The 108,011-nt window shown below is 30.6% G+C and overlaps 11 protein-coding genes and 4 long non-coding RNA genes across 72 annotated transcripts in view; 5 read left to right on the forward strand and 10 right to left on the reverse strand.

The window, feature by feature from the left end:
- Positions 1 to 1,400, reverse strand: part of LOC109352761 (protein SULFUR DEFICIENCY-INDUCED 1-like) — a 4,012-nt gene extending 2,612 nt beyond the window's left edge. Inside the window, exon 1 of the mRNA XM_019594955.1 lies at positions 1,254 to 1,400. Within this exon, the coding sequence (XP_019450500.1) occupies positions 1,254 to 1,367 (114 nt within the window). The 5' untranslated portion in view covers positions 1,368 to 1,400. The remainder of the gene's footprint in view (positions 1 to 1,253) is intronic.
- LOC109352552 (glycine-rich cell wall structural protein 1.0-like) lies at positions 8,469 to 13,673 on the reverse strand. Of its 50 annotated transcripts, none has more exons than XM_019594639.1 (11): positions 13,440 to 13,673; positions 10,965 to 11,045; positions 10,622 to 10,710; positions 10,456 to 10,530; positions 10,257 to 10,357; positions 10,069 to 10,188; positions 9,908 to 9,970; positions 9,532 to 9,540; positions 9,427 to 9,486; positions 9,265 to 9,300; positions 8,469 to 9,171 (listed from the first exon to the last, which is right to left on the reverse strand). In XM_019594639.1, exons 1-11 carry the CDS (start codon positions 13,560 to 13,562, stop codon positions 8,765 to 8,767), a joined length of 1,164 nt encoding a protein of 387 aa, XP_019450184.1. In that variant the 5' UTR covers positions 13,563 to 13,673; the 3' UTR covers positions 8,469 to 8,764. The 50 variants fall into 50 exon arrangements, with proteins under 50 accessions (XP_019450184.1, XP_019450186.1, XP_019450165.1 ...); XM_019594641.1 differs by having other exon boundaries at positions 9,400 to 9,435; positions 9,520 to 9,549; XM_019594620.1 differs by having other exon boundaries at positions 8,469 to 9,354.
- On the reverse strand, positions 23,645 to 27,717 carry LOC109352555 (F-box/kelch-repeat protein At3g24760). Of its 2 annotated transcripts, XM_019594644.1 has the most exons (2): positions 26,802 to 27,717; positions 23,703 to 24,004 (listed from the first exon to the last, which is right to left on the reverse strand). In XM_019594644.1, the coding sequence occupies exons 1-2, from the start codon at positions 27,661 to 27,663 to the stop codon at positions 23,724 to 23,726; spliced, it is 1,143 nt and encodes a 380-aa protein (XP_019450189.1). In that variant the 5' UTR covers positions 27,664 to 27,717; the 3' UTR covers positions 23,703 to 23,723. The 2 variants fall into 2 exon arrangements, with proteins under 2 accessions (XP_019450188.1, XP_019450189.1); XM_019594643.1 differs by lacking the exon at positions 26,802 to 27,717 and having other exon boundaries at positions 23,645 to 24,919.
- LOC109352556 lies at positions 37,486 to 40,377 on the reverse strand. Its single transcript, XM_019594646.1, has 5 exons — positions 40,160 to 40,377; positions 39,945 to 40,032; positions 39,005 to 39,450; positions 38,176 to 38,437; positions 37,486 to 37,738 (listed from the first exon to the last, which is right to left on the reverse strand). Exons 1-5 carry the CDS (start codon positions 40,163 to 40,165, stop codon positions 37,719 to 37,721), a joined length of 822 nt encoding a protein of 273 aa, XP_019450191.1. The 5' UTR covers positions 40,166 to 40,377; the 3' UTR covers positions 37,486 to 37,718.
- LOC109352557 lies at positions 44,750 to 46,425 on the reverse strand. 7 transcript variants are annotated; one of them, XR_002108369.1, is made up of 3 exons: positions 45,157 to 46,425; positions 45,007 to 45,041; positions 44,750 to 44,975 (listed from the first exon to the last, which is right to left on the reverse strand). XR_002108369.1 is itself a non-coding variant. In XM_019594651.1 (3 exons), the coding sequence occupies exons 1-2, from the start codon at positions 46,291 to 46,293 to the stop codon at positions 45,178 to 45,180; spliced, it is 1,002 nt and encodes a 333-aa protein (XP_019450196.1). In that variant the 5' UTR covers positions 46,294 to 46,425; the 3' UTR covers positions 44,750 to 45,041; positions 45,157 to 45,177. The 7 variants fall into 7 exon arrangements, 5 of the variants coding, with proteins under 5 accessions (XP_019450196.1, XP_019450195.1, XP_019450194.1 ...); XR_002108370.1 differs by having other exon boundaries at positions 44,750 to 44,968; positions 45,005 to 45,041; XM_019594651.1 differs by having other exon boundaries at positions 44,750 to 45,041; positions 45,157 to 45,923; positions 46,038 to 46,425.
- Positions 46,554 to 47,076, forward strand: LOC109352559. The gene is made up of 2 exons (XR_002108371.1): positions 46,554 to 46,639; positions 46,930 to 47,076. It is a non-coding gene; the product is annotated as an uncharacterized LOC109352559 (long non-coding RNA).
- On the reverse strand, positions 49,179 to 52,144 carry LOC109352558 (the record flags this gene model as incomplete). The annotated part of the gene is made up of 2 exons (XM_019594652.1): positions 50,482 to 52,144; positions 49,179 to 50,201 (listed from the first exon to the last, which is right to left on the reverse strand). A coding segment is annotated over exon 2 (684 nt), but the record flags the coding sequence as incomplete, so codon positions are not given.
- Positions 54,882 to 57,407, reverse strand: LOC109352561. Its single transcript, XR_002108372.1, has 2 exons — positions 57,221 to 57,407; positions 54,882 to 55,674 (listed from the first exon to the last, which is right to left on the reverse strand). It is a non-coding gene; the product is annotated as an uncharacterized LOC109352561 (long non-coding RNA).
- On the forward strand, positions 56,122 to 56,706 carry LOC109352562. Its single transcript, XR_002108373.1, has 2 exons — positions 56,122 to 56,243; positions 56,377 to 56,706. It is a non-coding gene; the product is annotated as an uncharacterized LOC109352562 (long non-coding RNA).
- LOC109352668 (succinate dehydrogenase assembly factor 1, mitochondrial-like) lies at positions 59,023 to 61,009 on the reverse strand. Its single transcript, XM_019594820.1, has 2 exons — positions 60,906 to 61,009; positions 59,023 to 59,521 (listed from the first exon to the last, which is right to left on the reverse strand). Exon 2 carries the CDS (start codon positions 59,486 to 59,488, stop codon positions 59,201 to 59,203), a length of 288 nt encoding a protein of 95 aa, XP_019450365.1. The 5' UTR covers positions 59,489 to 59,521; positions 60,906 to 61,009; the 3' UTR covers positions 59,023 to 59,200.
- Positions 77,496 to 77,840, reverse strand: LOC109352564. Its single transcript, XR_002108374.1, has 2 exons — positions 77,738 to 77,840; positions 77,496 to 77,604 (listed from the first exon to the last, which is right to left on the reverse strand). It is a non-coding gene; the product is annotated as an uncharacterized LOC109352564 (long non-coding RNA).
- LOC109352563 (succinate dehydrogenase assembly factor 1, mitochondrial-like) lies at positions 79,927 to 80,514 on the forward strand. The gene has a single exon (XM_019594653.1). It carries the CDS (start codon positions 79,960 to 79,962, stop codon positions 80,245 to 80,247), a length of 288 nt encoding a protein of 95 aa, XP_019450198.1. The 5' UTR covers positions 79,927 to 79,959; the 3' UTR covers positions 80,248 to 80,514.
- Positions 84,061 to 85,140, forward strand: LOC109353056 (protein LATE FLOWERING-like). Its single transcript, XM_019595242.1, has one exon. The coding sequence runs from the start codon at positions 84,383 to 84,385 to the stop codon at positions 84,950 to 84,952; it is 570 nt and encodes a 189-aa protein (XP_019450787.1). The 5' UTR covers positions 84,061 to 84,382; the 3' UTR covers positions 84,953 to 85,140.
- LOC109352565 (tetratricopeptide repeat protein 1-like) lies at positions 85,416 to 90,411 on the reverse strand. 2 transcript variants are annotated; one of them, XM_019594655.1, is made up of 6 exons: positions 90,100 to 90,411; positions 88,662 to 88,841; positions 87,563 to 87,689; positions 87,257 to 87,370; positions 86,635 to 86,811; positions 85,416 to 85,787 (listed from the first exon to the last, which is right to left on the reverse strand). In XM_019594655.1, exons 1-5 carry the CDS (start codon positions 90,304 to 90,306, stop codon positions 86,696 to 86,698), a joined length of 744 nt encoding a protein of 247 aa, XP_019450200.1. In that variant the 5' UTR covers positions 90,307 to 90,411; the 3' UTR covers positions 85,416 to 85,787; positions 86,635 to 86,695. The 2 variants fall into 2 exon arrangements, with proteins under 2 accessions (XP_019450200.1, XP_019450201.1); XM_019594656.1 differs by having other exon boundaries at positions 85,416 to 85,773; positions 86,630 to 86,811.
- Positions 97,734 to 106,088, forward strand: LOC109352566 (probable pectate lyase 8). The gene is made up of 8 exons (XM_019594657.1): positions 97,734 to 97,940; positions 98,027 to 98,086; positions 98,487 to 98,555; positions 103,618 to 103,841; positions 104,050 to 104,468; positions 104,917 to 105,020; positions 105,259 to 105,397; positions 105,572 to 106,088. Exons 1-8 carry the CDS (start codon positions 97,828 to 97,830, stop codon positions 105,803 to 105,805), a joined length of 1,362 nt encoding a protein of 453 aa, XP_019450202.1. The 5' UTR covers positions 97,734 to 97,827; the 3' UTR covers positions 105,806 to 106,088.

The following is a 108,011-nucleotide window of genomic DNA, read 5'->3' on the forward strand; positions in this document are numbered from 1 at the left end:
AGATTAATTGATACATGCACATGACTATCATGTAACCAATAACAAACTTTTAATCATAATTATTCATGATTAGTTATAAAGTTCAAGTTTATTGTTCTCATGGTTTTAAAAGAAGAATTGTTTTCACTTGAGTCTATATATATATATATATATATATATATAAAAGGTAAAGGCCAATACAAAAAAAGGGTAGTGTTATATCATAATGATAAATATAAAATATAGAGAATCCTTGAATTGGCTATATATATATATGCATTCTGAAATTTACATACAAATATTTGTTTTATATCCTCTTTATTTGTTCAGTGTAGGTAAATGCATGGAAAAGAGAAATAGGAGAGATAAAGTATAGAAGATAATACAAGATGGGAGAGAGAAAAATATGATAACAATGTTATATGTACATTCAAATCCTATATCAACACCCTATAAAAAAAATTATGGGAAGATAAAAAAAAACCTTGAAACTGGAATAATTAATTTTGCCATGGTAAATGAAGTAAATCTGAAAGAGCATGTTTAGTTTAATAATGTGGTAAAGTTTGTTACATTATTACATGTCCATTTTTGTGATATATTTTGAGGAACAAACGAGTTAAACTTGTTCTAGAAAGTTGTTAGACATATATAAAGAGTCAATTTCTAATAATATACTTTTTCAGTAAAGCACTAAAAGCTTCACTATTTGACACTTAATACCCCAAATGTGTTTAAGAAAATAACCTAAAATGTATTAGAAGAGGCACCATACACATAAATAATTTCATATTATGAATCTAACAGCATCTTTCCCATTATCCATAATTATTGAAAAAAATCATTAAAAACTAACATGAAATTAATTAAGAGAGAAAAAGGAATAAAGATAGTGCAATCATCATAGTATATATCAAGATAATATGTGAGAGTCATCTAAAGTGTAACTTTATTAATTTGGACTAAATTCTGACAAGATTATTAATTGATTTGTGATGATGATAATAACCATTAATTAGTTCACTTTAACCTATAAAATATAACTCCACTACCAAAAAAAAGGCATAATATGTGAATTCATATATAGTTTATTAACTAAAGTGTATTAGTGATTTTAATCATTGATCTAGATTGATTAATGTATTATAACCTCTAAAATACAACTGCACTTTATAAAATCAATAATATATATATATGAACTCATTCATATATAGTTCCAACTTAATCAAAGAAAAGTGAAAAATAGTAATAATCATATATATATATATATATACCTGAGCATGTTTGGCTTTGACATAAGGACTATTTCCATAAGGTACCTTATGAATAACATGATATAGATCATCTTTCTTTCCTTGTGAACTCTTTTTGCAAACACTTCCTTCCATCTCTATCTATATATGAATTTGTTGCACACAACAAATTCTATATGTTTTTTTAGGTGCACAAGAAGTTATGAGAGATTCAATGCAAAAGGGTATCTAGACTTAGAAAGAGAAACCATATATAGAGGAAAATAATATATATATATATATTATATATAAGGAATCTTTGTAAAAAAAATTATATGAATGTGGATGGGACTGCGTCTATATTCTCTTTGGACATAGTTTCATATAAAACAGCTAATCATCTTCCTCTAGGCTAATGGGTTTGTGACACGTGTCATCGTTTTATTCAACCTAGTATGACTCATTATCTTGTTTTAGTCATGAGATTAAGAAAAACATTTTTTTACATTGACATGGTGATCATTTCTTATGTAGTAGGTGTGAGCATTCTATCAAATTGAGTACTCATCAAGTAGTGGCAATAAAATGGTTATAAGTGATCTTCTTTATTACATATTTCATAATTGAGATATGATATCGTATGAGAGTGATATAATTATATTGAGAAGTAATGTAACTCTATAGATTGTATTAAATGTATTTGGTCCATTAAATTTAAAAATGTTTTTTTAATCACAAATAATTTATATTATCATGATTGTAATCGGCATCATAACATTCATAATCATAATAATTACATATAAAGGAAAGATAATGCAATTGCATATTATATATGAACATAATATATGTGTAATGTGTATAATTTTTTTTACATGATTACATCATTAATCATTCATATATATTAAGTCAATAATAATATAATAATTTAAAGTGTAATATTCATGTTTTTACAGTGTAAAGATTTATATAGTTAATACATTATTCATTTGTATTACTTTTATTTAAAAGTCAATAAAAATTAAAAACAAAAAGTCCATAATGTACTAATAGTATAAAAATCTCATACAATGTGGGTATATCTTTTCTCACTAACTAATAGATAAGTGATCAATAGTATATTGTATACAACTTTTACATATTGATCATATACTATTTTCTAATTCAACATATGTACAAGATTGAAATAAGAGGTTTCTTATATCGTCTCTATACATTTTGTTTTATAATCTTCGCTTGTTCAATTTTTCTTAGTACCTTCTTAACCAACAAAAATATTCAAATTTTATTACTATATTAGTATTTTTATAAGTAGTATTCTACTATTATTTTTTTCCTCATAGCTTGAGGAATTTAAGACTAATGTGAAAGCAATGTACAACAAATGCTTCCAAATGTAATTTATGAAATATTATACTCATTAACATTTTACGGAATAGTACCACTATATACTCTCTTTTAATTTAGTGATAGCGACTCAATAAAATTTATAACTTTTAAGTTTGATGGTGCAAGAGTTCGAGTTGTGGTACACTTTATTTAGAGAAATAAAATATTACTACTTAGATTGAAAAAAATGGCATGCTCCATAAGTTTATGGGAGCAAAGAAATAACATATGAAAGTTGGGATTTTACTTATGCAAGGATAAAGAACTTTTAATGCATCCATTCATGGCATAAATAACTCTAGAAAGGAAAAGATCAACAAAAATTCAAGAGAGAATAATGACAAAGTCTTACGTTCACGTCTTAAATTGTTTTATACAAATTAGATATTATTGAATTTTTATATTATTATAGAAAAAGTGTAATAGGAAATAATTATCATTGTCTTGAATTTTAAAAAGAATAGTCTAATATGACACAAAAAAATCCTAAAAACTACCATCACGCTAAGAGAATAAGAGTTTATGTTGCCAATTATTTTTGCTACTATGAAGAGTATTTCTTCACGATAAGAAACTAAATATGTGATTTCTCTTTCGAATAAGTGTTGTTTTCGTCACAAAAAACATGTTTTGGTTTCGATCCCAAGTTTAACTACAATACCTTATCAATTTTATGTTATCCGAATATATTCAAATTTAATTTATTAATCTTTTTTGGATGTGTGAGGCTTAAAATATAAATATTAGTTTTGAATTCAGTATCTATATTTATTTGGCCATAATCTAGGACATTAGTTATTCGCATATCACACACAAAAATAGTCAATAAATCATTAGATTTTTCTTAAATGAAAAGATATGTATTGTTGCATCAAATTAGAGGATTCGATTCTTGTGTGAAATGATAACTATATATCCTGAAATTATTTCCTTAATCATAGGTTGGAAAGTCTTTAAATATTTTGTGTGTCTAAACATAATAGTAATATGGGAATAAAATATATATTCATATCATGATATTAATTATCTCCTCTTACTATAAAAATTATAACATAGATCTTAATTTTTAATTTTTGTAGAAATATGTTTTAGGAAAGGTTGAAATATTTAAAGATTATGTTCAAACCTTGAAAACAATTCATGAGAGCAATACTTGTTAGAAAAAATAATCACCAATTTCGAATGTAATTAACTTCTTATCAAAAAATGTGATAAAATGTACTAAAAAAATCTTCAAAACAAAATAGGTTCTTCATTTGCCAATACATCTATTATATTATATTATATTATATTATATTATATTATATTATATCAAACCCTACTATTAAATTTGATCTATAAGAAAGAATAGATAAAGACAACATGAATTGCACTGGGCCTTATCTTGATGTCACAGTGTTTGTAGTTTGTAGGGTATGAACAAGTGAACCTAGACTAGAATCAAGCCAGATTCAGTTTAGTGCCTTTATGAATTGTGAAGTACAACAATTATATTTCTCAACCTTTTTTATAAGGTGATGATGATTCTCAACTGGATTCAATTATTGTCATATTCACCAATTGATGTCATTAACAATAAAATGACCCATGATAAGAGTGTAATATATATAGTCAGTGTAAAATGTATATATACTTACTATATTATTCAGACAATTACATCTCGTTTAAATTATCTTTTGTTGAAGAGACAATTATAATTAAATATGAATGATGGATAGTGCGACAATAATGCATACATTTTTTCTATAATAGTAACAATCACAAAAAAAAACAAATTGTAATGTGGTATGTGATAAAATTGTTGTTTGTCATCCCAAATTAACTTGAGATGTCAAATCAAAGAGTTTCATATATATACATTGCTTATGTCAAATAATTTTAGGAAACTATAGCTTGCAAGTGACTTATTGAATCTGTCAAAGTTATTAATTACAAGGTTATATACATCCACATACATTCAAAAGGACTGAATTTTTATAATTTATTTTTAGACATTTTTAATTAGGCTCAATTTTATGCTCCAATAGAATTTAAGTTTATTTTTAAATTATGTTATACCAATCCCAAAAATGTATAGTTGATTCAGTACTATAGTTACAATACATATACATCTCTAAATAAATAAATAATTTGTCTCTCATCAAAGTTGAGTTTAAGAAATTAAAGGGTAGACGATATTGGAAAATTAAGAAGATATATGAACTTTTACTTAGTTAAATATATATTTTCCTACATGACATATACTATACAATAGATTAAGAAATCTTTAAAGCATAATGTATTATATTTTAACTTAAACCTTCATATTTATCTCAAACGATGGAAGAAAATATGGAATTAATTAAAAAATGCATAATTATTAAATGATGAAATAATTGTAGAAAAAGTTGAACACATCATAAAAAATAAAAGTTTAAAATAATAAAAGATGGATAAAATATATATGCACGGTCAGTGTAAAAGTTTTATACACTATTCATCAATCATTCATTTTCAATTATTATTAACTCTTAAAAAAAATAGTAAATGATACTATAAATGTATATACATTTTTGCATTGAACTGAATACATATAACACTAATAAAGGATAAGAAATGAAGTAACTAATATTCTAGATTCGATAGTTGTGAAACCACCACATATTCTGTAATTAGGAATTATGGCACATAATTTTCATGTTGATAGAATTTGAGTATTTGAGTGTAATATTTATAAATTATTAATATAAATATTTTTATATATTCAGTATAGTATTTACCAATCATTTATATTAATTTACTTGAAAATTAAATGATGAGTTAAACATAAATGATGGTTAAGACAATAACATTGCATAAAATTCATATAGCATACATTTTTCAAATAGTAACATCAATAAATAATATGATTATAGCATGAATATCATTATGCATAGAGGACCATAAATTCACTGTCCAAGTTCAAATGTTACTACTTACTAGAAGGTGAAATGATTAAAATTTGATGTTAGAATTTATCTCTATATCAAGATGTCTTAGTTGATAAACTTGAACATCGTAATTTTTGCATTTATTCAATGACAAATTCAGAAAGTATATAACAGTAGGAGTTGAAGATAACTACAGTTTAATCTGTAGCAAATATTGTAGAAAACATAAAATGGTACTTTTGCCACAATAGAAACTGTGGTTAAATATCAAAAACTACGGAAAAACTTAAAACCGTGGCAAACATTTCAAAATGTTGTAGCAAATTTTTTGACTTTGTGCAATGAAATTTACAATGCACCCAAATAAACATGTCTAAGCCCAATAGAAATTTCAGTACAGAATAACACATCAGATACATAAGTGTTGATGTTTTATGAGATTAACATTACCAAAATAAAAAAAAATACAAAGCCATGTAAATGGCGGAATATAAGGATGTTGACAAAGATTACTTTTTTTTATGTATAAAATATGTTTTATTAAGATTAACAAAACCCACTTGGATAACATAACATCGTTAATCATCAACCCAATATTGTTTGTCAAAGAGAGACGTTTTTACATTCCATTGTCGACCAAAATACTTTGTCTTGTAATTAGGTTGTCCCAAAGTAAATAATTTTCACTCATGTGATTCTTATTCTTTTATCAAGAAAAATCTCACCCACTCTTGTTTTTAATTCTTTACAAATAAAAATTAATTAAGGTTCATATTGAATTAGTAAAGTGTAGAATCATTCAAGACCTATTAAGAATGTTACCTAAGAAAATGAAAATTATGTACACCTTATTAAGTAATAATAGTTTAGCAATAAGAACAATAACCTTAAAGTCATCTAGATAGGATTTACTACTTAAATTGAAAGACATCAAAAACTTCTATTATAAATTTTGTTTGTTGACAAAACGTCTTTCTTAATTGTTTCACCTGTGATTTTTCTTGGTTTCCCTATTCTTGTAGAAATTGAACTAACTTTTATTTGATTCACTCTTCGTAAGGTTTCCAGTTATCTCCTCCACACTTGTACAAATCACTCATGGTAGATTTCTACCATGTATTGTCTAATAGAACACATGTTACTAATAGAACACATGTTACTCATGCATTCGCATAGTGTTACTTGTATATTCATATTGTTAAGAACATACGTGTTACCTGTGTATTTGCCTTTTCAAACACATAAGGAAAATAAATGACAATTTCGAATTTGAATTTTCTAATGAAAATAGGAAATTGATACATAACACACTGTGATTTTTTTAAATAATTATTTTAAAAGTTGTAGAAAATGAAATGATTTTTTTCAATTTCGAATATGATTTTTTAATGAAAATAAAGAAATCAAATTGTGATACTATATAATTTATTTAATTTAAATTAAATTAAACAACTACATAAGGGAATGTAAAATGATTATACTAAGGTTTTGTTACCAAAACTGAGATCACAAGATTTGCTCACCCACCAATATTTATATGAAGTTACACACTTACACCCCTTTGTCACAGATGAGACGTAGGGGAGAAATGAAGATGTAGTACTATAAATGAAATCAAACATGAAAGAGAAATAGTTCGAACATGAAAAATGATTTTAATCACATAATGTTCAATGATTATTACTTTTTAACATAATAAAACGTAATGGTCAATCACTAAGTAACATTAAATTATTAAAATATAAAATGTATAAAAAATAAGACTATGGTATGGGAAGGTATATAGTAATAGCATAGAACCTTTGAGGAGGGGAAAACGTAAGGTGGAGGTTACATGTGGCTTTAAGGAATTTTTTTTATCATATAAATATAATAATTAATAAATAGATGGCACACTAAGAATGGCAACGGGGCGGGTCGGGGTCGGGTTTGCACATACCCAAACCCGAACCCGAAATTCAAAACCTGAACCTGAACCCGAACCCAAACTCAACGGGGTTGAAAATAAAAATACCACCCCCGAACCCATCGGGTTTCGGGTAACCCGAACCCGAAAAAAAACCCAAAAATGATAAAGTGTTAAGGAAAATATGATATTATTTTCGTGTAATTTTACTCTAACATTTCTATTTTCTCTTGTATTATTTCATTTCTTTTATGTTTGAAGATAAAATAGTATATAAAGTAACATTAGAGATTAAAAACAATTGGCAAATGATAGAAATTTCAATTTTAAATTGAATTACCTTACTTCGGGGCGGGTTAGGGTCTTTGTTATACCAAACCCGAACCCGAAATTTAAACCCGGGTAAAACCCGAACCCAATCACATCGGGTTTTCCCCGTTAAATTCGGGTTCGGTTCAGGCGGGTACTCACGGGTTCGGTTTTTATTGCCATCCCTATGGCACACTACATCCCCAAGTATTATGATAGAGAGTGACATTTGGTTATACAAGAAAATGTTTAACGCCTTCAAAACCTAATGTATTATATAACTAAGGTTTTCAGTCAATTAATACGATATGACATTTATCCTAGAGGCAAATTCTGATGTAGCAGATAATGACTTAAAATATTCACATACACCAATCATCCTTTAAAAATTCTAAATTTGAATGTCAAATAGCATCATAGAATTGATACAATATATGTGTTAATCGAACTATGGTTTGATCAAACTCAATGAATGTAGACTCTATCCTTAAGCAAACTTCACCTATAAAACCAAGAGTTAGAAGTGTGAATAAAACACTTTGAATACGACTTTTCATAACACCACCCTAACTCACGTTAATTTCACAAGTATGCTTAAAATGATACCCAATCAAATACACAAAAAAACAAGAGCATGTTCAGTTTATAATTTTTACAAGTCATCTTAATTTTAAAATAATACATTGCATAAATACCAAACACACTGGCGTGGTATGCAACAACTCAAATTTATTTGAACATGCAAGATTAAAATAAGAACTACTTTGATTAAAATAAAAATCATATAAAACTAGATACAGATAAAAATATGGTTTTTGGCAACCATGAAAGTTTAAATGAGAAATACAGCAATCATTAAACCAAGATGCTTTCAAGCTAAATGTAAAGATGAACAAAACCTTGCCCATATCAATTTCATGAAGAAAAAACAAAACACTGCTTAATAATGAGTCAAATCACACTATCACCACAGCATTCTTATAACATTTACCAGACTGGTCAAGGCAAGCATTTAGCGAGAATGACAATGGCATCCATTGCTATCATGCCTGGTTGCCACCACCACCCCTTGTTGTACGTCCACCCATTCGTCCCCGACCACGGCCATACCCCCTGCCCCCACCTCTGCCGCCTCTTTCATAACCATTACCTCCTCCACCTCTGCTGCCTCTTTCATAACCATTACTGCCTCCACCTCTTCCTCCATCATAACCTGTATCTACACCTCTGTTTCTTTCGTAATCAGCACCTCCTCCTCTGCCGCCATCATACCCTGTACCTCCACCTCTGCCGCCATCATACCCTGCACCTCCGCTTCTGCCTCCATCATACCCTGCACCTCCGCCTCTGCCTCCATCATACCCTGCACCTCCGCCTCTGCCTCCATCATACCCTGCACCTCTGCCTCTGCCTCCATCATACCCTGCACCTCCACCTCTGCCTCCATAACCTGTACCGCCACCTCGCCCTCTTTCATAACCAGCACCTCCTCCACCCCTTCCTCCTTCATAACCAGTGTCTCCGCCTCTGACTCGTTCATAACCCCTTCCTCCTTCATAACGTGAACCTCCTCTGCCGCCTTCATAACTTGTTCCTCCTCTTCCCCCTTCATAACCCGAACCTCCTCTGCCACCTTGATAGCTTCTGCCACCTTCATAACCTAAACCCCCTCTGCCGCCTTCATAACCTGAACCCCCTCTGCCGCCTTCATAACCTGAACCCCCTCTGCCACCATAACCTCTTCCTCCTTCGTAACCTGAACCCCCTCTGCCGCCATAACCTCTTCCTCCTTCATAACCTGTACCTCCACCTCTACCACCTTCATAACAGTACATGTTAGAAAACCCAAAAGTTATAAGATAAGCTTATAATCAGAATGAAGAAGCATATTCAACATATGCATAATACACCATAAGATAAAGTACCGGTTTACAATTTTCAGTGGGATGCATATGTAAACAAGGTAAAAGTAAGAAACAAAGCAGCATTTAAAAGTTGCATACTTCTCTGACAAAAAATATAAAGATTTTTATCACTCAAGGAATCCCCAGAGCAAAGAAGCTCTTTCTTCCCACAGATTAATATAGGGGAATATAAGCAACAGAAGAGTATAAACTAAAAGAGCATGCAAGTCCTTTAGACAATATATAAATAAAATTAAATCCATTACAATAGAGTTAGCTTACCACGATATCCCCAACCTCTGCCTCGCCCACTACCTCGTCCCCGATTTGAATACCCACCATTGTCTGTCCGGAAAAGAGAAGTGTTAAAAAGAGAATTAAATAAGGATCCTAGAAACAACATGACCAACCAAAGTACTATAAAAAGTATTCAGAGTCCATACCTTGGTAATTTGCATATCCACCCTGGTAATACCCATATCCACCTTGATAATTTCCATAACCACCTTGATAGCCATAACCTCCCCTTCCCCTCCCTCTCCCCCGACCTTGGCCATATGAGTCTAAGAGAAGATATTAGATGTGCTAATATTAAGAAATAGTTGTATAAAATTTAAATGTTTAGGGTTACCTTCATTTGCAGCATTATAAGGACCACGTGCTGGTTTTATCGGTTGCTGTTGATAATTGAAGTTGAGCTTTGGTTGTTCCACATCACTTGGAGCTTGATACCTGTAGACAGAATCATATGGACAAGATCCTAAAATGTCAAATCAAACAGCCACAGAAAGGATTCATGAACAGGAAACAAGATCCTAAAAAGAACTTACCCAGGAGCATCTTTGTTTAACTCTCCAGTTGACAAGGTGATTGAGATCATAGATACATGTCGAGTCATTTCCACACTGCATTTGATGTTAGATGTTCAGCAACATTGACTTTGAAATACACAAAGATACAAGCATGAAGAAGGTTAAAACTTCATACAACACTTACGGTACAAGACCCTCTTCAATGGGTTCCCAAACATCTGTTATGCTAACTGAGCTGATGGCAGTGTCCTGGTACAGCTGGGGAATCCTTTTCTGTTCAAGTAGAATGACAATAAGGCATGGAATGAAAATGAATTCTAAAGTATATTGTAACATTTTTTCCTCCCTTTGTGGCAACCATTTCTTTTATAGTTATTGGCCTGGGAACTTCCCAATTGTTCTGCCATTTGCATTCATTTTAGAGTTGTTTCCCATTTTTTCATATGTATGATTCCTTTTATAGGAAACCTATGCTTCAGAGAAAAAAAGAATGAATAAGAGATGGACATCTCGTAAAGAAATTCGACCTTCAAAATCTCTGTGATGGCAACTGTCTTGCTAATTGCCTGTCCCATTGCCTTCAAGACAATCTCTCTTGCATTTTTTTCCTGGATGAGTTAACAAAAAACAATATGACAAAGTAAAGTAGCAATGTAGCATATCATAACTAGTTTCTTGCAGACTAGCAGATGAGCCAATCATGAATAATATGATGAAACATACATGGACATATGAACACAAACACAGCACAATACAAAATGACCTGTCCCTCTTGAAAAGAACTAGTTAATAAAAATGTTCCTAAAAATCTCTGTTGACAACAGGACAGTTATTTTAATGATTTTTACAAAAGAGATAGAAGATAAGGGCAGGTTCCAGAGAAAGTTATAGTCAGCCTGCAAAAGGAGCAATACATTGCACAATAATTTCGATAGATGAGAATTGGGAAGGAAGGGACAAAAGAATAAACATTGAAGGCCAAAAGGTCAAGCAATCCAAATCATTGCTGTCAAATCATGATACACATTGTGAACCAGAATGCTGTTCTGTGAATTGTGAATCATGAATAGAATCACAAGGTAATGGATAACTTAGAAAACATAATGTAAAAGATGTAAGTGCACATAAAGTGAAAATTTTGCTTAACAGATTAGTTCACTAAATTTAATCACAAGTCCATCAAGAGTAAACATTATAAATCATAGATTTATATCTAATTATGTTAAAAAATGAGGCTCAGACAAATATTGAAATCATAAAAGCTCAGAGAGCACAGTTTCAAAGTCACAAAGAAAGACAAGGTCCATATTTTAAGCAGAATGAGACCAAACAGATTCTTTTCTAAGGTAATTAAAATCGAGATTCTACTTAGGATCAGGACAGGAGTCAAATATTGTAAACTTAGGATCATAACAAGACTCGTAAGATTGTACCTGTTAATATATTTTATTCTGCTATTTATCTACTAGTTAGAGGTTAAATTAAAACACAAGTCCATTAAAATTAAGCTATCTAAATATGTTACCAACCGCATATTTTATTTACAATCAGTTTAAATAAGCCCAAATTTCTGCCTATATGTTTCATTTCTCATTTAGGGTTCTGGTTTCATCTTCTTCCTGGTTGCAGCCTGCACCTGCTGCAATTCCGATTTCTTCTTTCTCCTCTATAACTCTCTGCACTAGGCGATTTGATTCGCGAACCACCACATGCCAAAATGCAACCATTGCAAATCGGTTCACGCAAATTGGTTCCCGCAAATTGGTTTGTGGTACACGGGGTGGGAGCAAATTTGGTAACTATGGTTTTAATTAACCCAGGCCGCAAACTGGGTCACGGAGCAAAATGGGTCGAATACAGAATCGATAGTCAAGTAGAATAAGACGATCTTACACACCCACATGGCAATCCCATTGCGACGCACCACTGAGATCGAGCACAGGCAGGATCACAATTTAACTACCTTTTGTCTAGACTGGGTGAATTTTCATGTGACTATGGAAGTCTGTTGGCAAAATAAAAACAAGAAAAAGCTAAAATCATGTGTTTCTTCATCAGTCTAGTGACACAGTCTAGGGTGGAGTTATTATGAAAGCGACAAAACAGTTTTTGATACTGTATAGCAGATGCCTGTTCATTTTCTACTACAAAATTCAAAAGTTCAACTATTTGATAATTTAGCAATTCCAATAATTGAATGTCGTATTAGTAGGGATTTCTTCTTGTAGTTTCGAATGCACAAGCAAAATTAAGACAATACATCTCATCCCTCTTTCATAATTACAGCATGAAACATTTAAAGCATGGAATTAAACAAAATAGATAGCCCAAAATAATCAAATGAAAACTAAAAATCCCTGAGTATTCCAAAAATATCACATCAGATCAAACATATTCATCAAATAAAGGTGCACATTATGAAGCACTTAACAGGACCCAATGTACTTGTCCCTGAAATTTATAGCCCAATATGTTAAGAGCAAAAACTTTACCCAATTTTTACCATAGAAAGTGGCAAGAAAATACAGTTTCATATGACAAAAAACTCATTAAACGACAATCGAATTCAAATCTATTTATTCCAAAACTGTTTTATTAACCGCACAATTCACGTGTCGTTATGTGACATTGGATTTTATTGTTCTCTCAACCATGAATGGACCACACAATTCATAGAACTTATTCATAACATTTTGCATCATATATCAGTTCTCTAAACAGAAACACATAATGACATCAATCACAGACCACTCCAATACATAAACACATCAATTTAAGTGAAAACCAACAAAACCAACAAAAAACTGAAGAACCCAAAATAGCAACTCAGAATATACACATATCAATTTCAATAATCAGTAAAATTCAAAAACAACACCACAATCCGCACAAAACAAAATCATAAAAATTACACCAAAAAAACGATTTTGATTAATTTATACATCGATTCATCAAATGCAACGCAACCACACGGAAATGGAGGAGAATGCAGATTCATATACCTGAAGAAGCGAAGTAGCGTAGGTGATGTAGTTACGAATAGCGCCTTGGGTTGTGATTCGGATTTCGTTCTCATTGATTGGAGAATGAGGTTTGGGTTTTTCGACTTTTTGGTACCTATCCATGGCTACAGAGAAAAGAGTTGAATGAATGAAACCCTAACCCTAAAACCCTATAATATAAGAACAAGAGAGAAAGTGACACATGTGTTGTTTCTATAACATTTCTATGCCTTTTGGGTTTCAATCATTTTGGTGTTTCACAATAATCAATAATTATCTACCAATTTTTTCATTTCTTTTTTAGAAAATAAATTATTTCCATTAATGGTATAAGACTATGAGTTTAAAATCTGTGCACTGACAGTGTAAAGTTTTTTACACTTTCAGCACATCATCCATCATTGATTTGTATTACTTTAGTTTGAGAGTTTTGAGAGTCAACGATGATTAATAAATCAATAGTGGATAATTGACTGATAGTGTAAAAAGCATTTACACTTACACTGTCGGTATATACATATTAAATCCTAAGATTATTTTCAATTTTTATTACATTATTCACTATTTTTCATTCATTACTTATGTGATGTATAATTTCTTGAATATGTATAAGTATTTACATTTACAATACAATAAATATTACCTATTTTATTTTAGGTAGAATAATGAAGTAATATTTTTTTTTATTTGATAAAAGGCGATTTTAAGAAATTCTGAAGTTGTTTCCAATTTTCCGAGTACCACCTACTACCATGTGTTTTACTGTCTTTATTTTTCTTAATTTATTCGTGTTTACATTAATTAAAGATAAAAGGTTTTTTATTGCATTTTTTAATAGACATCAACAAATTGTTGAGCTAGTTGTACACTTTTCATTGGATACTTAAGTGACTAAAAGACCAAATATTCAATTTCAAGGAGATACATACTTACTTTGGAGTAACAGTCATACACATCGAAAGATATTAGTTAAAATAAGTTTGCCTAACATGATTCTCTTACAAAAAGAAAATTGAGTGATTAAACACATGTAAAACCTACCTTTATGTAAAGATTATACACAATCAGTGTATCATTCATCATACATTTGTATTACTTATATATAGATAGATCCATTTATATTTAATAGTCAATAATAATTAAAAATGAATGATACAATAAAAATGTAAAAAACTCTTACACTATAAGTGTATATATCTTTTTCCCATAATAAATAACATCACTAACATTTCTTATATTAATAAACATCACAATACTCAAATTCATATTGTTTTTACATTTATATTATAAACATTGCAAGAGAAAATGCTCATTAAGTGTCTGACTCCTTTCTAACGTCGAGAATTTGGTACTAGTTAGATATGTTGATATGTTTTTCCTCATTTTTATGTTTAAGAAATTTAAGTTGTTTCCAATTTTCCAAGTAATATTTTTTTAATTTATTTGATAAAAGGCGATTTTAAGAAATTGAAGTTGTTTCCAATTTTCAGAGTACCACCTACTACCATGTGTTTTACTTTCTTTATTTTTCTTAATTTATTCGTGTTTACATTAATTCAAAATAAAAGGTTTTTTATTGCATTTTTTTTAATAGACATCAACAAATTGTTGAGCTAGTTGTACATTTTCATTGGATACTTAAGTGACCAAAAAACCAAATATTCAATTCCAAGGAGATACATATTTACTTTGGAGTAACAGTTATACACATCGAAAGATATTAGTTAAAATAAGTTTGTCTAACATGATTCGCTTACAAAAAGAAAATTGAGTGATTAAACATATGTAAAACTTATCTGACCGTAAAGATTATACACAATCAGTGTATCATCTATCATACATTTGTATTACTTATATGGGAAGAGATTCACTTATATTTAATAGTCAATGATGATAAAAAATGAATGATACAATAAAAGTATAAAAAAAGCTATTACACTATAAGTGTATATATCTTTTTCTCATAATAAATAACATCACTAGCATTTCCTATATTAATAAAAATTACAACACTCAAATCTCATATTGTTTTTTACATTTATATTATAAACATTGCAATAAAATAATATGGGAAGAGAAAATGCTCCTTACAAGTCTGACTCCTTTCTAGCGTCGAGAATTCAGTATTAGTTAGAGATGTTGATATGTTTTTCCTCATTTTTATGTTTAAGAAAATTAAGTTGTTACCAATTTTCCAAATAATATTTTTTTAATTTATTTGATAAAAGGCGATTTTAAGAAATTGAAGTTGTTTCCAATTTCCAGAGTACCACCTACTACCATGTGTTTTACTTTCTTTATTTATCTTAATTTATTCGTGTTTACATTAATTAAAGATAAAAGGTTTTTTATTGCATTTTTTTAATAGACATCAACAAATTGTTGAGCTAGTTGTACACTTTTCATTGGATACTTAAGTGACCAAAAAACCAAATATTCAATTCCAAGGAGATACATACTTACTTTGGAGTAACGGTCATACACATCGAAAGATATTAGTTAAAATAAGTTTGTCTAACATGATTCGCTTACAAAAAGAAAATTGAGTGATTAAACATATGTAAAACTTATCTGACTGTAAAGATTATACACAATCAGTTTATCATCTATCATACATTTGTATTGCTTATATGGGAAGAGATTCACTTATATTTAATAGTCAATGATGATAAAAATGAGTGATACAATAAAAGTGTAAAAAAAGCTATTACACTATAAGTGTATATATCTTTTTCTCATAATAAATAACATCACTAGCATTTCCTATATTAATAAAAATTACAACACTCAAATCTCATATTGTTTTTTACATTTATATTATAAACATTGCAATAAAATAATATGGGAAGAGAAAATGCTCCTTACAAGTCTGACTCCTTTCTAGCGTCGAGAATTCAGTACTAGTTAGAGATGTTGATATGTTTTTCCTCATTTTTATGTTTAAGAAATTTAAGTTGTTTCCAATTTTCCAAGTAATACCTACTACCACGTGCTTTACTTTCTTTATTTTTCTTAATTTATTTGTATTCACATTAATTAAAGATAAAAGGTTTTTTATGACATTTTTTTTCAATTCACATCAACAAGTTATTGGACTAGTTGTACAATTTTTTATTGGATATCCAGAATGACCAAAAGATCAAATGATCAGATCTAAGGAGATACAAATTTATTTTTAGAGATACATTACATACTTCAAAAGAAATTAGTTTCTTACCATTTGATGAAAAATACTTTTGGTTATATAAAAATAAGTTTGTCTAACATGATTGGCTCACAAAACAAGTATGATTGATTAATCACATGTAAAACTCACCAAATTGACATAATATTTATACAATATTGTTGGAAAAATTTATATACGATCAATGCATATCTATCATTCATTTGTATTACTTATATTTAAGAGTCAATGATAAACAAATATTAATGGTAAGTAATATAATAATAGTGTAAAAAGCTCTTACATCATAAGTGCATCTATCTTTTTCTCATAATAAATAACTAGCATTTCTTATATTAATAAACATTACAACACTCAAATCTCATACTCCTGCCCCAAGGTGTGTAAAGTACTTTATTATGTACTATATTATGTTTTTACATTTATATTATAAACATTGCAATATAAATAATTTGGGAGGAAGAGACTAGGAATGGCAACGGGGCGGGTCGGGGTCGGGTTTGTACATACCTAAACCGAACCCAAAATTCAAAACCCGAACCAGAACCCAAACTCAACGGGGTTGAAAATAAAAATATCATCCCCAAACTCATCGGGTTTCGTGTAACCCGAACTCGAAAAAAAACCGAAAATGATAAAGTATTAAGGAAAATATGATATTATTTTCGTGTAATTTTTCTCAAACATTTCTATTTTCTCTTGCATTATTTTATTTCTTTTATGTTTGAAGATCCAATAGTATATAAAGTAAAATTAAAAATTAAAAACAATTGGCAAATGATAGAAATTTCAATTTTAAATTGAATTACCTTACTTCGGGGCGGGTTCAGGTTAGGGTCTTTGTTATACCAAACCCGAACCCGAACCCGAAATTTAAACCCGGGTAAAACCCGAACTTAAACCCGAACTTAAACCCGAACTCAATCACATCGGGTTTCCCCGTTAAATTTGGGTTCGGTTCGGGCGAGTACCCACGGGTTCAGTTTTTATTGCCATCCCTAGAAGAGATGTTCATTATGAATCTGACTCCTATTCAACTAAGGGTGGAAATAGGTCAGGCCAGATTTTACCTTAAACAAGTTTAGCCTATATAACATATAGGAGCCTCGACCTGACATGTTAGCTTGTTTAAAAAAAAATTCAAAGCCTATGTCTGGCCTATTTAAAAGCATGGTCTGACCTATTAGCATGTTTAAAAGCCTATTATATTACATGCTCATGAAATAGACTACCATATCTACATTTTAATGGGCTTATATGCTTATTTTAGTTAGGTCCATCTAATTCTAATAATTAAATTATATTTTTATATACATTTTTATATTAATATTACATATATATATATATATATATATATATATAATATTGTTCATATTAAAATAATATAATTTCAACATTCTTATATAATATAACTAAATAGGTCGGCATGTTATGCTTAATAGGCCTTTTAGGTGGCCTAAAGTATGACCTGTTAAGCTAAATAGGCTTTTTAGAAAGCCTGAGCCTGGTCTGTTCGTGAAAAAAGTCTAACATAGCCTAGCCTGTTATAGGCCAGATAATAAACCCCTAATAGGCAGTCTAGTCTGTTTTCATCCTTATTTCCAGCTTGAAAAGTTCAGTCCTAATTAGAGGTGTTGATATGTTCCTTACATCCTCATCCCCTGCGTTTCCTTGGTTTTCTACATTCCCAACATCATTGGTGAGCTTAACCAATATAGCCATTTTTTATGTCAACCTATGGTGAGTAAGTCAAGTTTCTTTAACTTGCGAGACTTATTTTTAAGAGTGTAATATTGATGCACTGACAGTGTAAAGAATTATGCATAATCAGTGCATCATCCATCCTTCATTTGGATTACTTTTTGTGAAAAGTCAAACATAATTGAAAATGAATGGTAGATAATAGAATGACAGTATAAAAACTCTTACACTATTGGTGTATACATATTTTTCTCTGTTTTCAATATGTTTAGTTTAAGGGGATTGGAGAGAAAAGAAAAAAAGGATAGAAGCTCTATTTGGTTCATATATTTGAGAGGAAATAGAATGAAAATTAATTTGGGGTTGAGAGAAAAGAAAAAATTATTAAGACATTTTTGGATATTTTTCTTTCTTTCTTCTCAACCAATAAGGGAAAATTATTTTCTATTGTTTCTAGTACAATTATAACTATTATATTGGTTGGTTCTATCAGAAATTGGTGAACTAATTCTCATTTTGATACGGTATGCTAATCATAGTGGATATGTAATTAAATCAGTCAAAACCAAAAAACACTAGTTAAAATCTATCATATTGTATCGATAAATATTGTTCTGTACATATTTTTCTTTGTATATTTTTCAAAAAGGCACAGTAAAGATTTAAACTTGATAGTTGTTTGTAACATAGTCAATCATTGAACCATTATTTTAATGATTGAGTTATATGTTGTAAATAATAATATTTATATAAATAGATGTATTATATTATTGTATATATATAACTTAATTGATACATACTTTAACTAGTGACTCATATGTTGACTCATTATATCCAACTATTTTGACTAGTATAATGATACAATATTAATAACACTACTTTTGATTGAAAAAGCATGATACCATAATTTTATACCATTTTTTGTTGAGATGACGAGACAACTCAAATTTGAGTTGTATTTACTCAACCCAAAACCCGAAATCTCATACCTGAACACAACGAGACTAAAAATAGACTATCATCTCTACTTTGGGTTTCAGATAACCCAAATTTATATCAAACTCTCCAAACTCTCCCAAAATGTTCTTCTTATCATTTAAATGGACATTTTTGTCCTTTAATATTATACATAATTTATATATATAGGGAAAGGATAATCCTATAATTTTTTATTTATTATATAAATTGGCTTTTGGTATGGGTTAGGTATCACATATTACAAATCCAACCATAATATTTTAAATTGGAAAAAACTCGGACTTAAACCAAGTTAAAGCGGATTTTCCCATTAAACTTGGGTAGAGTTAGTATGAGCAAATTTTGCAAGCGAAAGGATTGTGATCAATTAAAAGAAACACGTTTAAATTATAATAGGTTAAATATTAAAAACATATTGCAATCATAATCTTTTAACACGGAAAATAACACAGTATCTGACAAATATTCCCATCTTGCATTTTTTTACTTCCTTCCATTATAATCTCTCCCATTCACGCATAACCAAAGATATTCTAGAGAGTAATTGATGAAATACGCATGCCATTTTAGCATTAGATTATGGTCGAGTCGCCACTTATAAAACTTAGATAACTTTACTACATGACTCAACTTTTAGTACTAAGTTATGACTAGTTATTCTTATATGATATTAGAGTCTGACTCTTCTGAATGGTCGCCTATAAATATATAACCCTCTGAGTGCGTTAAGATGAATATAACGTATGATGACAATATGGCCTAATCATTATTCATTATGAAATAGTTTTTATGTTGAATTAGATCCATTCATTCTAATAAGAAATATTGATAGTTTCTAGAATTTGCCTACTTATAAATGATACTATTTTTTGAGTAAGGAACTAGTCCATTTCAAGGTTCGTGGTTGTCCTTCTCAACAAATGTCGTTCATAAAAATTGAATACTTTACATTTTGATCTTTCTGGGAATCTAGCACGGTCTTGCACCACTAGATCAATACTTTGTTGGTGTCTAAAATGATGAGTATGCCATTTCCTTCAACATTACGTGCTCTTCCCGTTTAACACTAAAAGCATATTTGATAACAATTAAGAATTTAGTATCTTAATCTTCTAAATTTTAAGTTTCCTTATTATGGTGAATTTCTTATTAGGTAGTGAACTTGACACTGTTTAGGAATTGAATACTCTAAAAGGTATAAAAATCCATGTTTTTTTGTTATTTTAGAATTATTTTATTGTCAACTTATATTCTTCTCTTGATATATCATCCAGATTCTACATTGATTTTAGAAATCCATTTTGAAACTCTTCATTGCTTTTCTTAACTGAAACAACTATCATCCATATTAGCCTCACATGCCCAAAGTGTGTGGGTGTAAAATGAAAATCCTCTATGATGTTTGCGTCTCTAATGATATCTCCAACCAATTATAATGTGTTATTTAATTAAATAAAAAATCATAAAAACATAATTATATTAGTTGGTGTAATTTGATTGAATAAAGACAAGAAGAGACAAAGTTTGTTGGGACATGTGATCTCTCTTCGTCAGTCTACATGTCAAAGTCAGAGTAAGAAAAACAACTTCCAATGTCTACATTTCCATATAAGGACGAAGATCATTCTATGTCCCAAGTCAATCAGAGTGCCACTTTTTCAAGTCAATCAGAGTGCCACTTTTTATTACTTTTTGTTTTTAAAAATATTTTTATTCACATGTCAATAATTGATTAACTTAGGATAAGGAATGAGACAAGATCCTCATTATCTATATACAACAACACTCAAATAGAAAAGAACACTATCATAAATCATATTCATTAAATAAACAATTTTTCTCTAAGGGTCTTGTCTTTGATTTTTATTGAATTTCCTCTTCCTCTAGAAATTCCACTAATATCTATTTGATCTACTTGACTTCTAACTGTTAAAATAATGGTAATGGAAAAAATCATGGTTAGGACCACTTAACAATTTTAATAAGTATTGTGATAATTGGATTGGACTGAACAGTTCGACCACTGACCGGACTTGAAAATAGCTCTAGTTTGTAGTCTTAATTGAGTGAGGGTTTGGACCGCTTTGAACCAGAGAAATTCCGGTCCAACCATGTTAAATACGGTTGAACCACAATAACTTTGGAAGTGAACCGGATGGTTCACTTAAAATTTTAGAAAAATAGAATATTACTCTAATGTTTTATTTTCCTCCAGTCCCAAAAAATGGAAATATGATATTTCAATATAATTATATAAAGTTTTGAATTTATATATAATTATATACTTATAGATAAAAATGATAAATTATATATGAAATCATTCGCTCCGACCAGACGGTTTGATGTTCAGCTCTTCCGATTTGATGTTCAGCTCGTGTTTCGCAACATTGATTTTAATAGCCCTGAGATCCACACCTTTACCTCTTCCTCTATTGATAGTAATACAGTTGCCAATATCAATACTTAGATATGCAAACATAAAAGTACATTCAAGGCATAAGCACAATACAATTATCTACTGGGTCAACATCTGATGTACCATATAAGATTGTGCCACTCCATGTGACACTTTCTCTGTTTGGTGGAAAACATATATTGAAGTTTAAAATTTAATAATAAAGTATTTTTTCTAACCGTTTAGTGAAAGCAACACATACAGTGACACACTTTTTGGGATAGAAGATATGCTCCATTCTCTACTACACATACTTTAACAGTTTCTGCTCTTGTCTGATGTGAATTATGCACAAGCCTGTAGCTGCAGCAACATCAATATACCAATCATCTTGAAAAAGTGATTCTGTATTTCCTTCAGTTTTCTGTTGAAAAAAATCAGAATTACTTGCATAGTGAGACAAATAACAACACCATATTGTTAAAATTTTGAAATTTCCAAGGTAGTGTAAACAATAATGTTATTTTTTAACAACCAAATTGTGATAAGTTCAAGAGTACATTTATTTACCTTAAAAAGAAAGAGTAAATTTCAAAAAGCTATTAATATGAAGAAACTAACTGATTCTTCTCTCCACTCACTAACAAACAAGGCTCAGTTTCAAACAAAGCAATTCTTTTAACTTTCAGCTTGAATAAAATTATCAAATATGAATTCATGCATCAAGATTTTGACATATATAGCACACTTATTTCCTTATACATATACTAAATTCATAGTTATTAAAACCGGAGCTGATCGATCGGTTCAACTGAAAAACTGGATTCATGACCGGTTCAGTCAAATAGTTAGACCAAATATGCAGTTAAACAAGTGCGAACTATTCTTGAACCAGCCAAATCGGTCATATCGTCTTAACCAGACTATTTTTTGGTTGTAAATCGGCTCTCCATAAAATCTACATGTTTAAATAAAGAGAATAATATATTTCCTCATATCACGAGGTAGTTTATCTACTACGACCAGTAAAAGTATTATTTTAGAAATATTTTTACAAAAAATGATGAAACATGACACATGTCATAATTTTACTAGCCGGAGGAGATAATTTATCTTCTTATACCAATATACACTTGTTGGGAGGAATAGTCATGCACCTGAAAAAGATTAGTTCATTAACTAGAAAAGTGAGAGGATACGCTTGGTAATACCAAAAAAAATACCCTTACTAATTAGGGAATGGTGTATCTTCTTTAGGGAATGGTGTATCTTCTGGTATAAGGAGACAAATTATCTCCTCTTGCTAGTGAAATTATGATATGTGTCATGTTTCATCATTTTCTATAAAAATATTTTTAAAAATAAACAAAATAGCACACATGTCACATTTTTATTGGCTAGAGGGGATAAGTTATCTCATGATACAAGAAGATACATTATTTTCTACTAATTAATAATAGATACACACGTAACTAATTGGGATTGTAAATCAAATTTATCAAAAGGCACTTACTAATTATTTCAATACCAAAAGCAGAACACAAAACCAGCGAACCTGGACACAATCAAAATACACATACATTTAATTATTTGTAAAACAATACAGAACACAAAACATCATCATAAAAAAGAGCTTATAAATTATCTTAACAAAAACAACATGATCAAGATGAACAAAAATATGCTGTCACATATCATGTCCCTAATCCAGTCTCGCACAAATGAAAACATATTATATTAATTAAAAAATTTAAATATTATGACATGATTTGAGACAAGATTTAAAACAACATTCTTCTGTTAGATCAATAGTCACATAAATTGTTTGTAAAACAGAACAGAACACAAAGCCAAGCATAGACCTTAAAAGTACATACAATTATTATTGGTAAAACAGAAGACTAAAACCAAATTTAGAGAAGTTAAATGCTGACAAATAAAATTTCCCATAATCATGATGGCAAAATTGGTAATTCAGAAGAAAATGTTAGGAAACACAAGATACCTATGATGAGTGAAGAAGAGACTATTGAATCCCAAGATGTTGGTGCTGACCAAGAACACTATGCAGAGAAATAGTTGAACAAAAACTAATGACTTTATGAAACTTGTTCACAGGTGATGGCAATTGAGGCACTTTCCTCCAACTACACTTCCCAGATTCATCATCAATCTCACACACACAAGCTGGATAAACCCTATGATAATCCTCATTGAAAACATATATAAGATCACCCAACCCAACACACTTCAAGCTTGCAAATTTATCATCTTCATCACCATCAAACAAGTCATAAAGTAGATCATGTGGCATAGTTCCAATTTCATTGAATTCCATGGTTCTATCATCAATCTTCCACAAATTGAAGCAAGACCCATTTCTCAAATTGCAGATCCCAGCCAAAACAAGTTGTTTCCTACAAGAAACTAAGAATGAAAACACAACCCCATGTGGCCTAAGTGTATGAACATCACTCCAAACATGTTTCTCCAAATCAAAAGATGAAACAAAACAAGAGTATATCCCAAAAACATAAAACTTTTTCTTAAACAAAGCAGAAGACAATGAAGAAGAAGAGTTTCCTGATCTGAAATCACCCGGTAGTGGAGGACAAAGCTTCCAAGAACCCAAACTAGGGTCATATATCTCAACATCCAAAGGTTCCTCTATATCAACCAAGTTTCCAATGAACTTAACACCACCAACAACAACAACAAACCCATCATTGAAAACACCAATGAGAGGGTTGATCCTTGGAAAGTGAAGAGGTTTTGTTGCATGCCAAGAAGGGTGCATGATAGTGGTGTAACAAAACATAGGTGCAGTGATGAAGAAGAAACCATTAGTTCCTATGAAAGAAGTGTTGGGTTGGTTTTGGTTTTGGTTTGGAGTAGTGGTGAGGAAAGGAGTGAGTTGGAACCAAGAATTGGAAGTTGGGTCAAAAGCAAAGGATTGGTTGTTTTTGGAGGATATGTTGTGGATGCCATGGAGGAAGAACCATGGCTTATGGTGGTGGTTGGTGGTAGTGGTGGTGGAGAAGGAGAAGGAGGAGATTATAGAGTGCCATAGTTTGCAAACAATGGAGGATTTGATGAGTGTAGAGATTGGGAGAAAGGAGAGGATTAATTCTATGAGGTCTGAACTTAGATGGGTGATATGCGTTGTCATGAATGGAAGATGGGAGAGACAAAGAGAGAAGAAGTCTTGTTGTAAAATAGGGATATGGATGGAAGAGAGAAGAAGTATGAAGATCAACGGTCCCAAGTCGTCATCTATTTCATGTATCAAGTCGATGAGAGTGTTTTATTTTATTACTTTTTGCTTTTAAATTTTTTTATTTTATACACGAGTTAATATATGATTAGTTTGAGACATGAAATTAGATACCATTAGTGATAAGTAATCCCCATAAAAGAATTTTTTTTAGAAGCAATTACATTTTTGTTGGCTTAGGACAAATAATAAGATATCATTTAAGACAATCGATCTCTATCCCTAGATGAGTTGGTCAAATTCATCTATCATTAATGTATAAGTAATACTAATGTTAGAGAAAAAAAGTTTTTTCTATTTTACTATTCATTTCATTTCTAATTATTATTGATTCTTAAATAAAAGTAATACAAATAAATATTATATAACATAATATAATATTATATATATAAATATTTACATTAATCGTCCATAAATATTATCCTGTGATAGCACAATGATGTTTTCTCATGGGTGGGTTAAATACCTCTCATGGTACATTATTCTTTGTTATTAGGGATTTGTTAACTAACTTTTATGAACATGTTTACCGATTATTATTATTATTAATTGGTATCTAAAACAACCCAAAATTAAAGTCGATCTTAAAATACATAAAACATTGAATCTTACTGTAAAATATATGAATTCTTAAAGTAGACTTTGAATTTTATGGTTGCTTAAATATTGTCCTAAGGAGAATGATTAGTAAAGTTGTTTATATTATTATTATTATTATTATTATTTATCTATGCAATAGGTATATCTTTATAAAATACAATCTTTACCGAGTGGGGAACATCTACAATATGGTGAGGATAGCTCTCCTAACAAAATATTTAGAGATATAATAATTTAGAGTGTATTTAGCCAGGCATGGAAGAGGGTTATAAGTCAATTCACCAATTTATCTAACTAAAAGTTAAGTCTAGAGTCCTACTAAGTTAAATGATATCCTAGGACAAATTTTTAATAGATAGACTTTATTAATATAGTGGGAGACTTTATATTTAAGAGTTTAAAATATGTGCATTGATAGTGTAAAGTTTTTTACACTATCAGTATATCACCAACCGTTGATTTGTTTTACTTTTGTTGTTTTAGAGTCAATGGTAGGTGATCTACTGACAGTGGTGTATACATATTAAATCATATATTTAAATATGAATATTATTAAAGATGATGAACATATTATCATCATATACCCAATATCTTTCATGTCAAACTATCAAGAAAAATATAGATAAAACTAAAACGGAAGTGTATCTTAACATATTCATAGAGAATATGGTGAATGAATATTATAGCATCATTTGTCATGTATCCATCAACTTCATGTTCATTGTCCTTATATGTAAATGCATGTTCATATAGAACATGTAGGTTCTTTGGTCTTCTAATTGTAGACCACCCTTAGCCTTAGTTTCTCCTTTAATGGGATGAAGAAAATGTCATGTTTGCACGTATGTTGTGGTTCTTGTTGTGTTGTCTAAAAGTGAGGACCATAACCCCTATTTATAAGACAATCATTCCCTTTCATTAAGGGTGGTGTCTTTCAATTTTCTTATTTCTTAATTTTGCTCATCATAAAAATAGAAATAAGACATTACGTATTTATACAATAATTTTCATGACAATTATGTTATAACCCTATACCTTACTTAAAATAGACAACTTTAATATGATTACTTAAAATAATAATCTTAAACACTACATGTGTAACCCAAAATTCCTTACGGATATTTCAATAAAACTCCACGATTATAAATCTTGGTTTAAGAAGCATGTTAAAGTGACATTTGTCTTACAATTCCTCAACTTATAAACTATTCCATGTAATCTTTAGATCATGTGGCATAGTTCCAATTTCATTGAATTCCATGGTTCTATCATCAATCTTCCACAAATTGAAGCAAGACCCATTTCTCAAATTGCAGATCCCAGCCAAAACAAGTTGTTTCCTACAAGAAACTAAGAATGAAAACACAACCCCATGTGGCCTAAGTGTATGAACATCACTCCAAACATGTTTCTCCAAATCAAAAGATGAAACAAAACAAGAGTATATCCCAAAAACATAAAACTTTTTCTTAAACAAAGCAGAAGACAATGAAGAAGAAGAGTTTCCTGATCTGAAATCACCCGGTAGTGGAGGACAAAGCTTCCAAGAACCCAAACTAGGGTCATATATCTCAACATCCAAAGGTTCCTCTATATCAACCAAGTTTCCAATGAACTTAACACCACCAACAACAACAACAAACCCATCATTGAAAACACCAATGAGAGGGTTGATCCTTGGAAAGTGAAGAGGTTTTGTTGCATGCCAAGAAGGGTGCATGATAGTGGTGTAACAAAACATAGGTGCAGTGATGAAGAAGAAACCATTAGTTCCTATGAAAGAAGTGTTGGGTTGGTTTTGGTTTTGGTTTGGAGTAGTGGTGAGGAAAGGAGTGAGTTGGAACCAAGAATTGGAAGTTGGGTCAAAAGCAAAGGATTGGTTGTTTTTGGAGGATATGTTGTGGATGCCATGGAGGAAGAACCATGGCTTATGGTGGTGGTTGGTGGTAGTGGTGGTGGAGAAGGAGAAGGAGGAGATTATAGAGTGCCATAGTTTGCAAACAATGGAGGATTTGATGAGTGTAGAGATTGGGAGAAAGGAGAGGATTAATTCTATGAGGTCTGAACTTAGATGGGTGATATGCGTTGTCATGAATGGAAGATGGGAGAGACAAAGAGAGAAGAAGTCTTGTTGTAAAATAGGGATATGGATGGAAGAGAGAAGAAGTATGAAGATCAACGGTCCCAAGTCGTCATCTATTTCATGTATCAAGTCGATGAGAGTGTTTTATTTTATTACTTTTTGCTTTTAAATTTTTTTATTTTATACACGAGTTAATATATGATTAGTTTGAGACATGAAATTAGATACCATTAGTGATAAGTAATCCCCATAAAAGAATTTTTTTTAGAAGCAATTACATTTTTGTTGGCTTAGGACAAATAATAAGATATCATTTAAGACAATCGATCTCTATCCCTAGATGAGTTGGTCAAATTCATCTATCATTAATGTATAAGTAATACTAATGTTAGAGAAAAAAAGTTTTTTCTATTTTACTATTCATTTCATTTCTAATTATTATTGATTCTTAAATAAAAGTAATACAAATAAATATTATATAACATAATATAATATTATATATATAAATATTTACATTAATCGTCCATAAATATTATCCTGTGATAGCACAATGATGTTTTCTCATGGGTGGGTTAAATACCTCTCATGGTACATTATTCTTTGTTATTAGGGATTTGTTAACTAACTTTTATGAACATGTTTACCGATTATTATTATTATTAATTGGTATCTAAAACAACCCAAAATTAAAGTCGATCTTAAAATACATAAAACATTGAATCTTACTGTAAAATATATGAATTCTTAAAGTAGACTTTGAATTTTATGGTTGCTTAAATATTGTCCTAAGGAGAATGATTAGTAAAGTTGTTTATATTATTATTATTATTATTATTATTTATCTATGCAATAGGTATATCTTTATAAAATACAATCTTTACCGAGTGGGGAACATCTACAATATGGTGAGGATAGCTCTCCTAACAAAATATTTAGAGATATAATAATTTAGAGTGTATTTAGCCAGGCATGGAAGAGGGTTATAAGTCAATTCACCAATTTATCTAACTAAAAGTTAAGTCTAGAGTCCTACTAAGTTAAATGATATCCTAGGACAAATTTTTAATAGATAGACTTTATTAATATAGTGGGAGACTTTATATTTAAGAGTTTAAAATATGTGCATTGATAGTGTAAAGTTTTTTACACTATCAGTATATCACCAACCGTTGATTTGTTTTACTTTTGTTGTTTTAGAGTCAATGGTAGGTGATCTACTGACAGTGGTGTATACATATTAAATCATATATTTAAATATGAATATTATTAAAGATGATGAACATATTATCATCATATACCCAATATCTTTCATGTCAAACTATCAAGAAAAATATAGATAAAACTAAAACGGAAGTGTATCTTAACATATTCATAGAGAATATGGTGAATGAATATTATAGCATCATTTGTCATGTATCCATCAACTTCATGTTCATTGTCCTTATATGTAAATGCATGTTCATATAGAACATGTAGGTTCTTTGGTCTTCTAATTGTAGACCACCCTTAGCCTTAGTTTCTCCTTTAATGGGATGAAGAAAATGTCATGTTTGCACGTATGTTGTGGTTCTTGTTGTGTTGTCTAAAAGTGAGGACCATAACCCCTATTTATAAGACAATCATTCCCTTTCATTAAGGGTGGTGTCTTTCAATTTTCTTATTTCTTAATTTTGCTCATCATAAAAATAGAAATAAGACATTACGTATTTATACAATAATTTTCATGACAATTATGTTATAACCCTATACCTTACTTAAAATAGACAACTTTAATATGATTACTTAAAATAATAATCTTAAACACTACATGTGTAACCCAAAATTCCTTACGGATATTTCAATAAAACTCCACGATTATAAATCTTGGTTTAAGAAGCATGTTAAAGTGACATTTGTCTTACAATTCCTCAACTTATAAACTATTCCATGTAATCTTTCTATTACTTTATCAGCCGATCTTACCAAATACCTCAACTTATCAGCTAGAAAGAAGAGAAACATCACTTATCTCACATATAAAAAAACTTGACCAAAACCATCCCTAGAGTTGTTCCTCTATACATAAAATTGTTGAAGATGTTTGAAATATATTATTATATGAAGTTTCACATTATCTAATATTAAAATAAAGTAAAATATCAATGATATATCGGACTCAAGTCCCTTGTTATTATGTGCATCAAATATAAGCACCAAATAGAAACACTCAATGGGCACTTAGGCTCATGGATGTGCTAGGAGTTATAATCTTTATTCTCTAATAATATATTTGTAACCACTCAATGCTCCCAAAACGTATGCACAATTGGTCCAATTGTGTTACCAAATTCTCTTGTTTCTTCTATTCTATTTATTTTATGCACTTTATTTGATTGTTTGTGGCCAACACTACACAACGATCGTTTCCACTCTACCATCAATTGGTATTAGAGCCAATTGATAGATGGCTCTTAACCTAGACGCCGAATTATGGCTAAAGAGGGTGAAGACGTGTTGGATGGACAATGTCTATCAAATGTAAGGTGCAAGGATAAAGTAGATGAGTTGAAGGAGAAGAAAACATGACGAAACTGTGCAGGGGCGATACATGTTGATCTAAAACCTCATAAGCTCATACACTGGATGAAGATATAGACTCAGGTGTTGAGTTTGGCCTTGAGATAAGTGCTGACAATATTTCTCAAGATGTTGAGAAAATGATCTCGTTTGAGATGATAAGTGAAATATCTTAATGGCGTGTCTACGACGTCACAGTGAAGGATATTATTGTTAGTAGATCCACAAAAGCACAGAGATGTTGACTGACTTTGATGCAAGGTGTAACACAATCATTGATTTTAATGCAAGATGTAGCACATGCATTGGTGGAGATGCATGGTGTAACATAAGCATTATCTTGGATGTAAGGATGTGGCACGAGCATTCGTTAGCATTGATGCAAGGTGTATGCTATGGGTATACTCCTTATAGTGGAGTATGATAATTCTTTTGAATTATGGTTCTCAGACTAGACAATGATAGCAGCGGTTGAGACTTTTCAAGGAAGCTCCAAGATTCAGCTAGGTGAGTATTGAAGAAGGCGGTTGTTGGTGAACTTTGCTGTAGAGGTTGCATAATATCGAAAGACTTCCTAACATTGATTGGCTAGGTGGCGTGTTCCATTAGATGGCGATATAGGAATGTGCACTAAAAGTTTGGAGAGCTATACTCTTGATAACATCGTCAGGGATACTCGGAAAGACTAATGCTAACGGGGAGCAAACTCTTACATGGAAGAGTTGTTAAAGATAATTAGGCATTGAGCATGATAGAATCATATATTCGCTAAGGTGGAGATTCTTGTGTAGATTTCCTAAGGAGTGAGATATTCGTCTATTTCAATCAAGATAGAGATTGTTAGGGATGTTTGAAATATTTTATTATATGAAGTCTCACATTGTCTAGCATTAGAATAAAGTAGAATATCAATATTATATATCAGACTCAGGTATCTTATTATTATGTGCATCAAATATAAGCACTAAATAGAAACACCTCATGAACACTTTGGCTCATGGGTGCAATAGAGCTTATAATCTTTATTCTCTAATAATATCGTGATAGCTGCTCAACACTCCCAAAGACATATACACAATTGGTCAAACACCATTACCAAATTTTCTTCATTCTTTCTCTTCTATTTATTCTATATACTGTATTTGATTGCTTGTGGTCAAGTTGTACAATGACCACTTCGGCTATCCCAACAGAAACTCATAAACATACCATGGTTGATTAATTAAGGGCAATTCCAGTCATATGCTAAGATCATGTATATTAAGCCAAATGTTATTGGTGAATAATATAATCCAATAATTTTCTTACCATGTTAAAATGATAGAACATAGAAAGTAATCTTCTTTACATATTGAGTTAATTAAAAGACTATAATGTGAAAAAGATTTAAAATTTATAAAATCTGAAACAAAATATTATCTTATCATATATTTCTTAGAAATACAATCTATATATTAACAATATCGAGTACATCATTAATTATTTATATGTCATTATTGACTCTTAAATATATATTAATGATGTTTAGATCGTGTAAAAAATCACATTAACATACCATAAATATTAATTTGTGTAAGACTGACTATCACTTTAGCTATTCTTTTTATTATTTTTTATATATTTGTTACTTTAGAAAATCATAAGGTATATGAGTATATATATAAATATTAATATCTTCTCATTTAATGATAATATGAGTATATATTATTTCAAATCAGTAATTAACACTTATAATCCATATATTAATATCTTTGTATTACCTTAAAGTAATAATTAAATGAATGGAGAAAATATAATATATGCTAACCATTAAAATTGTTAGAAATTTTCATCAAGAAGAACATGGATTATCATTAGAAAGAAGGATTTCCATTTCACAAATGGGATCCTGTAAATAGTATAAGCACATGGATATTATGTCTCATATATTTTTCCTGTAAATAAAAACATGTTATTAAAAAATTTAAATCTTTATTATTACTTATTATTATTATTATTTCATTACTATTAATAGGTGATAATATATGGGAGAATATACATCTATTGAAGCAAATAGATACATTTAGGACAAAACCCCTAAACGGTTCTAGAAGTATACACTTCATACTCATCTGACAGAAAATATTATAAAATAGCTTATAGAAGCATACATTTCATAGAGGAAGACACGTCAATAAATAAAATATTATAATATGGTTTCTGGGAGGAAGGAGAGATTAGCTCTATGAGGTAGGGGTAAGCAAAATTGGACCCTATCCACTCACCCAACTTGGCCCGATCTTTAGTAGGCTTGATTAGGTTAGGTCTCAACGAGTCTAGGGTTGAGTTCTTATTTAAAAATTAGACTTAGACAATATTTAGAATTGGTAAGAACAAACATAACGATTCATCCAAAGACTAGTCATTTATCATGTTTATATGTGTCTTATTAAATTACATACAAAATAATGATATTTCTTCGGTAAAAAATATCATTGATTTTCTAGTTTTTCATCATATGTATTATATAATGATTAATAATATCTATACATATATTATTTTATAAGTCAAATTACATATCTATAATAATAAATAATTTTAGGTTATTTTAGAGATTTACTAACCAATTTTTATAAACATGTATACCGATTATTATTAATTGGTATATGAAACAACCCAAAATTTAAAGTAAAATACATTGAATCTTATTGTAAAATATATGAATTCCCAAATTAGAATTTGGATTTTATGGTTTATTGTCCTAGTAAAACCCTTCTTATTATTATTATTATTATTATTATTATTATTATTATTAATATTATTATTATTATTTATCTATGCAATAGGTATATTCCCTATGGAAAACAATCCTTACCAAGTCGAAAATATCTATAATATCATGAGGATAGCCCTTGTAACAAAAAAAATTCCTAACATATTAGAGAGGGTATTTGGGAAAGCATGCAATGAGATTATAAATCACTTCATCAGTTTATCATTTTATGAAGCACATTTTTGTCTGCTTCTTTTGATTAATTAGAAAAAATACTTTATTATTAAATTTTTAATTTTAATATTTCTTTTAACCAATGAGAAGTAATACATGAAATGTCACAGTTTTATGGATATTAGATTAAGTCCTAAGTTCTATTTAGTTAAAGGATATTTTCAGGAATAAAATATCTTCTGCTATAAGGAGATAAATTATCTTCTCTGACTATTAAAATTATGACATGTGTTATATTTAAACATTTTATACAAAAATATTTCTAAAATTAAATAAGATAATATGTATGTTATACTTTTACATATAGGAGAATATAAATTATTTTTTAGTATGAGGAAATATTTTATTCTCTTCCATAAAAATATTGCTTCTAAAAGCATTGTTAAAGTGTCCATAACTCCATATATGAGCCTTGTCCACATGACTTTTCAATTTTCAAATGACTTTTAAGGAGTGAGTCTCACTCACTTTTAAGTGTTCATCCAGTTTTCAACCTTCAACCACTTTTTCAACAAAGTTGTTGCCTCCAACTAACTTTTTCAATTCCTGAGAGTGATATTTGTTAAAAGGGGTAGCCATGAATCCCTAAAAGATTAATTCCTCACCCAAAAAGTAAGGAAAACCTTTAATAATACTAAAAGTAATTACTTTAAGGTGCAAAGTAAATTAAAAAATTACGATATTGTAGATGAAAGCTCATAACTAGGTTGCTAGTTGAGTAATGACTATTTGTCAAATTTAATCGCACAATAAGCTAAAATTGTTAGATAAGTTAAGATAGACTTGAAATAAATAATATGATTGGTTGAAGATGAAATTATTATTTATTTAAAAAATAAAATGCAAAATAAAAATGAAAATATTGGAAATCCAACGTCATTTGATCACTTTTGGAAGTGACTTTCCAAAAATTATATTTTAAATATTTTTTTTTACCAAATGAGTTGAGTGAATAAATTATAATTTATCAAATCAATTGTAACTCACTGTTGTGAAACAACACCTAAAACACAACTAGGAAGAATAAAACACCACCAAATATTACATATATAGAAGAGAAGCTAAACATAACCGAAATCTTTAACCACCATGAAGTTTCATTGTTACTAAGGTATAAAAAGTGTAAAGAGTTATAAGTGAAACACTACGTTTTGAACAAAAACCTTGATATATAAGTTTCATTAGCCTTTTCCATTTATATTTTCTTTTATTTTTCTCCACATATTCAACATGAGACTTTGCTAAGTAAAGGTTATTCATCCAACACATGAAACTCTGTCACACATCATGGTTGATCTTTTTTTGGTTTCTCAGAGGTATCTTCGCACTGGAGGCAATCCTATCCGAGCTGAGAACATCCACAGTTATGTGGGGCTAACTCTCTCAACGGATATTCTTGTTTAATGGTTGATTAATTATGGGTAACTCTAGTTATATGCTAACATCGTGAATATTAAACCAAATGTTAATGGAGTGTAATATAATATATGGTAAAATGATTGGGCAATAGAAAGTAATCATCTTAGCATATTGAGTTATGGTAAAATAATGCTAAAGAGATTTAAGATTTACAGGATATGCAACAAAAATTATAAAAGTAATGTATGTAGTTCAATATATCCTCAACCATTCATGTTTTAATATAATGAATGATGGAGAACATACTAATTGTATACATTTTTATATTAAAATTATATGAATATAAATAGTTTGAAACTAAATATCACTTTAGTAATTTTTTTAATTCATAATATATGTTATTAATTGCAGTTTTCTTTATTTGTCCTTATTACATTAAATAAGGGTCAATAATTGTAGATATGAGTTAGTATGCATATATATTTTGTCCAAAATAGGTTATTTTAAATTAATAATTAACACTATATACATATATATAATGCGTCTGTATTAGCTTAAAGTAATAATTAAATGAGTGGAGGATATATAATATATGCTAACATGATATGATCAGCTTTGACCAATTTTGGCCGATTTTGATTGATATGATTACATGACAAGTATAATTATTATACCGTATTAGTATTGTGATCGGTTCACCAATTTACTAGTTGAACCGGTCAACACGAATCAGTTTTTATACAACTGGTGTATAGATTTCACTCACTTTACAGTACACTAAAAAAACCCCTTTATCTTACTAATCGAAATCCTTAAAAAATTATTTTGGACATACAACATTTTAACAAGGCCCAATAGCCTATGCCTGCTCAATAGCCTTAATCCGACCCAATTGAACTTAGTGGAAGCCTTTTCATTTTAAACTAGGTATATCACAACTCTTAACAAAATCGGAACACATCTTCTACCTAAAAAGTATGTCACTCTATATATCATTTTATCTTATTGGTCAAAAAAATACTTTATCATTAAATTTTAAACTTATATATATTTTCCAACCAAGAATTTTTTTAATAGACTTTAAATATGAATGGAAGACTTTATACTTAGATATACATAATATATATTAAAGATGATGAACATTATTATTATATATATAGTCAAGATCTTTCATGTCAAAATATCAAGAAAGAATGTAGAACTAAAGTGAAAGCGCACCTTAATATATTCAATGAGAATATGGTGAATAAACTTTATACCATCACTTCATCGCGTATCCATAAACTCTATGTCCTTGTCCTTGTATGGAAATACATGTTTATAGTAAAACATATAGGTTATTTGACCTTCCAATTGTGATCATCCTTGTCCTTCGTTTCTTTTCTAATGATGAAGAGAATCTTGTTTTGCATGTATGTTGTGGTTAAGTGAGGTAAGGACCCGCTAGATTTTTAGGATAATCAAAAGATCAATGATTCAATTATCGGAAATAATATTTATTGAGAGGAACAATATTTCGAAAGAATTAGTTCCTTGCCCGGTTACTAATACAAAACTATGGGGATAGTGATGATGTTGCTATGCAGTGCAAGCTTTTTTTTAATTATATTTTGAATGTAAGATTTCACCGTTAAATAATCAAACAAATATTTAACAGAAGAATCTATTTTATAAATAAGATAAGTTTAATTGAGATAAAATTAAAGTTGATGGTGGTTCCTATTTGTAAAAGGTGTAAAGTTTAAGGGAGTTATATACACTTTTCCTGAGTAATAATATCAATTTTTATTTATGCTATGGCAAAGGCCCATTTAAAGATTATTGCTTTATGAATGTTTATGTTATTTCTAGCATATTTTCATGAAAGTGTAAATCCAATAAGAGATTAATCAAAATGAAATTTTGTCAACGAATCACTGAAATTAAGTGAGTAAATCCAAAATATCTTTACCACTTGGTCATATATGTGATATACAAGATCAAATCCCTCCTAAGTTATAACTTAATCAATCAACAAATGTTACTACCTTTCTACATCTTGCCTAAACCCAATAATAACTACAAAAAATTGTTTGGTTACTCAAAGAAACTTAATTAAATTGTAAGGTTATGCAACCATAGGAACCCTTTTAAAATTCAAAAGAGAAGTTAAATTGTCAAATTTTGGTTGTAAAAATAATGTGATTGTGGTGGAAATTAGATTTGTCATCTTCTAAAGATCACACTAGAATTTTTTTGGAAAAGTCCATCATGGGTTGTTATAAGTTGTGTTCAAATTGTACACTATCATATTGTCTTTAGTTGGTCAAATAGTCAAAAAAAGAAGAAGATAAAGAAGCATTAGTTTCTAGGATAACTTGAATGGTAGTGATGCCATGGTAAAGGCATACCAACTAGTATAAATAAAGAATAAGGATCATGTGCCTTAAAATGATTAGAACATGATAGGTGATCTCTGTCCTTAAATAAGAATCTTTATATTATTGTTATGTACTTGAAAAACAAAAATATAGCGAAAAATATAGAAATATGAATCTTTGCTTAGCAAAAGATAGTCTCGCCGAGTAAGAGCTAATCTTACTTATGGGAATCCTATTTCTACATAATCTGATTTTATGCTTCATTAACCTCTAGTAGAAAAAGATTGAAGTTGATCTTGTCAACTAAACTAACTTTAGAAGGTTAATACTCATTTACTTGATAACTACAAAAAGTGACATAATTTATGGAGTTAGGCTCATTAACAAAACCCAATAATACTACCTTTTTGCATCTTGTCTAAACCCAATAATAACTATCCAAAATTGTTTGGATACTCAAACAAACATATATATTCAAATTGCAAGGTTATGCAACCATATCTACCCTTTTATAAAAATCAAAAGACAAGTTAAATTGTCATAACTTGATTGTAAAAATAACATCATTGAAAGCATGTTAAGATAAGCTTAATTCACCATCTAGTACATTCAGATCATTATGTACTCATATTACATCTCTCTATTTTTAGTTAAGTTACATAAAATCTCTACGAAATATGTTATAGAAATTAGCCATAAATTACAATAGTACAAGACCCATATTAATTGAAAGCATTAATTGTGACATAGAACACCTTGCTAAAAGTTCACCACACATTGAAAATCTTCATTACACATAGCTTTCATAGTTCCAGCACCACAACTGTTCTTCAAACAAAAAGATAGTAGAAAAAATGTTAAAATGGTAGTAGACATGGATAAGAGAGATTCTTGATGAACAAGAAAGAATGAGAAAATGTCATTGAATTCCTAAGTTACATTGAATCATCTATATAAAGGGAAGAAAACATTAATTACACTAACCAAATTAACTAACCGACTAACAAAAACTCAACTATTTTAACAAAAAGGATTAGTCAAAGTAATTAGATGGTAAATGCCTAGTTACCATATAAAGATGCATGCCAAGATTTTGAACTATAGTGCACAACCACAATCGCAACCATAATATATAGTTGTTATACGAGTTTTCGTAATCACATCGTGATCATAATTGTGAACATAATGGTTGCATTTTTTCTTCACGATTGTTATAAATGCAATATGACTGTAACTACAATTTAAAACATGATGACTTACATTCGGAGTCGGTTGTAATCCAGTTTCCTTTTCTACGACTAAAAGTGATATGATCTGTGTCTGAAGGAGGAATAGACATGGTGGAAGGTGCAATTTGGATTGGTAGATTTTGTGATGAGGAAGCTACTGAGATAGCTGAGTATGAAGAAAATGTTGAGCAACTTTCCACATCCCATCTGAAACTTATCTTAGGAGATTCACTGCAAACTTGATCATCATCTTGAACTGCTTTTAGGGTTCCACGTTTCCGGAACATTAAAATCTGTTAAGATATATATATAGAAGATAAGTTGAAGGGAGAAATTACCAAGGTTAAGGCTTCAGTATATGAAATTATTCTCATTATACCATTATTTTATTTGAATATCAAAACTTGACAAATTATTGTTATAGTATATGAAATTATTCCTTTCACTCATTTACACTTTATATTCCATATACTACTTCATTTTTAAAGGAATCCACCAAGATCTAATGTGTAAGGCCTACTAGATCCACTGATAAACGAAAATGTTAAAAGTTCAATTCCTACAAATGACACGCATTAAGAGGGACAATCACGCAAAGAGATTAATTATGTTTCTTACCCATTCCAAAAAAAGGAATCCAAAAAGTATTGGACTATAATAATTTCCAAAAAGAAAGAAATATCTCCTCACACATGGCCATGTTCTTCTGGTCCATGCATCTTATTGCCCTAAGTAAACTTATTTAATTCTAAATTATTAATATATTACGAATGATAAAATTTCGTCACGACTATTAATTTTGGACCATGTAATAATTTCTTTGAGACTATTAGTTCCTAACCATGTAAAAATTTATTTACCTTTCTTCCATTGAATTTGCCTCCTTTTTCTGCTTTTGCAGAAGCAGCCCATCTAAGTAGCTCTTTCATTCTTGAAATAGGTTTCTTTTTCTCTCCCTTTATTTGATCCTTAACTTCTTTGGTATCACATTGTTCATTTCTTTCAACTAAGGATGATAATGGTGCCTCAGTTATAGGCAAAACCTTGTTTCCACCATGACCATTTGATGAATCAGCTTTGTTAACAGCTACTTCTTCTCTCTTCATCTTCATAGAGTACACAAAATGTCTCTTATTAAGACTTCTTGATCTCAAGTTTAGGGTATTGTAAAAACAAGCTTTTGGAATGTCTTTTCTATATACAAAAGCTAATATCTTTAAATTCTTGCTGCTAAGCTTGCTCAATTCAGTTCTCTTTGATCTTTGATATGCTCTATGATTCTTTAGTACACTATTATCATTTTGATCTGAAACATAGCAACAACATTAAAGTTTTACATGCACTAAAATTCTTCATATATGTAATGTTGTTTGCATACAATATGCTAAACAAAATTTTAAAATTGTGTTATATATAATCACAGTTATGTCGTTTTTACCATAATTTTTTTTTGATCGGCAAAGGAAATTTATATTAATAAAAAATAATTACAAAGGAAAAGAATAAAAAATTAAAACAAAACAAGAAGACAAGAACCTATTACAAAGAAGAATTAAGACAAGATATTGGGTTAGAAACCCAATCTGAATAAGAAAATGAATCATTGCCCATTCTTCGTTTTTACCATAATTATGAATAATTATAAAAAAAATATGTTTAATATAGTCATAATTACTATTACGGAAACTACTAATCAAAATGTTATATCAACAATTAGTCATGAACCCAGATTTAAAACATGGAGAGACAAAATTAGAAACAAATTATAAGAGTTGTGTTACTTTCAAAAATCAATATTACCTTTGATAACTCCACTTTTGTGAGAAAGATTGAAGTTACTACTCTCTCTTTCTTGAGCATGTGACCCTCTAAAGAACCATTGAAGAATCTGCTATTACAAAAAAGAGCTATGAACTTAGATGTGAATAATGCATGCTACCTATAGCTGCAGATTCCACTATATATCATATCATATCATGATATATATATATCTTATATAAACAAAGTATATATACCTGCATGGCTACTATGAAAACTTTGATTAATCCAAAGTTTAAATAGTATTATTTTGTTTGTGTGATGACTGTGTTAGTCAAATGAACAGCATTGCAGATCTATCTGTTGTGTCTGGATGCAAAAGATTCCTGTCTAGTGTTTTAGGTCTTTGTTGAGATGACAAGATAATTTATTTGAATCATTAAATCTAATGAAGGTGTTGAGACAACTATGCGCTGAATGTGGAATACTTGCCTTATCATTCATAGTAACATGGTATCAATTATATATATATATAAATGAGGAATGATTTGTTTATCGGCTATTATAAATTACACTCAATTTTAGTAATTTATTTTCTTAGATCAAACAGAGTAAATAGGTAAAACTTAAAAATTATTTAAGATTTTTTTTTTTCTTTTTCATCACTTATTGCACCCACTTATTTAGTCAATTAGATATAAGAAAATGAATGACTGAAATTGAGTGTAACTTAAAATGGGTGTAAATAGATCTCTACTATATATATATATATATATAATATAATGAATAGAAATATGTTGTGGATCATGTTCTAACGTCAATAAAAATATAATATTAATTAAACTTCATTATTATTGATTTTTACTTTATTATTATTATTAACGTGAGGTAATGTATGAGATAGAATTGAAGACGAATGATGTTTATTTATTGAAAGAAGATGTTTCAGACTATGCGGCACAGTTCTAAACCATACACTTGTGGGTGTATGCAGTGTATTTGGACCCCATCTTAAATATAAATTGTAGATTTACTTAAAAAGAGAGTTTCAAAATAAATGAAGATGTTGGATTTGTAAGATATTTCACCTTATACAATTTGTATGGCAATTTTATGAGATGAGGACTCATTCAATTTTATGACCCATTAAAACCATTCAGATTCAATATCCTACCCTCATTCACCACAAAAAATATTAATTTTTTCCTTTAGTTGTTACTAGACCATCTAATATATGAGTTTACATTTGAATATATTCCAAAACTACTATAGGGTAAAAATAAATGGACTAAACAATGTTTATAAATTTTAATGTAGGTTGACTCAAGCACATTACTTAAATTGTTATTACTCAATCCCAAGTAATGATCTGAATAATAATTTCATCATGTTCTTATCATTTCAACTATTCCCAAGTCTAATAATGTCTTTGAACTTACATGGCATGGGAATCTATTTCATGAATTCCATTCTTCAATGTAGCATAAAAGAAAACATAGGATGCTCAATCATAGAAAACAATTATAGGCTGTCGTGGAAATTGAACTAAACAACCAACATAGCAACAAAATATAAGAAACAAATGGATAAAGATATTATTAAAACTAAATATTCACTCCTATAGAATAATTATGTTAACACATGCAACAACTTATTTAATATTGTATAATGAAAGTGCTAAATTTTTTGGGTGTCACATGGAACTTGAACATTAAAATTTGATTAGGAAATGAAAATTTGTCTTCATATGAGGATGCTTAGGGGAGGGGTTCCTTTCATAAGTGGGTACATATCTGCTATCTGACAAGTTATGTCACTATATGTGCCATCAATTATGATTGGTCAGGAAAATGATTAACTATTAATTTTTTAATTTAAATAAATTTTTTCAACCAATGATGGACTAATAATACATATAATGATATAACTTGTAGGATATCACATGTGCTTCACTATAAGTATATGGGTCTTGGAGAAGATATTTTATTAAGTGGTGAATTCATGTGGGTGCAAATTAGGGAACCATCAATGTCACATGGGTCTGAGTTAGATATCAGAATTTAAAACTCAAGTTTGTGCCTTGGATCCAGAAATGATTTTTATTCCAAGCCTAATAAGGCATTGGAAATAGTTTAAGAAAAAGATAACTTTAATTAGGTTTCCACCGAGATGAGGTCAGAAGATGTAAGTATTCAATGATACACTCACTTAATTAGAGTCAGAATTAGATCTCAGCTCGGTTTAGTTTAATAAAAATTTATCTAACTTGAAATTTGACTAAAGTTCGATATGAGTTAATTTTTTAGCTCAAGTTTAGCTCAGATGAAATTTAAGAAATGTTCGACTCAACTCGAATGGTTTATTTAGAGAACTCAAATAATTAATTCATTTTTTTTTAAAACTCACAATGTTATATATAAACATAACTTTGTTTATATATAATATCAATAAACATAAAAATATGTATGGGTCATAGTATAATAACAATAAACATAAAAAAAATGACTTATATATATTTAGTCATCTCATGAACCTAATGAGTCAAACTGTTTCATGTTCAAGTTTGACTCGTTTATTTAACTAGCTCAATTTCTAATTTAAGTTTTCCTCATAAACTAAGTTTATCAAACTAAATAACAACACAAGTTTTGAATGAATATTAGTTCGATTCATTATCCTCCCTCCTCCCTTGGTACTATTTCTTCAGTTTAAAGCTACAACTTTACAGTTATATGAAAGATTTAATCTCATAGTACTTAATGTATCCTAAATTTGAAGATCTCTTTAAACAATAAAAAAGGTTGTTAATAAAAAGATCATATTTTTTTCTTTAAATTTGTCACTATTACTTCAAATAAAACTCTTAAATTTATCTTTGCATCATCACATCACATTATTATGACACCCCTCACATCATGGGCAGATATTCTAATTCCAACACTTAAATTCATTCACAATTTGTTCCTTGAATGTAATAGATTGATATGACATATTGAGATTTTTTAAAGAATCATCTTGGAAATTGGTTAGACAAGAATTTCAATTTGATAGCATATCCTTCTTAAATGTGGAACATGTTGTTGGGTGCAAATTGTGGTTACAAAGCTGAATGAATGTTCTTAGAATACTACCATGGTCCACTTGCTATTCATATTGATTGCTTCAATAAACATTGTAGTGGCTACACACAAAGCACACGTCATGGCTCAAAATGGTGTTCTTAATTTCATTTGCTAAGTTAATATGACTTTGTCAAAGAAAAATTAAGTATCTTTTTTATAAGCAAATGTATTAAAAAATTACAAAGAGTGTCAACCCAATTACAGGTTACAAGAAAGATTAATACAAGAAGTCGGATCAATGCACCACTATCCGAAAAAGTAAGAATTAGAAACAACATTATTAGAAAACCATAACCAAAATTTAATATGAATCAAGTCCATGATTTAAGTAAAACTAAGATTTCCCCCTAAATATTACCTCATTTTTTCTCCTCCAAATAGACCAAATCACGAAAATTACATCATTTTTCAGATAAATTTCCCTTTACCAGACTTATACAATGAATCGCATAACAAGATCTAATTAAGTTTTATTACAAGTTAAGATTAGATTAATTTTTACAGTAAATCTTTTAATACAACCTACTCAACACTCACTTAAATAATAGACTTGATGCTAATTAGCTGATTGTTTTTGAGATATTTACAAGTAAAACCCTAATTTTAATCATATTTTAGATATCCACAACCAATCATTTTAATTTTCAAGAGTAGGAAATAAATAATATAGTGTTTGAGGAATATTTCATTGATCATTCTACCTCTTATTTTTAGTGGTCGTTAATCAACCCTAATAGAGTATGCAATGTTGCACCAACTTGGCACCAACATTGCAAATTTTCATGTTTAATGATTCAATGATTGGATTACTTTTCAAGGGATAAATGGTTACTTTGATAAAATTTAAAGTGCTAAATTGGCCAATTTTGATCAATTTTCATGAAGCAAATTAATCGAAATCAATCTGAATTCCAAGGCAAAATGAACATTCCAATCAAACTTCAAGGATTAAATTAACATTATAGTTAGAAAAAACAAAGTTTCTAAATATGTATTGGTGAAAGGATCCCTCCAAACATTTAATAAAAATCTCATTGGAATTCTTATGTATTTTGAAGAAGTTGCCAAAGTAGAAAAGAAATACAATAGCATTCTAATGAAATAATAATATTTTTCACTAATTTACTAACATGTTATTCTTATTTCTTAAGAATACTTATTATACAAGAACATTCTTATCCTTATTATTATATAGAAGGTCTCAAAGATAGAAAAGATGAAATAAAAACAATTTTTATTATAAAATATAAAACTATGAATAGATTGTATGATCCAAATAAAAATAAAAATAAAAATGATATTTGTCATTGTGAAAAAATAAATATTATTCTTAATTACGAGAATATATATAATAAATTATAAAATAATGTATGTCACTAAAAAACAAAAATTCATTTCCTCTCCTCCAATACTAAAAAATTTAGTACTAGATGAGATGATTACATGTGTCATTCAAACAAATAAGGGTTTAGATTTAAACTATTTTTAATTAAATTTTTAAAAAATCAGCGAGCCTATACTCTTCAAAGATGATAAATGCTCACAATGGAATTGATATTCTTATGCTCTAGAGCCTATACTATTGTGATAGCATCTACTATACCAAAATAAACACTTAAGCATACCCTAAATTCAATTTATTATTTGTTGTTAATATCTAAAAAAAATAATAGTTATCTACACATACAAAGATACTATATGCCTCATAATGATCACACAATAATATAGGAAAGAGAAGATATAGTTTCACAGTATATAATATACATAATGCAAATATAACTATGTCACTTGCCTAAGCACCCTAAAAGATTAGTGTTCCCAAGGCTAAATGTCATTTACAATTTTACATTTAAGCTAGATTAAATAAATAAAATAAAACCCTTTTAAGATATTCTCCATGATTCAATGAAACTTGTGTCTTTGAACATGATTTATTCCAAACATGCTTCATCTGCACACTATACAAGGTCCAAAATATAGGCCTGAAACCTTGTTTTCCTAGATCAAGTTCTGCATGCTGTTCATAAAATGATAGTGAAGAAACTAAGTGGGTGAAATGATCACAAATCTAAAACAAAATTCAGGTATTGTAAGTGTTTCACCAATTTGAATTATGGACTTTATTTATTTACCAGATGAATGATGGTTAACCCTTATGATTGATCTTCATTGGACCTTGTCCGGGACAAGCGCCGGCGCCTCCTTGGAACAGGAGAATCATCCTCACCGGCAGCAGCATTGTTATTATCACGAATACCGAACAAATTACCAGCCAAACGTCGGCGAGGGTCAAATGCAGGTCGACGCTGCTGCCTTCTCCATACAGTTGAATGAGCTCTTGGTCTTGACCCCCGGACAATTTCAATGGTCCTATTACCATCAATCATCTGAAACAAGATGGTGGTGGTTAACCAAGCTGCATTAACATTCTCCATGTTGCCTTCCAGTTCATCTCCGTTTTCGAGAACATAGTCCCCAACTACCACAGCATCAGGTATGGCAGACTGAATAGCACTAACAATATCAGCATATTCTCTCTGGTGTTCAAAATGTTGCCAGTCTCTTTCTCTTACCGGATCAACATCAGACGGACGAGAAGTCGGGTGAACTCTCCTAGCATGCCTACGCAATTCCAAATAGTTACCTACAAATGAGCACGAATCCACAGAACAACTTCTCTTCTTCATATTCAGATGATTCCTAGCCTCTTCATTCACCTCCCAGCCTTGAACTGTGCCTCTACATAGAGGACATTTCAAGCTCAGTTTCGACTCAGAAGAACTATTTGCATCTAAAACCTCGAGCACAGCCCTGTCCTGCAAGGTCTCAGAATCAGCGGTTTCTAAAATCCCTTCATCATGTGGATCTAAATGTCTACTCGGAACTTGGGCATCACCCTCTGTTGATCCTTGTGGAATTCCAACAGATAATACAGTATCAATTTCATTTTCGTAGAGTTCATTAACATCATTCATGTCAGATTCTATATTAACGCTAATATCAAAAGTATTACCGGAGTTGTTTGTGTTAACTAAATTTGGACTGTCCTTAGAATTGTCCCTTAATTTTTTAAACCGGTCCAAGCAATTTGAATGCCTATAACTTGTATCGCAAATGTAAGATCTGCAGCCCTTCTCATGAGAGCTGCAATGGAGTAGAACAGCATTATGCGGATGGTCCATGCAGATAGGACATGAAACTTCATCCAATTCTTTGTGAAAAGCATGGATATCTGAATCACTACATAATCTTCGCTTAACACCAGCCATCTTCCACGCACAGTGTTAACTACTCAAATATCGAACTCGTTAGAAAATTATGCAAGTAATCATACCGAAAAATCTGCCATTTTTCATAACAACAAGCATAAAAGTTCTGACTAAAATAAAATTACTTGGTCAACTATATAAAAATAATTCCCCTGCTCCAACATTAGAAGGTAATAAAAGATATGAATGAGAAATTGAGTTCGACTCGATATTGTATGATATGCCCTTTTCCCACAGAAAAGTGAAGCCTTACAAAAAAAATGACAAACAAGAATTAAAAGCTTTGATCCTATGTGTGATTTTGAGATTGAACTGAAATACACCATAGCGCAACACGTACTAGAATGTCACAAATAAAGACCATAGTACTTTGGACCAACAAATCTAGAACGTCGCACTTACTCTTTAACTCCTTAAATGTCAAAACTTACCTGACAAATCTTTATTTCATGAAAATAAAGATATCAATATAGAAACTCGGCTGAACAGACTGTCAACAACAAAATGAGCCACAAACTAAATCTTAGATTGCCACAATAGCATCATTCAAAATTATAATCATTTAAACAAAAAGAGCTCTCGTTTCTTGATAATTCCAAATGTTCATTAATATAACAACCTAGGATTCAAAATCAGCAAAACATTAGGATATCGAATCTAATTATCATTCAACTCCAATGACATCTACAACATCAACGTAGATGGTTACGGTTTAAAAATAATTTCGTCAGATTCTTCAAAGTACAAGAACTACGCTAGAATGGTGTCACTGTGTAACACTGACTGAACCAAAAGTAATTGTATTAGATCAATTTAGATGTAACTATGAACAATCAATCTTTATCTCTGCTGAATGGACACCATATATCTTTACTAAACCTGAACAAATACCAAAATGTTTTAACTCTTAATGTAATGCTATTTTGTGTTAGCTACATCATTCTATTTCATCAGGCAAATCCTAACCGTAAAAAATATGAAAGCATGGAAGCATTAAGCACTACTAGAGTTATATATCCAATCAAAGGGAGATGGATCATAATTTAGAGTATCAAATTTATTTTCTATGGTCACATAACAAATTATCAAGTAGAACCAAACCACATACTATTGTTATGCAAGTATTAGAAAGAAAGGTAAGCGGATAACAAAATCGGGCGTAGCAGTATCAACATCAACCCAAGAACTGCTTGTTCTGCAAGTCCTCAAGGTTCAAGGTTGAAGTCAAACATGGATCATCAATATTCCCAAACAACAAGTACTACCAAATTTATATACATAACATGCAGAGTAAATATCAGTTTTCCTAGCAGAAACTTCAGATTCAATAACAATCATGACAAGGGAATAACATCAAAATTATTCAATTTCAACCTTCAATTCAATCATCAAACAAACACCAAAATTAGAATCCAATCACCATGGCATGCAAATTCATATATAGCACCCAACCCAAGATCAACATCAAATCAATTCAAAACAAACCCTAAACCTAACCCCAACAAACCCAAACCCTTAACAAAAATTCCACCACCAAAAAGTTCATGAATTTTATGAGGAACAAAAAAACCATAAGAAAATTAAGATCGAAACAAAGCACCCCAATTGAAGGCAAGATCAAACCCAAATAGAAACAAAAAAGATAAACAGAAATAATCAATAAAAATCAAATCTTTAACATAACTAGAGGTGGGAATTTACAAAAAAAAAGATCCAATTTTTTTCTTCTTCTGGGGTTGGTCTATGCAAGAGATTGCTTGTGAAATATTATGAGATGCACAAAAGAATCAAGAGATGGAAGAAAAATATATATAAGTTGTAAAAAAGATAACTTTATAGTTAAATAGTAGTTTTTAGGATATGTGAGAAGAAGCATGAAAATTCAGCGTTGCACCTATCTACATGGATCATAATTCATGGGTCCAAAATCCAAATACATTTCTATACGAGTATGATACGTGCAACTACGTATTAGGTAATTCTTGTTTTTTTTTTCCTTTTATTTTTTATTAGGATTTTGATAAATATGTTGTCAATTGGGTAATTCTTAATTTTTTTGTTACATATAATGCAACTTATTAAAAAAAATATTTGTTTGTTTTTTTTTGGAATTTTAGTATCAACATTTATAAGTATGACTAACACGAAATATGAATATTGTTAAGAGTGTAATATTTATGTATTGTCATTGTAAAATTTATACGTAGAACTTTATATCATCCACTATTCAATTGTATTACTATTTTAGAAGATTCAATAATAATTAAATATGAAGGATGAATGATATATAGCTGGTGCACAATTTTTTTTCTTTTATAAAGGTATAGGCCTATAGGGAGTTAGTAATGACAAAACTCATCATCAACTTTACACTTGAGTTTTCCTCACAATATTAGAGAAAAAATATAAAAGTATGAGTCTTACGACTTCTTTCTTTCTTTAAATTGAATGTAAATTCAATAACTGAAAATATTATTTTTCTTCCTTTTTCTTTCCCCTTGTTATCATCCTTTACTTTTCAACCCAATCTAACATAACCTAAAAACTTTGGTGTTTGATTTAAATATTTTATGATGGTTATATCTATTAGTACTACTATAGTATCCGATTATTTAGATGTCTTGTGATTATAATTCTCATAATTTTGAAGTATTTATGATCATTTTATATTACTTCTAATTTTTAATTAACAGTACAAGAATTATTTATATTATTATCTTATCAATTATTATTATCTTTTAAAAAATGTAATTTAAATGAATTATGAATAACTAGCGTGTTGATCGACATTCTGTGTCGATTGACTTACATCCTTATTTTCTTGATATAAGTCTATAATATAAAAAAATGTAAATTTAAGAATATAAGATGTAATAATTGATATGATACGGACGAGAAGTCGGGTGAACTCTCCTAGCATGCCTACGCAATTCCAAATAGTTACCTACAAATGAGCACGAATCCACAGAACAACTTCTCTTCTTCATATTCAGATGATTCCTAGCCTCTTCATTCACCTCCCAGCCTTGAACTGTGCCTCTACATAGAGGACATTTCAAGCTCAGTTTCGACTCAGAAGAACTATTTGCATCTAAAACCTCGAGCACAGCCCTGTCCTGCAAGGTCTCAGAATCAGCGGTTTCTAAAATCCCTTCATCATGTGGATCTAAATGTCTACTCGGAACTTGGGCATCACCCTCTGTTGATCCTTGTGGAATTCCAACAGATAATACAGTATCAATTTCATTTTCGTAGAGTTCATTAACATCATTCATGTCAGATTCTATATTAACGCTAATATCAAAAGTATTACCGGAGTTGTTTGTGTTAACTAAATTTGGACTGTCCTTAGAATTGTCCCTTAATTTTTTAAACCGGTCCAAGCAATTTGAATGCCTATAACTTGTATCGCAAATGTAAGATCTGCAGCCCTTCTCATGAGAGCTGCAATGGAGTAGAACAGCATTATGCGGATGGTCCATGCAGATAGGACATGAAACTTCATCCAATTCTTTGTGAAAAGCATGGATATCTGAATCACTACATAATCTTCGCTTAACACCAGCCATCTTCCACGCACAGTGTTAACTACTCAAATATCGAACTCGTTAGAAAATTATGCAAGTAATCATACCGAAAAATCTGCCATTTTTCATAACAACAAGCATAAAAGTTCTGACTAAAATAAAATTACTTGGTCAACTATATAAAAATAATTCCCCTGCTCCAACATTAGAAGGTAATAAAAGATATGAATGAGAAATTGAGTTCGACTCGATATTGTATGATATGCCCTTTTCCCACAGAAAAGTGAAGCCTTACAAAAAAAATGACAAACAAGAATTAAAAGCTTTGATCCTATGTGTGATTTTGAGATTGAACTGAAATACACCATAGCGCAACACGTACTAGAATGTCACAAATAAAGACCATAGTACTTTGGACCAACAAATCTAGAACGTCGCACTTACTCTTTAACTCCTTAAATGTCAAAACTTACCTGACAAATCTTTATTTCATGAAAATAAAGATATCAATATAGAAACTCGGCTGAACAGACTGTCAACAACAAAATGAGCCACAAACTAAATCTTAGATTGCCACAATAGCATCATTCAAAATTATAATCATTTAAACAAAAAGAGCTCTCGTTTCTTGATAATTCCAAATGTTCATTAATATAACAACCTAGGATTCAAAATCAGCAAAACATTAGGATATCGAATCTAATTATCATTCAACTCCAATGACATCTACAACATCAACGTAGATGGTTACGGTTTAAAAATAATTTCGTCAGATTCTTCAAAGTACAAGAACTACGCTAGAATGGTGTCACTGTGTAACACTGACTGAACCAAAAGTAATTGTATTAGATCAATTTAGATGTAACTATGAACAATCAATCTTTATCTCTGCTGAATGGACACCATATATCTTTACTAAACCTGAACAAATACCAAAATGTTTTAACTCTTAATGTAATGCTATTTTGTGTTAGCTACATCATTCTATTTCATCAGGCAAATCCCAAAAGAAGATTGGTCATTCGGAAAACATATTTAGAAGAAGACATTGTGACACTTGAGATTGTAAAATTATGCTTCCTTATATAGAAAACTTAACATCATTTAAGATGCAGTCTTAACGAATAAACATGACTAAAAATGATCAAAGGAAAATATGAAAATGGAGATCAATATGAAAGGGAAGAAATTAAATTGTTCAAACAAAAATTCAGTGCTGGCAATGCATAAGGCAATTAATAGAAAGGACATAAAAGTCGTGAGAATAATAGTATGTATATTGTTAGCATATAAACTTACCAAGACAATATGCTCTAGCTATTTTCCCTACCAGAGGTTTCCGGTCTGTGTCAGATTGTAATTACCGAACCTTTACACAATGCTCCAAAGTACGTTATAAAAAGGAATCAATGTAAGCTAAAATCTTGATCAAATATAATTAACGAACACTTCTTTACAAAAGAATCACCAACAAGCCCCAAAATCTGCAGGTATAATGGTACGCAACCAAAAAAGAGAAGAAAAAAACACATTAAGCAACACAATAGCTAAATCCAATAAATTTCGATATCAATTAAATTTGAAATCTAGGACCAGCAGCTAAAAATACTGAAATAGAACCATAGAAAACATAAAATCATAAATAAGGACATTACAATCAAGCTGATTCATTATCTCAACACTACTAGTTGACTATGATGATATTAACAGTTTGCTATTCTAGGATTTTCATTACTGAAACACCTACTATCCCAGATTACAACACAGATAGGTTCTATGATCTTGGGTTGTCATTGAATCGCATCCATTTTGCTTTGCGCCTTGGAATATCATACAAAGCAGTGACTGTCTGTAATAGTTTAATTCAAACTTGGAGAGGGAAGGAATGAAATTGACACACACATAACAAACAACTCTTGAATCCTCATAGTTCAATGAACATATTGAAAAAGGATAGATTGCAAAATGAGATTTTGTGTAGTTATCGGGGTAAAATTTTCTAAGCAAGAGAGTCAATAAGACAGAAAGGGTTCAATGGATTACTGTTCTAAGAGTGGTTCTCCAGAGATATCATAGGGCTAGACTCTATCTTCCTGTTCATTTTTGTCGGTGTTGTCACACGGGGACATAAAGTTTCAGGATCGCAGGGTAACAACTTATGGCAACGATGATAACCACAAAGATAGGGTTAGTACTTAGTAGGGTGGACAGGATTTCTTCCTATCTCATACAACCACGGTGTTGGTTCATGTAAATGTCCACATTACCATATTGAGGATACACGTCCTAAACAACCGTAAAAAATATGAAAGCATGGAAGCATTAAGCACAACTAGAGTTATATATCCAATCAAAGGGAGATGGATCATAACTTAGAGTATCAAATTTATTTTCTATGGTCACATAACAAATTATCAAGTAGAACCAAACCACATACTATTGTTATGCAAGTATTAGAAAGAAAGGTAAGCGGATAACAAAATCGGGCGTAGCAGTATCAACATCAACCCAAGAACTGCTTGTTCTGCAAGTCCTCAAGGTTCAAGATTGAAGTCAAACATGGATCATCAATTTTCCTAAACAACAAGTACTACTAAATTTATATACATAACATGCAGAGTAAATATCAGTTTTCCTAGCAGAAACTTCAGATTCAATAACAATCATGACAAGGGAATAACATCAAAATTATTCAATTTCAACCTTCAATTCAATCATCAAACAAACACCAAAATTAGAATCCAATCACCATGGCATGCAAATTCATATATAGCACCCAACCCAAGATCAACATCAAATCAATTCAAAACAAACCCTAAACCTAACCCCAACAAACCCAATCCCTTAACAAAAATTCATGAATTTTGTGATCAACAAAAAAACCATAAGACAATTAAGATCGAAACAAAGCACCCCAATTGAAGGCAAGATCAAACCCAAATAGAAACAAAAAAGATAAACAGAAATAATCAATAAAAATCAAATCTTTAACATAACTAGAGGTGGGAATTTACAAAAAAAAAGATCCAATTTTTTTCTTCTTCTGGGGTTGGTCTATGCAAGAGATTGCTTGTGAAATATTATGAGATGCACAAAAGAATCAAGAGATGGAAGAAAAATATATATAAGTTGTAAAAAAGATAACTTTATAGTTAAATAGTAGTTTTTAGGATATGTGAGAAGAAGCATGAAAATTCAGCGTTGCACCTATCTACATGGATCATAATTCATGGGTCCAAAATCCAAATACATTTCTATACGAGTATGATACGTGCAACTACGTATTAGGTAATTCTTGTTTTTTTCCTTTTATTTTTATTAGGATTTTGATAAATATGTTGTCAATTGGGTAATTCTTAATTTTTTTGTTACATATAATGCAACTTATTAAAAAAAATATTTGTTTGTTTTTTTTTGGAATTTTAGTATCAACATTTATAAGTATGACTAACACGAAATATGAATATTGTTAAGAGTGTAATATTTATGTATTGTCATTGTAAAATTTATACGTAGAACTTTATATCATCCACTATTCAATTGTATTACTATTTTAGAAGATTCAATAATAATTAAATATGAAGGATGAATGATATATAGCTGGTGCACAATTTTTTTTCTTTTATAAAGGTATAGGCCTATAGGGAGTTAGTAATGACAAAACTCATCATCAACTTTACACTTGAGTTTTCCTCACAATATTAGAGAAAAAATATAAAAGTATGAGTCTTACGACTTCTTTCTTTCTTTAAATTGAATGTAAATTCAATAACTGAAAATATTATTTTTCTTCCTTTTTCTTTCCCCTTGTTATCATCCTTTACTTTTCAACCCAATCTAACATAACCTAAAAACTTTGGTGTTTGATTTAAATATTTTATGATGGTTATATCTATTAGTACTACTATAGTATCCGATTATTTAGATGTCTTGTGATTATAATTCTCATAATTTTGAAGTATTTATGATCATTTTATATTACTTCTAATTTTTAATTAACAGTACAAGAATTATTTATATTATTATCTTATCAATTATTATTATCTTTTAAAAAATGTAATTTAAATGAATTATGAATAACTAGCGTGTTGATCGACATTCTGTGTCGATTGACTTACATCCTTATTTTCTTGATATAAGTCTATAATATAAAAAAATGTAAATTTAAGAATATAAGATGTAATAATTGATATGATATACACAAAACTTCTATAAATTTCTCATTTTATGCATCTAATAATAATTATTGAGTTGTTGGATATATTTTTTCATGTACTATTGTTTTATTTTTGGATTGAGAAAGAGAGAAGATAAAAAAGAATGAATGTATTAATGAAAAAATGAAGTAAAATGTGGAAGTTTTCATTTATTAAAGAGAGAGGTTAAAAATGATAAAAATAGAATTTAAAAATTATGTCATACATGGTGGTTACTACTTGTTTTAGTTTTATTAATAGTATAGATTAATAGTATATAAATATATATATTGAATATGTATACGGCATACATTTAACAGTGAATTCATTTATGCATGGATCATCATTGTGCTGATCATATGTATAAAATGTTGTTTCTACAGGTTTATTATATATCTTAGGAAGAGTTACCTAGTGACCAAATTTGTGCATTGTTTACATACACATTCCTCAATTTCACAGTTTAGAATATACATTTCCTACCTTCAACTTTCATGCTCTATAAATGAATTCACTGACCTTGAAGTCAAGGAAAAACAATATTTTATTAGTCTACTAGAGCAACAAATTATGGACAAATTTGTCTCTGAAAGCTGAAAATGATTGCATAATCAAGCATGAGCCTAGAGTATGCATTTCATTTCCTTTTCTACATATAAAAAGGTATGCATCTCAATATTCGAATACCCTTTAATTAATAAATTGAGAATAACTGTATGGAAAATGTAATGACAAACATTTGGTTTAGATAATAATGACCACCAGCACTTAAAAGACTTACTTTAAGGGTTAATCTTGTTTCTTGATAATTCCAAATGTTCATTAATATAACAACCTAGGATTCAAAATCAGCAAAACATTAGGATATCGAATCTAATTATCATTCAACTCCAATGACATCTACAACATCAACGTAGATGGTTACGGTTTAAAAATAATTTCGTCAGATTCTTCAAAGTACAAGAACTACGCTAGAATGGTGTCACTGTGTAACACTGACTGAACCAAAAGTAATTGTATTAGATCAATTTAGATGTAACTATGAACAATCAATCTTTATCTCTGCTGAATGGACACCATATATCTTTACTAAACCTGAACAAATACCAAAATGTTTTAACTCTTAATGTAATGCTATTTTGTGTTAGCTACATCATTCTATTTCATCAGGCAAATCCCAAAAGAAGATTGGTCATTCGGAAAACATATTTAGAAGAAGACATTGTGACACTTGAGATTGTAAAATTATGCTTCCTTATATAGAAAACTTAACATCATTTAAGATGCAGTCTTAACGAATAAACATGACTAAAAATGATCAAAGGAAAATATGAAAATGGAGATCAATATGAAAGGGAAGAAATTAAATTGTTCAAACAAAAATTCAGTGCTGGCAATGCATAAGGCAATTAATAGAAAGGACATAAAAGTCGTGAGAATAATAGTATGTATATTGTTAGCATATAAACTTACCAAGACAATATGCTCTAGCTATTTTCCCTACCAGAGGTTTCCGGTCTGTGTCAGATTGTAATTACCGAACCTTTACACAATGCTCCAAAGTACGTTATAAAAAGGAATCAATGTAAGCTAAAATCTTGATCAAATATAATTAACGAACACTTCTTTACAAAAGAATCACCAACAAGCCCCAAAATCTGCAGGTATAATGGTACGCAACCAAAAAAGAGAAGAAAAAAACACATTAAGCAACACAATAGCTAAATCCAATAAATTTCGATATCAATTAAATTTGAAATCTAGGACCAGCAGCTAAAAATACTGAAATAGAACCATAGAAAACATAAACTCATAAATAAGGACATTACAATCAAGCTGATTCATTATCTCAACACTACTAGTTGACTATGATGATATTAACAGTTTGCTATTCTAGGATTTTCATTACTGAAACACCTACTATCCCAGATTACAACACAGATAGGTTCTATGATCTTGGGTTGTCATTGAATCGCATCCATTTTGCTTTGCGCCTTGGAATATCATACAAAGCAGTGACTGTCTGTAATAGTTTAATTCAAACTTGGAGAGGGAAGGAATGAAATTGACACACACATAACAAACAACTCTTGAATCCTCATAGTTCAATGAACATATTGAAAAAGGATAGATTGCAAAATGAGATTTTGTGTAGTTATCGGGGTAAAATTTTCTAAGCAAGAGAGTCAATAAGACAGAAAGGGTTCAATGGATTACTGTTCTAAGAGTGGTTCTCCAGAGATATCATAGGGCTAGACTCTATCTTCCTGTTCATTTTTGTCGGTGTTGTCACTCGTGGACATAAAGTTTCAGGATCGCAGGGTAACAACTTATGGCAACGATGATAACCACAAAGATAGGGTTAGTACTTAGTAGGGTGGACAGGATTTCTTCCTATCTCATACAACCACGGTGTTGGTTCATGTAAATGTCCACATTACCATATTGAGGATACACGTCCTAAATAACCGTAAAAAATATGAAAGCATGGAAGCATTAAGCACTACTAGAGTTATATATCCAATCAAAGGGAGATGGATCATAATTTAGAGTATCAAATTTATTTTCTATGGTCACATAACAAATTATCAAGTAGAACCAAACCACATACTATTGTTATGCAAGTATTAGAAAGAAAGGTAAGCGAATAACAAAATCGGGCGTAGCAGTATCAACATCAACCCAAGAACTGCTTGTTCTGCAAGTCCTCAAGGTTCAAGGTTGAAGTCAAACATGGATCATCAATATTCCCAAACAACAAGTACTACCAAATTTATATACATAACATGCAGAGTAAATATCAGTTTTCCTAGCAGAAACTTCAGATTCAATAACAATCATGACAAGGGAATAACATCAAAATTATTCAATTTCAACCTTCAATTCAATCATCAAACAAACACCAAAATTAGAATCCAATCACCATGGCATGCAAATTCATATATAGCACCCAACCCAAGATCAACATCAAATCAATTCAAAACAAACCCTAAACCTAACCCCAACAAACCCAAACCCTTAACAAAAATTCCACCACCAAAAAGTTCATGAATTTTATGAGGAACAAAAAAACCATAAGAAAATTAAGATCGAAACAAAGCACCCCAATTGAAGGCAAGATCAAACCCAAATAGAAACAAAAAAGATAAACAGAAATAATCAATAAAAATCAAATCTTTAACATAACTAGAGGTGGGAATTTACAAAAAAAAAGATCCAATTTTTTTCTTCTTCTGGGGTTGGTCTATGCAAGAGATTGCTTGTGAAATATTATGAGATGCACAAAAGAATCAAGAGATGGAAGAAAAATATATATAAGTTGTAAAAAAGATAACTTTATAGTTAAATAGTAGTTTTTAGGATATGTGAGAAGAAGCATGAAAATTCAGCGTTGCACCTATCTACATGGATCATAATTCATGGGTCCAAAATCCAAATACATTTCTATACGAGTATGATACGTGCAACTACGTATTAGGTAATTCTTGTTTTTTTCCTTTTATTTTTATTAGGATTTTGATAAATATGTTGTCAATTGGGTAATTCTTAATTTTTTTGTTACATATAATGCAACTTATTAAAAAAAATATTTGTTTGTTTTTTTTTGGAATTTTAGTATCAACATTTATAAGTATGACTAACACGAAATATGAATATTGTTAAGAGTGTAATATTTATGTATTGTCATTGTAAAATTTATACGTAGAACTTTATATCATCCACTATTCAATTGTATTACTATTTTAGAAGATTCAATAATAATTAAATATGAAGGATGAATGATATATAGCTGGTGCACAATTTTTTTTCTTTTATAAAGGTATAGGCCTATAGGGAGTTAGTAATGACAAAACTCATCATCAACTTTACACTTGAGTTTTCCTCACAATATTAGAGAAAAAATATAAAAGTATGAGTCTTACGACTTCTTTCTTTCTTTAAATTGAATGTAAATTCAATAACTGAAAATATTATTTTTCTTCCTTTTTCTTTCCCCTTGTTATCATCCTTTACTTTTCAACCCAATCTAACATAACCTAAAAACTTTGGTGTTTGATTTAAATATTTTATGATGGTTATATCTATTAGTACTACTATAGTATCCGATTATTTAGATGTCTTGTGATTATAATTCTCATAATTTTGAAGTATTTATGATCATTTTATATTACTTCTAATTTTTAATTAACAGTACAAGAATTATTTATATTATTATCTTATCAATTATTATTATCTTTTAAAAAATGTAATTTAAATGAATTATGAATAACTAGCGTGTTGATCGACATTCTGTGTCGATTGACTTACATCCTTATTTTCTTGATATAAGTCTATAATATAAAAAAATGTAAATTTAAGAATATAAGATGTAATAATTGATATGATATACACAAAACTTCTATAAATTTCTCATTTTATGCATCTAATAATAATTATTGAGTTGTTGGATATATTTTTTCATGTACTATTGTTTTATTTTTGGATTGAGAAAGAGAGAAGATAAAAAAGAATGAATGTATTAATGAAAAAATGAAGTAAAATGTGGAAGTTTTCATTTATTAAAGAGAGAGGTTAAAAATGATAAAAATAGAATTTAAAAATTATGTCATACATGGTGGTTACTACTTGTTTTAGTTTTATTAATAGTATAGATTAATAGTATATAAATATATATATTGAATATGTATACGGCATACATTTAACAGTGAATTCATTTATGCATGGATCATCATTGTGCTGATCATATGTATAAAATGTTGTTTCTACAGGTTTATTATATATCTTAGGAAGAGTTACCTAGTGACCAAATTTGTGCATTGTTTACATACACATTCCTCAATTTCACAGTTTAGAATATACATTTCCTACCTTCAACTTTCATGCTCTATAAATGAATTCACTGACCTTGAAGTCAAGGAAAAACAATATTTTATTAGTCTACTAGAGCAACAAATTATGGACAAATTTGTCTCTGAAAGCTGAAAATGATTGCATAATCAAGCATGAGCCTAGAGTATGCATTTCATTTCCTTTTCTACATATAAAAAGGTATGCATCTCAATATTCGAATACCCTTTAATTAATAAATTGAGAATAACTGTATGGAAAATGTAATGACAAACATTTGGTTTAGATAATAATGACCACCAGCACTTAAAAGACTTACTTTAAGGGTTAATCTTATTAGTTATCAGCTTTAGACAAATCAACTTGCAATGAAGACAACCCAGTGGTACCAGGGTTCTTAAGCTGATCAAGCTGTTTCTTGCCACGGCGAAGTAAGTACTCGATGTAGAGGAAATTTTTGCGATCGACTTCTTTGGAATTACATCGGAACTCTTCAGAGACTATTGACTCTACTTTGTGCCGGTCTTCGTCAGATTTGGAACGTGCTGCACGCAGAAATCCTCGGTATAAGCTAAGTACTTGCTTCTGCATCCCTGAAAGCCTTTGACCTCTGGGGGCTGCCATTGCATCTTGTTGTGCCCAGCTTACAAGTTAATTCTGTCGACAAAGGAATAACAATAATCATTAGTTTACATTATATAGCCAACAAGAGCATTATGAGGTGCCATTATGGTCGGGGACGGGTCTGCTTCATCAGATTAGCATGCTTTATGCAATTTCTCAATCAACTTAATGAAAAACTCAACAAAACTAAAGCTCGTCCGAAGACATCGATAAAGGGTTAGTTTCAAAATTGCAGTTATCGTAACATCCGTAGGACTGAATATAAAGTAGACTGAACTAGCATTCATTAACAACTCACTGAACGTTTAAAAACTCAAAATACCAACCAAGTTTGTTCCTTCTAGTTTATACTGCTGACTGAGTCTAGAACCTGGAAACACTAAATCTTCAACTGCTCAAACTTGTGATAAGTAGTTATGCTTTTGGTGTAAATGATTATGCGAATCACGGGGTTGGTTTTCACTTCAAAGTCTAGGACTTTCAATCTTGCTTTCACCTTCTCTACCAATAGTTCCATTTTGATCAACGTCCCCACTCCCGCGTCTACTCTGCTGGGAAGTAAGTCCCACACCACCTACCTCATTATCTCGGGAATGGTTTAAATACCTGTTGGGCTACTTCTCTCATTGCCAATTGGTTTTGAGATGGAACTTTAACATGGTATCAGAGCCAGAGCCCAACTTCTTTCTGGTTGTTATGGGCCAAAAGATGCCTTTTAGTTATGGGTCAAAGGTAACCCTTCGCCTGGTCCGGCATCCTTATGTGGAGGGGGCATGTTGGGCTACTCCTCTCATTTGTAAATCGGCTACCTTCCAACGACACATTGGAATGGTTTAGGTTTTTAACAGTCCTAATGTTTGACTCAATGTCTCCCCTTCCGAATTGTCCACTCTTTCTTCCACAGTAACAATAGGATTCACAACAAACAGGGTTTGAACCAAAGCCCAACCAAGATTAACAAGGACAACCAGATATTATAAAAATTAGGTAATGGAGGGAAGAGAAATGTCCCAGAACCATAAAATACACTTTTGAGGCATTTATCTCAGACAAAAAACTCGGCCAGTTTGTGAGTTGAGTTTTGGAACAGAATAAAACTAAAATGTTTCAGAGTCATTTCGCAAGTATATATTTCAATGGTCTGAAGCCTTCCATTTCCCTTCTCTCTAGTATTCAACTCGCAAACAGACCCTAAAGTTCCGACTACCGTGTGGAAGGGTAGTAAGCAACCTCACCTTACATATGCAACATTGAATTACAACCTAATACAGGGTAGGGAAAGGTTGATAGAAATGTAAATGTAGAAAAATGTTTTAAACAAAAACGAAGGATCTATCTAATACATGAAATCTGAAAGCATAAAATTATTATTTGTAAATTGTGAAGAATGTAATTGAGAATGGAGAATATGACATACCTTTGATTATTGAAGTGAATGAATTGTTAAGAAAAAAAGTAGATTTTGTATTAATTTATTGTAATAATAATAATAAAGCTATAGTGCTATGCTATGCGATTTTTCTCCTTCTTCCCTCACCAAACTATATTCCTTGATGACGCGGTGCTTCGTTTGTCGCTATTTTTTTCTTTCTCCCTGATAATAACTTCATTTTAATCCTTCAATATATTTTTTCTACCGTTAAATTTATGCAGTATACATATTTGGTACATCTTTCATAATTCACTTAGATGGATATAATAATAGGATTTATGTATACACTGACAGTGCAAATGTTTTTTACATTGACAATGTAAGTGTTTTTTATATTGTCAGTCAATCATCCATCATTGATTTATTAATCATTATTGACTTTCAAATAAAAGTAATACAAATCAATGGTGAATAATCTGCTAATAGTGTAAAAAACTTTACACAGTCAGTGCACAGATTTTAAACTCATAATAATATATATATATTTAATCTATTAGATTTAAAAAGTGAACGAATGTGATTGAATGTAACTAACGTAACTTAATATTAACTTAGTGTAAACAAATTTATCTTCATATAGGCACAAGTATATAATCACATACATACATATAAAACAAACATTTATATATATTTATATAATCGAACTAACTCATGAAGTAGAATACGAGCATAGAAATTAATTCTCCATATCATCTCTCTGTCACTAACCCCTAAGCCAAAAATTTACACCATAGATACACACTGAATATTAGAGTCTTAATGCATCCATTAAATTATTTATCAATTTGATGCACTTTTTAGAGACTAGTTGATAATGATAATGACTTTCATGTGAACTAGTCATCAACAAGGTGGGCGAGTTTCAAATTTTTTCCAATCCTGACTAGTTGATCATAATGGCAAGTCGATTCAATTACATATTTTATATTAACTACATGATTCAATTACATATTTTTCATATATAAATTATGTTTTAATTTTGTGCACCCAATTGAACTCGTCAATGTAATGGACGAGTTTATGTTACTCATAATATTTAACCAGAACACTTATAAATGTTTACTTTCAACTATTTAACATAGTTTACTTGAATGAACATTTTGAAAGTAGACAAATGATTTGGTCCATTTAAGGACAAATGGTGAGTTACACCATTGGAACAAAAAGAAGAAAAATTGCTTAATTTACTAATAATATGAATAATTATAAAAGAAGTCGTGAGACTAATTTAAAGACAATAATAGAGTTAATGAGCATGAATACTCTAATATTTTTAAGTAATATTAGTTAGTGATAGTAACGTTGTTAATTAGTATTATTTTATTATTAGTTAGTGACAATAGTATTAGAATATTTCCTCGTACCATAGGATAATTTATCTCCTTAAATACAACTACTATACCACCGCCATCAACTCATCCACCGCCCTCTCCTCCGGTTACGACATCTCATCCACAACCACTACGACAAAGATGCTTCTTGGGTATAATACAATTGAATTGTAGAGAAAAGGACAAAAAATACAAAGGAAAAGGTTTAATTTTTTTTCTTCAACACTACAACAATTTCAATCATTCACAAAAAAGAAAAGAACTTACATCGGATGTATAATAATCACCCACCACTTCATTTGCAATATGAAAGATTTGCTTATAACAATCTTTATAATCATATTGTAATTAAAATTGTAGTTGTATTCTCCTCACAACAATATGAAAGTATCATAAATACAGCAAATTCCAACTGAAAAACTTGAGGGGCACGAGAGAAAGTGAGGGGCAGTGGAGGCAGAAGTAGGCACAATGTTGTTTAAATACACAAAACAATGGCGATGGCACAATGTTGAAGATGAAGAGTCAATTCCTATGTATTTTTTTTATGCAATTCATATTTATCTTCTTATTTTTTATATAAATTAAATTGCAACTTAAAATATAGATCATTAATCTCTTGTCTAGACACATATTACAATATAATTCCAATATTGGTCTCTCTAGTACTGGAGATAGATGAGTCATATTCCTTTTGAAGGATATTTAAATGAACTCGACATTGTGATCAACGAGTTCATATAAAAAATTTATGGAAAAAAATGAAACTCGTCAACCTTATTAACGAGTTTTATAGGTATACCTAATATTTATTGCACCTATGAAATAAATTTGCACTTCTAAGTCTATTAAAGTTTAGCATGTTTTTTGGTATTGAGGACTACGGGGAGCATGGGTCTGGTAAGGTTTGTCACTTACATGATCCTAAATGTTGATCGAGTCATTTTTAATCTAGATTCGACAGTAAACTTGAAGCTAACCTGATATTAAATGTTGATTGAGTCATCCTCTGAACCCGAACTCGACCATGTACCCGATTAAATATAAGGCATACTCCTTTTAGATAAGGTCTTCTCAATATTATTTATTACCGTGGATATGTAATTTGACATAAGAAATGATATATATATATATATATATATATATATTGTTAATTATGTATATATGATGAAAATTTAGAGAATCGCTAATATTTTTGATCAAAGATATGTCATTGTTCGTATTGAATAGAGATACATAAAACATGATGAGTGAGTAATCATGTGACGAGTTCGTACTGAGTTATGTTTGTCCTATAACCGATCCTAAATATTGATTGAGTCTAATTTTTAAACATGAACTCAATACTAGACTGGATGAGATTTGACACTATCCAGGCCTAGGATCAGGTCCAACTCATCATTATTGAGGGCTAATACAAAATTTTGATAATTTAAAAGACAAATAAAATATAACTGGCCCAATTCATTCAACACATACAAAACAAAAACTTATAATAACTCTAATTACAAAGGAAAACAAATTAAATCCACAAATTATGAGAATATCTCAAACCTTCAAAACTGCCAATAATACTTCTGCTCTTGGTTAATAATTGTTAAATACATTAACAGTTACATGTACTGTAGAAAATGCAAAACAAATTAAGAACATTTTAATGTCATCCCATTAAACATACAAATAGAAATATACTAAATAAGATGATACCCAAGTCCCAATGCTTAACTCATCATTGGTTGTTTGAAAACCCAACTATATCTTCCTGTCATCAAAGGCTTCAATATCACCCAACACTGCATCTTCTTGCAATGATCCATTACCCTTTCCTTTTTCTCCTCTTTCTTCTTCTTCTTCTTCAACTTCATGAGTGATCACGTTACTCATCTTCATCTTCTTGCTACAAGAATTGTTAACACCTTTCCTCTCACACTTCTCTTCATACACGGATCTTGAATCTTTTGTGATATCCCTCTTGTCTAGTGGCTTTTTCTTCTTTGAAACTCTCCATTTTTCTTTGACTAAGCCACCACACTTATCAGCATTTCCTCCACTCTTCCACATCTTAGGAACATCTTTTCTTGAATCTTTTTCAGCAATAACTCGTGTGGTTTCAGTCTTAGTCACTGAAGAATATTCAGTATCAGAAATATCAGAAAGATGAGATGGTTCACGCTTTTGGTTATGAGAACGAGGGACATAAAGAACAAACTCTTTTCGTGGCATAGAAGAAGAACGTGAGTGTAATATTATTCTAAGCTTTATTTGAGACTGAGTCTCTTTCTCTGTAGTAGTGTTTGCCATTGGAATCACATATAAACTATGAAGAATGAGGAAATGAAAAACCCTATGAGGTATTATATAGTGATCTAAAGTCCAATTATATCTTCTTTTTTTGACTCAAATTATATCTTCTTTTTTTGACTCAAATTATATTTTCTTGTTAAGATACATTATTTCATAATAATCTATCTTTTTCAATCTTTTAAATTATATCTTTTAGATTGAGTCCAAGAATAAGTTAACAACCTTAAATCAAACCATTACCCTCTATTTAATAATGCTTCATATTAACTCACTTAAAGCATTCACATTCCATTGGTTTGAATAAGGCACCTCTCTCAAAAATCAAATTTTCAATTATTATTATTATCATTGGTTAGTTTGTTATAATCTCCTCATTGTGATTACTAGACTCATCCAACTAAAATCTGGGATAAAACAAATATATATAGGATTATGTTTATCGATGCAACACAAGCTATATATTTATCTTATACATTTTTAACTCTGAATATTAGGGATAATGTATAATTATTTTATTTTTGCATTATTACTTAAGGTACAGGAGAGATACAAAATAAATCAATTATTTATGCACGTGGTCTTTACTTATTTGGGAAAAACACTAAAGAATTAAACTTTTCCAATATATTGCATTTGAACAATCAATAATATATATAATGAATTCAAGATTAAAATTAGAATATAAAACGCGGTATCAAATTAACTTTTCATTGCAAGAAATACATGTATTTTGTGGATGATACCCTAACGACAAACTTAATAGATGAATTAAATGTGAACCTAGATATAATTCAATGTAATTTACTCTTAATTATTTACACGTTAGCAATTATAAATTTATCATTTATAAATTTGCATATAGAATTTGATTATGAAACCACTCTTCTCTTTTATGTGTTTAAGTAATATCTCCTTATAATTATTGATGCGTTTTATTATGAACCAAAATAAGTTTTTTACAATTTACCATGTTTTTATTTGCCTTTGTACTATGTTTCACTCATCATATATGAAATATTGACGAGATAAGTTTTAACACATATTACGTTTTTAAGTATAACAATGAACTGTTTTTTACAACTTAATGGGGAAATGATATCTAACTTTCATTGACCAATCAACAAATTCTCTCTCACTTAATTTATTATTCCCTTAAACATTTTCAAAACTTATTAATCTTATCAAATATCAAATATTTGAATAATAAAATAAGCTCAAATGTTTTACTTTTTAGTAATGAAATTTTATTACAAAAATACATAATTCTTCCAACATATTTACAATAAGTTTTAAAATAATTATAATAAAATTATGATGTTTACACTATTGTTTCATTTAAATCATCTCACTTATATCATCAACAACAAAATTTAAGTATTGAAGCTAAAATAATATATATATATATATATATTGAATCATCATTTATTTTACAATAAATATATATTAAATGACAATGGTCATAAGAAGAAATTATACAATTTTGTTTAATGGCATACAATATTTTATTAAACAGTATAAGAGTTAATGATTTTTCATTGTTTATGGTTGATTACAAAATTTGTCAAAAAATTATAAGCAGACGTTGTTTAAATACACAAAACAAAAGAGAAAGGTGATTTTTAATCAAATTCAATATGCAAATTTGCAAATGAACAATTTCTCATAACTAATGTAAAATTAATTAAGATTAAATTACATCAAGATGCCTTCAAATTTAACTTAATTATATCAATCACATTTTTATTGAAAAAATTACATTAACCCTTCTAGGAGTATACAATATAACATATATATAAAAATTAATGGTGATTTGTGTAGTTGCAAAAAAATGGTGATTTATGTAGTTTCATTAAAACTCAGGGGTGCCATCTAATCCACTTTATCTATTTTTACTATAACTTTTTTATCTTTTAGCACCTTCTTGTGATGAAGGCTAAAAATTATTCGGGAGTTCGATTCCTGAGAGCAATACTTATTGAGAAGGATAGTTACACACCACAAATGTGATTAGTTCTTTATCTAAAAGATTTAAATGATATATTTAGTAGTACCAAAAGAAGTTAAAATAAAATACAATATAATAACTAATATAAATATTTAAAATTAACGGAAATTTAAAGGGAAAAATGAGAAGTGAAATTGATTTGAAAAAATAAGCACTCCAAAAAATCAACTCACCATAAAAGAGTAAGTCACTTTTTGTTTTTTCCATAAATAAAAACCAAGTTTATATTATAAGCGAGTTACCAAACATATTTGTATTGCAACTTATTTTGAAAAAGTGTAATATATGTATATTGTAAGAATAAGATTGCAATTAAGAGGAGGTAAATTAGTTGACTTAAAATTATGATCACTTTCTATGCAAAATCAAGAATTAAAGTGCAGCGGAAAATATATGTAGAAAATTAACAAGTAAACATCAAAGAGATAAGGAGAAGAGAATACACAAGGACTTTTGTACTGGTTCACCTTCTTGTCCACCGAAGGCTACGTCCAGTACTCTTGCATCACAAGAGATTTATCCACTAAAGATTATGAGTTGCAATTACAATATTTCACTCCGAGATCTCTATGTATCTTACACATTCCCTAATCCTTATTCACCTTTGAAAAAACACACTTACAAGTTATCTTGACAAAAGCTTAACCAACCAAACCAACCATAATTGATGAAAGAGAGAAAAATGGATCTGAATCTTGATCCTAATATAATGCTTCAATGAAGAAAAATACACACTTTAATGTTGTGTGTTTAATGAGAGATGGTAAGGAAAATAGAGTATTAAAGAGAGAAAAATAATTGGGGGTAGTTGATGAAGAATAAGAAGAAAGGAAAATGTGAAGTGAACCAAGAATTTCAAGAACTTTCAAAAATCTCAAATTAGAGAGAATTAATGTGTGTAGTAATTCTGTTTTGAAGAGTTTGAGGTTTGGTATGAGATTTGACATGGAAATTTGATGCCAAAATCTTAAGCAACAATGTCTTGTATGAAATAACCATACAAGAAAGAAAATGGAACTTGAATTGCAAATATGGAAGTCATTTGTTGAGCTCTTGAAAAATGATCTTGAAGAAAGATACATGATGGGTAAAGAAAACATTCTCTGAACTTAGGATGAAGAACTTCCTAATGAGAATAAAAAACCAAAGCAACGAACATGAAGGTGTGAAATTTCCCTATCAATCAAGCATTGAACGTTTCTGAATTCCTCAACAAGGCAAGAGACAGTGATGACTCCTTTCTTATCAAACCCATATTCTTCTTCAGTCATCTTCAAAAGCTTAATTGCCATACACCCTTTTGGAACCTGCTTCTTCCCTTCATTGTGATGGAAAAGAAGATGCCACGAGTTGAGAAGCAGGAGCAAATCTTTAGTATTGAAGATGTTGCAAGAATGGTTCTTCATGACATAGAATCTTGAAATGCAATGCTTGAAAATGAGAATGATAATGATCATTCCTTATTAAATCTTGAAATGATGGATAAACATCGGAAACTAATAAATGAATAATTATGCTCTGATACCATGTTACGAAAGGTAGCAGCCATGGCAATGCTTTAGAACCCAAGAAAGATAATAAAGAAATGCTTGAAGAAGAAAGAAAGAAAAAGAATGAACAATGAGAATAAATCTTTTTTATACTCAATAATGTTTCTTATTGATTCTTTTGAAAGATGAATACAGTGATTTATATATACATCAAAAGAAGAAAGGGTTTAACATGAAAAACCAAAAAAAAAACTAACATAACTAACCATCTCAACAAAAACTTTCAATACAAGTGATTCTAATCACCTTTCTTATCACACCCTTGTGAAAGAAAGTATTCTGCAATAACAAATAAGAATGTTCAACAACGACAGAATTGCCTTTACAAGTTTGAAATCAATGTAACTTGCAATCCAATCAACTCTATTGTATACTTAATAATATTGTTATTTATAAGTTGGTAAACTTGAAACACTTTCACTTTAAGCAACTTCAGAAAACCTTTCATATTGAAATCTGAAATCTGTTGCAACAACACTCAGTAATCAAATACATTAAGTGAGTAAACGATTACCTAAACATTATGTCCAGTGATTATTTAATTTTGAATTAGAGTAATCGATTACAACAAGTTGAGTAAATGATTACTCAACTTCATTAACACTCGTAATCTGTTACTCAAAGACAATGATTGATTACTCTGATCAGTTTTAAGTTGTATAACTCTTTTCTCACACACGTAAACTTTTACTAAGGTGGAGTAACTGGTTACACATTATTTTGAATATTTTGAAGTGTTTCAATTTTCTTTTAAAATAGTTTAAGCATTACTGCTAATGTTATATTTTGAAGTGTTTCAATTTTCATTGTTTACATTCAAATTAAGTTACACTAATTACACTCAATCTCATCCATTCATTTTCTAAATATATAGATCATTATCAATATAAACATCATTTTCTAAATAAAACTAGAAAACAATAACACACATATATCCATATATATATATATATATATATATATATATATATATATATATATATATATATATATATATATATATATATATATATATATATATATATATAGGAGGTAGGAGTGGTCAAGGTCCATTTGGATAGGTTTTTAGACAAAAAATAATATGTGGCAAACATGTAATTAACATGTCATCTGGTCCAATCTGGTCTGTTTATATTAATATGTTCGATCCAATACGATCCGAATATTATATGCAATTTTAGTTTGTTTGGATAAATTATTTTTATAAAATATTGAAATTGCAGGTACGTTCAAAACTCATATAAATGACTAATTATTAAGCATAAAAAAACAATAAAAATAATGTTCAACAACATTATAACGTGCACAACAATAATATAAATATAAAATATTATAAAATAGTAATAAACAGTAAAACAATAATAATAAATGCAAAAATGACAACAACAACAACAACAAAACATCAATAATAATAAGACAACAAAACAACAAGATATCACCAATATAAGCATCTGCAATGTAATTTTAACCGTTAGAGTGTTCCACCAATGATTAATAACAATAATACTTTCACAATAATAAAATTGAAAATAAAGCCGCTAATGATAATTAACACTTGAATCCTCTTCATTTGATTGCGGGGTTAGTTTAAGTTCTAAAAAATGTATCAAATATAGTCAATATGATTTAAAACATAGCAATATATATATATATATATATATATATATATATATATATATATATATATATATATATATATATATATATATATATATATATATATATATATATATATATATATGAGTTACAGGATATAACAAATAAAATATAGGTACATTTTTGAGTTGAGACTTAAGATTAAGTTTAGAAGACACTTAAAAGTATTACATATTTAAACTTTATATACTATTTCAGTCCGGTCTGGATCAGTCTGGATCCAAGAGGTGAAACCAAAATCCGGACCAGACTGATTGGTCTTCAAAAATAAGTTTAACACGATTCAAACACATTCGATTTTTGCGGTTTCAATCTATTTTGAATGGATTTTTGGTTTTATTTTTGGACCGGTCTGAATTTGAACACCCCTAATAGGAAAGATCCATTTACACCTAAGTTAATCACTCAATCTCATTCATTCATTTTTTAAATCCAACGGACTAAATGAGTGAAATAAATGATGAGAGAAAGAAAGAAATCTTAGATAACTTTTAAGTTTCACTCAGTTGATCTATTAGATTTAAAAAATGAGTGGATGAGATTGACTGTAACTAATGTATATATATATATACATATATATATATATACGTCAATAAAATACATAATTTTAGAATATATTAGATAATCATCATTGTTCGAGCTAATAAAGAGAATCAATGAAGCTAAAGGATTGAACTAAACAGTTTGTAAATTTTTGATGCACCAATCCAATTCGAGCTGACGAGTTGAATGGAATAATTGAAGTACTCCAATCGAGGCAAATTTAAGCTAGAAACGTGGCTTGTTTTGAGCTTTAGTCGAGTTTCGAGCCGAGTAAACCCTTATCGATCTAAACTAAACTGAACCCTGATTTGACTCGGTTCGCCTCTTTTCCAACCTTAATATGACACTTTGCATTTTTTATTGTTTCCCACAGGTATCCTCGCACTGGAGGCAATTCTGTCTGAGCCCGGAATATCTACAGGTATGTGGGGCTAACTCTCCCAACGGAGATTTTTTCCATCCACAAGACTCGAACCTGGGTTCTTACTTAAGGGGAATCAAACATGTACCACTTGAACCAACACCCGTTGGTATATGACACTTTGCATTTGCCTTAACTAAACACATTTTTTATGCAATATATTTTTGGTCAAATTTTAATGTAATACTTATGTGACTCTTAGAGTAACTAAATTTTTTCATTACAAAGTAAATTTGGATGTAGATTAACCTTTTTAGAAAGACGTAACTAATATTTTGTTTGACTTATTATAGTTAAGTTTTTTTTTGTTAATCAAAAATATATATTTCTCTAGAGATAATGAACTATTTATTTCAAAATGTATCATTATTCTTTTTAATAAGCATTGTTATCTCTTTGAAACTTTGATATTTGCATTACTTTAAAAATCCTTTACCGTAGATGTAAAGGAAAAAAATAATGTTTGTTAATAAATCCCCAATTTAATGATGAAAATATTTATCAAATTTTAATTGTCTAAATATTAGTGACATTATACCAGTCCTCAATGTTTTCGACAATAGAATTTAGATTACTCTGATGCTAAGAAATTACTAGTAATATTACAAAAACCAAATTAGTAAAATACACTCATTTGACAACCAAATTGATTTCTAAAAAAAATTCAAGTTTAAAATAAAATTAACAAGTTATTACTTTGAAATAGCATGCATGAATGGCCATAACTTTTTTTCCCAGGATAACAAATATTTTCAAAGATAGGTAATCTCGTTAATCTCGTTCAAATAAAGTAATATTATCACAAGGGACAAAATCTCACTCTCTGAATAGTTAGGAAAAGGGATTTTGTGAACAATTCTCATCACTACATTCGCTAGATAATATATACAAATAAAGGAAATTATTTTTAGAAAATCATATTTAGCGAGTGTTCACTTTCTCACTAGGATAATATTATATCCACAAAGGTATGCATTGCAATAATAGAAATTTATTTTGAAAGCCTCATCTTGTGCTCTCACACTAATCCTAAGCTTATCATATATATTATTGATCGGTCAAATATACAACCAATTCGAATATCTTTATTTCCTACTATTTTTCTCGAATCAATGAAGACTACGTGTTAGTCGATTTGGTTCATTTGGCATCTCTCTATTAGAGAGAGGTGTGTGGCTTAACTAATAACCAAAAAAACAAAATAACTATACATTATATACTAATATTAATTCATAGTTAAAAGCATATAAGATAACTATAGCTTAACTTGCTTAGATAAACATACTACTATTATATATAGTATGCTAATTTATCTTATCCAAATTTTTAGTTGGATGAGTCCAACAATAATAATGATGAGGAGATTTTAACAAAAGAACCAAGAAATTTAAAAATTTGAAAAATGGATTTTTGGGAGAGGTGGCTTCTTCAGCAGTTATTCAACATTGCTAAAAGACATTATTAAATAGAGGGTAATGATTTGATTTAAGGTTGTTAACTTATTCTTGGACTCAATCTAAAAGATATATTTTAAAAGATTGAAAAAGATAGATTATTATGAATTAATGAATCTTAACTAGAAGATATAATTAGACTTTAGATCATTATATAATGCCTCATAGGGTTTTTCATTTTTTTCATTCTTTATAGTTTATGTGATTCCAATGGCACACAGTACTACAGAGAAAGAGACTCAATCTCAAACAAAGCTTAGAATAATATTACATTCACGTTCTTCTTCTATGCCACGAAAAGAGCTTGTTCTTTATGTCCCTCGTTCTCATAATCAAAAGCGTGAACCATCTCAGTTTTCTTCTTCTGATACTCGTTGCAATAAGAGGTGCAAGGTAATGGCTTCTTCTGATACTGAATATTCTTCAGTGCCTAAGACTGAAACCACAAGAGTTATTGCTGCTAAAGATTCAAGAAACGTAGATGAAGATGTTGCTAAGATGAGGAAGGTGGCTCATGATCAAGGAATTTCTGCATACCCAACAAAGAGTGGAGGAAAAGCTGATAAGTGTGGTGGCTTAGTCAAAGAAAAATGGAGAGTTTCAAAGTCTGGTTGTGAAGAAAAAGAGAAGAAAAAGCCACTAGACAAGAGGGTTATTACAAAAGATTCAAGATCCGTGTATGAAGAGAAGTGCGAAAAGATGAGGAACGTGGCTAGTCATTATGTTTCTGCAATAAACACTGATCAGTACCCAACAAAATCTTCTGCACAATGCTGTGGCGCGGTGAAAGAAAAAGGGAATGTTGGTTTAAGAATTTCAAGAAGTGGGTTTGAGGAGGGGTGTAAGTTGAAGAAGAAGAAGAAAGAGGAGAAAAAGGAAAGGGTAATGGATCATTGCAAGAAGATGCAGTGTTGGGTGATATTGAAGCGTTTGATGACAGGAAGAGATAGTTGGGTTTTCAAACAACCAATGATGGGTTTGAAGATTCTTGATAACAACAACAACAACTCTATTGTTGATCATTATCATGAGTCCAAGTCTGTGTCAAAACCTTCTATTAAATCTGAAGTAGTATGCAATAAGACTTCAATGAAGCCAAATAGTTTGAAGGATATTGAATCTAAATTGAGAAAGTTGGTGTACACTGATGCTGATGAATTTGCAGAAGATATAAGGGTTATATTCTCTTATGGCTTTCTGCATCCTCCAAGGAATGATATTTACAAGATTACAAGTAGGCTAAGTGAGGCTTTTGAACTCACATGGAAATCTTTGAAGGAGAAGTGGTTAATTAAGTGATTGTTGAAGAGAAAAAAGATTTGTTAGTTTAAATATTATGTGCTTAAGCATTGAGACTTAGGTATCATCTTATTTAGTCTCTGTGCAGTTTAGCTATATTTGTACTCATATGTTTGATTCTATGACATTAAAATGTGCTTAATTTGTTTTGCACATGTTTTCTACAATATGTGTAACTGTTAATGTACTTCAAGAAGGTTTGAGATATTCTAATAATTTGTGATTTTAATTTGTTTTCCTTTGTAATTTTTAATCAGTGTTACTCTCTCTAATTACAAGTTCTTGTTTAGTATGAGTTTTATTAATGTACTCATTGTATCATAGTTAACAAATGTAACCCTTTTGAGACAAGTATCAAAGAAATAAACATAGAAGCACTATACTAAGCTTCTTCAACATGTTGTCAATATATTGAGATATAACTAATTTATTCATGTGTTATGAGCACCTTGAAATGGAAAACTTCAAAAAAAAAGTAAAAGGAGGGGTAAAGAGATAGGTACATCTTTCAATTTGTTTATGACAAAAATCAATTCCAACTTTGAAAATTAGATACTTCCATGTAGTATCCTTGAAAATTTCTCTCTTGGAATTGCTCATTTTCACTCACAGGAATCAAATATTTGACTTTGATCGTTCTAGGATTTAGTTAGATCTTACATCATTAGACTAAAATTGTAACTCTAACAATTGAGGGGCGGATCATGTTCAACATTGTAGCTCATTGAGCCTTGTGAAACAAGTAAGACATGACTAAAACATGAACTTTAAAATTATGAAGAGATGTGATTTTTAAATTATGAAGAAATACATATATAAATTAAAACAAATTTTGTAATGCAAAATTTACTTTGTATTTAGTTAGTTAATTCTATCATTATTTTGATAGGATCGGATTCAAAAAATTATAATAATTTCTGATCTTCTACACCATCGTCGGATTTTATTTAATACGATTTTCATTTACAAATAAAAAATATGTAATTATTTAATTAGTTAATAGATTTTTTGAGGAGATTCAGAAATAATATCAATATCAATCGAATACCACTCCTTCAATAAATATATCAACCCTACATGCTAGTATTAATATAAACATGAATACCAATTTTTATTTGGACACTCACATTATTGAAAAATATCATTTTTATTTCTATTTAAGTCTGAGGACATGCACCATATTTTCCTATTTGTAATAATAAACAATTTCTTTTTCATCCCTTTGTCTTTGGCTCCACTTTTTTTTTATAACATGTTCTTATAATTTAAGTATTCTTAAGAAATGAGAATTTGATATCAAAAAGTGGGGAAAGAATATTTGGATTTCAATAAGAATATAACAAAAATAGATGGTTGGAGACGCCCTTATAAAATACAAGATCCATTACCTTGTTATGACATTTTTTAGAAGATCAACAAATTTCAGTTTTAATATTATTATCATATAATAATACAACTTATAATCAACGAATTTAAAACTTATTGGATTTATATGATTTATTAAATATAAACAATAATAGTAGTTCAACTAATTTGATTTGTGAGTCAAAAATTAAAAAGTGAAGGACAATTCCTACGTTCCATTAACTTATTAACTTATTAAAGGTTTTTGGGTAACTTTGGAATTGGATCTATGATTTTAAGAACTATTGACAATGTAATATGACCTAATATTGGCTTGGAACTTCAATTATTGCAACTTAACCTTGGAGTGATTGTCTTAAAGCAATATACATTATTTCTTATGGAGTACAGATTCGAATCTAGCGAATTTTTCAAGTTATAAACATTATTCATCATTTATGTGTAAAACATTGGTTGTTCAAATATAGATGTGTTGAGGGAGTTAAATATAATGTTAGATTATATGTCCAAGTAGGCTCTCAATAAAATTAATGATTTAGTACTAAGTTTCTATGTGGACTATCCATATCATGAAGAAAGTTCTTTCTCCATTTTTGGAGTTTCTATTTTTTCCCTATAAAAAAATTTCATAATTAAAAAATACCACATCCATGATAATTAGAAGTAATATAAAATGCTTATAAATACTTCAATATTATGAGAATTCTAATCACATGACAACTAAATAATCTAATATTGGTAGTAATAGCAGATATAATCAATATAAAATATTTAAATCAAACATCAAAGTTTTTAGGTTATGCTTGGTAGGGTTGAAAAGTAAAGGATGAATAGGAGGGAAAGGAAGAGGAAAGGAAAATAATATTTTCTATTGTTCGATTTGCATTCAATTGAAAGAAAGGGGGAAATGGTACGACTCGTGCTTTTATATTTTTTCTCAATATGAAAAACTCAAGTGGAAAGATTGACGATGATTTTTCTCGCTGCTAATTCCCTATAGGCACCTTTAAAAGAGAAAAAATATATGAATTAATAATGTACGAGTTCTATATATTGTCATTGTATTATTCATCATTTATATATGATCATATGACTCTTAAAAAATAATAATATAATTGAAAAGTGAATGATATAGTGTCTATGTATAAATTTTACATTGACAATACATATACATTACACTCTTAAAAATATTTATATTTCGTGTTAACCACACTTATAAATGTTGATAATTTACTAAAAATAAAAAAAAAACGAACAAATAAAAAATTATCATATTTTGTATTCATTTTCTCTTCTCAATTTTTATTGGTAGACTTTTTTATTGCAAACCAAAATTAAAGTGAGAAACTTTTCTCTAACATGTGAGAATAAAAATTAGTTTAGGGAAATCTTCCAATTTAAAATAATGTAAGAGTTTGCATTAAATAACATTGGAGTCAAAACATATTAATATTCAAAGCAAAGCAAAATAAAATAAATTTATCCCAATTTTTTTGTATGAAAACTCAATTTCTAATTAAAAAAGATATTTAGAGAGTTGATCAAGGTAAATAATAAGTTGCATTATATGTAACAAAAAAAATTAAGAATTACCCAATTGACAACATATTTATCAAAATCCTAATAAAAATAAAAGGAAAAAAACAAGAATTACCTAATACGTAGTTGCACGTATCATACTCGTATAGAAATGTATTTGGATTTTGGACCCATGAATTATGATCCATGTAGATAGGTGCAACGCTGAATTTTCATGCTTCTTCTCACATATCCTAAAAACTACTATTTAACTATAAAGTTATCTTTTTTACAACTTATATATATTTTTCTTCCATCTCTTGATTCTTTTGTGCATCTCATAATATTTCACAAGCAATCTCTTGCATAGACCAACCCCAGAAGAAGAAAAAAATTGGATCTTTTTTTTTGTAAATTCCCACCTCTAGTTATGTTAAAGATTTGATTTTTATTGATTATTTCTGTTTATCTTTTTTGTTTCTATTTGGGTTTGATCTTGCCTTCAATTGGGGTGCTTTGTTTCGATCTTAATTGTCTTATGGTTTTTTTGTTGATCACAAAATTCATGAATTTTTGTTAAGGGATTGGGTTTGTTGGGGTTAGGTTTAGGGTTTGTTTTGAATTGATTTGATGTTGATCTTGGGTTGGGTGCTATATATGAATTTGCATGACATGGTGATTGGATTTTAATTTTGGTGTTTGTTTGATGATTGGATTGAAGGTTGAAATTGATTAATTTTGATGTTCTTCCCTTGCCATGATTGTTATTGAATCTGAAGTTTCTGCTAGGAAAACTGATATTTACTCTGCATGTTATGTATATAAATTTAGTAGTACTTGTTGTTTAGGAAAATTGATGATCCATGTTTGACTTCAATCTTGAACCTTGAGGACTTGCAGAACAAGCAGTTCTTGGGTTGATGTTGATACTGCTACGCCCGATTTTGTTATCCGCTTACCTTTCTTTCTAATACTTGCATAACAATAGTATGTGGTTTGGTTCTACTTGATAATTTGTTATGTGACCATAGAAAATAAATTTGATACTCTAAGTTATGATCCATCTCCCTTTGATTGGATATATAACTCTAGTTGTGCTTAATGCTTCCATGCTTTCATATTTTTTACGGTTGTTTAGGACGTGTATCCTCAATATGGTAATGTGGACATTTACATGAACCAACACCGTGGTTGTATGAGATAGGAAGAAATCCTGTCCACCCTACTAAGTACTAACCCTATCTTTGTGGTTATCATCGTTGCCATAAGTTGTTACCCTGCGATCCTGAAACTTTATGTCCCCGTGTGACAACACCGACAAAAATGAACAGGAAGATAGAGTCTAGCCCTATGATATCTCTGGAGAACCACTCTTAGAACAGTAATCCATTGAACCCTTTCTGTCTTATTGACTCTCTTGCTTAGAAAATTTTACCCCGATAACTACACAAAATCTCATTTTGCAATCTATCCTTTTTCAATATGTTCATTGAACTATGAGGATTCAAGAGTTGTTTGTTATGTGTGTGTCAATTTCATTCCTTCCCTCTCCAAGTTTGAATTAAACTATTACAGACAGTCACTGCTTTGTATGATATTCCAAGGCGCAAAGCAAAATGGATGCGATTCAATGACAACCCAAGATCATAGAACCTATCTGTGTTGTAATCTGGGATAGTAGGTGTTTCAGTAATGAAAATCCTAGAATAGCAAACTGTTAATATCATCATAGTCAACTAGTAGTGTTGAGATAATGAATCAGCTTGATTGTAATGTCCTTATTTATGATTTTATGTTTTCTATGGTTCTATTTCAGTATTTTTAGCTGCTGGTCCTAGATTTCAAATTTAATTGATATCGAAATTTATTGGATTTAGCTATTGTGTTGCTTAATGTGTTTTTTTCTTCTCTTTTTTGGTTGCGTACCACTATACCTGCAGACTTTGGGGCTTGTTGGTGATTCTTTTGTAAAAAAGTGTTCATTTTTATAACGTACTTTGGAGCATCGCATAAAGGTTCTGTTATTATAAACTGACACAGACCAGAAAGTCAGAAATCTCTGGTAGGGAATATAGCTAGAGCATATTGTCTTGGTAAGTTTATATGCTAACAATATATATACGTTTATACTCATGACTTTTATGTCCTTTCTATTAATGGCCTTCTGCATTTCCGGCACTGAATTTTTGTTCGAACGATTTAATTTCTCTCCTTTCATATTGATCTCCATTTTCATATTTTCCTCTGATAATTTTTTATAGTCATATTTATTTGTTAAGACTGCATTTTAAAGGATGTTAAGTTTTCTATATAAGGAACCATAATTTTACAATCTCAAGTGTCACATTGTCTTCTTCTAAATATGTTTTCCGAATGACTAATCTTCTTTTGGGATTTGCCTGATGAAATAGAATGACGTAGCTAACACAAAATAGCGTTACATTAAAAGTTAAAACATTTTGGTATTGTCATGTTCAGTTTTAGTAAAGATACATAGTGTGCATTCAGCAGAGGTGAAGATTTATTGTCGTAGTTACAGCTAATAAAATTACTTTTGGTTCAGTCTTACACAGTGACACCATTCTAGAATAGTTCTTGTACTTCGAAGAATCTGACGAAATTATTTTTAAATTGTAACCATCTACGTTGATGTTGTAGACTCCATTGTAGTTGAATGATAATAAGATTCGATATCCTAATGTTTTGCTGATTTTGAATCCTAGATTGTTATGTTAATGAATATTTGGAATTATCAAGAAATGAGAGCTCTTTTTGTTTAAATGATTATAATTTTGAATGATGCTATTGTGGCAATCTAAGATTTAGTTTGTGGCTCATTTTGTTGTTGACAGTCTGTTCAGCCGAGTTTCTATATTGATATCTTTATTTTCATGAAATAAAGATTTGTCAGGTAAGTTTTGACATTTAAGGAGTTAAAGAGTAAGTGCGACGTTCTAGATTTGTTGGTCCCAAGTACTATGGTCTTTATTTGTGACATTCTAGTACGTGTTGCGCTATGGTGTATTTCAGTTCAATCTCAAAATCACATATAGGATCAAAGCTTTCCATTCTTGTTTGTCATTTTTTTTTGTAAGGCTTCACTTTTCTTTGGGAAAGTCCTAGACTTTGAAGTGAAAACCAACCCCGTGATTCGCATAATCATGTACACCAAAAGCATAACTACTTATCACAAGTTTGAGCAGTTGAAGATTTAGTGTTTCCAGGTTCTAGACTCAGTCAGCAGTATAAACTAGAAGGAACAAACTTGGTTGGTATTTTGAGTTTTTAAACGTTCAGTGAGTTGTTAATGAATGCTAGTTCAGTCTACTTTATATTCAGTCCTGCGGATGTTACGGTAACAGCAATTTTGAAACTAACCCTTTATCGATGTCTTCGGACGAGCTTTAGTTTTGTTGGTTTTTCATTAAGTTGATTGAGAAATTGCATAAAGCATGCTAATCTGATGAAGCAGACCCATCCCCAACCATAATGGCACCTCATAATGCTCTTGTTGGCTATATAATGTAAACTAATGATTATTGTTATTCCTTTGTCGACAGAATTAACTTGTAAGCTGGGCACAACAAGATGCAATGGCAGCCCCCAGAGGTCAAAGGCTTTCAGGGATGCAGAAGCAAGTACTTAGCTTATACCGAGGATTTCTGCGTGCAGCACGTTCCAAATCTGACGAAGACCGCCACAAAGTAGAGTCAATAGTCTCAGAAGAGTTCCACCGTAATTCCAAAGAAGTTGATCGCAAAAATTTCCTCTACATCGAGTACTTACTTCGCCGTGGCAAGAAACAGCTTGATCAGCTTAAGAACCCTGGTACCACTGGGTTGTCTTCATTGCAAGTTGATTTGTCTAAAGCTGATAACTAATAAGATTAACCCTTAAAGTAAGTCTTTTAAGTGCTGGTGGTCATTATCATCGAAACCAAATGTTTGTCATTACATTTTCCATACAGTTATTCTCAATTTATTAATTAAAGGGTATTTGAATATTGAGATGCATACCTTTTTATATGTAGAAAAGGAAATGAAATGCATACTGTGGGCTCATGCTTGATTATGCAATCATTTTCAGCTTTCAGAGACAAATTTGTCCATAATTTGCTGCTCTAGTAGACTAATAAATTATTGTCTTTCCTTGACTTCAAGGTCAGTGAATTCATTTATGCATGGATCATCATTGTGCTGATCATATGTATAAAATGTTGTTTCTACAGGTTTATTATATATCTTAGGAAGAGTTACCTAGTGACCAAATTTGTGCATTGTTTACATACACATTCCTCAATTTCACAGTTTAGAATATACATTTCCTACCTTCAACTTGCATGCTCTATATATTTTTCTTACAAGTTCTGAATGAAAGTATTATTTATGTTCCCATTGCATCTTTCATGAAGAGCTTTCTGTCTGATGTATGATTCAGATCCTCTACCATTTACAGTTATGTCTCTTGAAATCAATAGATGGATTCAACCCCTTTTCAACACTAGCATGATGGATACTTATTGATTTATAATTGTTTTCTTCTTTTCAATTGTCAATATCAATACTCCAAAACCTTATGCTAATAGAAAATGGACAAAGCCTTTGTCAAAGTTGTTATGACATGAATACATGTCCCAGTTTATCCAATTTTCTAACCTTAGATGTTCAAAGTGTGGGAATGCCCTATCCAGGTAGGTACCTTTATATGGGTCAAAATGGTACCAAATTGATAATCACTTTTAATACTAACCTTGATGGGCATTATTCTCAGAGCCTAGGATATAAAATGAAAGGCAGGGACCCTTTAGTATGACAGATAAACACAATTGTCTCAGTGTTGTCCAGGGTTGTTTCTTTAAAAGAACAAATGAGCTAGAGTTTAAGGTTGTTGGTTGGGGAATATATGACATGTATATTGTGGCTACTGTTAAGGACTACTCTTAAACTGAGGTATACTCACCATTGCCACTGTTTGGTGTTCTTACTAGGTTTGTTGGGCACATTTCTGGCATAAGATCATAACCTGCCCTGTAATGGTTTTAAGTAGGGGTGGAAATTAGTCGAGTTGAACCTGACTTATCTCAGCTCGACTAGTTAAAGATTGGCTTCAGCAAAATTTAATATGAACTATTTTTTTCACTCAAGATTAGCTAATTCAAGTTTATAAACTTTTGAGTAGGTTAATGAGCTCAACTTTATGTCAATCACTAGCTCGAACAAAAACCATTCATACTAATACAAATATAAATGTATATATAAAAAGAAAGAAGACTTTTGAACTATTTTGAATGAAATTTTAATACATATAATACATATTATATCAATATAAAAAGTGTATATATATATATATACTATGAATCATCGATATCGATATGCGTATCGAATACGATATTATCTGATATATCAATACATATATTCTTAAAAATGTAAGATATAATACACTTGGGATACATTTATATGCACATAAAATTCATATAACATTATAAACATATAATTATTAATATGAATTTCAAAATAAAGAATATTTTTCTTAGACATCACTAATATAAAATGAAATTCGTAATTTCGTAAGAAATGTTTACTTAATTCTGACAAATATGAATGTTATCAATCTCGTTTAACCGATGATCAGTAGTATGTATATGCATTTCTTATTCATTTTTTATGCAATAAATATGTTTTGTCTTTTTTCTATAACTACAAGTCCACTTGGTAGCTTGAATATTATGTTTGTCTCTTGTACTTTACTGATCATGTTATGTTTTTCTCTCTTAGAATGATGCTATGGCATGGTAGTTAGGATATCCATGAAGTGAAATTATTTTAAGAATATCTAGGATGTATCAGATTTATAAATTATTTATTTTTCAAAAAATAATTTCAATACGCTATGGAATGGATACGTATCGATAAAGTATCGAAGAGTATCAATGTCAAATATGTATCGAATATGTTACATGAAGGATAGTGAAGTGTCAGTGCTTCATAGTGTATATATGTATATGTGTATATATATATATATGTAGGTATATATATTTAATAGGTATAAATTTAAAGAGCGTCTACACCAATATGTAACCGAGGCAACTTATAAATTTATTGAGTTGAATTATATTTGGCTGAAATTCTGTTAGTTTATTTAATGAGCTCAATTTTTATCTCATGTTCAATTCATTTGTTTTATCAACTAAGTTTATCGATTCAAATAATGAGTTGTGTTTCAAAAAATTGGTTCGATTCATTGTTGATCCTAGTTTTAAGTGATATTGAGTGGACCAAGTGAGAAAATTCTCATGTAAAAATAATAAATTTAGATCATACAATCATACATGGTAATAGTAAAGACTAAAAATTGAGAAAAGATGTATAGACTGATAGTGTGTAATTTTTTACATTGTCACTGTATCACCCACTCTTTATTTTCAGTCATCATTGACTCTTAAATAAAAGTAAAGAGAAATGAATGGGAGATGATACACTGATTATATATAAATCTTTACACTATCAATGCATTGATATTACACTTTTAAAATTTACTTAATAGTAATTTTATCACTTAAAAAATCATATACATTTATCTTTTAATCTTATCATTCAAATAAGATTCAATCATTCATATAAATTGTTTTTACTTTTTGAATACTTTATGAATGTTGTGTGAATCGTACAGCCTCTTATTTTGCCTCTGAAAGGTAAATGGAAGTAGGATGTTACTGATGAATTCCTTCCTACATTATCATATTTTAAAGTTTATATTTTTACTACACTTTTGACTTTAAAAAAATACAAAATCTTGAAGGGATAATGTTTGAAATCAAACCGACCTTACATAAAAGCAAAGCAGAGGATGCAGAAAACAGAGGAGCAACCAAGTTGAACATGCAGAGTTGCAGAAAGATATGACCACAACAGATGGTGTACTTCTTTGCTTTTAAACCCACCTCATCCTTCCATATTGGTCATTGGAGGCTGCTACCGCCTTTCAATTTTAAGTATTTTTGACACCACAATTCATTCTTATATATATCTATCTTCCTCAGGGGATATATTTGTTGTCTCATAGTTTGTGTCACTTCATGTATCATGGGCTCGTGATTACAAGTTCACGGTACATGAAATGGTATAAACTGTGGACAGCAGATGTGTTCTAGTGGAAACATCATGCACCAAGTTATCTTTGAATGGAAAGAAGAATTTATCTGAAAATATATTCATTTGTGCTTAAAAAGCATATACTAATTTCTCAACAATTAGTGAACTCTGGATAGTGTGCTTATGTCTAAACTGGGAATGAAATCAGGACACAGTTTAAAAATCCCAAAAACATAATCACAGTGCTCATGAAATTTATAAGTTGTCTGACAAGTGTAGAACTGTCCTACAACAGGGTTATGCATGTTCAGATGAAGCAAAAGGCATGTGATAGGAAATTTTTTGGTTTGGAAATTGAAATCCTCTCACACTGTCTTATCCCTTCTGTTTCCAAGCCCATACACCTCACTGTCACGCCCACTTTTATGTGATGATGCTACTCAGAGACCCATCACAGTTTCCAATTCTTCAAGAACACCTCTTTTGTTTTTATTTTCCACATGTATCCTCACACTAGAAGCAATCTTGTCCGAGTCGGAAACATCCACAGGTATGTAGGGCCAACTCTTCCAACGGGTATTTTTTCCATCTACAAGACTCGAACCCAAGACCTTACTTAAAGAAAATCATGCATGTACCTCCCTTTTAATAATATATTTAATGACACTTTTCTTCAGAACTCTTCTTTTTAACTCTTATCAGTTCAAACTCCAAGGTTCAAATCAGTATAAGTAGTTCCATTCTTTCAAAATTCCTCCTCCCATTCTGTTCTCTTCCCTGCCACACAGTTGAACCATTTGTTCAGATAATCCTCAGGTAAACCAACATGCTTATAGTTTAAGTGCACACACTTTTGCATTTAAAATGTACAATTTCTAATGAGTAACTTTATTTCATATTGATCTCTGGATTTCAGAATAAAGAGATGGGATATGAGGAAAACTTCACCAAAGTTGGTGATAGCCAAGGAGAAGATGCAACATCAACACTTTTTCCATTTCCATGTCAATTCTGTTCAAGAAAGTTTGAGAGCTCTCAAGCTTTAGGAGGGCACCAAAATGCTCACAAGAAAGAGAGAACAGCTGCAAGAAATGCTAAGGCTTCTGAATACACATATGTTCCCTTTGCTTCCACACTCTCAACCCCTATGATTTTTGCTCCAAACCCTCAACTTGGTATCTTAGATCCTTCAATGTTTAGTACTGCCCATGCAGCAAACATCCCTTATTTCCCTCCACAAATGTCAGAATTATTTGGTTCAAATGGTGCACCTAGATTTGGGAATGCTCTATTTCTTGAGGGTAGTTCAAGAAGTAAATTCAATGAAGAAGATGATAATAGTTTCATTAATTGGCAAAGAAGCATAGGAAGCAACAACCTCAGCAGTGGTGACACATCTCAACATATATCATTGAAAAGTAACAATCAAAACATTGGAAATTGGAATGATGTTAAAGAAGAAGGGAGACAACTTGACTTATCTCTTCACTTATAGATTTTGTACAGAATTGAGGTGAGAAGATGGATCTCTGAGTGAGCCAGGGAATTGCAAGACTGGATTTTTTGGGGTAGCTACTGGTGTTTGTCAAGGTTTACACTTCAGAGTAATAATCTCAGTTTTGGGATTAAAATTTGTACCTCACTTTCCAAAACAAAAGCCTGATTTTCACTTTGGCTGAATTTCATGAAGAGTTTAAAATCTATACAACGTCAGTGTAAAGTTTTTTACACTATCAACACATCATCCACCATTGATTTGTATTAATTTTGTTTGAGAGGCAATAGTAGTTAACATATGAATGATAGATGATTAGCTGACAGGGGTAAAAACACTTACACTGTCAGTATATACATATTAAATCCTTTCATGAATTGATGAATAAATGATAAACTTAAAAAGATTTGAGGAACTATACTTTTGTGCACTACATTATTTTGGCAAATACCATATGCTCATATGATAGCAACCCAGAAAGATACATAAAATGTTAAATGCTTCCAAAGTGTTCAGTGTTCATAACTGCATAACACATAATTCCAACACTTGCAAACATAAATTATCAACCAATGCATGTGCATTGATTACACGCGTTCAAGTCATAGTAGCAAATTACAATATTAAAATTGCTAAGTACTAATTATTAGTCGTTAATAACATTAAGCAGTGACAAACTAATACATAATGACCCTGAATGGCAGTGGAAAACACAAAATATCCAACTCTCAACCTTCCCGAGTGCATTTCCACACATGATTTATACACCTTCACCAGCCACGACAATAATGAACTCCCAGATTACTACACTGCAAGATTACCTAAAAAACAAACCATGTGCAAATGAATTACATCCATCATCTTTAAAACTATATGACATGTGGAGAATTTGATTCCTCAATGCACAATGTACAACAATAACAACCAAGCCTTAGTCTTACTTGGTGAAGTCGGCTACATGAATCAAACTACATCATAATGTTTTATCATAAATCATATCTATTGATAAAATATCGATCTCGAAATCACTCCCTATATGTAGGGCAGAGAATTTGACTCCCTAATGCACAAGGTTCAACCTCATGCAAAAAATTAGGGTGACCATGTTTGTGGAGAATTGTTTTTGGGAGAGATATGTACGTAAAATAAAACGAGAAGGTTTTGATTTCAAGCTCATTTATTGCAGCTTGAAAAAAGGGTGGAACATTAGTTTCAACTCACTTTATGCCATAAGACCATTTTTTAAGTTGGTGTATTAAATGACTTGCCCTATACTTTCACCTATCCGGCTATCCCACATTTTAGTTGTACTTGTATGTACCAACAAGTGTTGAATAATATTTAACTTACATTATCCACCTCCTCAAAAAAGCATACCCTAGAGCATTAAAAGTGAAGAGCAGTTACTTAAGGATCTTAAAACCCATTGGAACCTTGTGTTCTTTTCTACTCAATGTTTTCCAAAAGATAAAAAATAATGGTCATGTGTTCTGAAACCTTAAGACAGATTAATATAAGAGGATATTATTATAAACATTCATTATCAACCCCCTTCACATGATGAATCAAACAACAAAACCCTTTCGATGGAAATAAAAGTAGATGCCCAACTACATATACGTTACTAGCATTTTTATTTCCCTATTGACTTTTTGCATGCACAACAAAAATTCAAACCTGTATGTATCATGGTACGCAGCCTTTTTATTTGCTTCCTACTGTCATGACTTTGCTCGACCAAAGTTAGCGTTGGAATGACATGGAATAGGAACCAGTGTTTGGATCTTTGACTGCTTTAAAGTTGTCTATGCTCATCCCAAAGCGGCCCAAGACAGAGTTGCCCATTTCTTTTAGTTTTTCTACATAAAGAAGCAGTTTTTTGTTTAAGCAAATGAATATAGTGAAAAATATACTCAGAATCCCTCAAAAATAAAAGCAAATGCACATAGGTGTGAAACAATATTGTACAATATTCATTTTAAGACAAGACTTTGCCATGATATTTAAAGAAGGGTTCATCAACTCAGGTGCAACTAAGAACCCTATTCATAACCAACTCATTTATTGTGCCTGGATATCCAGAAGGTTAATGCTGTAAGACAAAGAACCTATAGCACATTAAAAAGAACACAAACAGCATATCACTCCGAGCACTGCAATATATGTTTACAAGATTAGGCAAGTTGAGTTGCATAAGTCATTTATTGAACCACCCAATAATTCATCTTTAAATCGCCAAAATAACCCAAGCACTTGAAAGCAATTTTAACAACGAATCAAAAAATACAGAATTAATAAACTTACCGATCATTTCTTCCTTCATCTTTTCCCGCTTTTCTGCAGCAAGGGGCTCCAGCCGGCGAATGGTTTTCCTAGCCTGATCATTTGAGGGATCAATTTCTAACGTCTTTTTCATATCTGCGAATTTTATCAAAATGAGAAAAAATGATAAGATAAAAAGAGCTAGGTTTCAATGAACAAAAAAAAACTTGTAAGAATCTATATGCTTTCAGTATGCAAAACATGCAGTTAAACACCATGAACCAAAGAAGTACAGACCATGGACAAAACTATAGAACCTAAGACAATAATTAAAAAAATTGAACTCACCAGAAATGGCCTCTTCAATATGTTCAAGTTTTTCATGAGCCTCTCCTCTTCTTATCAAAGCTTTAACATACACAGGATTTAGCTCTAATGCTTTTGTGCATTCTTTAATTGTGTTATCATATTTTCCCTGAGGTTTATTTGCCATAAGTTAAATTGAAAATATTTCAAAGAAAAACAACTAAATAAATTAGAAATAAAACATGAAGGAAGCAAAGAAAATATTAGTCACCCAAGCAGCTTTATTGGTGACAGAGATTATTAAAACGGGAACACGTGGGATTTAAAAGTTGAAGCAAAAGCAAAAGTGAAAAGAAAATCAAATGAGATCACAGTTGAAATGCCTATCTTCAATGTGGCAAAAATAGTCCTTCTAATTGATGCATAATGTTTCTAGTCTCCATTCTTATTGTCTTCCACTTAAATAGAAATCTTAATTGAAGCGAATTGGGCTAGGGGTTTACTCAGACTTATTACATTCAGGAAATAATAGCTAAGAACATATACAAGCAAAATTACAGCAACTATCCTAATATTAGAAATCTACAAGAAATTTTTTCAATGTTCATAAATAAAAACTTGTTATTTTTAAAACACATTAAACTGCATATGCTTGGATCATAATCCTCAAGTCTGCCTGTTTCCCTAAAACTTGTTGGGTTGGCAGCTTCTCTTTTCTGTCCTGCACACTCCCGCTCATGGTGTTGTTTCAAGAGAGTTCCAATTTCTGGCATGTAAATAGATTTGCCGCATTCTTGACTTTTTTGTGATCCACTTTGTAGGCCTTATTTTGTGTTTTAGAGAATATGTTATCCTTGCCACAATCGTACTTTCCCTCTGTTTTCTCTAATATTTTTTAATTTTGTCAATAAGTCAATTTTGAGTGACTGAACACTAATTAGTTTAATGTCTACACTTCCAGATTAGTATTTAATAGAAATACTCCACGAGAAGAGAAAGAAAACTAACTTTGAACTGCAACTACATGAGCTGCCTAGCAGCAATTGAGTTCAGTGCAACTGATTAACATGAATGGAAGGACACAATACAGGGATAATTTTACAATTGTTAGTTTCATGATTAGTATAAAGGAAGAGCATACCAGTTTCACAAAACACACAGCACGGTTTGCATGACATATTGAACGTATTTCCACAGATGAAGGCATGTCGGGGGCAACTTGTAAAGCAAGTTCATATTGTAATAATGCTTCCTCAAACTGTCCATCTACAAAAAGTTTGTTCCCTTCTACCTTTGCTTCATTTGCTTGAGCCAATGCTTCCTATTGAGATAAAGCAATAGCACTCACTCACTATTTTTTCATGAGAAAAAACGTCATTAATCAAAAAAACTTTCCTAACCTAAGTTCATCTTTTCTTATTTTACTTTTTCCATTATTGAGAAAGGAATTACCATTAACATATATAGTATTTATTTAAAAAGAGAACAATCATCAAAATACACTAAATCAAGCTATGTTAGGATTCATGCAAATTGATGAAATGAAGCAGCATGGAATGGAATGATACTAGGTTCCAAAGTTTGGGTTGTTTATAAAATAGGATGAAATGGAAATGGAACCTCCATCCAATACCTGTATTATTTGTGGAACGAATAGAACCAAGTTATAGTTCACTCCTTTACATCATAAAATGTCCAAGTAATGGTATTAATAAATTTGTTACATTTACATTGCATTCTATAGCATAAGTCATAACAAGTGTACTCTTTGTCCTTTCAATGCAATTGTGCCAGTAACCCCTCCTCCAACTATCAATAATCAATTCATGCATCGAACTTGAATGCGGTCAATATACACAAATATTTAAAGCACAGCATTCTTGTAGACATGAATCGAGTGCGACCGCTACCGGCACATCAGCACTGATATATCAAGGTTTTGGGACTCACCGAAACCGTATCACGACTGTTGACTGCAGTTGTCCGAAAAGTCGAGGATTTTAGTTTTCTTTTCTAAATATAAATATATAAACCCTCATTGTGAAGAAAAAAAATGCCTTCTTGAAAAACTTAAATGCTGGGGAAGATATCCCCTAATATCAGCTAATGCATCCTTAGAATTCGTCCTCAAAATGACTAATTTGATATTAGGAAACAAATTGGAATTCTTCATTTCTCATATACTACTAAATTAGCAGTGGCATTTTTTTCTCAAGTACGAATTTGACAATGTACTAAAAAACTATACATGAAAACGAGGATAGAGATCACCTGTTCCAAACGGTGTCCCACTCCATGTACCAAGTAGTCAATCAGAATACTCCATTTTATTACTTTTTGCTTTTAAATCTTTTTTTATCCACGTATTAATATATGATTGACTTTGACTTGGGACAGGGAACGAGACAACGTTGGGATAAGTGATCCCCATCCGAAAACGAGCAAATACTACTTGTCACACAATTCACGACATGAACCAATCATTATCGAATTGGTAAAAACCGTAATTGAAAGAAAAAAAGCAGCAATCGAAAGACCTAAAAAGTAAATTAACAAAACCCTCGATTTCAAAATCAAACCTGTACGAGTTCCTCATTGTTCGAGGCGGAATCGGTTATCGGTGGAACACCCTGTTTCATCTGTTCTTCACCATCATCGCCGTCGCTGGCGGTTTCAAAGCCGTCGGAAGTTTCATTTTCAGCAGTGGCGGACGATGATTCAGCGGTTGGTACTTTTGAGAGATTTGTTTTCCGATCCTCATTCTCTTCATGATCTATCACTGCCATTTTTTTGTCGAAGGTTCGTTCGTAAGGACTTGTTTGGAAGAGCAGAAAGTGGGAAAAAACGATTAAAATGGTTGAACTGAGCTTCCAGAATGGCTTAGCGTGTGAACGACATCATCTTTTTTAGTGTAAGTGTCTTTTACTCGACAAAACATTTATTTTTCATACGTTAATTATTATTATTATTCGTTTTCAAACAAAACTAATACAAATTAATAATGATAGATGATGTATTAACTTTAACAGGGGTAAAAATTTATAGGAATACTGCATAGATTTCAATTTTTTTAAATAAATACAAACCTAATTAAATCTTCAAGAGGGTATGTGATGAAAGATTCTTCAATGGAAAATAATGTCTCTTACTAAGTCATCCTAAGACAAGAAACTTACATCATGTGTGATACTTTGGCTTTGTTTATTAATGATTGATTTATAAGTGTCATATACTATTTTCATGTAAGTAGAAGAATTTAGTAGAAAAATAGTCTTAAAAAATATAGGATGACCATGAAATTAATTCTAAAAGGAGATGATCACAAGTTAGTCTTTTTAAGTGTAAAATGTTTATGATTTATTTTTTAAAATTGAGATATAAGTCTTTATTTATTATTTTTCAATGTTTTTTTAGTATCATTCTTACTCTAGGAATTAAATTAGTTTTTATTTGATATACTCTCCGTACAAGGCTTCTATTGTTTTTCACCATACATGTCTAAACTACCAAGGACATGATTCTATTATATTTTCTACAATAAAGCTACAACATTGACATTTTATTGTTCAATATTAAGTCTGAAATAACATTGTAGGTCCTATAGTTCTATGATTAAATTTCTCCTTAAGTTTGAGTGATACTTTTTTTTACCATAAATGACACCTGAAGTACTTTGTCATTACATCCAACTCACTTGAATCTTTTATTTTATACATTCATTAATTTTCTCATTGTCTTGTATGATTGATTCTAGATACCTAAATCTAGTGACTTGTATTGAACATAATGGACACACCATGAAATTCACTCACATACGCATCAAGTTGGCACAATGAACACGCATGAAAATAACCAAGACACAAGCATAGACAAGCAAGGCAACATGCCACTTCATACCAAGGCTGGTCAATAGCAAATCATTGGCTAAATCAATTTAATATTCTTTTCCATTATGTTTTAGTTTGGGGTAGTTATTTTCATTTTAGTAACTAACTGTCAACTATGTAATTTGTTATTGGGTAGTTGAGTTTTTCCTTTTATAGGTTGCTTATTCCTCAAGCAATAGTTAGTTAGGGAATTGTAGTATAAATATTTGTATGATTGAATGAATTCATCAAGAAAATAAGAATGAAGTCAATCCTTTTTTGCAATATAGTATCAGAGCATTCATCTTGAATGCTTTGCTCTGCCTCCACCTCTATTGACTAAGAATTCTATTCATGCACACATTCTCCCCTTCTTCTTCAAAATCAGAACTTATCTTCAACAACAAGATAGCCATGGCAGAGAATTAGAATCAAGACACCAAGTTACAAATCGTCAACAACAATCATGATATACAAAGGAACCCATATTACTTGCATCCTGGAGAGCCCAGGAGCAATCTTGATCACACCACCTATGGATGGAACCAATTACCACGATTAGAGTAGATCAATGAAGAGGGCCTTACTCTCGAAGAACAAGTGCAAGTTCATAGATGGAACCATTACAACAGGAGGTCCAACTAATCCCAACTTCGACATGTGGGAATGATGCAACACCATGGTGATTTCTTGGATAATAAGATGCTTGCCGACTCAGATCTCACAAAGTACCATCTACATAGACAATGCACAAGAACTATGGAAAGACTTGAAGGAAAGGTATTCCAAAGACGATTATTTCAGAATTTCGGATGTTTTGCAAGAACTCCACTCAATCAAGCAAGGTGATAGAGGGATATCAAGCTTCCACATTGACATAAAAATACTATGGGATGAACTCGATTCACTCAGACCAATGCTCTCATGTATGTGCGAGATAAGATGCATATGTGGAATGGCCAATACTATAAGGGAGCAACGCGAAATTGAGTATGTAATTTGTTTTTTGAAAGGCCTGAATGATGATTTCAGCACTACAAGAGCACAAATCCTGATGATGGAACCTCTACCTTCAATGAATAAGGCTTTATCCCTTGTCCTTCAGCAAGAAAGACAACTTCTTGGCACAGATTCATCCAATTCTAAGGTTCTGTTCAATGCAGCAAACAATAAACCACAGACTATTCAAGAAAACCAAGCACAACCATACAGACCAAGGACACCTTTTGGAAGAGGAAACTCTGCACCAAGCAGAGGCAGAGGCATTGGTGGTGGAAAGACTTATGGAGACAATAGGTCTGGTGGCATCAAAGTGTGCTCCTTCTGTGGCAGAGAAAGACACATTATGAAAACATGTTATTTCAAGCATGGTTTTCTACCAAATATGCAGCAAAACAAGCCAAGGAAGCTCATTGGATCCGTTAACAGTGCTATAAAGGATGAAGGCAAAGAACATGTAAGCTCTCATGGACAGGAAATGGGCACAATGAGTTTCAACTTCGAGCCCAAGCAATATGCGTAGTTAGCCTCTCTATTTCAAAGCATAAGGAGTGGAAATCCTGAACACAATGTGAACCGGTTAAGCATGAATGCGGTACAAACCAATGTGTCCAACTCAGAACCTGTGAACCAGAAGGAACAAACAACAGGTAAAATCTCCTATTAGATTCTTGACACAGGGGCCACTGATCATGTGTGCCCTGATCTAATGGAGTTTGATGCTTTTATTCCACCAAGCCCATTGTCATCAATCTGCCGAATGGTGCCACCACTTTGGCCAAATTTTCAGGAACTATCAACTTCTCTAATTCCCTTACTCTGCATAATGTTCTTTACATCGCTGACTTTAAGTTCAAGTTAATTTCCTTATACAAATTGACTAGTTCCATGCATTGTAGACTAACATTTGATGATTCAAAATGTTCAATCTAGGATATGACTACCTCGAGGATGATTGGACATGTTGAGGTTAAAAATAGCTTGTATGTTCTTAGTAGAAATCTTAAAGGCTACACTGAAAATAAACACAATGTAAATGTTGTATGCAAGAATGACAATTTTGATCTGTGGCAATATAGACTAGGTCACCCTCTCATGATGCATTGAAATTTGTTTGCAAGAACTATGACTATGTTAATTTTGATTCCTCGAGGATTTGTGATTTCTGTCATTTGGGCAAACAAGGCAAGTTACATTTTCCAAATAATATGAACAAAAGCATGCATGGTTTTGATATTGTGCACATGGATATATGGGAACCCTTTGACATTTCATCTATTCATGGGCATAAGTATTTCCTCACCGTAGTTGATGATTACTCTAAGCATACTTGGTTATCTTTTATGAACTCTAAGGCAGAGAGTATAGGTTTGATGCATGATTTTGTTAGGATGGTTAGGACCCAGTTTGGGAGACAACTGAAGGTCATTAGGACTGATAATGAGATAGAGTTCAATGACCCTGTTTTCTTTATAGAGCATGGAATGATACACTAGACTTCATGTGTTGAGACCCGCCCCCAGCAAAATTCAGTAGTTGAGGGGAAGCATAGACACCTAATGAATGTAACCAGAACCATCCTCTTTCAATCTAAGTTGCCCAAGAATTTCTGGTCTTACACTGTCTTACATGCTACATATCTAATTAATAGACTTCCTAGTCATACCGTAGACAACAAGACTCCCTATGAGCTTTTTGCATAATAAGGAGACCAACCTGCTTGAAACAAAGGTCTTTGGATGCCTATGGTTTGCATCCACCTTAGTTCAACAAAGAACCAAGTTAGATACAAGGGCTAGGAAGTGTGTGTTCCTTGGCCATAGACTTAGAACCAAAGGATATGTTCTGTTTGACCTCAAAACTAGAGAGATCTTCATCTCAAGGCATATTGTCTTTCATGAGCACATATTCCCTTACAAAATCACAGATCATATCACCAACAGTGAGCCTTCCAACACTGAGAATGGCTTCAATTTCCTGGATGAACCGTGTGCCATGCCCATACCTATACCAACTAACAACCACATGACTCATGCTACTCATTCACAGTCCATAAATGACCAAGCACCCTTGCACCAAACTTCACCAAACACTAACATAAATGAATTAGATCAAGACATCTCCACCACACAGAGCCCAAGAAGATCCAATCGTATCAGACATCCACCCACCTACCTCAAAGACTTTCATTACCATTTGTTTAACACCAAAACCCCCCACAGTGACTCATCCACTTTCAGTTGTTTTGTCCTATCACTCCATATCACATGCACACCTAAATTACACTTTGTCCATCAATGCTCACAACGAGCCTAAACATTACAATCAAGCCATCACCTCATAGCATTGGATAGAAGCAATGCAGAATGAGCTAAATGTTCTTGAAGTCAACAAAACCTAGAGTCTAGTTGATCTGTCACCAAATAAGAGAGCCATTGGTTGCAAGTGAGTTTACAAAATAAAGTACAAATCAGATGGATCCATAGAAAGGTATAAGTCCAGGTTAGTTTCAAAAGGTTTTAATCAAACTGAAGGGATAGATTATTTTGATACATTTGCACCTGTTGTGAAACTCACCACAGTGAGACTTTTGCTTGCAACAGCCTCATCTCAAAATTGGATTGTTCATCAACTTGATGTGAACAATGCATTTCTTCATGGTGATCTCAATGAGAATGTCTATATGAACTTGTCACAATGGGTCATTTCCAATCAACCTAACAAAGTCTACAAACTACACAAGTCCTTGTATGGACTAAAGCAAGCAGACAGACAATGGTTCAACAAGTTGTCTCAGTTCCTACTGTCCCTAGGGTACACACAATCTTGGCATGACCATTCCCTATTCACTAAGAAATATGATTCTCTGTTTACTGCCCCGCTCATCTATGTAGATGATTTGATACTGTCTAGAAACAATAGGAATGAGATTGAGAGAGTTAAGCACTATCTTGATGAAAAATTTAAGATTAAGGACCTAGGTGCTTTGAAGTATTTCCTAGGATTAGAGATTGCTAGGACTAAGAGTGGAATAACCTTGTGCCAAAGAAAATATGCCTTAGATATCCTCACAGATATTGGTTTCCTTGCATCAAAACCAGTACCTACTCATATAATTAAAACTGCTAAGCTATGCCAAAATGACTCACTTCCCTACAATGACCCTACATGTTATAGGAGATTAGTGGGTAGATTACTTTACTTAACTAACTACAGGCCTAACATAAGTTTTGTAGTTCAGAAACTAAGCCAATTCATGGCACAACCCACTACTAATCACACAAGGCCTTACCTAGAGTTCTTAGATATATAAAGGGCAACCCTGGAAAAGGGTTGTTCTACCCTATTTCTTCTTCTTTGCAGCTTAAAGCATTCAGCGACTCAAATTGGGCAGCTTGTGTGGATTCTAGAAAATCAATTAGTGGATGTTGTGTGTTCCTTGGTGACTCATTGGTGTCTTGGAAGTCCAAAAAGTAGACCACAATTGCAATATCTTCATCAGAGGAAGAGTATAGAGCATTAGCTTCTTCATCCTGTGAAATCTAGTGGCTCACTTTTCTCCTTATCAATTTCCAAGTCACCTTCACTCGACCTGCATTGCTCTACTGTGACAACGACTCCGCTAGGCACATTGCAACAAATTCAGTGTTTCACGAGAGGACCAAACACATAGAGATTGATTGCCATATTGTTAGAGAACGTCTTCAGTCAAAACTATTCCATCTTCTACCTATTTCCACCTTAGAACAACCTGCATATATACTGACAAAGGCATTGGATCCTTCTCATTTCACATATCTTTTGTCCAAGCTTGGAGTAGTAAATATATACTCTCTAGCTTGCAAGGGGGTATTGAACATAATGGACACACATCATGAAATTCACTCACATGCGCATCAAGTTGGCACAATGAACACGCATGAAAATAACCAAGACACAAGCATAGACAAGCAAGGCCACATGCCACTTCATACCAATGCTGGTCAAGGGCAAATCATTGGCTAAATCAGTTTAATATTCTTTTCCATTCTGTTTACGTTTGGGTAGTTATTTTCAGTTTAGTAACTAACTATCAGCTGTGTAATTTGTTATTGGGTAGTTGAGTTTTTCCTTTTATAGGTTGCTTATTCCTCAAGCAATAGTTAGTTAAGGAGTTGTAATATAAATACTTGTATGATTGAATGAATTCATCAAAAAATGAGAATGAAGTCAATCCTTTTTTGCAATAACTTGTGGTATGATATTATCCACAATATTTACCTCAATAATAGAATTTGTTAATCTCTTGCTAAATTTACACTTCATATACTCTATCTAGAAAGCTTGTTTCCACAGTTATAACTTCCCATTTAATTCCACTTTCGAGTCTTGCACTAGTATAATATCATATGCTAAAAGCATGCATCGTGGTAGTGGTTCTTGGATATGTCAAGTAACACATCCAAGACCACTCAGTAAACAAGTAGGAGCTCGATGTTGACACTTAATGTAGTTCCATGACAATGAGAAAACCTTATGAAACACCATCTTATGTAGAACACTCCATTCTTAGATAGAGCACTCCATAAAACCTCTTTAGACACCTTATTATACGTCTTCTCTAAATTAATGAAAATCATGTGTAAGTCCCTTTGGCTCCTTCTATATATTTTCAACAATCGTCATAACAAGTATATAGTCTTCTTGATCAATCTCTCCAATATAAAACTAAATTAATTTTCAAGTGACATTATTATAAGGTAACTAAAATCTCACAAACATCATCCTAATTAATTATTACGATGCTTTTCGTGTACTTATTTATAGACATCGTAAATGGGAAAGTTCTTTGTTATATAACACAAAAGCACATGACAATAGACATCTTGAATAAGTTTCACACACTATACTCTTTCATTCACAATTTCTCTTACATGTTTATGTTTTAGTTGCATTTTTTGTTATCTCTTTTAGAACATTATGCTTTTACACCCTCCATTTTATATCATTTAAAAATGAAGATTATAAAAAATGAAGATTTTATATCTACATCATATCAACATAAAAAAATTATACATTATCGATACATCATTCTCCATTCATTTATATTACTTTTTATAAAAAATAAATAATAATAAAATATAAATAATATAATAATAATATATATGAATTTCATACATTATCGGTTCATAAAATAATGAAAATGTGACTTGTTAGAAATTGAAGTTAGAGGAGAGAAACAGTTAATGACAGTTAGAGCGGTGGTAAGTTAACCATAGTTAACTAACTTTTCACTCTTCCTTCTTCACTCTCCTTCCTTCACTCCCTATATAAACCTACACTACCTCTCATTCCTCTGATCCTCTCTAACTATCTTCTTCTCTTTTACACACACAACACCAAACACATTCCTCTGTGTAGTAGAAGAAGAAGAAGAAGAAGAAGAAGAAGAAACAAACAACAATGGTGAAGGTTCACTCTCCACGATGCTTCATCACTCTCATCCTTCTACTTTTGCCACTGCTTTTAACTACCGCCAACGCGTTCAATCACTATCAGAATAAAAAACAACCAAGGTATTGAAAATTCTCTCAGTTTTGTTTCTTCAAATTTTCGATGATTTTAGAGATTTTAATTGTGTTTGTTAATTGTGGAATGAAAGGGATGATGATATCCTAGGAGAAGCGAACTTGAAGAATTCATCAATGGCTGAAACGGAAAGGTTAGTGTTGCTTACTACGAAGAAAGATCTAACGTCTCAACCTATCGTACTAATGAAAATATATCATGTCAATTAAAATAGTAAACATTTATTATTTTTTCGATTTTTGATTCATTATCATTGATACGAGATATGTTTGGACATGGTCTAGGACAACAAATTATTTACCGCTTACTACTACTACTTCACTTTTAATTTTGATCATCCACAAGGAATTTAGATTTGATCAACGGTAGGATCTGAATGTGTTGGATCTAACATAGGCCTTCAGATCCAATCTGAAGTATCTGAGCCGTTAATTCTGTTAGCTGTGTTTATATAATTGTCGTTTTGATGTAAAACGGTGTCGAATTTTAGTTCTGTTTGGTCATTTCTCATGCAGTTGATATAAAATTTTCAGGTCGAGTGATGGTGCTTTGAATGAGCATGCAGTTGATAATCCAGATGAGATAGTTTCTATGGTTGACATGTAAATATCTCACACTCCCTTTTAATTGTATGAGCTAACATAATTTTTTTTTTTTGAGTAAATATTCATTTCAGTAATTTATGTTTTTTAACATTATTAGTTTTCTCTCTCAAAATTTGAAAAATCCAAAATCGTTTCAATTTTTTTTTAAATGTTAATTAAATTAGTCATTTTTAGCGTGAAATTAGTTTCTCCCAAATATTATAAAACATGCTAAAAATGATTAATTTGACCCACATTTTAAATATTTGGACACAGTTTGGGGTTTTCACTTTTTGAGGAACCAAACTAATAAAATCGACAAACATGAGTGATTAAAATGAATATTTATTCTATTTTTTTATATAATGATATTAAAATTTAATATGTACGGACCAATGTAAAATTAATGTGATTAATGAGAATTTAATGTATAAAAGGTGAATAATATATTAAAAAACTTTTAAGAAGGCATTCCATTGATATTAAAGATGATATTATATGATTGATAATTCTTTTATCATATGTCATTGCTTGGTAGATTAAATAATAATAATTTGTCTTGGGTTTAGAAGAAGAATCACATGATCATTAATTAGCACCATATCTGCTTATTTGGCAAAGCCAAATCTTCTGAATCTTAATTTTGGAATATATATTAGATGCCCGTTTTGTTCTTTTGTGGTAAGTTCTGGCCTATGAAAAAGAGAGTCAAAAGTGGTCAATTTATGTGTGAACTATAAGCTATTCCACTGTTCCTTTTTATTTTTCATTCTATTCCTTTGATAAGAAGCTAAACCGATCAACTTTATATGGTTGGGCTTAAACCCCATTATTCATGCCACGTTGGTATAAAATTAAGATACCTTTTATAGATAGGTGAGCATTAGCTAAGTTATATCATATTATCAAATAAGGTTGGTAGACTTATTTTTTGAATATGAACCGACTCTAGATTCAAAGACTAATTTAATCTTAAATATTGATCGGGTTATTTTTTAAACTTGAATTCGACTATAAATCTGATTAAGTATAATACATACTCTTTTTTAAATAAAATATTCTTAATACTACTTATCATTATAGATATCTAGTTTGATATATGAAATGATATATATATATATATTGATATTTTGTTAACCATTTATATATATATATATGATGAAAAATTAGAAAATTGTCATAATATTTTGGTCAAATAGATTTCATTACTCCATACACAATTGCATAGGTACATACAAACACGATAAATGAGTAACCATTGAATGGGTCTGACCGAATCATGTTTGTCTCTCACCGGATCATGTTTGTCTCTGACCGGATCATGTTTGTCTTGACCGGATCATGTTTGTCTCTGACCGGATCATGTTTGTCTCTGACCGAATCATGTTTATCTCTTACCTAAATATTGATCTGGTCTATTCTTTACTTTAAACCGACCATAGACTAGATGAAATTTGATCATATTAAAATTTGGTCATGTTCATGTCAAACTCAGTAAACAAATAATATTAGGTCTTGCTCACCGCAAGTAGAAGTTAGAAGACTCATAAAAACTCACCTCTATGTAACATGACTACCCAAAAAATTCATAGTAGAATTCTATAGGATGAACTCACCATTTAATGAAAATTAGTACCAATTTGTAGTAGTAAATTAGTACTATTTCATCTAATTTCCTATTTATTGAGCCTTTCACAATAGGACAGCCATTCCTTTCATTCATGGTACCATAACTCATCAAAACTCTTTGTTTTATAATTAAGACATACATTGCTTTAATTAATTCCTCACGTTGTGAAGTTCCTTTTAATGGTTCTAAGGAATCAACCACCATATTCTAAGAAGGTGAGATCTCTAAAAAAAAGTTGAAGTCTTTAATATATTCTATTTTACAGCTTAAGCAAGCACATGCTAATGTCCCTAGATCCGGCTATGTTGCTCGTAATAAATTTCTTGTCTTTTTTTTCTTTCCCTTGTCTAAAAGTTGCTCTTCCAAGTACAAACATCTTTTTATACCTAAAATCCCAAGTTACATGATTTCAATTAAGTGTTTGGTTTTTTATGATTCTTATTCATTTAACTTACTCTCTTTCATTTAGTGTTCCTTAGTCACATTCATTGTTCAAGTGAAGGTGAAAGTTCCTATTGTTCTATCTCCTAGTCGGTGACAGATATTGAGTACAATTCTAGGAGTTTGAGTTCATGATATATATATATATATAAGAATATACATGAATTTTAAAAGAAAAAAATCTGATGAGAGTCATATCTGATTTTAATTAACTAAGTATTCTAATAATCATAAGGTGGTCTGATGGTTATGGTAAATGATTTAATGAATGAAGTGAATAAAATTATATGTTCAAGTCATACTTACAACAAAAATAATAACATAATAAAGTTTACGGATTAAAAAATTTAATTAAATTTTCTTTTTTCTTTCACCATTTCTAAATTTGTTTTTTCTACCACAATGGTTAAGGAAGAAAAAAAGTTGAAGTGTTCATGGGGTAATGATGCATTTAATAGATTAAGAGACAATGTTAGATTTTACCATTTTTGGGGTTCGTTACTTTTATAACAATAGCTAGCAAAACTATTCTAAATTATTATGCCAACTACCACTTGTATTCAATCTGTGTATAAAAATATGGTTGAGGATATATTGTAGTAAGTTATATACATGGTAAGTAGTATTATAATATTTAATGTATGGCCCTGAAGAATCTCTTAAATTTTAGAGTGATGTCCCACATATTTTTGACTCTACTGCACTACCCATGATAAATTATGGCACCATCCATTCATAAGATTATTTGGCCCTACCTACAATTACATATCTCTTTTGTTTTCTATTGATTGCCTCTACCCTTCGATCCCTCTATCAATGTCCAATAGGGATAGAGATCATATATCTCAAATTGTATCTCATTTCCCGTCTCAAGCTAATCAGAATATTACCTTTTGTTTTTACAAATTTTCGTTTATTCATGTGACAATATATGATTAATCTGGGTCAAAGAATGAGACGTCGTTAGATATAAATGATTGATGTCCATCCGGTAGAACCATATACATATAATGTTAAACAATTCAGACTGTTAGAAATTTATGCAGTTGATAAATTTACCAACAAGGTGGGGTAAGGCACATGAATGGGGCTATGTGAAGAAGCATATGCTCCAAAATGCACTATCAGATCTGATTTCATTTCATCATAACACTTTCTAGACATAGTTATATTTTGGCTAATCTTTGCAGCTATTGCCTGACACCTCTACTTTTATTCAACGAAACTTCCATGAACATATTAAATGACCAAGATTCAGAATTTTAATAATTTAGCTTACACCACCGACACCCAAAGTAGTAGCCAGAAATTAGATCTTCCACACCTTGGCATTTATTTATGGGAATGAAATATCTCCTTCTGCCAGTGAAATCATGACATGTGTCATGTTTCATCATTTTCTATAAAAATATTTTAAAAAATAAACAAAATAGCACACATATCACATTTTTACTGACTAAATGAGATAAATTATCTCACTAATATGAGAAGATACATTATTCTATTTATTTATTTCTTCTTAGTATTATTTTTTTGAAGGGGACCTTGGCATTTATTTGTAGTCGAGAAATTGAGGTAAAGATGGTAGCCCTCGATTTTCCGTATGCACCGTATCATTTTGTCCTCATGCATAACTGTTGACCCACTTGTCTCATAAATATGGGTGGGGTGTCAATAGGAAATGAAATAATAGCTCAACAAGGATATAGTGACTTGCATATTTATTAACCCTGTTAATTATAAAAAGAAAAAAATATATGTACAGATAATGTATAAATATCTATAAGTTTAACTATTATTGACTATTCAAAAAAGTAGTACAAATAAATTAAAGATAATATATGAATGTGTATAAATCTTTACACTACAATATATACATATTACCTGCTAATTATTAAAAGAGTTGGGTTGGGCTACCTCATACTCCACTAACAGTATTATTTTTTATGATAAAAAAACGGAGCTCGATTTTTAATTCAGTTTCTTATGTTTTTAATTTGCTATATATTATTAAAATAATTTGTTATTTAAAAAAAATAAAATATTCTGACATTGGAGGTAATAGTTATTTATAAATTCTTAATATTTAGAAATAACATATCTGAGACATTAATTTGGTAAATTATAACATGAGACTTCATATCACATCATTCAAAGTGTGACACATTACACATATATTTATGTTCTTAGAAGGTTAGAGATTGGTCAGGGGTAAGAAACTAGTTTGGTGAAATGATCATGCCACATGTCATTTTATAGGATGATGATTTTCTGTCGTTATTGGTGTCCACAATAATGACTCCAATAATATCTTAAATCAATTAAAATGAGTTATTTAATTAGAAAAAATTATAAAAATCATAAACTAATATTTATATCATCTATTGAAATATTATTGGATAAGGATCCTTTCCCATTTTCTATTATAAGAAGCATGTTTTGTTATTAGTTTACTGTTTTCTCTCTATATTTATAAGCACACGATTGACTTGTTGATTACACATTTTATCACTTTCCCGTAGTCTCTTTATAGCTTTTGCTACACTTTCTTTAGCAATATTTGATAATCTAAAAATCTCTGTTTCATAATATTCGTGGTTCAATTTTATTTATATATCATAATTAAGAAATCTATTAAAGACTCCCAAAGGATAGGCAAATACAACCATGTTTGACTGAGTTACCTTCTACCTAAAATTTAGAAACCTAATTGGTTTTTAATGTAACATATAATATGAAATTTTTTTTATTCGTAGTACTGTATTAACAACTATTATGTATTATCTCATTACTTTATAATCATCAACTAAATTGATCGACTTTAGCCAATGATAGATTATTAGAATTTAAGTGTAAAAGTGTTATGCTTTAAGTATTGAGATGGTTTACCAAAACAAAAGAAGAAGAAATGTGACAAACATTTGGCTACGTTTTCTTATTATTTTTTATACATGTATTATAGCATGAAACTTTACTAGAAATGAATCCCACATTGTTAAATTTGAACAGGACAATCCGCAACTATACAGAGAGAAGGAATCTTAATTTTTTCTCATGCGGGACAGGGAATCCCATTGATGATTGTTGGCGCTGTGACAAGCTTTGGTACCGTAACAGAAAACGCTTAGCCGATTGCGCCATTGGTTTCGGACGCAACGCCATTGGTGGTCGTGATGGACGATACTATGTTGTCACTGATCCAAGTGACAACGATGCTGTCAACCCTAAACCAGGTTACTTCACCTCACCATTATCGACATATATGATGACTTAGAGGAGAGCATATCTTCTGTCCCGCAAAATATATCATTTCATATATCATTACTTATGATTGATCAGAACAACATGGAGTGATACGATTTTGGGATAGAAGATGTGCTCGTTTGAGTATCCTTGTACAGAATTATTAATACAGTTACTTTTGCTTTGAAAAAAAAACAGGTACTCTCCGCCACGCAGTTATTCAAGACAGGCCCTTATGGATAGTGTTCAAAAGGGACATGGTGATCACATTAAAGCAAGAACTTATCATGAACAGTTTCAAGACCATTGATGCACGTGGTTTTAACGTCCACATTGCTCATGGAGCTTGCATTACAATCCAATACATTACCAATGTCATCATTCATGGACTCAATATTCATGATTGCATTCAAACTGGGAATGCTATGGTTCGAAGTTCGCCTTCACATTTTGGATGGAGGACAATGGCTGATGGGGATGGGATTTCAATCTTTGGTGCGAGTCATATTTGGATTGATCATAACTCTCTTGCTAATTGCTCTGATGGACTTATTGATGCTATTATTGGCTCTACTGCCATCACCATATCCAACAATTTCTTCACTCGCCACAATGAGGTAAATAGATAACCAATGTCTTAAATTGCAGTCGCGATTGTGGTTGCAGTTATTGTGATAGTGGCCATTGCGATGAGAATTGTGGCCTTTGCGATGTGAATTATTGTATGAGTAAAAAAATATTTTTTAACTCGATGCGATCTGATGCGGCCCATTGTGGTTGCGTTGCGGCCCAAATGCGGTTTCATTGCAGCCCGATGCTGCCGCATCATTATGATTCAATGTCACATTGCAATTGTAGTATAATGTGTTGCGGCAGTCACCACAACCATAATATTGCAGCGGTCACCACAACCATAACATTGCGGCGATCACAACAACTATAATATTACAGCCGTATAACGTGATGCGATCCGCAATTTGAATAAGTATAGATAACTCATGGTTAAGAAGAGATTAGAGAGCTATAAGATATATAGAGTTTATTACTGACTTGAGAATTATACAGGTTATGCTATTGGGTCATAGTGATTCTTATGTTCGAGACAAGCATATGCAAGTGACCATTGCATACAACCATTTTGGAGAGGGTCTTGTTCAAAGAATGCCAAGGTAATTAACATCCTTTGTGCAATGCCAGTTTATCAATCTTTTGGGTAAGATATTTATATTATTCTTTGGAACTTCAATTTATCAGAGTAGCTGAACCTTAGGCCATTTGATATATTTGGTTCATGGAGGTCCTTTTAAAACTTAGCAACTTGGGATATAAGAGTTCCATGTGTCTTAGGGACCATATTTGTTATGCTAGAATAAAATTAACAATGACGAGTGATTATTGATAATGCAGGTGCAGACATGGATATTTCCATGTGGTAAACAATGATTATACTCACTGGGAAATGTATGCAATTGGTGGTAGTGCTAATCCCACAATTAACAGCCAAGGCAACCGATATCTTGCCCCTCTGAACACCCATGCTAAGGAGGTAACAATGATTATACACTAAAAAAAATAATACAAATGAATGGCGGATGATATACCGACTACGTATAAATCTTTATGCTGACAATGCATGAATATTACACTCGTAAAAATATGTTAATGATGATGGTGAAGTTTGTGAATAAAAATTGGAAAATTGATGTGGGCATGCATGCAGGTGACAAAGAGGGTGGAAACAGGGGAATATACAGGGGAAGATACATGGAAAAACTGGAATTGGAGATCTGATGGAGATCTTTTACTGAATGGAGCTTATTTTACTGCATCAGGAGCAGGATCTGCAGCAAGTTATGCTAGAGCCTCAAGTTTATCAGCACAATCTTCTTCAGTGGTTGGTACCCTTACCTCTGGTGCTGGTGTTCTTAACTGCCGCAGAGGTATCATGTGTTAACACCAACACACCATCACTAACCAAGTGCAAAACCAACACCAAAAACCTAAAGCAAACTGGTAAAAAGAAGAAAGAAAATGTGCTGCATAAAGGAAAGGAAAACAAACACAACCTTTCAATTGTATTGCATTGTTATAGAGATATTGAGTGAGTTTGCACATTGGAGAAACAAAAAAAGTGTACATTTAATGTTAACTGTTGTCAAATTGATGACAATGATGATTGTTAGAAGCCTTCTCCCACTTTGGAAATTTGTCACTTGGGAAAGAGTTTCACCCCTTAATTTTCCAACAGAAACAAAATATTTTCTCCCATCTTCTTCCCATGTAGCTTTTGTCTTCCTAGTACCTATATAATAATATATATCCTCTATAGTAAAGTTTTGTGACCTCAACAACCTCAGTGTTTGTATGTCCTTCATTTTATAGAATATATAATTTGTCCCAAATGAAATGGGAAAAGGGAGGGAAAAAAGATTGGTCTTATTGCAATAGTTAGTTCTGCATTTGTTTAATTTAACTCAGAATTTCATCCTCTTATACTTAAGCCTTCTTGTTTATGCTTTTCCTTTTTATGAAATATTTGTGCTTTCTATATAAATGAAACAATTTACTTATTTCAATAAATTGGACTTATTTTTATAGATAAACAAAAATGGGGACTAGGTTGGAAATTTAACATATGTTAAACAAAATTTAAATTTCGAATGATAGGTTATAAAAATATCTAAAATTCATCATTGTCACCCTCATTTAAATTTCTATTTTGTGTCTATGAAGTATGAACGTTTTATGTTGATATATAGTATATATAAAACAGCTTTTTTCTTTATAAGGTCACCATCCTTTTAACTCTAATCTACTAAGCTCAAAAGATTAGTTTAAATGCTATAAGAATAAAATTTTAAAGTAAAGCTAACCTACTTTGGGCAAGCATATTTTATGAGTTGGAATCCTTTTTAGTAGAGGAAAATACTCTAAATAACTAAAGAAAATATAAATTGTAATAATATTTATATCTTTATTTATAATAAAAGATAACACTTTTATCCTTAAAAATAAAAACAAAAAAACAAAAAATAGAAATTCCCTATCATATATAAGAGAAGACCCTGTTCATATTTTATATGCAAGGACTGACAAAATAAAGCACGTTTGTAAATTCTTGTCCTGAATTGATTAAATTGATTATCTTAAATTCAAAAATTGTTTTTTCAATAAAATGAGTTACATAATCAGATGGAGTGATGCACTCTTTTGTGAAGACTATATACGTAGAGATAATCAATAAAAACTTGATAACACATTAAATATTTAACGATAACATAAAAAAACATAAATATATTTGTCTTCGAATATAATGTGTTGTATATGTCTCTATTCAAGTTTTTTTAGTAAGATAGGGAAAATTTTAAGTACAATAATTAAAATCTCGTCCACCCTTTCATAACAAAAATAGTTGATTGAAGAATAATATACATGATTGGAAATTAAAGATTGATAGTAGAAAGAAAAAATAGAAGGAAAGAAAGTGGAAGGAAAGAAAAAAAAAAGTAAAAAAATGAGATGTAATTTTATTGTTTAGTATGATTGAAAATGTAAAAATATATAATGTGTATAAAGTGACATAAATGCCCTCGTTAATTTTATATAAAAAAATTATGTAGCATGTCTAATATTTAAAAACTAAATTTTGTTATCACAAATTCAATAAATAATTTTTTTGTGATAATATTAATTAATATGTTTAACAAATATGTAAATTATAAAGTTTAATATAGTCATTTTTGTTTATCAAATTTAATAAAAATCATTAATATCCTATATTTCTTATCACTAATGTGTCTAAAAAAATCATAACTCATATTTGATAACTAATTTTATATTTTTCATTATATCACTTTCGTACATTTGCATTTTGTATTTATAATTTATTTATTATGTGTCATTTTAAATGTAATTTTAAGAAATTATGATTTTTTTTCATTATATTTGTATTGAGCATATACAATTACTATTTATTTGTGATTTTATAAGTAATGAAATTAAAATTAAGTAAACTAATTTCACATATAAATGGATATCAACAAAGAAGTTCACTACATTATATATATTTTCACTTAGAATATAGTTCTTTTAATTCATTCATAGTGTTAGGATAAAATTGTAATTTTCTATAGTTTTATTTCCTTTACCCATTTTCTTTT

Source organism: Lupinus angustifolius, chromosome LG07, assembly GCF_001865875.1.
Source record: "Lupinus angustifolius cultivar Tanjil chromosome LG07, LupAngTanjil_v1.0, whole genome shotgun sequence".
Taxonomy (NCBI): Eukaryota; Viridiplantae; Streptophyta; class Magnoliopsida; order Fabales; family Fabaceae; genus Lupinus; species Lupinus angustifolius.

What these genes read in the sequence shown, in the direction of transcription:
- LOC109352563 (XM_019594653.1), top strand. Translation starts at nt 79,960, where the DNA reads ATGGCAGCCCCCAGAGGTCAAAGGCTTTCAGGGATGCAGAAGCAAGTA.
- LOC109352668 (XM_019594820.1), bottom strand. Translation starts at nt 59,488, where the DNA reads ATGGCAGCCCCCAGAGGTCAAAGGCTTTCAGGGATGCAGAAGCAAGTA.
- LOC109352566 (XM_019594657.1), top strand. Translation starts at nt 97,828, where the DNA reads ATGGTGAAGGTTCACTCTCCACGATGCTTCATCACTCTCATCCTTCTA. An exon ending in CAGAATAAAAAACAACCAAG is followed by an intron (nt 97,941 to 98,026) that starts GTATTGAAAATT and finishes GTGGAATGAAAG; the next exon opens with GGATGATGATATCCTAGGAG. An exon ending in ATAGTTTCTATGGTTGACAT is followed by an intron (nt 98,556 to 103,617) that starts GTAAATATCTCA and finishes AAATTTGAACAG; the next exon opens with GACAATCCGCAACTATACAG.
- LOC109352552 (XM_019594589.1), bottom strand. Translation starts at nt 13,562, where the DNA reads ATGGATAGGTACCAAAAAGTCGAAAAACCCAAACCTCATTCTCCAATC. An exon ending in ACGCTACTTCGCTTCTTCAG is followed by an intron (nt 11,046 to 13,439) that starts GTATATGAATCT and finishes TAACTCATCCAG; the next exon opens with GAAAAAAATGCAAGAGAGAT. An exon ending in CCATCACAGAGATTTTGAAG is followed by an intron (nt 10,711 to 10,964) that starts GTCGAATTTCTT and finishes CTACTTGAACAG; the next exon opens with AAAAGGATTCCCCAGCTGTA.
- LOC109352556 (XM_019594646.1), bottom strand. An exon ending in GCAAATTCAATGGAAGAAAG is followed by an intron (nt 38,438 to 39,004) that starts GTAAATAAATTT and finishes ATATCTTAACAG; the next exon opens with ATTTTAATGTTCCGGAAACG. An exon ending in GATTACAACCGACTCCGAAT is followed by an intron (nt 37,739 to 38,175) that starts GTAAGTCATCAT and finishes TTTGAAGAACAG; the next exon opens with TTGTGGTGCTGGAACTATGA.
- LOC109352555 (XM_019594643.1), bottom strand. Translation starts at nt 24,866, where the DNA reads ATGACAACGCATATCACCCATCTAAGTTCAGACCTCATAGAATTAATC.
- LOC109353056 (XM_019595242.1), top strand. Translation starts at nt 84,383, where the DNA reads ATGGGATATGAGGAAAACTTCACCAAAGTTGGTGATAGCCAAGGAGAA.
- LOC109352557 (XM_019594648.1), bottom strand. Translation starts at nt 46,293, where the DNA reads ATGGCTGGTGTTAAGCGAAGATTATGTAGTGATTCAGATATCCATGCT.
- LOC109352565 (XM_019594655.1), bottom strand. Translation starts at nt 90,306, where the DNA reads ATGGCAGTGATAGATCATGAAGAGAATGAGGATCGGAAAACAAATCTC. An exon ending in ACAATGAGGAACTCGTACAG is followed by an intron (nt 88,842 to 90,099) that starts GTTTGATTTTGA and finishes TTATCTCAATAG; the next exon opens with GAAGCATTGGCTCAAGCAAA. An exon ending in TATTGAAGAGGCCATTTCTG is followed by an intron (nt 87,371 to 87,562) that starts GTGAGTTCAATT and finishes TAAAATTCGCAG; the next exon opens with ATATGAAAAAGACGTTAGAA.